Consider the following 144,179-nt stretch of genomic DNA (forward strand, 5'->3'; position numbering starts at 1 on the left):
TATGTGTAGTGCTTGGAGATGGGTGAATCAGAACCCCTGAGACTTTGTTTCCTTGTTATAATAACTGCTTGTTCTATTTAATCATAAACTCTCTGCAGAAGGGACTGTAATAATTTCCTATCTGGTAGCCTGGAAAAATGGTTTTAAAAGACAACATCAAACATATATATATTGCAGAACTAAGTGAAGTACATACTTCAAGTACAGCATTTTCTTTTATGCTTATCAATAACTCTGTACTTTCAAAAATGCATTCTCCACTAAGTTTACAGTCTTGACTTAAAACCTTCCAATGACTTTAGTCAGAACAAGACTGGGCACTTTTTCATTACATGAACATTTTATTCAATCAGCTCTGGAATAGTTGTAATTTTAGTTTATTAGATTTCACAGTATCACAGTATCACAGATTTCTAGGTTGGAAGAGACCTCAAGATCATCGAGTCCAACCTCCGACCTAACACTAAGTACTCCACTAAACCATATCGCTAAGCTCTACATCTAAACGTCTTTTAAAGACCTCCAGGGATGGTGACTCCACCACCTCCCTGGGCAGCCCATTCCAATGCTTAATAACCCTTTCGGTAAAGAAGTACTTCCTAACATCCAACCTAAAACTCCCCTGTCGCAACTTTCGCCCATTCCCCCTCGTCCTGTCACCATGCACGTGGAAGAACAGACCAACCCCCACCTCTCTACAGCCTCCTTTAAGGTAACTGTAGAGAGTGATAAGGTCGCCCCTGAGCCTCCTCTTCTCCAGGCTGAACAAGCCCAGCTCCCTCAGCCGCTCCTCGTAAGACTTGTTCTCCAGACCCCTCACCAGCTTGGTCGCCCTTCTCTGGACTCTCTCGAGCACGTCCATGTCCTTCCTGTAGCGAGGGGCCCAAAACTGAACACAGTACTCAAGGTGCCGCCTCACCAGAGCTGAGTACAGGGGCACAATCACTTCCCTAGACCTGCTGGCCACACTGCTTCTTATACAGGCCAGGGTGCTGTTGGCCTTCTTGGCTACCTGAGCACACTGCTGGCTCATATTCAGCCGACTATCAACCAATACTCCCAGGTCCTTCTCAGCCAGGCAGCTTTCCAGCCACTCATCTCCCAGCCTGTAGCTCTGCTTGGGGTTGTTGCGCCCCAGGTGCAGGACCCGGCACTTGAACTTCATACAGTTGGCTTCAGCCCATCAGTCCAGCCTATCCAGATCCTCCTGCAGAGCCTTCCTGCCCTCGAGCAGATCGACACACGCACTTAGCTTGGTGTCATCTGCAAACTTACTGAGGGTGCACTGGACGCCCTCATCCAGATCATCGATAAAGATATTAAAGAGGACCATTTGAAAATGGTGACAAAGTAAGCTAAATTTTATGTGTGTTGTTATACAAGTTATTTGAAATAATTATTCGATTAGAAACATTACAATATTTGGGCATATGAAATGTCATTAATCATTCACATGCAGTGTTTTTATTTGACAGGTCCTGAATAAAATAAAAAAAATAAATAAATAATTACAATACACAGCATTTTATAAAGAAAAGTAATGCTATCTAAATCAGAGACTTTATTTTTATTTTATTTTATTTTATTTTATTTATTTTATTTTATTTATTTATTTTACATGCATCCTTTTATTGTTGTTTACATGGACTGGATTTTGTAACTTGGTTGCTCAGATAGTAGTGTCTTGATGCCAATTGCAGGCCACTGCTGTGTTTAAAGCACAACAGATTTTTTCCATACACAGGCAGAGATATAAATCTACACCTTTAACTTACAATGAACTAATACTTTCTAGAGGAAAATTGTATGGAAACGGTTATATCTCTATGGAATATTAGGGCTTTGGTGAACCAATAAATTTCACCAAAAATGTCACTCAAGTGAAAGCGTCCCAAGCAATTATAATGCTATATTATATATTTAAGTCGTCTTTAAAATCTTTAACTTTGTTCCATACAGAACTGTTACTACTGTCATCCATAATTAAAATGTGTGATCAGTTTTTGAACTCTAAATTCAATCAAAGATGATCTTAAAATGTAAGCCTAAATTCTAAAGAGTTTTTCATGGTCAATGGATTATCAGGTGTCAGTTCACAGGAAAACTCTCACTGCAGCAAGTTAGAGAATTCATAGCATACATAGAGTGTAATCTCTAAAGACCATGTAAAACTTAAGTCTTTAAAAATCTTCAGGGGAAAGTGTATCTTTCTCATAGAGAAGTCTTTTAAAACCAGCTAGAAGAGTTATTATTTAACCTCTCTTGATAATACTATTTTAGACTGTCTTATTATAAATTCAATAAAGGCCCTATGGATTTATTTACATCATGAAGGTTATCTTGAAACCAGAAGGCTAGAAACTTTCTCTAAAGAACATCTTAAATTCTGAATTATACTTGGCAAACTCTTCATAAAGGGTTTGACGATACATTCCCATTGAAGCTAACTTGAATGCCATACCAGTCACACAATTCTTAAATAAGAAACATTAGAGAGATGGAGGGTGAAAGAGGTATTAATCTGTATTTTCTGTATCCAATACACAACGAGTGGGACCAGTGAATTAATACCAAGTCTGGTTTGCTGGACATTCTCTATTCAGTCTGAGTTTGCGACTTCTAATAACCAAGAAATCACACACACCTCTGCCTCTGTTCATATGACTTTGCAATACTTCTTTACACCTTAGTGAATGTCACAGTTAATGCACAAAAATATTAATAACAGTACACTATTCACCTATTTTTTTGTTATTCTTTAATATATGCACTCTCCTAAAATAAAAATATGTAATTACACACTACAAAAATATGAAAGAGCTTCAAATATGATTTTGTTTTTAACTAAACTTTGCATTCCAAAGAACACATCTAGATCAAACTAAAAAGTCTAATTCTAATACTTAAAAAGATGTACATTGCACGACAATGGCTTGTTACACATACGTATATGTAACCTATAGAGTTATTGCATTAGGATTATTGTTAAAGCAATAATGCAAATTATATCATATCCTCTGGAATTTAAGAAGTCAATCAAAATATTAGTGGCCAGCCCAGTTGGCTGCAAAGTCAAACTGGAGGAAGTAAATAGGTCTGTGTATCTCATTCTTGTTTGTGAAAAGCCAGATTTTAATAAAATTGCAATGTTTGATATTGCTTAATATATATCAGGAAAGTAATATGAATGAGTTAAAGGAAGACACAGCTAGAAAAAGAAATGCTGGAGTAAACAACGGAAGCATCCTGAAGCTGGTGAATGTGAGGACTGGAAAAAGCAACATCCCTCAGCCAGGCTTCTACAGCAAATGAAATACAGGACATGCTCCTGAGTACAACTCATGAGTTCATCCCACCAAAAAGGCAAGTACTTTGACCTGGTTTTCTCAAATTCCTTCTTATATCTCATAGCATTGAAAGTTTCTTTCTTTTTTTTTTTTTTTTGGTGTAGATAACATCTTTCTAACAGACTGACATAGCAGGGTCCACTTGCCCACAATGTGTTGCCCACGATTTCTGGGAAAAAAAAGCAGCGCTGTTCCAGAAGTTTAACTCAAGATAGTCTCACTTAAGAGCCAAATATAATTTTCACTGAGATATAAAAAAATATATAAATAATAAAATAACACATGGTTCGTTACTAATTTGGAGAAAATTCACTGTATTTTGGTAGAGTATTATCAGTCCAAGAATAAACTAATTCCTCAAATGTAATAGTACATTTTGGAATCAGGATCAGGGGAGAGCATTCAAAGCCTTATATTCTAAGGGAAAAATAATGCAGTTTGTTGTAGTTTATGGTGTAGTGGAATTATTATCTATTTCATAAGATTTGGCCAATAAGTCTGATGCCTCGTTTATGCTAATAAATACACTGTTTGCTCTGTAAGATTTTCCAACCAAGTTATAACGCTTTGAAAGTCTTATAAACTCAGCCCTCCCTTCTTAACAATAGTTTGCTATAATTCATATGAATAACAATCATACTTGACAGTTCTTGTCATTCTTACATACATTTTATTAAAAGTACATATTTTAGAATAACAATCACCGCAAGTCCTATTTGTTCCTTTTCTGTACCTATTGATATTCTTCCAAAGGAACTGTACTTCAAGAAATTTTGTGGTAACTTTGGGCCAGGGTCACCAACAAACGCTGTCTATCCATACTAGGCAATGAAGTGGTATATTTAAGGTGTTTTACCTCATGAGAAGGCCTGTCAATCTCAGCCATTAGATAATTAAAAGGGTCATTAGTTGAACTGCCACCAATCTGGGGGGTTGAGAAGATGGTTTTACTTTCACTTGCAGATATTTTTCAAAGGTAGACTATGGAACCCACATAATTATTTTGTGTAGGTGTAAAATACACAAAAACCTTGTGTGCCATGTTTTTTTAGGAACTAGTTTTATCTCTGAGGAATAGCCTATGCTTTACTAAGGTCAGTGTAAAAGATATAAATCCTTAAATTTGATTCTGTCTGAGAGCAAGACAGTGAAGTATATATACTAATGTGCTATTTCGTGTTGAATGCCTAGAGGAGGCTGGAGGGTATCAAAAATATGGAGCTTCCACACGTCCTCTCTTTGAATTATAATTATTCTACCATCCAAGCTTAACAAAAAATTATTAACAAAGATTCTTTGGGTCCTAACTTTGCAGTATTGCATATTTATGTCTCATATTCAGGATGTCTGATTGTTGCTGTTGTTGTTTGTTTGTTTTCAGAGTCTAGTCATTTATGAGATGTGTTAAAAAGTTGTTTTAATTCGCAATTTCTCTCTTATCTAAATCTATTACTTCATGCAATCTCCTCAACAGCACATATTTTAGTCAGATACTTGTAGGACTTTGGGCAACTTCCATCATTTTTTGTTAAAATATTTCAGGCAGTACCAGACTTAGAGGAAATATATTCCAGTCAATAAACCTATAGTTGTCATTCCAGATTTTTTCAATTCACCTTCTTTGATGATGCTGTCTAGTATGTCCTTCAGAACAAACTGGCATCTGGAATATCAGCCCATATTATATTCCAAATGCAATGAAAATAGTGAGTGACCAGATAAACAAGGACAAGGATTTGTAGAGATATACTGCCCTTGAGGAAATTAAAGGTTTTACAACCATTGTTAAGATTTCTGCTCAATAATTTCAGCAAAATGGCTACACAGCATTATGACTGTCTCAGTCTTCAGACTTCTTAATGTTTTAGCATGAAGAGTTATTTAAGAAAATAAGCTTATTGCAAAAATTTTCAGATATTTCAGTTAATCCGAGATAATTCAAGGTTTGTAAATTAAGTTTTTTCTTGGGTTTTGCATATGGTATGGGTATGGTATATATGTTTTTAAGTAAATTTCATTTCAAGTTTGCTTCATGGCACTGTTCTGTTGATAGGCAAAAGGTAGGATTATATGCAGGTATGTACAACAAGAGTATAGAGAGATGGATGTTCAGGAAATTATTTATTAAAAAATATTCATCAGTATTTAGTATTGTCAAGATGACGTGATTGCTCAAATTATGTTCTTTCTGTAGGATGCCACCAGGATACACTCCTTCACGGTATATATGTATTTGGAATAGTTTATACGAAAACGGTATAAAGATGTGTAACTCTATTGAAATTAAATCAATTAAAGAGGTAGTGAATTTTCATGTGATTTTATTATGATGCTAGCATACACAACACAGAAATCACTCAATGAAATAAGCCTCTCATTGTCTTTTGTGTAAGCTTACCTGGTCATAGTGTTGTGTTGTGTTTTTTTTTTTTAATTAATTGAACCATTATGTGGGATGGAAGGAAACCATACTCTTCTCAATTAGGAGGGCCATTATTTTGGGAATAAATGGTATCATCACTAAATATTTCTAGTACTCTAATATGTGCTGTAACAGAGAGCTTCGTATTGATAAAACTTAACAAATGAAAAGAAATTGCAATTTCTGGCCAACAGCACTATCTAAAAGATGGCCCAACCAATTTGAGTGAGAAATAATTTGTTATTTATGCTATTTCCATCAAGAAACTCTCTTTGGGAGAGACAAATTGTGATAGATTATGTGTGGTAGTGTTCTCTTGTGATTGATGGCAGAGGAAATCAAGCTACTACACTTAGATGCTCGCTGTGGAGTATAACCAGACTTACCAGAAATAAGAAAAACATTTTACACTGAGTGATTCAGCCCTGTTGTTCAGTCTAGGAGCTCTGTTTTTAAGTTTCATCCACCCCCATTACTCAACAGGAGCCTCTTCTTTCTTTCAGAGGACTGGTAATTAGCACAAGTACAGTTATTGTAAGCTAATTATATGTTCTAAAACTAATATACTTACAGGAACCAGAGGGTAGCTTACCATGTGAGCATTTGATAAGTGAACAGGTGCTTAAAAGATTTAATGGGTCTGTAGCCATCTGTAGTGATTAATAATGTTTGAGAACCTCACTGCAGCTCACAATATCATCCTAAACAAACGCTGGAATTTTCAGTTCAAAAAAGTGTAAATGATTCTAAGATTTTCCTCCTCAAATCTTATATGCTGAGTTATAATTTTATGTTCCAAGGGGCAGTAAATAATTGAACTCACCCATAAGTTATGCAGAAAAAATAAAACATAAAAATAAAACAAAAATTAAAAATAAAAATAAATATTCCCTCTAAATTCTCCCTGACTTTTTACTGCAGTGTAGAACGAAGAATATTTTTCCACGTGTGGAACAGAAAAATAGAGCAGATTTTCCTTCTTATTACTCACCTAACTTCCTCTCAATACCCTAGTTCAGAAACCTGGATTAAGCAGTTTCTACTTTCCACACCCTGTAGAAAATTTGCTCCCCTTTGAAGTAAATGGCAAAATTCCCACTGTGGCCAGATGCCTCTTTCTCTCTGGAGACGGGAAGCCAAGTATGAGTAAGAAACTGCCACTGCCTGTAACTGAGAAGTGACTATGACTGTACAGCTTTAAGTTATGCATTAAGATTAATGCCCGCAAATGGGATACAAGAGATAGTTACTTCTGAGATTTTGATATACTATGGAAATTATACATTTTCCTTAGGATTAAAGGGAGCACATCCTTCAATTAAGACCTTGTAGGCCTTTCAAAGTGAAGGTAATGCTGTTGAGGTATTTAAGTGGACCATAAGGTATTTAAGGGGACCATCAATTTCAACCAGGCTGTGGGACATCCAGGATTCCTTACTTCTACGAAACCTGTTGTATGGCATAAATGATTTCTTAGGCAAGGTAGAATGAGGACTATCTTTATGGGTAGTAAACTCATATGAGAAGAACTAAGTTTAGGGGATTCAATCTCTACCACAGGAAGTTTCATTATATTAAGTCTAGAATGGACAAGTACATGTATTTAGCTCTGCATGGAGCAAGAATCTATGACCAGCTTCTTACCCAGTTTCTTACCCACAGTCAAATGGGTGACTGACCTTAGCATCTAAAAGAAAGATTACAAGCTCTGACCAAAATTCACTTGCTCACTAGGAGTGTTTACAAGTGTGAACACCCCTGGCTTTCACAACCTCCAATAATGTATTCATGCTTCCATCTTCAAAACAGTTGGAGCACTTAGATCTCTCCCAGTCCAAAAGTTCACAAAAAATATAAGAATTCACTATCTTTGAGACCTCTGTCCACTTGGTTTAAAATTGCCCAGTAGAAAGCTAAGAAAAAGACTTAACTGGAAAAGGAATTTTTTGTTTTGTACATATACAAGTTAAAGGAAAAACAAACAAACACACAAACAAAACTCCACCTGCATAACTAATGGATTTATAACCTCCTTAGGTAAGAGACAAGCCAGAGAGAGTCTTCTCATTTATCTATCTCTTATACCTTGTCATTTAGTGTTCTTTCTAGAAAGGTCTTCAACCAGAAGAATTTAAATATAAAATAAATTCTAAAACCCTTAATTTAATAACTACTGTATATATCATGGAAATAATAACAAATGAACTGTTTTTAATTTATTCAAGGAATTGTCCAGTGGCTGTAAAGAACTTTTCCATTCATCGTTATTAAATTGGATAGTTAGTTGTTCATTGATATGCTGTATAATTCAGCATCTCAAACCAGGTTGCCTGCTGGTCTAACCTGGCACAGTTCCATTGATTATATTGACTCTGTTAGTACAAAGTTGACTGCAGTGCACTTCTGCCAGTTTGTACCAGCAGATTATCTGCTCCCTGTATTTTCAAGGTAACATACTGAGATTTCATAGAATCAATCTAGCAGGGTATATCAATTTTATATACATATATATATATATATGTATGTATATAAACTGGCATGAATCTAGCAAATGAGACACATAATTTTGCCTCAGCTTTTTCAGATATGCTCAAACCAGCTTTAATCTGGCTAGTTCAAGTACTCTTGAAGATATGGTGGCACAGCTTCCAAACTTGCCACCATGACTGATGTGGCCTAAAGCCAATGACTCTGAAATGTCACCTAGTACACAAGCTAACCAGATTAGTGTTAGATTGGAATTGCCTACAGTAACCAGGTAGTCCTGTAATACAGTATAGCGATTGATAGTAACAGTTATCGCATTAGTATTACAGCTTTGTATACTCAGTGGAGCTTGTAAGACCTCAGGTCTGAGGCTTGGCAAGCTTGACCTGTCTGAACTTTTCTTGACCTGCCTGCAGCTTTGCTTCTCTTTGTTTAGCTGTGACGGCAATTCCTTTAACGACTAGGTGCTAATGGTTGTACCTTTCATTACGTTATGTAATAAAATCACATCTGCACACCCAAAAAGGAGCATAGAGTGAAAATGGCAAGTTGGGGAGAGCAAATAGTACCCTGACAGATGCTCTCAGGTCCACCATCGGGGACTCACTAGCCCATCAAAAGTTAATCTCCAGATTAAAAACCCAGAGATCAAGTGCACAATTGTGTACGGGGAACCCAAATTAAAGACTCAGAGGAAGGGACATATTTTCTAGGCTCCTCCCAAAATTATTCCAGCAAAGCCTCAGATCCATTGTCTGTGTACAAAACCCATCACCATGAGTCATCAGGAGCAGCTTTCATTGTTACTTTTTAGACTAAAAAGAGCCACTGTCAAGGAATAAGGGACACAAGGGAGGCATGGAAAGAGTAATTTAGGATTTAACATTAGGATTAGGATATAGTTTAGGATTGCATAGAGTGTTTAGGGCAGGAACCAAAGGTGGGAAAAGGCAGGAATTCAGGTGATTTGGGGAAGAATAAGTATGGGAAATAGAGGGATAAGAGAATATAAAAGACTATTTTCATTTAAGCAGCGTTGGTCAGTACTCTTCTCTGATCATTCCCTGTGCCTGATGACTGCAGTCTGTCCTATTTCACCCTCAGCTGTTCTCCAGTGTGTCTTCATTCCATGTGCACATGTGTGTATGGGGGCTGAGATGCCTGCAACTGAAGTTAGTGCAGGTGTGCAAGTGAGTGTGGGATCATCAACGAAGATCAAGGCACATGAGCTAGCAAGGAGGTGAAGTGGTCTGGAAGCAACAAGGCGCTTTGGGTCAGCTCTGGGTGTGAGAGCACCTGTGTGTCTTTAAGGGTGAGAGTATAGAAAGGTCAGCTAAGGGACCAGAGGAGTCCTGGCTGGTTGTGTTCATCTTTATGTATATCTGTGTGTGTGATGGTCTGTACCAGCAATGTGAACAGGGCTGTGGTTGCAGAGGTTCCTATGTTCAGGTTCCAGCAACCAAGCAGACTGTAATCCAGAGACAGCTACTGGGTAGACTGGGTATCTAAGCCCAGCTGTGGGGGGGATTTGCATTGTACATATGTGTGTATATTCCCACTGGCAGGCCTCTGTCCTCTCAGCCAGAGAGGAGAGCAGGACGAGGACATCGATAATGTCCATGTTTGTGTGAGTGCTCTGTGTGTCTTTCTCTTATCTGTTTGGTAGTACATGTATATATGAATATATACGTGGAGTATACCTGTGTTTGGTGTGTGTGTGTGGCTATTTGGAATACATTTTCAGCCTCATTACTTGTTAGACCTGGGGGCATGGAGCTGCTGCAGCTTTGCCTCTCTCAGGACGTAAGATCTTGCATGATATATTTTCCTCTAACACTTTTGTTTATCTTTGCGTAGTAAAAGAAGAGTTTTATATCTATATAAATAATAAACAATTATTCTGTGCAGAAGGAGATATTTATAATTCTAACACAATGACATTATATAGAGGCATGCTACAACAGCCACAGTCTGAGAAGCGGAGACACAGGATGTAGTATGGAGGGATGCAGTTTTGGGATGGTAAGAGATGGGGCACTGCCTTATATCTGGGGACCCAAATTTGTTAACAACTTACCAGTTGTCAGCTATAGAAATGCAAACCTGGATCTGGACAAAACTGTTTTTAATAGTAACAAGGAGAAAAATGAAATCATATAAAACATAAACATATCAAGTTGCAATCAAAGAGAAGGTTTGAGACCACCTGCTGAAAGTGAACAGGTAAAAGTCTATGGGGCCCAATGACATGCTTCCCAGAGTGCTGAGGAAACTGACTGATATAGTTGCCAAGCCTCTCTTCATCATATTTGAAAAAGTATTGCAGTAAGACAAAGACCATGATGACTGGAAAAAGAGAAACATCATTCCCAATTTTTAAAAAGGGTAGAAAGGAAGACCCAGGAAAAAACAGAGCAATGAGCTTCACATCTGTACCTGGGAAGGTTGTAGAATGGATCCTCCTGGAAGCCATGTTAAAGCACATGCAGGAGTAGGAGTTGATCCAAGGCTGCCAGAATGGCTTCATAAAAGGCAAACAACGTCTGACCGATCTGGTGGCCTTCTATGATAGAGTAACAAAGGAAGACTGATTGATGTAATCTACCTGAACTTCTACATGGCCTTTGACACAGTCCTACATGGCATCCTTATCTCTAAATTGGAGAGACATGTATTTGGAGGGTGGTGGACTATTCAGTGGATAAGGAATTGGCTTGAAGGCCACACGCAGAGAGTAGTAGTCAACAGTTCTATGTCCAGGTGGAGGCCAGTGGTGATTTGTGTCCCTCAGGAGTCCTTCTTGGGACTGGTGATATTTAATATCTTTATCAATGACATAGACAATGGAACCAAATGCACCCTCAGCAAGTTTGCAGATGACACCAAGCTGAGTGTTGCAGTTGATACCAAAGAAGGAAGAGATTCCATTCAAAGGAACCAGGACAAACTTGAGAAGTGGGCCCACATGAATCTTAATGTGGTTCAGCAAGTCTAAGTGCAAGGTGTTGCACCCGAGGTCAGGGCAATCCCAGACATGAGTACAGACTGGGAGAAGAACTTATTGAGAACAGCCCTACAGAGAAGGACTTGGGGCTTCTGGTGGATAAAAGGCACGATCTGAGCCAGCAGTGTGTGCTTGCAGCCCAGAAGGCCAACTGCATCCTGGGCTGCATCAACAAAGAAGTGACCAGGTCGAGGTAGGGGATTGTCCCCCTCTAGTCTGCCCTTGTGGGGCCCCACTTGGAGTCGTGCATCCAGGTCTGGGACCCCCAGCACAAGAAGGATGTGGACCTGTTAGAGCAATTCCAGAGGAGGTCTACAAAGTTGATCAGAGGGCTGGATACCCTCTCCTATGAATACAGGCTGAGAGAGCTGGCAGTGTTCAGCCTGAAGAAGAAAAGGCTCCAGGGAGACCTCATTGTATCCCTTCAGCCCTTCAGTACTTTAAGAGGGCTTATAAAAAGACCGATAATGACTTTTTCCCCAGGTAGATAATGACAGGAAAAGAGGAATAGTTTTAAACTAAAAGAGGGAAGATTTAGATTAGATGTTAGGGGGAAATTCCTTATTCAGAGTGTGGTAAGGCATTGGAACAGGTTGCCCAGAGAAGCTGTGGATGCCCCATCCCTGGAAGTGTTCAAGGCCAGGTTGGATTGGTGACATCCCTGCCCATGGCAAGGGGATTGGAAATAGATGATCTTTAATGTCCCTTCCAACTCAAGCCATTCTATGATTCTACAAAACATATGGAAAAGGCACCACACATAGTAAATGTGAATGAAACATGGAGCTGCAGGCCAAAGAAGAAAGAAAAAGGCATAAAATCATGTTAGAAAACATAGAAAAATGACCCAGAGTGGGTCCTGGAGAAGGAGGAAGAAGTCCACATCAACATCATATTATTTTCGGAAAAGGAGTCAAGATATTGGTGACTCACCATAACACCCCTGTCTGCACACCTGCTAGATTGAAACCACCAATGCTAGAACCCAGAGGAGCAGGCAAGGGGTGAGCATAACACCAGGAGTTTGAGGGTAATACTACACATGCTGAAAGGTAGCTAACCTTTAGAAATTACGTCACTATAAATCTGGCAAAATATGTGGACACATGAATAATGTATTCTGTAAAAACTGGAGGTAGTGCATGAACAGAAGAACAACAAGAACATGGTGGCATTGCAATGAGGTAGTCATAGAGGAAATAGACAGAAAAAAACAAATCTGCAGAAGGAAAGAAAATGTTTCAGGAACAGTGCATGAAAAAGACTATGCTAGATTAGTTTAGGAAATATTGTCTAAAAGTTTTAAAAAAGGAATTTATAAAAAAAAAAAAGTATCATTACTATGAATGCTGGTAACAATATTCTGTTAAGTACTGCCTGTCTTTTGCTAAGCTATGAAAGCAGTGCTAAAATCAATTGGATCAATAATACACCCTCTAAAAATAAAATCCCGTACTATTGCTCCCTCAACAGCTGTGGATCAGACAGTTCCTTAATATAGTTGATACTTGTACACAATAATGTCACTTATTCAAGTTTGAATGGACAATATCACACAGCAAAGGAAGTGATCTTGATCTATTTTGGATTTTGGAATTTGAAAACTTGCCATTCAAAATTTTTGTCCACAAATTTATCCACAAAAGACTATTTATTTACATATTTATTTATAACAAATTTTTTGCCATCATCTGCTAGGTTCCCCAGGATAAAATTAAGTGAAAATAAAATAAAGCTTTAAGTACCTATTCAAACACTTACTATTCTGACCCATATAGCTGTTCATTTGACGGTGCTTATTTGAAAAGTCAAGTAAATGTGGCATTACTTATTTGCAGTCACTGCTAATTCATGGGAAATGTTAATCAAAGCATATGATTAATTTTGCTACTTTAAGCAGCAGTGGGTCCAAATTAGGTTGGTGCCCAGAACACAGGAAGGATGTGGAGCTCTTGGAATGGGTCAGAAGAGGACCACTAAGATGATCAGAGAGCTGGAGCACCTCTCCTACGCAGAAAGTTTAAGGGAACTGGGCTTGTTTAGCCTGCAGAAGAGAAGGCTCTGGGGAGACCTCATTGTGGCCTTCCAGTACTTGAAGGGAGGGTATAAACAGGAGGGGGAATGACTGTTTGCATATGTTAATAGTGATAGAACAAGGGTGAATGGTTTTAAACTAAGACAGGGGAGATTTAGGTTGGAAATTAGGAGAAAGTTTTTCACTCAGAGGGTGGTGAGGCACTAGAACGGGTTGCACAGGGAGGTTGTGGATGCCCTGTCCCTGGAGGCATTCAATATCAGGCTTGATGTGACAATGGGCAGCCTGCTGTAGTGGTTGGCAACCCTGACTAGAGCAGGGGGGTTGAAACTACATGATCTTTAAGGTCTTTTTCAACCCAGGCCATTCTATGACTCTATGAACCACCGCCACATATATTCAAGCAAAGGAATCCTAAGATCTTTTTCTTTTTCTTTTTGAAGTGAGTAGCATCATACACAAATGAGCTGATATTACCTAATTTATCTAAGTAATCTCTGATCTATTATTTTCTTATTACTTCCCAATTCTTGATCTGTCACCAGTGACGGTAATTGTGTTGGCCATTTCACCACAGCTGGCCTTTTTAGTGAAAATGAAGCTGAAGGAACATTTAACTCCCCAGTCTTCTTTTCATCTTCTCTTATTGTCCCTTCTTACTTGAAAAGTATTGGGACATCTCAGTTTTCCTGCCACTTCTAGTTACATGTAAAAATCTTTCTACTTATAAGCCTTTATATCTTTTGGCAGCTGTACCACATTTGATACTGTACCCCATTGCCACACTTCCTACCTTTTGATCTCTTGTCATTCAGCATGATTTATGGAAAGCAGATCCTCTCAATACATTTATATTATCTTCTGAATATCATTGGTAGTTCCTTATGCAGTGGTTTAGTTGAGTTCTGTGAGTTAATTTACTTTGTACAACTCGGCAAAGTTGATTAAGAAGCTGAAGTGATATCTAATTTCATGGAACACATTACATGGATTGAAATCTGATAGAATTCAAACAATTTTAAGCAGGTAACAGCACTGATTGTACTTTTACTGAGGTCCAACAAGGTTGTCTTTTAATTGGCCATGCATTATTCATCATCTTGTAAGATCTGGAATAAATTAAATGACCAATAAAACTGAAGATGAATCTAAAAATGTTAAACAATGAATTGGAAAGGATGCAAATTAAAACAATGTTACTTTGTAAACAAGACACTACCAAACAGTATAGATTTTAACACAGAAAAACAAGAAAACATTCACCTTGGAGCAATAAATGCCAGGCTGTAGAACTGTAGAGTAGAACCACCGTCTCTGAGTTGGATGCAGACCATACTGGATAATGAGGTAAATATGAACTGAGAATATGGAGATTGTCACCAAAATCCCTTAATTTATAAATGAAAATATTAATGATAATACCTGACTTACTGTACTCTACACTATTTCAGCTTCTATTGATATAAAATATCTGTTTCTAGTATTTGCAGCTCTAGAGGTAGGTTCTTAAATTGGAAAGAATTCAAACACAGCCTCAAGACTAATTGGAGAAAAAAGAGAAAGTGTTCAAGAAGCTGATCACTTTAGGATCATACAGTCTTAAATAGAAAAAGATTATTGGACAAATGCCCCAATCCTCTTCTGAATCTACTTTCGAGAAAGACACTGCTGAAAACTGAAGAAATCTAGAGAGGATTTGCCTATGTAGGCTAAGTTAGCTTCTGTGGATTTCTCTCCAGGTATTGCTGTAGAAAGCAGGATAAGCAGGATAAGAGAAGGCTCTTTTCAACCTCATAAGACAAGTTATAACGAAACCCAGTGTCTGGAAATAGAAAACAACAACAAAAAAATCCTTCTGGAAATAAGATTAATCTTTTAAGGTTGAGAAATTAACTATTGGAGAAGTTTACAAAAGATCAAATGACAGTTCATCACTAAAAATGTGACAATCAAGACTAAATGAGATAAGAAAATGAGATATATTCCATTAAAATTGAAATTAGTGTAGAAAAGTTATATAGAAATTCGTACTAGGCGATCACAACTTGTTCTTATTTCATGTGTATATGATGTCCATAAATTTGAGTTTGAAACAAAACTTCTTTTCAATCTAGTTAAGAGACAGCTACCACATATCTCGATTGAATAATCTGGAATCTAGATGCATCCCATTTTGAAAATTTCAGACATAAATAACAAATCCTTAGTTTTATGAATCTTATAGAAGCTGGTAAACACTATCCAAAGAGAAACTATTTTCCAAGTAAATATTTCCAGGTCTAATATGCCATAATATGTACTAGTGTTATTTAAATTCATAATTAAAAGGACTAAGAACAAAACAAATTTTTAGAATCAGCAGGAGAATAACATTTTCAGATGGCTTCATAACTGTTGAATGATATTTAAACATTGAGAATGTTAGGCCCAGATGGGCATGCTGTGAACTATTCATAATGTTAAATGTTAATATTCATAAAACAACAGCTTTCACCATTTATGGATTGAAATGAATAAAATTGTTGCCGGCCTATTATTGTTGCTTTCATCCATGAGCCTTGAAGTTTTGATTTTAGCAGTTAATTGTATATCAGCAGAGAATTTCTCCCACTTGTCCTGCATTTAACTCATAGTAAAGTCATAAGTTCCTAAGCATTAAGATTAGTGATCTGTTAAAGCTTGAAATTCAAGATATGAATATTGTGTCATTGCTCACAACATAATATATGCTACCCATGCCAATAGAATGGGACAATTTGTGAATGCATTTTGACAGCATAGACTGAACATAGCAAATATGTATATCAGACCTTAGCATATCTCAGTATTGGATACTCCTGCCTTAAAGAACAGCATTTCCTGGAAATCTGTGTGAAATACTGTGAAGTCCCTATTATTATGCACAATCAAGTAGAACTGCATAAAAGATAAAACAGGTCATCATACCTTTTTTGAATGTATTTAGTGAGTGATCGCTAAATACCACTTTACTCGCTGTCTCTTTAACAAAAGTAAAACACTGTACAAATAGATCAAGAAAATCCAGCAAATACAATACTCTAGATAATAATAATAATAATATTAATAATAATAATAATAATAATAGTTTTCACCTGTGTGCTGCTCAAAGCCATAGTTCTGTTAACAGTGTTAACTGTATACAAAGCTCAGAGGTCAGTAGCTAAAGCAAATAAACACATTAAAGCAAACAAAGGCAAAACTTTGCATGGGCAGAAGTTGAAGGTTAGAGGGGATGTTTTTATTTCAAAGAAAAACCTAAATACCTCCACACTTAAGAAGAAAAAAACAGTATTTCACCACTGTAATGATTTATGAGAGACACATTGAGTTGCTTTTCATCTGTATTTTCCACTGCAGTCTCGGTTCCCAAAACAAGCTACCTCTCCAATGTTTCACTGGGGTCATAGAACTGTGGTGCATCATGAAAACTTCAATCTTGTCAGAAAACTTAATCCAGCTGATTCTGAAGGCGGATGGCAACAAAACTCTGTGTCAGTCTCCAGCGACTTTTTTCCCCAAACAAAACTAAAATTTCCACTTGACGTTTTGAAACTTATAATCTCCATTCATGACTTAAATATAGTAGGAAAAGGGACTGATAATGGCTCTTCGCAAAGATAGATACTATTTGCAGAACACCACATATTTATGGTCCCCTTGTTAGCCATCAGGGAAGATCTGCTGGAAAATTCTATGAATGTCTTCTTGCCTATGAAACTATGATCCCTTCCCAAGCTGAGGGAGAGTGATGGTATATGTTGGAGAAGAATATGTGTCCACATTACATTCAACTTTACACCTCAGCATTTTTGGAGTGTAGTGAGACTGGGACAATGAAACATCTGGTCCTTCATGCAAACACAATCAGTCCAGTGTTTACACTGTCTACTTTGGGCCTGTAACTGAGATGAAATTTAGAGAACCAATGTTAGGAATCAAAGTGCTGTAATGAATGAATGGAAGAAAACAAGATCCTAAAAAACAAGTCAGAGCATAAAAAGTAGATATTTAAAACAAACACTGTGGATAATCTGTGACTCCCCAATATGCCATAGCATGAAGATAAATATAAGGTGAGGTCCTCTCCTAAGTTTTTACACATACATTCACCTAACCTGTGATGTTCATAGTGCATGGAATTCAAAGAGTTGCATTAAGATCATTTTCGCATTTACAGAGACAGTTCAACTGAAATATATATTATAGATTTCTTTGATTTTATTTAAATACTTCGACACCTTCGACACCTACTATCCAGTCTGTTATCCTTCAGTGCTTCTCCATGTCCTTGTCAAATAGATAACGTCTTCAATAACTCAGTAATAATAGATGCTGCAGCAACTTGAACAAGCTATACATAAATATACATCTAAATAATATATCATATAATATATAACTGTGCAAAAGCTGGATGATGAATCTTCCTTAGAGTTTACCTGTTAAAGTACTACATACCACACAATTACTTCCAGGTGTTCGATATAACATGTCTGTACTTGCCAGGGGTAGAGTGTGCACATGCTGCATTTAATTTTATAGGTTCATATTTCTGGGCCCAATTTTTCTTAATCTTTCACACAAACTGAGCCAGTAATAAAAACAATATAAGTCTTTTATTATATGTGCAACATGAGGAACTTTTTTGGGGGAATTTCTAACATTTAGATTCTGATTCTGTATATATAGAACATACATATATCCCAGCCTCCTATGGACTTTATCTGCCCAGACTAAGATTTATCCATCAGGTGATTCAAAAATTCAAAACATATGAACATTACTGGGAAGTCTTAATAGCCTGGTGTTTAGGTTCCCTTGTACCCGTGTTAACCTGTAAATTATGACATCAGTCTTGCAAATCATGTCTTCTTGTCTTTGCACTAGAGTCAACTGATATATATATATATTTTAATACTGTATTGATATGAGCTGCCTTTATGTTTATGGAATGACATCACTCCTGGGATTCACCTCCAGTCCCCTGATGTATTCACAATGTAAATTGATACCATTTCTCTACCTGCTTTCAGTGATAGTTGTCCCCTATTTACTAAGTAAATTTTACATTTAGTATTAACTGCTGCATAATTAAAGTCTCTAAGGAGCCATTAGTGAAAAAGATTTTGTAATATGTAAGTGAATCTAGCTTCTCTCTTACATGAAGAATTGGATTTCTACTTCTCTTGATTTAGGTGGAAGCACACAGTTTATATTCTGTAGCTGTACTGCAAGTTTTTTCCAGCTCTTTGCCCTTTGTATGCTTTTTTTAGATCATTCCCCCAGCATGCAGAAGCGCAACGGAAGGCTTGCTAATATAAAGCACTCCGTTCAATCAGGAAGTGCTTAATCAGGTCACCCATTTTATCAGGATATCTTCGCAGGAGTTGGTATGCATAACGATAATGTCAAGGATTAAAGACAGAGGCTATGGCATTGTGTTATATTTGGACAGTGTAATATTATAATGTTTCAACCATTTTATATATCTTTATGTAATTCTTATTGCTAGCAGCCCCAACTAAGAGGATAAGAAAGTAGACCTCCTGCTAGAGCTAAGGACATGAGGGGTAATAATTAATCCCTAGTGCTAAAGCAATGGTTTTGTTTTGTTTTGTTTTGTTTTGTTTTGTTTTGTTTTGTTCTGTTCTGTTCTGTTCTGTATGGTGGGGGGGGGTGGGGGGGTGAGTTGGGACTGGTTCTTGAGGATTAATGTCATCAGGCTAGATATACCAACGGGAGAAAAGAAACAACATGGAGGACAGAGAACTTAATTCTGTGAGAACATACAAACTAAACATGGAATAGAAACACACTCTAGTCAAGAAAAAAAAAAGACAGAAAGACCCCTGAAAAAGAGTGTAGAGGAAGTTCAAATCCACTAGGGGATTCAAAGGCAGGAAGACTTAACTATGTAGGAGACTTGTGAATACCCAGATATATCAACAGTTTCTTGTGTTACTATCATGGGATCATCAGATAGGATCTTAGGATAATTTAGAGTGACAGGAGTCTGAAGATTTCTAGTCCAACATCCTACTCAATACTGGATAAACTTTGTGGTCAGACCAGGTTGCTCTGGTTTTATTCTGTCAGGTCCTGAAAATCTCCAGGACAGACGCAGACTTCATAACCTCTCTGGGTAACTTGTTTGCAACCATGTTGCCACTCATTGTTTTTGTGGAAAAGGTTTCTTCTTATATTCAGTCTGAACCTCTTTTCAACTTACACACATTGCCTCTTAGGTTCCTCCCATGCACCACTGTGCAGAGTGTGGCTCCGTTTTTTCCATAACCTCCCTGTAGGTATTGTGGGGCACCTGTTTGGTCCCCTTGAATTCATCTCTTCCCACAGCTAAACAATCCAAGCTCCCTCTGCCTCTCCTTACCAGGAAGGAGTTCCAGCCCCGAGCTGTCTTTTTGACCTTGGGTGAACTTGGTGCAGTTTGTCAATGTCTTTCTTGTACTGGAGGGGAACAGAACTGAGCACAGTAGTCCAGATGTGGTCTAAGGAGTGATGAATAGAGGCGGATAATGGATAATCCCTCCTCTCAATCTACTAGTTCTGCTCCTGTTAATACAGCTCAAGAGGCTCTTCGATTTATTTTCTGCCAGGAAAATAAATCTGTTGGCTCATTTTCAGCCTGCTGTATGACAAGACTCCAGACCCTTTTCTCACAGGACTGACTTCCCACTAGTCCATTTCCAGTCTGTATCACTGCAGAAGGTTCTTCTTTTCAAGGTACAGAATATTGTATTTGACATTATTAAACTTCATAAGATTTCTGTGAGCTCATTCCTTTCACCAAAGTCACTCTGTATGGCAGTCCTACTGTTGAACATATTGACTGGTCCACCTGATTCGCTATCATCTCCAAAGCTGATGGGAGCATGCTCCACTCCCTTGTCCAGGCCATTGACAAAGACAGTAAACACAACATTTCCCACATTCCCAGTTCCCCTGTGGCACTCCATTTCTTACCAGTCTCCATACCAGCCAAAACCAACCCATTAACCCCTACCCTTTGAGCCCAGTCATTCATTCTACCAGATTTCTCTCTCTTGTTTACCCATTCAGTCCATACTGTCCTAACTTACATGCAAGAATATGGTAGAGGACAATGTTGAAAGCACCACTGAGGTTGATAGAAATGATATCCACCATTCTCCCCTAATTCATAAATCTAGTTATTTTATCATAGATGTAACCAGAATGGTCAGGCATGATTTACTCTTGGAATATCCATACTGACTATTCCCATATTCCAACCAGCTTCTTCTTTTTCATGTGCCTAGAGATGTACTCCAAGAGGACTTGGTTTATGATTTGCCCAGAGACAAAGTAAGGCTGAATGGATTCAGACATTTTATATATATATATATATATATATATATATATATATATATATATTCTTGTCCCTTTTTGAAGATGGATGTAAAATTTGCTTTTTTTTCAGTCCTCAGGATTTCCACGTCTCCATTACATTTGAAGGATTACAGAAAGGATTTCAGCCAGTTCACTCAGCATCCTTGGATGCAGCCTGACCCATGGACAAGCATAGTTGGAATTTTCTCAATACTGGTCTTGATCTTCATCCACTGGTAATAGCCCTTTTCATCCTTCAAGCCTTTCATTAATGACAGAGGTCTATGAGATGCTGTTGATGAAGACTGAGGCAAAGTTAGTTTTGAGTAATTCAGTCATTTGCATCTGCTGTTCCTAAGTTACCTGTCCCATTCAGAAATGTTACTACATGTTCTTTTTTCAGTTTTCTACTACTGATATAGTGCTAGAAGCTTTCATTGATGCTTTTTATGTCCATTGTAAACATCAATTCCCAGCGAGTTTTAGCTTTCCTAGCACAAACCCTACCTTCCTAGTTAATGTTTCTAAATTCCTGCACTGCAACCTGCCCCACTCCTTAATCCTGTAAATTGCCTTTTTGTACTAAGACAGTGTAATGAGTTCTCTTCTTAACCAAGTCAATAACCTGATATGACAATTTGCTTTCCTGCACATTTGGATGTATTGTTCTCGAGCCTGACAGATTCTGTCCTTAAAGACCTGCCATCTTTCCTGAGCTGTTTTCTTGTTCAGAGCTGTCTCCACAGGATCCCACCAAGAAGTTTCCTGAGTACACTTAAAGGCACTTACCTGAAGTCCAGGGTCATTACTCTTCTTCATTTCTTTTGTCAGTCTCCTCAAGATCCTGAGCTACATTGTTTCAAGGTCAATACTCATCAACCAATTTTTCCTTGCCTGTGAATAGCAGAATCAGCTATGTGTCCCACCTTGTTGGCCCATCCTGTTCCTCTGTCATCTTCAGAAATCTGCTACATTATCATTCCAGAAGAAACCAGGGAGGTCAAAGTCTCGCTTAAGAGCCAGTGCCTGTGATACAGAGAGTTCCAGGAACTGTTCTCCCTTTATGCTTTCTCTGAAATATTTTTTATTTGAATAAATTGACTGAGAGTAGTCTGGCCACAGGATAACCTTGTAATTGCCCCTAAGAGAGTGGAAATTCAGATGCTGAACTTCCATGATGTGCTGTGGTGAACAAGACAGATTCTCAGTTTGAAGTCCAGGGACTGCAGTCCTGATCAGGCTTGAAAAGTGGGTGATTTAGCCCTTTCAGCATGCATGAAGGGCCTGAAGGTATAGTAAATCCAGAATTGCGGAAAGATGGTTATAGCCTACATTCAGAATACAAGCACTCCACAGAAAAGGAACACAAGATCAAAGTCATGGCAGAGCCAAATCTTGTGGCTGACATTTACCTTGAAAAGTTGTAGCAATGACTAATGTTTAATTTACAGAACTGCAGTCAGACATCTACTTAAAATATTCAGGATTCGTGGTTTAAATTGCAGGGCCTCTGTCCAGGTAGCATAAACCAGTCATACAGTCAGCAGATCCTACCCTTTCACTTTTTGCACTTCCCGTGAAAAATTTTTGGACAGTACTGAGCAGTCATTCAGCACAAGATTTGGTAGCCTCAATTATGAGTTTCATTCAGTCATAAAACTTGGTCATTTTAATAGCAAAAAGATACAGAGAAAGTGCAGTAAGGAATATTTCTAAGCTTTTGCTGCTTTCTGCAAGATGTCATTTCATTTTAAATCTTTGCAAACTGTTTATTTTTAAATAACTGATATTCTTGAAGTCTATTTACAGCCTTATAAAAACAGCAAAGATCAGTTTAGGGATGGAAAAGATGTTTAGCAGGTGGGCAGTATTTGAGGAGGCCAAGACAGGAAGGACACTGGCATTTTAAAGAGAAATATCTAATCTGTCACACAGAGAAGTGCTGCACCTCATTCAGACACTCTTCATGTCTCTCAGACCTCCTGACAACACCTAATGGGTATGCACTTTTACTGACTGCAGACAATAAATTTATAACTGCATTAGCTTGAAATAAACTTATTTTCTTTTTCAGCACAATTATTCTCAAACAACTATGAATAAAAACTTAATCCTTAATTTCTCAAGTTGGGATAGCCTCTTAGATCACTTTTGTGCAGATATACTTCAGCGAGCTCTCAGACAGCTAGACCTGGACTTAGAAGCAGTATACTTACATCAGCGCTATGCCAAGTTTTGAATTACTATTTTTGTTTCTGAAATCCAGGGTTATTACTTTCAGTGAGGTGCTCTGATGAGTCTTGCAGGGGTACTAGCTCACTCTAGGTAGCACAAGACAAAATTGTGTAGTGTAGATTAATAAATAAAAAAATACAAAAAATAACAAATTAAAGTCCCAAATTTAATATGAAAGCTGCATTTTATTTGTTCTTTCCACCTGTCAACCTGGAAGCTACCCATGGTTGTTCCAGAATGGCTAGGTCCAAAAGGAATTATTATCATAATTCTTTCCTGAGGTACTAAATAGATTTCTACTATGGTCTATAAGAAATCTTGATTTAAAAATCTGATTTATTCCAGTAGAAATCATATTTTACAAATCTAAGTGATTGCAAATACATTAATGAATGTTAGCTATAAGGAAATGTTATTGTGTTAATTTATATTCAGAATTGTCATGAACTACAGGACTCTGCATATCTAAGATCTCCCATTGCTTTTCTATATAAGGAATGTTTAAAGTGGTAAAATTTTAATGCTGCCATTGTTTTAATCTTAGTTATGGCTTCATTACAAATACAGTCTTGATAAATGGCAATGTTGTTAACTGATACAATTTTTGTTACCAAAAACATTCATAATGAATGGTGAAAATCCATGCATATTTACATATGTGTATGTATGTATATAAATTTTGACAATGACGTTGGTATTCCCAAAATTTATACCTCTGGAAAACTTTTACTGTGGTTTTATTTATATTATCCTTTGAAGTAAAATATAGTAACAAATTCAGCAATTCTTCCCCTAGAGGGAAGAATTTTGAGGAATCAGATCCATGTTTCTGATTCAGTCTTCCAGCATACTCTAACAGAAAGCTGAAAGAGGGTTTTCCAGAGCCTGTAGGATTTCGCTCCATTCCTCTGGAAGGGCCAGACACCTTTAGAGATGTTCTTTATGTAATATACAGAACAGCAGAGTTTGTCTTATCTCACTGTAAAGACCACAGCACCATCTCTCATATGGGGGGAAGATAGGTTTCAGGTAGAAGCAGAACTTTGAGATAAAACATAATGCTTCTCCCTTTCATGTTTGGTCCTATATTTCTGAAGAAAGAGGAGAAAAAGAAACAAAGAAAAGAATATAGCCAACTGAGAAATCAATAACCTTTGCTAAGATTTAAACTTCCCAATCAATAGCCCACCCTGTTTTATTTTTAATTGTGTGTCTTATCAACTGGTATTACTTTGGCATCCAAAATCATTTCAACATTATTGTAGTTATTACCTTTTATGGTTAGATTACTATAAGTATACCACAGCTATTAATGAGTAAAATAAAAGAATACTTTTATTATACCACAAAAAGAATACTTTGACACCATGTTTACATCCATAAATGGATGTAAACGAATAGGACTGAGCTACGTTGTTCCCTTCTAATTTGTGAAGAGAATTACAAAGAAATATCATACAGCTGTAACAAAAAAGTAATATTCTCTTAAGTTGTTATTATTTAGTGAGTGAAGCTTAGAACTCCCTCAGTTTTGTTACAGCTGAAGAACAAAGCTAGGGAAACGGAATAATTCTAGCTAAACTAAAGCATTACATTCTGCAAAACTTCTGCCAGGCTTTTATTATCTGCTCATACACACGTGGTTGTTTAGTGTTCCTCAGATTGTTTTCTTAGCTATCTTCTACTAGACGATACAGTGAAACTTTTATTTTTTTTAACATTTTAAACTATAGTGAGTAAAATTCAAGAATGTTTTTCCAAGTCTTCCTAAACTACACATTTAGCATCTTTGAATGAAAACAAAACATATGTTTAATTTCACTAATATTGCAGGAGACCTTTGGGGCAAAATAACATGATAACACTGTTTTTTCAACAGCTTTGTTATTCTGAAGATGTCAAAATATTTTAAAAACTATTTTAGTCTTTTAAAAACTATTTTAGTCTTGGGATAACTATTGTCTACCTCTGTTTAGAAGATACATACACTAAAATTTTATAAGGTTTAGTGAGGTGCCTGAAATCAAGCAATGAGTTAGAGAGAGCATTTAGGGTACCAGTTTATTTGTGTCTGTATGAATAAGAAAACCAGGAAGTACCAAAGAAATCTTTGTGCTTAAATGGCAGTCAGAAATTGAGAGGAGAAATGGAGCTGGGGAAGATTCAAACCTTGAATCTGTGTTTCCACCAGAAGGGGAGAATGCAAAGGGGGCATCTCTTCTCCAGCCTGTTAACAATGTTTTCCTCTGTGGCAGTAAATCCCAGCCCCAGATATAAACTCTCAAACCCGTCTCCCAGCAGGGAGACATGCAGTAGCCTTCACCTCTCTGTGCTGTGCAGACAGTTGAATGCTAAAAAACATACAAAACATGGACTACACAGTACTGAAAGGTAAGGGAAGTATAAATTATCCTCCATATATTTGCTTTCATTTCTGATAATTAGTCTTTTATGCACAAATCAAAACTGATTTGGGATATCAGAAGCATTGGGAGAAAGCAGAACATGAAGAATCAAATATCTTTAATTAAACTTTTCTCAGTTTTGCCAGCTGGAAGAATGTTTATTTATTTATTTTATAATAATTATTATTATTTTATTCAAGTTTCGTACCTTGCCATTTGCATTTTTTCTGAATTTTCCACGGACTTGTTTTTCCCTTACGTGAGATGTTTATTATAGAGTGTACTGAATACTAAGTTAGGAAGTCATTCTGATATGAACAAGCAAATGAAAGAGAGGGAAATAAAAAGAGAGAAAGGGTGAAAAAAAGGTGATGAGAGAAAGGTGAGGAGGGAAGAGGGAGAGAGAGAGGAAAGAAAAAGAGAGAAAGAGAGAAAAGAGAGAGGAAAGGAAGAAAGAGAGGAAGAAAGAGGAAGAAAAAAGAGAGGAAGAAAGAAAGAGAGGAAGAGCGGAAGAAAAAGAAATAGGAAGAAAGAGAGGAAGGAAGAGAGGAAGAGAGGAAGAAAGGAAGGAAGAAAGGAAGGAAGGAAGGAAGGAAGGAAGGAAGGAAGGAAGGAAGGAAGGAAGGAAGGAAGGAAGGAAGGAAGGAAGGAAGGAAGGAAGGAAGGAAGGAAGGAAGGAAGGAAGGAAGGAAGGAAGGAAGGAAGGAAGGAAGGAAGGAAGGAAGGAAGGAAGGAAGAACAATGAAAGAACAATGAAAGAGAATAAGATAATGAAAGAATGAAAAAAAAATGAAAGAACAGAAGAGAACTTAAGAGACAGAGAGAGAAAGAGAGAAAGAGAAACACAGCCCAAAAAATTTTTCTGCAATTAGTCCCAAAGTTATTTTGATTCTTATGGATTTAAAATTCACCCTAATTCACATTCTGAAGACTACTGTGCATCAGTTTGTCAACACATCCAATTTTTGTTGCATAGTCTAGCAACATGCAAGGTTTTCTCCTATATCACTACCAGTTTCTTCCACAGCAGTACCAGTTCACGCAAGAATGACAAGCAGGAACACAGCTGTCAGACTAAAGATATTTGGTTTGTCTAGTTTTGACAGTGAGAGACCCAGAGTATTTGCTATTTCATGAACAGTACAAACATCTCAGCTATTTTTAACCTATGTCATCATGATCAAAAATAAAACTTACATGAAACACAGCATGAGCCAAGATGTTTTGGATTCATTTCAAAAATTGCATCCCATGAGATTTCTGTTCACATCTCAGCCAACTGGGTAGAGCTTGAAGGCACAGGGACAGAAACAGCTGCCTACAAAATAACTGATCATATTCTCCTCACATGCTCAAATCTAGAATCAGCTTAAGGTCTTGTCTACTCTAACCAGTGGCTATCTGAGTTTTCTGTTTTCTGACAAGTTATTTTAAGCAACAGAGACAATTTAAGAGACTTAGTCTTGTGCTGCATGAAAACCCAGAAGACCATACCCACACCATTAGGTAGCTTATACATATTTTCATACAGTGCTGTCCTGTGTCATGATTTCAAGCCAAACGCCTAACAAAAACACTCTCCATTCCTTTTCCACGAAGCTTTTCTTATTGTATGTTTTCCGTTTCCTGAAAGAGATGTGGTGTAAGAGGAAAAAAATACAAAACAAACAATAGTTAGGATGAATAGAAATAATACTTTTTTTCTTAAAATACTCCCAAAAATAATCTAAATGGTAGTATATCTCTAGATAATGAGACAGAAATAATAGCTGTTTTTAAATTTAAGGATCTGTGATATCTTTGCCATTATATTCTGTGGCAGTTGCAGTAAACCTAAAGACATTGAATTTGGTAAATCAAATTTTGGTAAGACACTGAATTTGGTAGCACTGCAGACAGCCTAACATCATGGTTTAAGAGAGCAGAATCAAGTTGCTCAAATAAAGCTTTTATGGTGTAGTAACGGCATTTATTCTTACTAAATGTATTGAGAGACTTTCTTGTTTCATTGGGTGTGGTTTTTTTTTGCTTGTTTGTTTGTTTATTTTGTCAACTTTCTGCTTTGTTTGATACAGTTATTTCTTCATTTTTATATTTATATAGGTGTTGACTTAAAACACCTTTGACAAAACCTCGAAACACAATGCTCTTCCTGTAAGTAGCGATATAGTGTTGTAACCAATGCTACAAGCGCAATAACACTGCTGGAAACATTAATGGAGAAAACAAGGAATACATTTTATCCCTTAGGCTTACATAGATTTTATAAGAAATATATCATTGTTGATTTATAGGACAACTGCAAAGCTTCCAACATCCTATCAATTCTTCCCAGACAGTGTCACAGAAGCAGCACTATCAAAGACTGATTTAGCAATACAGCAATTTCTCAGACAAAGAATGCCTTTTTAATGGCATTTCACCACTTTTTGGACAATATTTTTTCATATTCATTTCTCTTATGATGCATATATAGTTCTAAATGATCACGCCCAAATCCATCAAAACATATCTTTGAAATGAATCCATTACATAAACAAACAAGCAAACCCAATATCAACAGTAAATGATGTTATTTAAATTTAAGAGTAAGGTGAAAGGTTTGGAAAACACTAAGAAATAAGGGGGGAAATGCCTATGTGATGTTTCCTGACTTTCTAAATTTCCTGGGCTAGGAACAATGAACATAGAACAATGGTTGTGTATCAGGTTCAGTGCTACAATGAATTGCTTATTGCTGTAATGCATTTCTTAATGAAACCAATGACTGGTAAAAGTTAAAATCTATTCACTTGCATTGAAATAGTTGACGTAGTTCACCCCACATAGTTTCAGTGTGTCTGATTTCCTCATATCTTATGTATATATATGTATATTATATATATGTATATATATATGTATATATATATCTTACATATGTGCTTTTCTGTGTATCTTGTCTGCAATCAGAGCAGAAGTGCAACTGACATTTTGAATTTTAACCTGTTTGTTATAAGCCTAGAATACAAATTCTTCCCTAGCCCCCAGCATTGTCATTATCTCCCACATTTCCATTGTTCAGTTATCTTTTTACACCACAGACCTTTTCTCTACACAACATATTCAAACCCATTAAAATAATTAAGATTTACAATACAGTACATAACTGTCACTGTTAAGACAGCACATATTAGCAAAAACCTTCAAAAGTTATTAGAAATTGAATTTTCCAAAAGTTTTGTAAGGGCAAAGAGTAGCCTCTGGTATAAGAGATACAATGTTTTTTCCACACTGACATAATAGAAAAGATTGTATCCACACTTGAAAGTTTTCCTTTCATAGACATACACATTTGAAATCTTTCCTAAATCAGCACATCTGTATAATTGAACCCAGTCACAGCAAAAAAAAATAGGTGATATAGGCAAATACCACTGACTTCCAGTCTCTGTTATGGAATGGATGAACAGCTACAGCTGTGAGGCAGTGAGCTTTTGTTCAGCTGCATGAAAACTTCAGGGTCTTTTCATGTTGCACAAACTAAGTACTTATTTAGGAAAGACCTGTCTAAGATAGTGGCATTTCATTCTGATAGCTTTTTTTTTTTTTTTCCTTTGATTCTTTGTTTACATGAGTTCAAAAGTCCTGTGTAAATTTACTACTTATTTTGTGTGCTGTAACTTCCTCTGCGCTGGATCTCCTGGGGAAGATGAGTACCTTAGAGCATATGAGCTTGATTGCTTAGACTGGTGAACACTAGCAGATGATTTCTGAGCTTTCAGTAAATTCCCAAGTGGGTCCCAGCTGTCTGCAGGACATGAGTGAAGAGTGGGGTTGCACCCATCAGGTCCTCAGTGAAATTGTTTTCATGATGCCTCAGAAAAAAATGCCCTAAAAGAGACAGCAAAGAAAGAAACATGAAGGATGTATTCAAAAAATAAATGGAGTTTTGTGGTAAATTGGTAGACATATGGTAAGTTGACATATTTACTGTAACTGAAATGAAAATCTAAGTTATACTGAAAAACAATGTTAGTTTCGAAATATTTTACTTCTGTACTCTGGTACTCTTCACAGGTTGAAGTGTTAGTCACAACAGAAGCAGAGAACTCCATACAGTTACATTATTAGAACGATTCTTTCCTGCTTAAAGTAAAAACACCAATTATTTAAAAGAAGATAAGAGGTTAAACTTTTTTTTTTGATATAATAAGGTTGATTCTGTATTCTATACTTGAGAAAAATACAGTAACATACTAAATTTAAAATAAATAGTGTGTGAAGTGGTCTTAATTTAGAGAATTAAATAAATTATTTTCAGAAAATTTGATTAAACCAAATACATGGGTTTAATTTGGTTTAACCAGTGAAGCTTAGACTAAAATTTTTAACTAATTAAGGCTACATTCCCTGAATGTCATACGTAGAAGATTTGTAAAATATTATGGCTGAGTCCTGAGAAGAATAGAACGATATTAACTAGCCTTAGTGTAATGAATAGTATTTGTGTTTCTTCTGCTGCATATTCTCACCACTTTTTTTTAAAACAAGAAGGTAAGTACTTCCTTTTCTGTCAGACCTGGAGGCATTTTTTGTGCTTGAATGGTTGATGTATTGACTGAAAGTTCTTCTAGCACTGTTGTAGAACTTCCCACTAAGGGGGCACATTGTCAATTTTGCACAAGGCATTAAAAATTTTGCCATTAGCTCTGGCTAAAACACAAAACAAGCAAACAAACAAAAAAATCAAAAAGAAATTATTTTCTATTTCCTTTAGAACATACTAAGTACTTTATGTCAATCACAAATTCTTAGGAGTCTTATTACTACAATTACAGACTTCTAAAATCTCCTTTGTAGATCAAAAATAATATTTAATGAACAAATATTATAGTCATATTATAAAATTGAGGTTGGAACAGTCAGAAGATAGTCAGGAAGAGTTAGTTGAGTTTATTTTCTTAAATATTTAAGTGATGATAAAGGAGGAGGAAAAAGTATTGTATCAATTACATCTGAAACTGGGGAACTTCAACTGCCTGGACATATGCAGGAAATACAATACAGCCCTGAGGAAGAAGCCTAGGAGGTTTCTGGAGTGTGTGGAAGACAGCTTTCTGACACAGCTGGTTAGTAAGTCCTCTGAGTGGGTGCCCTGCTAGACATTCTGTTCATGAACAGAGAAGTACTGGTGGGAGATGGGGTGGTAGGGAGTTGTCTTGGGCAGAGTGACCACAAAATTGTAGAGTGCTCTATTCTTGGTGAAGTCAGGAGAGGGGCCAGTAAAACTGCTGCCTTGGACTTCCAGAGGGCAGACTTAGAATTGTTCAGGGCACCAGTAGGGAGGGTCCCTTGGTAGTCAGTCCTGAAGGGCAGAGGGGTACAGGAAGGCTGGATGCTCAAGAGCTCCTCAAGTCTTAAAAGCGCAGGAGCAGGCTGTCCCTGTGTGCTGTGAATGAGCTGGCAGGGAAGGAGACCGGCAAGGATGAACAAGGAACTTCTCACAGTATCACAGAACAGCCGCGGTTGGAATGGACCTCTGAAAATCATCTAGTCCAACCCCACTGTCAAGCAGGATCATCTAGAGCACATTGCACAGGATGGCATCCAGCTGAGTTTTGAGTATCTCCAGAGAAGGAGACTACACAGCCTCTGTGGGCAACTTGTTCCAGTGCTTCTGTGAGTGTTTCACTTTCACAGTAAAGAAGTGTCCTCATATTCAGCCGGAACTTCCTGTGCTTCAGTTTGTGCCTGTTGCTTCTTGTCCTCTCGCTGGGCACAACTGAAAAGAGACTGGCTCCATCCTCTTGACACCCTCCCCTCAGATATTCATACACATTAATGAGTTCTCCCTTCAGTGTTCTCTTTTCCAGGCTAAACTGTCCCACCTCTCTGAGCCTGTCCTCGTACAACAGGTGCTCCAGTCCTCTAATCATCTTAGTATCCCTCCTCTGAACTTACTCTAGTAATTCTATGTCCCTCTTGTACTGGGGAGCCCAGAACTGGACACAATACTCCAGGTGTGGCCTCACCAGGGCTGAGTAGAGGTGGGAGGATCACCTCCCTTGACCTGCTGGCAACAGTCTTCTGAATGCACCCCAGGATACTGTTGGCCTTCTGCTACAAGGTCACATTGCTGACTCATGGTCAGCCTGCTGTCCTCCAGGACTCTCATGTCTCTCTGCAGAGCTGCTCTCCAGCAGGTCAGCCCCCAGCCTTGGGGTGCTTGGGGTTATTCTTCCCTAGGTGCAGGACCCTGCACTTGCCCTTGCTGAACTTCATGAGGTTCCTCTCAGCCCAACCCTCCAGCCTGTCCAGGTCCCTCTGAATGGCAGCACAGCCTTCTGGGGTATCAGCCACTTCTCCGAGCTTTGTGTCATCAGCAAACTTGCTGAGGGCGCACTACATTCCATCGTCTAGATCGTTAATGAATAAGTTGAACTTTTGCTGAATCTCTGGGAGAAAAAGAGAGTTAATGTCTGATGGAAGAAGGGACAGGCAAGTCAGGGACAGTACAAGGAAGCTGCTAGTATATGCAGGGAAAAAATCAGAAAGGCTAAGACCCAGCATGAGCTCAACCTGTTCACTGTGGTAAAAGATAACAAAAAATGGTTTTACAAATATATTAACAGCAACAGGAGGGCCAAGGAGAATCTCTGTCCTTTACTGGATGCAGTGGGAAACTGAGGGTAAGGAAAAGTCTGAGATTCTTAATGCCTTCTTTACATCTGTCTTTAACAGTCAGACCAGTTAAATATCCCAGAGAAGGGCTTTGAGGCTGGTGAAGGTCCTGGAACACTAGTCCTGTGAGGAGCAGCTGAGGGAACCGGCATTGTTTAGTCTGGAGAAGAGGAGGCTCAGGGCAGACCTTATTGCTCTCTGCAACTACCTGAAAGGAAGGTGTGGGTAGCTGGGGGTCAGCCTCTTCTCACAGGTAACTAGTGATAGGACTAGAGGGAATGGCCTCAAGTTGCGCCACGGGAGGTTTAGGTTGGAAATTAGGAGACGTTTCTTCTCAGAAAGAGCAGTCAAGCATTGGGACAGGTGTTCAAGGAAATGTTGGACATGGTGCTTAGGGACATGTTTTATTGGGGGTAATATTGGTAGTATGGAGGCGGTTGGACCAGATGATCTTGGAGGTCTTTTCCAACCTTAATGATTTAATGATTCTATGAAACAACTGAGAGAAGTTGTGAATATGGGTGAGCATAGAAATTACTTAAAGGAAAAGAGTAGAAATAATAGTGGAAAACAGGAAAAAATATTCAGACTGGGATTTACAATGAGGTTTTAGGACCTCCAGTCTCTCAAGATTTCTAAATTTACAGTTTAGCTTGGCCCAGGAAAGAAGTCAATGCTTCTTGGTTACAGCTTCATCAGTTAATTAAATTGGATTGCGAACAAACCTTCCTTGTGGCCACTTATGTGATCAGGAACAGATTTGTAGGGATACAGAAAACGGAGAGAGCTATTGATTCACTTATGTTGGGTGGAGAAATATGCATTACTACCAGTATACCTGCTCATTATTACTGTCCTGGTTAGCACCATGAAAATACAAATTGTAAAAAACAAACAAACAGATAAATGAAAAAAAAAATAATCTTGTGTTTAAGAACTAGGCTCTGTTCATGAGGTTTGCAACATGCCACAAAGCTACACCAGCTCTATTCTCAAAGCAAACTGTTGAAACTGTCCACCTTGCCATGATCTCCTGTTCTGCAGAAGTGCAAGTAAGCACTTAGTACGGGTGCAGAAGGCATACAAAATGCACATATTTTAAACAGCTAATATTGGTCAAGTGGCTAGGTGTTTGCCATTAAGATGTTTGATGTACAGTTTACTTATTGTACAGTTTGATGTACAAGTTTACTGCATCCATATCAAGGCACGGTGGCTACACAACTAAATACATCAGTCCCAGTAAGAGATCCCTGGCTCCCAGATCAACTGTTGCAGAGTGTCTCAGATCCATATGGCCAAGATTTAGCTCAATCTAGAGCACTGTACATAGTGTGATGTATAATTATCATCTTAGATATGTTTTCTTTTGAAAGCATTCAAAATAAAAAGAGGGATGTGTCATAGCCAACTAGAGTGGATTTTATGGCACAAAATGAGATACAGGTTGCATATACTGGGGATTAGCATATGAGCATATGGAAGTTCTTGGGAGTGCATTGCTTTCTCAGATAGCACTGGAGGACTGCTTTGGACATCTGCTATGGCTTTGTCTGCATTGATAAATAGATACTCCCTGGAGTGTTCTGTCTTGCAGACAATGTCCAGGTTTCTTGCTCTACTGAGAGCTAGCTGAAGCACTCGGGGACTTGGGGAGAAGAAAAAAATAATAATTTTACAGCATGGACAAATGGAAGTCCAGTGTTCAAGTTCTCTCTCTGATCCTCTTTTATTTACCAACATAGACATATTCTATGTCTATAGAAAGTAATTTGGTTCATTAAAGTGATTGCAGGACACTCCTCTAAGCACAATATAAACGTACCTAGGTACAGTTGTGATTGTGCATGAACATATATATAGAGGAGTAACAGAAACTGCTCCTTACGATGGCCTCTGCTGTAATGAGTAATATGTCATATAATCTCTACATAAATGTACTTGTCTCCATTATAAAAGTAAGTAGTAAAGAAAAAGTATCTACTTCAAAACTTATGCAAAATTATGTTTTTAGTTGGGTTCCTCTGTAAGCTTCAGATAACTCATGGACAGTTTTATAACCATTCATTTCTGTGCAAACATTGGTTATTTTGTTTAAATAACCTGTTACAACCGTGGTCAGAAAATGTGTACACCCACATCCAATGATGCTTAGCTTGTGACAAATTCCACTGAACACTATGGCACAGAGAAGAGTATTTCTTTCTCCAGTGCATATTTTGGTGAGCACTTATTGTTTTAGAAAGTAGTGGTGCCAAGCTTGATACTAGGACTACACCACTTCACTTTGTATAAGAAGGGAAAAAAGTCTTAGATTTTAATGAAGATTATAGAGTTTTGGTAGGACGCAGACCACATATGCCCAACGTAGCAGAACCCCCTCGCAGGTTGGTTGTCTGGTTGCTCTTGTAACACCAGAACATCACTTCAAGAAAAAAAAAACACCTGATATTATGGGTTTTTTTGTTTGTTTTAACTCTTTTATCATTTGTAACATGGATATAAACATATAAGCAGAATACATGTCTGAAAGAGACAAAATGAATCTTCTTCTTCTTCTGTTCAGATTTAGTTTCTTGGAACCATAGGATGCATAGAACATAAATCAAGCAGACTCCTTACCAGATAAAACAGAAGAAAGTTCATATGTAACTGTGACATTTTGAGAATGAAAAAACTTAATATGCATAGTGGCTCTACATCTACATTGTGCATTCGGTGGCAAGAGGACATATGGAAAAACAGAAATGTCATTGCATTAGTCACCAACTTAATGCTATGGCTGCCTGGTACTGTTAAGGTTATGGCTTATACGGGACAATTTTTTTTTGTTTTGTTTTGTTTTTTTTAATCAGCATTATTGTACTATTTACATGTCTTTAACTTTGTTGACAGCAGAGATGTTTTCTCTAGACATTTACATTTATCTGTTCAAGCAGAACTACAGAAGCAGTCGCTTCAAATAATGAACAGCAACACATTTTTATGTACAATAAACTATGCTCTGTTCATGTTTGATTTAAAGCCTGTGAGGTTTGGAAAATATATGTTTTACTATAGAAGATATTTGGTTTTAAGCATATGGGTACATTAGTAATGGAAGCTAGTAGACTAGGCAGTTGAAACTGCATTTTCAAATTAAGAGGTCTACTGATAACGGTACAGTATGTATAAATTTGAGGAAACCTCAAATTTTATGCAGCGCAGAGTATTGACACACTGTACTATCTTTTCATGATTTTCTACTTTTATTTTTGTATTATTTTTTCCCCCGTGGGAGATACACTTCAAATCTTGTCTTTTGGTTATATAAACTGAAATTTCCCAGTTTACTTTCCTTCTTTAATCATTTAAAATTCACTACAGTCACATTTCTCTGAAGTAACTCTTGTTCAGCTGCTGTTCTTTGCATCAGAGTACTTGTGATAGAGCAGACATCTAGTATTGATATTTTTATATCCTTATGGATTGACAAGTTTAATTATCTTTCTAAAACAAGTTTGGGAGAAAATAGATCATATGGTATATAATGTACTTATCTAAATCATTATGTATTTAAACCTAAATAAAGCATATTTTTGGAACAGAAATAACATGTTAGCACATTTCATTAATTCTGCTTAGCAGCATTAATGTCAGCAACTAGTTTAAATCAATTTTTCATGCAGGAGAGGTTTGGACGAGAGATTTGGAATCGGTGTAAACTGCAAATCACTGCTGGACTTAACGATTCTTTTCTAAAGCTTTGTCAGGGTTGAATAAATATATATATATATATATATATATCATTCACTTTGGTAAAAACTAAATCACAGGTGCTTTATTTCTTCATCTTGAGTATTAAATAAAATAGAATACACTTTTTAAAAATGTGGGGGAAAAAAGGAATTTGCCAAATTTTTAAAATGTTAGAATTCAGATTTTCACCTCATGGTCATACCTGCTGCTAGATTAATCCTCAAAGCAGCATACTTTCATAGCATTGTTATTATCCACCTTGCTGCCGAAAAACAAAAGAATTTTTTGTGCAGAGTTTAGGAGGAAAACTAGCAAGCAGTATGGTAACCAGAAGTAGGTTCAAAGACCTCAGCTCAGGCAGCAGGTCAGGTAGCTAACCATCCTGAGAAAACTAAGCTCGTAAGAATATGCATTTAGTTGTCAGCTTTATATGGGATTGCAAAATAACAATTAATAATAATAATAATAATAATAATAGTAATATAGATCCTGTGCAAGCAGGGACTCATGTCTAAGCTACAAGGCTAATAAAATAAAAACAACAATGTGCCCAAAGTTCACCTGGATCCAGACATTGTGAGTGAAGGACAATAATTTGTGAGCACTCAAACTACATCTGGCAATACCAGTTATCTGTGAAGTGGTCCAGCATCAGTGGGAGGACTGGTGAGTCTCAGCCTTGGTAGCAGTGCAGTAGTTAGATTGCTTCTGGGAAGCAGTTCAAACCTAGTGTAAAATCCAGGTCACTCTTTGCTTAAAGAAGGATCTACCGGCTTTCCCATCCTTCTTCTCCTTTTCTTTCTCTTCTTCTCTTAATTCTATTTCCAATTGATTTTCAGTCACTCTCCCAAGTATTCAGGAGCCTTACAAAGTCAATGGATGGAGATAAACATCTTATTAATGCCTTCTCAGACACTGTGGAGGTTGTGGATCTGTCTCTCCAGCTCACTGAAGAAAGGTGCTCTGAATCACCCTGCCAAACAGACAACCGTCCCTTATATATTACACGTTCTAAAGTACCCATAATAGAAAATATGAGTGAAGAGAAGCTAACTATTTGGCCCCCCGTTTTACACCAGACATCTGAAAGAAATAACGGAAACAAATTAAAACCAAGACCACTGTAACTTGCGTTCTTCAGCTCAACAAAGTCACTTTTCAAGATTTTCTTATTACACCTTCCATACATTTTCATCCTGTAAGCAGAAAGCTTTTCCACAAGCCTTTTTTGGGCTCTGCAGGTTTGTAGCCCTAGCCAAAAATTTGTAATCCACTTTTTATTTATGTCTATTACAAACCCTAAAAAAGTGACCAATTTACTAAAAAAAAAAAATAGGTTATGGAGAAGATGTTGAAAATCAGCAGGAATATATTACAACTTTATGTCTAACCAAAGCTTTGTGTGGTAATTGAAAGGGAAAAAAAAAAAAAAAAACAACTGTGTAATTCAGTACATTGAAAGACAGTTTACATTGTTAGAAGTTAGTGGTCTTTGTTTTCTAAATTAGCAACATGTCGTGTTTTATAATTACACCTTAGGCATTCTGTTATGTTTGTGTTTTAAAGTTGCACAACCATTATACAATTACATTGTCTTCAGCAATGTGTTGAAGTTGTTAAAGCTTCGTTGTATTAAGGTGAATAGGGAATGTGTCAGGCTGTAAAACAGAGGTAAGGCTATTTTATTGATGTACACGGTGGTGGCAGATTATGTTCAAGCCCAGGTTAGATGAGGCCCTGAGCAACCTGATCCAAGTGGGTGGCGTCCCTGCCTATGGCAGGGGGGTTGGAACTAGATGATCTTTCAGGTCCCTTCCAACCCGAGCCGTTCTATGGTTCTATGATTTTAAGACAGACACCCGACAGAACAGCTGAAAATCCAGCTAGGCTTTTGTTTGCTTGTTTTAAAATGTAGGAGTAAGATAGCTACCCCTCTCTGCTCTGGACACATTGAGTGTCGAAGATGACCTGGGTCCATACTTTTGTTACAAAACTAAATATACTAAGATGGTCAAATTCAAAGCCTGGTTCTTCAGTAGAGAGAGCTGTAGTGGTTACAACTGGAAAGTGGCAGATCTGAGACCTGATATTCAGACAGGAGTATATAAAGTTAGTGTCTTGGCATACTTGAAAATTCCCCAAATGTGTTTAGGATGACAACAACATCAGTCATTTCTACAGATGCACCAGGGAACGTGGAGGTTGAGTCTGGGGAGAGGAAGAGGCACTCCTGCTTGTGGAACAATGCAAAACACTGTACCAGAAAAGGTGTGAGGAGCAGAGCTCTTCAGAGAGAGGCACCTGCAGTGTTGAGCAGGGCCTGACAGAAAAAGTTTTTAACAGCTGATGAGGGAGTTTTACCTATAATTTTTAACATACAGGCTGCCAAACCAGCCCCCAGCATGATTCTCTCCTAAATTCATACTTAGACAGGTTAGAGGTAATCAGAAATGTATGCTCAGGAATGAAATATTCAGACTACTATTTTGAACACCTCAGGGATAACAGTACAAATGCACTGAAGAAAACACTGGCGCTAAAGCTATTGGACTTCTGAATTATCCATGAAATGATAAATGGCTCCCAGAAATTTTTCCAGGCAATTACCATGTATATTTCTGTGTGGAAAAGGAGGGATAAAACCTTTGGGTAGTGAAAGCCTTAAATGCCAGAAGCTATAATAGACAAGCCTTTATGTGCCAGGAGTTGCATACAATTTCCTGTGCAAAACAGCTGAACATAAACTATTATGTGCTGCTTATGCACAGTTGTACATAAATAACACTGGGTTCATGCAGAGCTTCATATAATGAAGTTTATGTGCAAAATCTTTACACTTCACTAACTTTTTGTGCATACATTTGTGATAAATTGAACCACCAAATATAACCTATAGGCAATTAAAATAGAAAAGCAAATGCAAAACCAGGCTACATGTTACATAACACAATTTTGAGTCAATTTTTTTTGAAAAAAAAAAAAGTCACAAGACATTTTCAATAAAAAATCTTCAGTTTTCAATAATCTTCTGTTTTCAATAAAAAGTCTTCACTTAGTTTTAATCACACTTTGTAACAGTTCCTAGATAAACAACTAGCAAGAAGGAATCTCTATTTGGGATTTTCTGGGGAATTACTTAATATTTGCCAAACATTTTATTTTATTTTATTTTATTTTATTTTATTTTATTTTATTTTATTTTATTTTATTTTATTTTATTTTATTTTATTTTCCAGCAGGGGAAGTGATGATACCAAGAAAATTGCAAACACCTTCTCAAGTTTATCTAAGGAGGCAAAAGAAGAAGATAAGGAACAAAATCTCCACAAACAAATCTTGAAGATTTGTGCAAGCAGTATCCTCATCTCTTCCATCATGTGGATTCAGGACCATATTTGAAGAAAGTCTTTTTAAACTAACAAAAATAATGAGAAGTTCAATAGCAATATTTCAGCTTTTTACCTGATGTATAGTTCTTATAGAAACTTACGTATCCAAGCTGTTGCACCTTTCATTTCTGTTCCTATATACAAAGCATTTATAGCTGCCATAACTGTGTTAATGAAAGAGTAGTATGCTTTTTAATGTGGCAGCATAACAGATTTTGAAAAACAGGCCAGCAACTTTGATTTGTCTTCAGTTCCAGTCCCTGGAGTCCTCTTTCAAGCCAGTAAAGGTAAACTATAGCACTATTTATAACATCAGCATACTTTAATACATTATTTTACAACTCCCAGAGGTTTCTTTTCACATGTAATGTTTTCTATTCTGGTCTCTACAGATTTCAGCATTGTGCTATAGGCATTATATTACAACAAAAACATTTGCATAGGTTCTACCTTCTAAAATTAATTTCCTTTAAACTCTCCAGTTCTTAAGGAGTTTATAATTTGCTACAGTATGGTTTATAATTTGTTCAGAAGTGGACTTATTTGTTTCATAATAAGTAAAAACATGCAGGCATGTATTTTTTTATGTTAAAAAAATAATAATAAAAAAATATGTTTCTTAACTATTTACCAGAAAGAAAACAGAATAACTGGAAAGATGTTAAATATAATAATATTTTATAATTTTATATATATGTATATATTTATAATAAAAAGTTAAGACTGTGAAGATCCAGTCATTTCTATCTTGACACGAAATTCTCTTTCTTCCTTTTTAACTGGCCCAAGACTAACATTTCAAAATGTTCCTTTTTTATTCTCCTTAATAGAGACACCAATCCAAGGGCTCTAAGAAAAGCTACATTTGCTTGGTGGCCTCTTTGTTCCCGAACCATTTTCCAATACTCCCCACTTCCAGTGCTCCACTATCAAATGGTAGTATTCTTATTTTCTATAAGGCTTGCTACTCACCAAGAAGTTTTTGAAAAAGTGTGTTGGATTCCCAAACTAAATTGTAATGAATGTGTTACTTTTCACTGCTCATATTTGCTTACCAATATTAATTCAGGTTGATAATTTGTCAACATATCAAGCAATATATACTTCTGCAGTGCCCCCATTCATGCTTCTATTCTTAGAGATTGTGTTTACTTTATGCTATCAGGGCAGACATTTTTGTGACCTAAGCAGCTTTTGGATGGACACAGAGTGTGCTTTTGAGACACCAAAGGATTCAGACCACCTACTCTGACAATGCAGTCAAAAGAGAGGTATAGGTGTCCAGAGAGAAAAACTTTCTCTTGAGAAAAGCAATTGATATTCTGTTGATAAACAGGAAAATAAGTATTCTTTTTAAAGCAGATGCTTCACTATATGTCCATCACTTAGGTGCAAGATAAAGGCCTAAGTTAGCCAGAATGTATCCCTTGTAGCTCATAGCCTGAGAGCATGGAGATAAACTGAGTGAGGCATGGAAGGCAGAGGGCCAGGAGACCTCCAAGGCTCCTCCACTCCACAGCTAAACCAAGAGTGCAAAAGTCAGTGCCCAGTGGCAGTGTTTGCTTGTCACTGTCTCATTTAGCTGCTTCCCTTCAGTTAAAAGTACTCTTGGATGTTTTCTAATCATAGCACTCTGTTTACTTTCTTTGTAAAGTCTGAAATTAAAAATGCTCACAAAAAGGTCTTATTTATTGTAGGTATCTGAAAACTGTGACACTAAGCACAGGGGGTAAAATAACTCAGAAAAATAAAAAGAGCAATATTAATGACAAGGGGGTTCTTGAAGTGGGGTGAGAGTGTAAGGAGTCAGTATTCAAATTGAAAAACTGGGAGAGAAACAGACAGATTTGAAAAATTCCAGTTTTGTGTTTAAGTCAGTTTCAAAATGACTAAATATTATTTTGATAAAATTGAAGCAAAATAAAAATGCTTATCTTTTGTTCAAAATCATTCAAATTTAAAATGGAAGAGGAGGCTGAAGAACAATCCAGTTGCTATTTATAATGTCTGTTACAATGATCATAGTGCCAAACTCTTTGCCATAGTGCCCAGCAACATAATTGTAGCAGTGGTAACAAACCACAGCTCGGAACATTAAGATCTGACATAGCAGACAGACAAGTCACTAGGAAGGCAGACCCTTACTGCAATAAACTGCCCAGAGAGGCTGTGAAATCTCCATCCTGGACATTTTGAAAACAGCCAGACACAGCTGCAGCTGCTCCTATGCAGTGCTGGCAATAGCTCAGGTTCAAGCAGGAGGTTCCAACCAACACTTGTATGATGCTATGAAATAATTTCAGTCCGCTACTACTTCCCAGAAGTAATAATAGTTGCCGTCTAACACAGGAAATAATTTGTACCTAAAGATGGTAGTAACTTTAAACCTTAGTGTGTTAAGAATAATGCAGAAAGAAAATGAAAAAAAAAAAAAAAAAAAAACCCTAAATCCTTGGCTTTTGTTGTTTTTATTTATACCTTTAATATTATTTTAACAATGTTGTGGGGTTTTTTTTGTTGCCTTTTTTTTTTTCTGTGATTTAATAAATGTTATCTTGCCTTGCTCCAAGTGGAAAGTGTCCTTTATAATAGACCCTGATTAAAATGCTGTAAATGCTGTACAGTCTGTACTTTTGATCAGCAAGAAAAAGCAATGCATAGCAGTAGCCTTTTAAAATTACACAGATCTTGTAAGAAAATAAAAGAACACAGTGTAGATAATGACACAGAAGTCCAGCTTACTATTGATTTGGTGAGAATGATCCTTACGGTTTGATTTTCCAGAACTGTGCATTTGAACTCTTTTATACTCTTCATAATTACCTTTACACAGACATAAAGTCAAGCTGGAATTACAATCAAAAGTATAACAGCAGAAATTGGAGGGATCTTTGTTCAGTCATTCATGATTAAAATGATTTATTAATTAAATCCCTATTGCTCTTTTTTTTTTTTTTTTTTTTTAAGGTGATTCTATTTAAAGGTCTGCCAACAAATGAAAACAAAGCCATTTTTCCTCCACATACCGTAGTAAATAGATGGAAACTCTGATGGAATTTGTATAGGAGCACAATGACAGGAGACTGGATGGCTTATAATGAGAAGTGTTGTTCCTCATTGTAGAGCAAGACACTGTGACTCAGATCTGACCCTGTATCTGCTTCTGTCACATTAGTCACAAATTCCTGTACCTGGTTTACTATTTTTTTTCCTGGTATTCCAGCAGATTTTCCTCAATAAAGCTAATAATCTATAGAAAAGCTTTTAGTTTTAAAATAATAACAGTGTTGTGAATGCAGAGATATCAATAAACGCGGTTAATTTTGTGTTGGTATCTGTAAAAACACTGCAAACAATTTTTGATAAACATACAATTCAGTTACAAAACAATTTTAGTTCTGTTGACCTTTTTCCATTCACTCACTTCCCAGAGATAATTTAGAAAAGACATTTATTGGCAAATATATTCAGAGAAATAACATATTTCCATAGAATGTCTCAAATCTTTGGAAAAGAAAAATCTGCATGGAAGTAATCTCAAAGAGAACCTGACTTCCAAAAATGTATTTGCCCAATGAGGGAACAGAAATATAGCTCTAACTAGTTTTATGTATATGATTTTCAAGATAATGGTAGTAAGTATGATTTTGTATAAAAATATTCGTTGCAGAAGAATTCTCTAACCTTCCTCAAGAAAGATGCAAATGTTAAGTTTTAGAAGTGATTTTCATTACTTAGACTAATGAAAATTATCAATAGTAAATGTGATAAATTTTATACACACACTTTCCCATATTTTCCATCTCACTTCTCTTTACTGCTACTTTTTTCTAGGAATAATGACTAAATATTATTTAATTAATATTTTCAATGATAAACTATTGTTTAAGTGAATATTTCTGGAAATACTTTATTAGAATAGATAAAAATTTGTGTAGTGAAGCACTAACAAAAACGGAGATTTCTTTCAGTTCATCAAATTAGTCTGAACAGCTGAAAATTAAATTTAGAGTATTTTGGACCTTCTTAGATGTCCAACTGCATTTGACACCTACGGGAGTTAAGTGCCTGAATACTCTTGTACATCCAGGCCTAAGATAATTGGCAGAGAGCATATGAGGGTCTGAACTGTGCCAAAAATGGCCTAAGAGTAGGGATTTAACAAGCAGGTGATGGTAGTCTGAGTTGCTGCTGACAGAACCCAGACTGTAAAAGAACAGGAGAGAAAAAAAAAAAAATCATTTCCACTGTGCAGGGAAAGGTATTCTTTTCTTAAAAAATACGTATCTTCCAATGTTTAAGAGAGCCGTAAGAGCTCCGATTCACACAGTCAAGGTGATTTTATTAAAAAAAAAAAAAAAAAAAGAGAGAGAGAGAGAGGTTTAAACAACTGTTGGTGTCATTAAACCAACAGGAATATATCTAGGTGAAGGTTAAAAACTGACATTGTTAGAAACCATCCAAGATGAGAAGATAGTTAAAAAGTGGAGAAGAATGTGGCAGCCTTGTTAGCAGGAATTTAAGGAGCCCTGTATTCACCAAAGATACTGTTGATGCAGTTATTAACATTGCTGCTTCTGCCTACTTGCTCACAGATGTTAACTGTAATTGAAGCAACTGTTACATGTTTCACTTTTCTGGTCAAATAAAAGAATCTATCTTTCTGTTACTTGAAGAAAGAGTGGATACTCTGATTCCCAGCACCTCTTCTCTCTTCTCCCCTTACTCATTCAGTGTGTAAATTCTTTATTTCTCCTCCTTTCCCTCCCCTCCCCCATTCTATAATTTCTTGATCATAAAAAAGCCAGCCTTTGAAAAATAAAGTGGTGTCTTGTGGGTGAGGGGTGCCCATATCAAGGGCACATTTAAAAAGACCAAGTTCTCAGAAATTATCAATTGAGCATTTTCTGAATATCTGTTCTCTTTCGCTTTGGAAAGTCTTGGACAAGGGTCATAACATTTGGTGTTCCTTCCCACTACCACTTCTCCGCCACAAAAAAAGAGAAAATATACAAAAAAGAACTGAACATATATGTGACCTTGAATTCAAATAAAATACAACAAAGGAAAAAGAAATAAAACACACACACACAAAAAAAAAAAAAAAGGCACCACCATTTCAGATCTGTGACATTTTCAGTATCTGAAATGGACTTCATTTATAGCAGCTCTCACACCTTCTGAGAGTCCTGCTTGATTTACCTGCATCTCTGTGCCCTTCCTGCTGAAGTGCTGATTGAATGCTGGAGGAGAGAAAAGCAGACCTTAGAAATATGTCAGAGAAATTGCCCACTAGCCTATATCCTCACTATACCACTTTGTCCAAACCAGTAAGAATGCACTCTGGAAGGTGTCTCACTACCACCAACACCTAATATACACTTTACAGATGTAAATTTATTGGTACAGTTATAACATCCAAATCCCAGTTCATGTTCAGCAGATATAACACTAATTGAAGGAATAACTAACTATACAACTATAACACTAATTGAAGGAACAGTCAAGACACCTCTAATTAGGATAAAATCCATAAGCCACATATAGCTCTTTTGTATTGGCTGCTGAAGCAGGTTAATTGGGAATTCCCTGGTGAAAAAGAATGTGTCTCATGGTCATACTGCAATGCTTCTGATTTAGTACTCGTCTTAATCCAAACACTATCCACGCCATCTGCAAGGAGATGCACAACACAGCTCATTTCTTGTATATGCATGCTGCCCTTTTGGTAAGAAAGTCTGAGTAAGGAGAGAGGAGTAAAGACAAATCACAGGCCTAGGTGCAGCACAGACAGGCTCTGTATTCAATCTGGCTCTCCTAACTTGCTCTATTAAGGGTATGGATGCTGCTTAGTATAGTAAGGAGGCTCTGACCATCAGGAGACAGGAATCAGCAGGTTTAAACATTTTGCAGTGTGCTGAGAGCTTCAAAAGCATCTGTCCCTCCCCTGTCCCCAACACTGACTTTAGGGAAAAGCAGTAACAGAGATGGCAGCAGCAAGTATGTCAGGGTCTGGACCAGATGATACATTAACAAAGCTGGTGAGGGTTCTGGAGAACAAGTATTACGAGGAGCAGCTGAGGGAGCTGGGCTTGTTCAGCCTGGAGAAGAAGAGGCTCAGGGGTGACCTTATTGCTCTCTACAGGTACCTTAAAGGAGGCTGTAACGAGGTGGGGGTTGGTCTATTCTCCCACATGCCTGGTGACAGGACGAGGGGGAATAGGCTAAAGTTGTGAAGTTGTGCCAGGGGAGGTTTAGGTTAGATATTAGGAAGAACTTTACTGAAAGGGTTGTTAGGCATTAGAATAGGCTGCCCAGGGAAGTGGTTGAGTCACCATCCCTGAAGATCTTTAAAAGACGTTTAGATGTAGAGCTTAGTGATATGGTTTAGTGAAGGACTTGTTAGTGTTAGGCCAGAGGTTGGACTAGGTGATCTTGGAGGTCTCTTCCAACCTAGATGATTCTGTGACCTGCTGTGAAGTGGAAGACTACTTGCATCCCTTTCCCAAGATTCCTTTGGTGTTGAACATTCACTTGGCAGGTCTGCAAAGTCACGAATGATTCATCTACCTCTGCATCTCCAGGAATTGTTTGGTTGTGGTGGTTTTACTTGGGTGAGTGGCCGAGCTCCACCTTAGCCGCTCTCTCACTCCCCCTCTTCAAACGGAAAAGGGGAGAAAAATATGATGCAAAGGGCTCAAGGGTAGAGATAAGGACAGGGAGATCGCTCAGCAATTATCTTGATGGGCAAAACAGACTCAGTGTAGGGAGATAGTAAGATTTATTGCCTATTAATAACAAGCTAGAGAAGTGAGGAACAAAGGAAAGAAACCAAAAATGTCGTTCCCCCAACCTGCACTCTTCCACCTCCCTCCCCCAAGTGGCACAGGGGAATGAAGGAATGGGGGTTATGGTCAGTCTATATTGCTTCTCCGCCGCTCCTTCTCAGTCACACTCTTCCCCTGCACTGTGGGGTTCCTCCCACAGGATGCCAACCTTCCTGAACTGATCCTGCGTCGGCTTCCCACAAGCAGCAGCTCTTCAAAAACTGCTCCAGATATGGGTCCGTACCACAAAGTCCATCCCTCAGGAGCAAACTGTTCCAACATGGGTCCCCCACAGGCAGCAGCACCTGACAGGTCACCTGCTCCTGCGTGGTCTCCTCTCCACGGGCTACAGGTCTGGCCCGCAATCTCCTCCAGTGGGGGTCCTTCACAGGCCACAGCCTTTGTCAATGCAGGTCCACCTGCTCCACCGGGGGCTCCTCCACAGGCTGCAGTGTGGAGACCTGCTCTGCTGCGAGACCCATGGGCTGCAGGGGACAGCCTGCTCCACCAGGGGCCTCTCCACAGGCCGCAGGGGACTTCTTCTCCGGCGCCTGGAGCACCTATCCCCCTCCTTCTTCACTGGCCTTGGCACCTGCAAGGCTGTTTCTCACTCCTCTCACTCTCCCATCAGCTGCATAGCAGCTTTTTTGTTTGTTTTGTTGTTGTTGTTTGTTTGTTTGTTTCCCTTTCTTAAATATGCTCTCAGAGAGGCACAAACAACATCACTTATTGGCTCTGCTCTGGTCAGCAGTGGGGCTCTTATCTAACATGGGACAGCTTCTAGATTCTTCTCATAGAAGCCACCCTTATGGTCCCCTGCTACCAAAGCCTCGCCACATAAACTCGCTACATTGGTCCACTCTTGGCCTCATCAGATCATTGACAGTCAAATCACAACACACGATTCAGGGTTTGGCACAGTCATTCTAGTTTAAAGGGAAAGATTTTCCTTTGAGAGACAAGGATGAAATGGGAAAGTTTGTTTCATCATGTATACCGTATTCCAGACACAGGGACTGAAACAGAGATGTCATTACCTTTTCAATTCTAACAGTTCCCATGGCTTTAGGACCCAGTGTAACAGTCTGTTGCAAACCATCAGGTACAGAACTCTTTGTCACAAGGACTGATGACAAAAGTAACACGTAGCAGTAACTAGCAAGTCTAGATTTCCATGAGCAGCCTATCGTGACTTCAGCAGTCCACCCAGATTACCGAAGCATTTGAACAGAGAGAAAATGAAGGCAGAGCTGCAATAGCCAGCAAGCCAATACTGAAATGTTTACTCCATTTTCAAAGGTAAAAAAGTGCTCATTACCTTCTCATGCTTAAGGTACTCATCATCTAGAACTGGATATTGGGACAAAATATATAGCTACTGCAGGTGTGGTGCTTCTTATATAATGCAGGCAGACATGCTCCTCTTCTGGGCAGAGATCTTTAGAGTGTAGCTGGTACCTTCTGGTGTGATACAGTTTTTAGTGAGGGTTTAGATCTTCTTGTCCTTGCAGATAGATTTGCTGACACAGCCATTTACTTTTGAATTGTGACACTCCTGAGGTTTTTATTAATGTGTCTGCACTCTGTTGTTTACCAGAACTGAATCTGAGAACTTCTGGAAGAAGCAATGATATTTTCTTTCTTTGCATCTCCAAAAACTTTTGGTTGGGAGAAGCCAGGAAAGCCTGATGTAAAAAACCTTCTCCCCTCAGACTATAAATAGTCTAACAGAAGGAGTAGGCAGCAACATATCTCCTAGGAGACACAAGACCAGGGACAAATTTCTGCCTGGAATGCAACTTTAGACCCAAGTGACACGGCAACTTTGAATTTGGTGACTTTTGTTATGGGACCAGTGTACCCTTTAATGTGATATGCTTGAAATATTCCAGGAACTTGTTCTTTTTTCTCTGTATGGATTACCAGACCCCCCGCCTGGCATGTTGCTACAGCCTTCTTTGGAGGGTGCCTAGGGGCCACAGTAGAAGGACAGTATTGGTAACATAAGGTATATCTCTGGTAGAGGAAAGAAGTCAGAAAGATGGATTCTGTGTAATCTGCTCTACAGAGGTTTTTTTTCTTTTTTTTTCTTTTCTTTTTTTTTTTTTTTTTTAATAAAAGAAGGATTTTCTTTCCACAAGAAGAGCAGGGAGAACAGGTTCTTGGTGGCTCAGACTGCTGTGCAGCCTTCAGCCTTGCTCAGCCTTTGATCTAGAGGAGTGACATTTAAGGGATGGAAACAATAAATGGAACAGAGAAAGGGAGCAGTGTTTCTAGCTATGGTCAGAATCATGAATATAAAAGCATTTTGTAGACTTAGTATTTCATCACCCCACCAGAGAAGGCAGACCCAGTTCCTGTGATTGTTTTAGGCTAGCTGAAAGTGATCTGTACTTAGGATAGCTTCTTGGCAGCCTTGCAGAAGACTCGGCTGTAGGATACAACATGGCAAGGTGATTCAAAAGGTAGTTGGGATGCTGTCATTGAGGTTGCACCTGAGGATACAGTATCTCATTGACAGTTAATTGAAAGCACACTTGACTGCTAACCCAGCAGGAGTTCAGCTTCAATTTCAGTTCTTCTTTTAAAAATGGAAAAAAAAAAAAAAAAAAAAAAAAGGAAAGAAAATTAAAAAAAAAAAGAAAGTAAGAAAGAAAAAGATCCCTCCCCTTTCTACCCCTTCAGACATTTCAAAATGTGGTTCTCATATATAAAACATTAATGTTTGATTGAACTCCCTGTGTGGCCTAATTGCCTGGGTAGAGAACTATATGACTAAAGACAGCAAGGGATGCAGATCATTACCCATGAGAAGGTGTGCATCCTGATTTCCTGATTTCATTCACATTTCTGTCTGTTCACAGAAGAAAGTGCCAGTCTTTCTGCATCCTAAGACTGTGAAGGTTTGTAATGCATAGGTAGCACATTTTACACCTACGGCAGGTGGTCAATGTATTCATGAAATAACTTGCATGACCCATAAGGATCTACAGAATCAAAGATTTATATCACTGCTTATGAGTTGTAGAGCATTGTATGGCTATTAGATGGGTACCCGGATTTCCCCACTATTTGGGGAATATTTCTTAAAAAGAGCACAGATTCCTATCTACTCCTGCACAGACACTTACAGACTAAACCTTTCTTCTGAAGAAACTGAAGTCTGATCTTGGCAAAGGATACCTCTTGGAAAGTGAATCTGTTCTTTCAAACAGGATGGTCTGTTGCTTTGGGGACAGTCATGGGAACCTCCATTGTAAGGATCCTTATAATCATGTCTTCAGCTGGATTGAGTGAGATTCTGCAAATCACTGCTCTGCTCAGTTTTTATAAACTAGCTGCTGTGCTCTGTGACTGCCCCAACACATGCATGATTCAACCCTATCAGTTATTTTAACTGTGTACAAAACACCTCTCAAATATCTTTATTACCTACAGAAGACAATTCCATCATCTGTGGGAATGGTTTCTATTTACTTCTTACTGATGTCTTATCTATATATACAATGTGATCACTTCTGCAGCAGCCACCATCTGGGATTCTTAAGATATTTCTACCCTGGCTGTTAATCCACATATACATTAGACTTGGAATGGCAGGAGCTTTCTGAGGTTATCTCTAGAACTGCCAAAAACCACATCTGAGGAGATCCTGTAACAACCAAATACTTAATTGTGAAGGTGGCTAGGACCTGGGTCAATCTCCAGTTTCAAATGAAATTCATTGCCCGGAACCAGCCAGTGTTTCATCGATGCAGATAACTTGTGGAGTTCCTGGACCAGCCACAGAGTTCATGTCTTAAGTGCACTGGATGTGTATAAAGGCACAGCCTTGATTATCATCTGCACCAAAACTGTAAATAAAGAAAAAAAATATTTTGTACATACGACTTTGAATTTTAATTCCATATCTCTCGCCAAAATATTACCATATACATAATCTAACATATGTATTATATTGATGTGTTCACTACTCAGCAAAACACTAAAAAAAATGTTCCAGTTATTTCTATTTTGCTTGCAGAGCCTCTTTGCTTGTGGTAAAAATTGACTAAATAAAAGTGAGGGAGAGTTGCACAGGCTTGGATGTTCTGAAAAAGGTCCCCTGTTGAAGATGATTATTTTCATGCAGTTTTTCATACAGCTAAGGAGGACAGTCTATAATCATCAGTCAGTGCTAGTTGTCCCCGATCAACTAAAGGAAGATTGGCCTAGTCCAAAGCTATGATCTAGCACACCGCCTGAGGAGAAGACAGAAGCAGTTTTGCTATCAGGATAGTCTGCATTTCCATCATTGTCATTGATATAACAGAAATTGGCATGTTTCTTGAGACTTTATTTATTTCTTGTGATAGGTTTGGATGGATGAAATCTGCTTACAGACATGACTTGACACCCATGGTGCAGCATAGTTGTGCAGGAACTGTAGTACAGTTAAGAGACTGTTTTATACAAAACATATTGGGATAGGTCCAAGAGTGCATGCAGAGCTATGTTGGCCACACAGTTGGCATGGCTGGTGATGTTAAAACACAAAAAATGTGGCATAACTGTCATGTATATATATATAACTCAGCAAATTCCTACTAAAATGCTTCATGGATATGCACAGGGAGTATTTCAGTCTCAGCAGCATTTGCACAACCTGTGTATGCAGGCTGAACCGTTAAAGTAAGCATGTACTCAAGTATTGCTACCAAATGCAGCATAGGTTCAAAGAGAGCTACAGTATTTATCACCATTCCTTTAGAACCTACAACAAAGGGAGTATTAACCTGTTATCACTTCTGTCCTAATATTAAATGCAGATGAAGTCAAACCATAAGATCCATAGATGTGGATTCATTGTTCCAAAACAATCTTCAGTAATATTATGCAAGTAGTGGATATGTGTTTAATTGCCAAGAATTTCATCCAGCTCTGCTGGAAAGGAATCAGGGATTTACAAGGATGGCATAAATCTAATTTTCATAGTTTGTTCCAGATGTTGCCCAGAGATCAGGAAGTAACAACTGGTCATCGAGTTTTGTCTCTTTTGTAATAACACATTTCCAACTGGTTAGTTATGAACAAGCATCAAATCTACTCTGTAGCGGTTCCTATTTCAGTCCAGGAGCTTTCATCAGTGTAAATTGGTTACATCATATTTACACAGGCACAGCCAAAAACAGAACGAGTTTCCTAGCAACCTCATCTTCATCAAAACTTGAAGGCAAAATAATTATATTGAATAGAATAAGTCTTTTTCTAAATGAAAGGATATGACACTTCAGTTTCACTTTCCTAAAGACTGCTCACAGGCCTTCCCTTGTTCTTGTTCCCTTCATTTGCTGTCAGTTACATAACACCTTTTTTAGCTCATAGGCAACAGCATCAACTATGATAAAAGTATATTTTACTTTTGTTGAAATCCAAGGACTCTAACACTATCATACATCTTTTGTATATTTTCCTGAGATGTGTTCAAAAGTCAGAATTAAGAGAAAAAATAGGCATACTAGTTCAAAATATATTCAGTGGATTCAAATTTTAAGGTTGCAGACACATCACAAGAACTGAATAGCTTCTTACTGTATTGTTTGGAATGCCTATCCTCATAATGCAGAGACTTAACAACTTTTTTTTTTTTCTTTTTTTTTTTCTTTTTTTTCCAATAAGGTTTAATAGAAGAAATATTCTGTTTTTATTCTTAACTTTCTGCTTATGTGCAGGATGGCACTTGTAATGGGGAAATACACTATGCCCTGGACAACAGCTTCTGTCAGGCACAAAGGAAAAGAGGGAGACTGTTCAAGATACAGGAATAAAAATTATGAGGCTAAAGACAGTGTTCTTAACCAAGAAAGGAAAATAGAGAATTGAGTTAAATAAACATATCTTAGATTCAGGATATGGTACTGAGATGACCTTTGAAGATCAGTTAGTCAGCTATCTTGCCATTGAACAGGGTACTAATCTGATGTTAATCATATACTGAAAGACAGGAAATTAATATCAAAGTGAAAAGGGGTCTGATGAATAGGAAGATTTCTTTTTCTTTGTTTGTTTGTTTTTTCCTTGTACAACTCATTATGTGCATACAAAATACATTAAGTAGATTTATTTTTTTTGTTTCTCAACAGGTTAATTAAGATCAGTGTGGATATCAGAGTCATATGTAAGAAGATAACTAAGAATTAGACACCAAGATTCTTTAATGTTACTCTATAGGACAATTAAAATTATTTTTTCTGGAAAAAAAAAAAAGATAGAAAGAAAGAAAGAGAAAAAAAGTGTCACAATTCTCTATTTACACCTGTTCTTCTCTACCATCCACTCATGAACATTTCTTCCAGAACCATGCTGTTTGAGATTTGCAGCCTAGAACCACAACAGAATCGCTGGACTGGTGGAAAGTGTTGTGTAAAGGATCAGGGAACATTATCTATCTACTTTAAAAAACACCAGCTTCCCAAGTAGGCAAGTGAATGCTTATACCTGCAACCAATGACTTTACAGTCCACTTCCCTGGCAGAGTGGAGTTACTGTCACTATGGCCAAGGAACAGGAAAAAGGGCCTCTGAAATTTCAAAGAGTTTTGAGAAAACTGTTTTAGATGACATTATTAATGCAATTCAGTTAATCAGGATGCTTTCTATACTTATTAGAAATAAAGCGATTTCATCTGAAAATTTATTACATTAATCTATTCCTTTTCTTGAATAAGCAAGGCCAATATTGGTATATGTTAACTCCATACATTATTAGAAATTTTAAAGATGTTCTGTTAATTTTGCAAGCATTTTTTCCCAAAATAAGATTTTTAAAATAGAATCACAGAATTATTTAGGTTGGAAAAGACCTCTAAGATCATCAAATCCAACCATTAGCCTAGCTAGCACTGCCAAGTCCATCACTAAACCACGGCCCTAAGCACCACATCTACAGGTAATACCTCCCAAATACCTCCAGGGATAGTGACTCAACCACTTCCATGGGCAGCCTGTTCCAATTCTTCACAATCCTTTCAGTGAAGAATATTTTGCCTAATATCCAATCTAAGCCTCCCCTGGCACAACTTGATGTCATTTTCTCTTGTTCTCTTGTTTGTTGCTTGCGAGAAAAGACTGACCTCCAACCCACTACAACCTCCTTTGAGTTAGTTGTAGAGAGAGATAAGGTCTTGAGCCTCCTTTTCTCTACGTTAAATAAATAAATAAAATAAAATAAAATAAAATAAAATAAAATAAAATAAAATAAATAAAATAAAATAAATAAATAAAATAAAATAAAATAAAATAAAATAAAATAAAATAAAATAAAATAAAATAAAATAAATCCCCCAGCCACTCCTCATAAGACTTGTTCTCTAGACCCTTCACCATCTTCATTGCCCTTCTCTGGACACATTCCAGCACCTCGATGCCCTTCCTGTAGTGAGGGGCCCAAATCTGAACACAGTATTTGAGGTGCAGCCTCACCAGAGCCAAGTACAGGGGGACAACCACTTCCCTAGCCCTCTTGGCCATGTTATTTCTGTTACAAGCCAGGATGCTGTTGGCCTTCTTAGACACCTGGTAATGTATTATATATGTATTGACCACATTAATATATATATTGACCTACTATACGTATTGACCACAACTGCCATTTTCCAAAACTAATTTACACTTAAATTAATATGCATAAAATTTTTATATAATAAATGTATTAAATAGTAAATTATGTTTAAAAATAGCTAGAGGCAAGTAGTGCAGACATTCAATTTTTCTTGGAAATTTGATCAAAAATCCCAAAAGAACAACAATCTGTTTTCTGAAAATTGTTTTGAAAAAAAATTCTAGTTCTACAACTTCACAGTTCTTTTTATTATTATTTCATTAATTTTAGAATATTCTTATAATTTTTCCAGCACACTTGAAATTATAATTTTCTTCATGGTCATTTTCTTTATTTCTTGAAATTCCATGTATATGTCACAAATGAAATAATTGATCATTGTAATACGTCAGTTGCTTAGAGCTTTCTCTAAGGGTTATAAGGTCCTGGGAACAGTACATCCAGTGACTAGAGTCTCTAACACTATTCTTATCTCATTAACAAAACAGACAAAACCAAACAAATACAACCAAATAACATAACCAACAAACAAAAAAAGCAAGACTTAGCTCAGTGGTAAATAGTGGGCAGAGTTTGTTGTCTATGTGGCATGGCTCTCACAAATTCATCACCTAATAGTGAAAATATTGGAACATCTGTATCTGTAGTAAGCTATTAGCACAATATTGCATGGGCTTCTCTACACCAATGTAAATCTTAGAAGGCTTCTAACAGATTTTTTGTTTGTTTGTTTGTTTTATAAAGTGATAAAACTAATTACATATTAGATTTCTTGATATGTATCTTATATTCTTATATTCCACCTGGATCACAGAGAACTGGGCCATGTTGAACTCAACTCTTCCTTACTTCATTGTCCTTTACCTTTTCTATTACCATCCTCCAGCCTTGTGAGAACATTTCTGTGTACATCTGTTGGTCACAGCTGCTATGAGTCCTACTAAAGTTAAGGTTTGGTTAAAGTCCACACTATACTATATACTAACCCATGATTCAGCAAGGCCTACAACATTTCCTTTGGTTTTGATTTTAACAAAAATGAAAATAGTTTAAATAAAAGGTAAAAAACTTTCTAAATGTCAACACTGCACATCACTCAAATATCTTCTAATACCATCCTCAGTGAAGTAGCAACCTCAATGAAAATATATTGAATCTGCACCTTTTTCAATGTAAAAACATCCATGCAAACATAATACTAGTAGATAGGGAGATAATTTTTAAATATTCTTTTAATTTAAATTGAAAAAGCTATTGCTAACTTGGGAGACACTAAATCTAGATTTGATCTAGATTCAATTAATTATTTTTTTTCCCTGCTCTTTGGATTTGAAAATTGTATTCAGTAGGGCGTAGCTCCTGGTACCTTGGACCATTCTGACAGTGAAATTAGTTTATTACAATTATTATAGAACTAAATAGAGTGTGAACAAACAATTCTGCACACAGTAGGAGCCTCATATTAGAATGAAATGTGACTTTGTGAAGAACAGTTCACAGTTTTAATATAGTACTAGTTGCAAAATAACAATGTGAGCATCAAAGGCTGTTATTTAAGATAATAATAAGACAGCACTCACTTTAAGTGGTCAGGTTTTCAAGTTACTACATAATGTGTATAATTTAACAGAAATCAAACAACTTCGGCTAAGACTTCAACCTCACAAGGAATTCTTAGGGGGTAAGGAAGACCATAAAAAGCTTACCAATAGATCTGAATCTGAAGGATCTATTTAACAAACATTTACTGAGTGTCATTGAAAACACTCTTAACAGAATGAAATATCAGCCCTTAAGAACTGACGTTTCAGTTATCTAAGTTATCTCTAATAATACACAAACTGACAACTTTTATCTGAAGATAGCACATACTGCTTCAAAAGCACTTCTACAAGATATGTGAAAAATATTTTGATATCACTCCCTTCTGAGAAACTGGAAAGGTCTTTGCAAAACTTAAATCTCATTTAAGAGCTTGAGGCCTAATGGGATTTTAAACATTTCACTGACATAAAAACATAAAAATATTTTCTTGACATGGGTATTCCACAAGGGGTCTTTTCTATTCACACTCAAATTTTCTTTAATAGTTCCAATTATTTTTTTTCTACTACTAAGGAAAATGCAGATTAATATTCATTAAAATTTTATTCTTAGTCAGAAAAGTAGTGGATAAATACTTTAAAATATCACTAACAATGAAGAGTGTTAAAAAAAAATATATTAATTAGTCCCTATTAATTAAAAAGCTGTAAGCATAACATTGGATTGCTAAAATGCAAGGCCACTGTACCAGAGCACTAAAAGTCTTTCTGTCATGTATGAATGAGTATAGTAATAGTAAATCTCTTTCCAGACATGACCAGTTAGAAAAGTAGTCTGCCTATTTAAAGGTAATATGTAGTCTAAGAAAAAGGGACAAATAAATTTGTAAGAACGTAAAAGTTGTGCAGTAAAAATATTAAAAGGGACTGACACCCTACTAGAAAACAATAATCTATTTATCTTTCACAATATATGTTTAGATATAGCACATGACATAGTTTTGTAGGAAGTTATAAAATAAACAAACAAATAAATAAAATCTGTGTTGTCCAAGTTCTTTTATAAACACAATTTGTATGATTTGTGTGGCTTCAGTATATTCATTATATTTATATACAATGGCAGCAACAAAAATTGTCGATACCCTATAAAAACAGTGGAGCTGGAAAAAGACGTTCCACCATTCCATGTAAACATTCAATGGTTACTAGTACCCATCTTTTTGTATAGCTATACATATACTGCTTTCTTTTTCTTTAAGAGTTGTTGGATTGGAAAATGCAAATGAAGGAAGAGTGAATGATTGTTTGGGTGTGGATGACCAGTCTTAAATGGCTGGATCACAAGTGTTTTTAAAAAATATTTAGAATGTAACATTAAATTACTTTTGCTATTTGATTTATAGCAGCATAGATAAAAATCAGTTTTAGCATGGTTCATTTCTGCACTCAGATCTGAGAGGTCCCCCAAGTCACCAAAAGTTAATACTTTAACAAGATGAGCATTACCTAGACAAAATATTGCAGGATTAAAAAAGAAGTAAAATTGAAGAAGTAAGAAACAAACAAACAACAACAACAACAGCAAAACATTCTTGCATATAAATCTGTCATTATTATTATTATTATTATTATTATCTATTATTATTATTATTACTATTATTATTATTATTATTGAAAAGCTCTAACTTATCTCCAATAATATATAAACTGACAATTTTTATTTGTTGCTGGGCACACACTGTTTCAAAAGCATCTCAACAAGACATCTGAAAAAGCTGTTGCAGTCCTCAGATCTGTGGTTTTTGTACTGACACTATGTTCTTATCATATCTCCTGGCAGCACAGCCACAGGATGTCCCACCAAAGGGCCTAACAAGAACTTCCTCCCTGCATGCTGTCCATATGTCTCAATGGCAGTTTAGGCAGACTGGGTGAAGAGGGGTAGTGAGAAATGCTGATGCCAAGCCAGGCACGGCAGCAGGGTGCCCAGGGGATAGTCCCTGTGAAGAAGGTGGGATGTGCTGGAGAAAGGTTGTCTGTCACCTCCTTTGACAACGGCTATGACTTCAATGGCTGTTTCCATCAAACTGCCTCTGATGCAGTCTTGTATAGATAGATCAGTTTATTTGAAGTTGGCAATATCCAACTTTCTATACATTTTGACCGTGTTCCAAAAATAGGCATGTAATTCATACTTTAAAAATGTTTGTTGCAACTTGCACACTTTCAGAACTCCCTGCTTTGTCCTCCCATGCTCCTCCAGAGCATCACAAGTTACAGCCCTATCCCCCTCAGTGGATATATGATTTGAGCCCTTTCTCTGTTGGTGTGGGTACAGATTAGAGTCCCCCCTATTTGCCTGTAGAAATATGAACATGCATCTCACACAGCTAGGCAAAAAGCTCACAGGAACTCAGAAAGCTCTCTCAAACAATATATAGGAAGCTTCCCTGTCTCAACTAGCAATTCCATTTTTGTTGTCGTAGTTTTCACAAATTGTGAAATATATGTATGTATACTTTCTTCCTACAGACATTTCCTTCCTCATGTTTATACATTCTTAAGTTTACCAGTGCTATCATGGCAGTCAAGATCTTTATAATTTGTGTTAATATATATCTAAAGACAAACAATAATATTATTTGTATTTTGATTTCAGGGTGGTTATAGAGTGTACTCTGCTGCTGAATTTATATTTCAGAATATCAGTAATCCAGAAGTCAGAAGCTGTTTTTAATTTTTAAAAGTCTTATTTTAGGAAAATATGATATATTTTTTCTTAAGTAGTACTTTTGCATGGTGTTTGTTTTTTTTTTCAGTGCATGTTAAATACCTCTGCAGAAGTCTTTATACTTCAAAACTCATAAATTTAGAATTTATCAGCATTACAATACAATTTAGTATTTTGGAAAATGAGTGAAAATAGGCCTGGAAGGATTAAATTAAAACAAGGGCAAGATGTTTTGACTTGTCTCTGTAGCCAAGTAAATGCTGACACATAGGGAACTGGAAAAGAAGGTGGAGTGGTGAAGCAGCAGTGCACCATCAAAAATAAAATGCTGAATTTTGCCCAAGTGCTTTTCTAGTAATCCTGCAAGAGGTGTTCTGTTAGAAAAGAGGGAGAGGGGAGGGGAGGGGAGGGGAGGGGAGGGGAGGGGAGGGGAGGGGAGGGGAGGGGAGGGGAGGGGAGCGGAGCGGAGAGGAGAAGAAAATCAGTCTGGGAAAGCGTTTTTATTAGTCTTTGTTTTCTGGTGCATTCTGTTCTGTTTTGGGCTTTGGGTTTCTTTGGGGGGTGAGGGAGGGGACTTAGCTGTTGATTATTTCAGATTTATAAGGATTTCTAAGGTCACTGTGTACAGAAGGAAGCTAGAGTAGCCACTGCCATTGTAGTTTAAAAAAAGATAAGCATGTCATTGTAAGAAGTTCAGAAAATCAGTTTTACCCTTATGCTAATGGCATTTTAATAGCCCTCTTCTATGGAAATCCACCAAGAGTTTTTCTAGTTTATTTTAGAATTGTGTTGTGAATACAGGATTTTTTTTTATTGTTATTATTTTTTATGGCATAATTTGCAGAGCTAATAAGATCAGAATAACAGTAAAAATATTTTTCCTCTTTATTTCAACCCTTTAAAACCAACACAGAATCTGAAAACAAAGTTAATTTCTTTCTTCTTGTGCACCGTTGCCAGTAACAAAGGTTCTTCAGACTTACTGCCTTCATTTTTATCTATGCTAGCCCCTAGTCCCCAAATTACACTTTTAGTTACGCCACAGAAATGCTCTTGCTTCCTGTGGGCTGCCAGTAAAAACGTCACCAAATAATTACATGTCCTTAAATACTAAAAGTAGAATATTAACAGTTCTGCCAGCAGTGTGTGTTTAACAGTATGTATTAAAAAAAATAGTACGTAGTAGTAAGTAGTAACTTTGTAAGATATACTCCAACTATGTACAGAAAATAAATTTATGGAGTAAGAAGGAGCATAATCACGTGGTTATTTTTCAGAGCAGAAGCCACATCTTATGGAATGCACATTTTCCTATTGCATGCATATTAAATAAGTAGCCTAAACAAGGGATATAAATAATCCAATTTTAAAAATGCCCCTAGTCATTTTGTGTTTATAATTGCAGTTCAAAATTATTTCATTTTAATTTCATGAAAGATTGTTTAAGACAGATTGAAGCCATACATCTACAAATCACATAAATTGGTGAGATTCCAGGGACAGTTTAATTTATTTTTAAATACATTTTATATACAGTTGTACTTAAAAGGCTTTTAGCATGAACCCCTATCCATTTATAGATCACAAATAGTATTACAGCACAAGAAATATGTCTTCTGGTATTAAGTATTGGAATTTATTTTTAAACATAACATTGAAATATTAGATATTTACAGATTGACACAAGATGCTGTTAATTCCCTAGAGAGTATTTTACAATGCATGCAGCATGCAAATTGAAAGTTTGTGAACCAAGTCAGGAACTCACTTTTTGGCCCTGTGGGCCCAGAGACTGTAAATGCATTTGGAAGTGGCTATCTGCCTACAGATGATTCTCACTCAGATCATGTTTTTGGCACAAGTTTTCATTCATTCATCTAAAGTTAATAGCAAATTGTCTTATTGTAAAATGACTAATAGGTAGAATAGGAGCTTCTTACACATGCAATTCAAGCAGCAGGCAAGGACTATGTGACCCAACAAATTAACTAAGGGAATATACATTTTTTAGGGGATGAAGTTGTCTGGTGTCTTCCTTTTACTCTTCAAACATTTGTCAAACAAGGGGTATTAATGTTCAAAGCTGCCTGCTAAAATCTCTGTAATAATAACAATAATAATAATAAACTGTAAAGTTATTTGCTGTCATAAATAATTTCAAGTAATAAGCATTTTCTTTGCATTTATACATCCTCCATCTCTTTTTGTCCCCACAAATGCCAAGGACATTTGAGATTTGTAGCTTTTATGTATACCTAAATCATAAGTTTTTAGAAGTGTCATGATTTCTCATCTGACTCAGGATTCTTCAACATTTGAGGTTAGCAGAACTAGAGATACATTGGTGCATTATGCTGCAGAGGAGAGAATGTCCTCAGCCTTATCTTCTCTCAGCTTATAGTAGATAAACTTTCTCCATCTCCATATAGATAAATCTTCATTCTAAATCTAGACTTAAGACCATTTGTCAGAAAGAGACATCCAGATTTCCATGAAGCCAGGAAATAACCTTTCAAGGAATGTAGCTTAAGACTGGGGCATTTGTGCTCTGCACATAAGAATGACTGAAAAGCAGATAAACCTACTTGTACTAAACCAAAAAAAAGGAGATAAAAGAGACATTTTCCACTACACTAGAAAAATAAATCTTGAATAATCAAGAATCCAAGAACACTATTCAACAAGAGACTGAGAAAAAGGAGTAGACAATCAGAAAATCAGGCAAAGCTGACAGCAGTTACAAAAAGGATTAAAAGAAAGAGTTGCAGAGATCGGGACTGAACAGTCAGAGCCCAGAACTCATCTGTAAGTAAGAAGCATATCAGACAGCCAGCAATCACTGTGGCTTTTCTGTACTTAGTGGATGGAACAAAGCATCCCATAGGCCAGTCCTTCATTTCTTTGCAGATTAATTACAGCCAGCTGTAGCTTGATTACCCAGGTGGAACTGACCCAGACATACAGAGGTTGGACTTCTAATTTCCTTCTGGAATGAGCTTTCACAGGATGTCTAATCTAGTGTTTCTCTTTTTTTTTTTTCCCCACAGAAACTTCCAAACATTAAAAAAATAAATAAATAAATAAATAAATAAAAGAGGGGGGAGAGAAAAGAGAGAAAGAAAGATTTTCTGAAGTAGCTTGAAGGATAGCCCCTCTCTTTTTGTTGCCACTCAGGATTAGCAGATGGAAACAGCAAGGTTCAGGAACTGAGCTCCCAGTTGGTGTCTGAGCAATGTTTGTGCCAAGAGAATTGAGAAGGCCACAGAGGAACCAGCTCCCAGCCTGCATTTGGACAAGAGCCATGCCAAGATGGTTAAGCAGCCTGCAGGGAAATCTGGCTTCTGCCGGTGTGTAGATGAAGTGCAAGGCACAGTGAAATGTGGCTCCCAGCTGGCACAAAGGCAACAACCCATGCCAAGTTAGTTGATCCAGTCACAGAAAGACTGCCTTCACTGGTACCAGGCCAGATTTCAATAGTACTGAGTAGGGGACAGCTTTCAAAGCTCACTTGTCATTTGCTTCAAATATGAGTCCTTCCAAGTAAGCAGAAAAGGTTCATTACCATTTCCTGAATCTCAGGAGAAAGCAGGGTTCCGATGTTGGTTCTTATAGCAACTAGAAAGAAGAAATTTCTGTTCCCGGACAGGACATGCATAAGACCAGTGGTGACGTGAATAACAAGAGGAGAAAAGTTCATCCTGTACGCTGTACATGCAAATCCTCAGCTTCCCTTAGCTTCCTTGAAAAATTCTTAGATATTTCTAACACCAGCTAGTCATTTGCATCCAATCAATGTACTTCAATTGTCATTCTGTGAGATAATTTCTCTTCCATCACAGATACATAGAGAATGAAATAGTGTTTTGCATCTTCCATATATGAACACAGACCTGCTTCCTTTCCTCATTGCCCTGGAGGAAACTGTACAATAGCTGTTGTTTTCTTTAAAATACCCTCATTAGGCTTACATGGCAAGGTTTTGGTAACAGGGGGGACTGCAAAGGTGGCCTCTGTCAGAAGAGTACAGAAGCTGCCCCAGGTTAGATAAGAACCATTTCCATCCACCTCCAAAATACACCCACCACTAGCCAAAGTTGAGCCAATAAGCAACACTGGTTGCACCTCTGTGAGGGCAGATTTAAGAAAGTGAAAAAATGCTGTGCAATAGCATCTGTGAGAGAGGACTGAGAAACAACTCTGGAGAGAGGAAGGGGAGGAGGTGCTCCAGGTGCTGGAGCAGAAGTCCCCGTGAGGCCTGTGGAGAGGCCCCTGGCGGAGCAGGCTGTCCCCCTGCAGCCCACGGGTCCCACAGCGGCACAGATCTCCACACTGCGGCCTGTGGAGGAACCCCCAGTGGAGCAGGTGGATCTGGCCTAAAGGAGGCTGTGGCCCATGGAGAACCATTGAAGGAGTAGACTTCAGGCCAGAGCTGCAGCCCATGGAGAGGAGCCCACAGTGGAGCAGGTGGTCTGATGAGAGATGCTGAACCCATGCTGAAATCCATTCCTGAATGACTGTAACCCATGGTATGGACCAATGTTGGAGCACTTCTTGAAGATCTGCTGTCTGTGGGAAGCCCGTGGTTGATCAGTTCAGGAAGGAAGGCATCCTGTGAGCGGGACCCCATGCTAGAGAAGGGGAGGAGAGTGAGGATGAAGGAGTGGCAGAGATGAAGTATTATGGACTGCAATCTTACAAAAGGAGGGACAGAATACCTGACATTGAAAGAAGGTAAGAAAGGAGAAGTTAGTTACTGCCTTTGCACAAGCCTAGGTAGATTCTTTCCACTTCGTCATTCTTAATTATTATATGTACTACTACATAGACAGATGTATCTCTTTGATGTACCAATGTGGAGTATAATCAATAATTTTAAACTTTGGGATTATTAACTGGGATGCACAGGCAATTATTTTATTTTTCTAGAATTACTGCAATGAATTCTTTGTAAATTCTGTAGTTAGAAAACCACTTCAGTTTTTGTGATCATCAATTCTTCAATACATGTTCAATTGCCAAGACAAGGCAGTTTCTCTGAAGTTACTGGTTTCCCTACAGCTCAGACTAATGAATGTTTGTTACATCTGTTATTCTAACAGTAGATTCCTAAATATTGCCTTCTAAAATCTTTTTTCTTTTTTTTTTTTTTTTTTTTCACCCATTCATACTCCTCTGAAATGTTTGCCTTGGAGATTAAAATTTCCTAAGCCTAGTCTAAACCTGCAATTTGTTTATTTTTCTGCAGTGTTTGGGTTAATACTGTTCAGTCCTCTGGAATATAAGAGGACTAAAATTGACTTCTCCTGTTATAAACTGCCTTATAACTACTTACTGAAGAACTGTACTGATGAATCAGCTGAACCTAGAAAATTAGAAATTGGCAGATACTTATTCCTTATTGAGAAGTAGTGCACTGAAGTGTTCCAAGAAAAATTGGGTTTGATTTGGGTGAGCTGTGGAGGTTTGAAAATAGCACCTCTCAAAAATGTCTTGTGCTTGGAAACTTTTCTTTCAGCAAGTTTCACCAGTGCTCTTACATAAGTCGAGCTACACTGACACCCAGCAGGCTGCCCGGAATGCAAGGGAAGCTCAGGGCACTCCTGAAAGATAAGATGATTGCCAGGATCCTTCTTTACTCTGTCTGTATTTGCTTGTACACTAATGCACACACATAACTATATTCAAGATGTGCACAGTCTTTCCAGATCCTAATTTCATCCTTCTTTGTTTTGTGGCTGCTAACAAGCACAGAAACATATCTTCTAGGGTTTTTGTTATTGTTGTTGTTTGGTTTTTTTGTTTGTTGATTTGTTCGACAGTGCCAGGTAGCATCTGCTTTCTTGTGCATTTGGACTTGTTTACATTCTGTTAATAAAGTAGTTGGGTGCAAAGCGTGCTGGGAGGAGAAGGGATACACTTCCTTCCCTGAGGGAGTTACTGGGTCTGGCTGGGATGGATTCAACTTTCCCTGCAGCAGTCCATACAGTGCTGTGCTCTGCACTTGTAGCTAGAACAACACTGGTATCACACCAGTGTTTTGTCTATTGCTGAGCAAGCAGTTTTGCCACAGCATCAGGACTCCCTCCAAATCCCACACAGAGCCAGCCGGCTGGGGATTGTCAAAAGGTAGGGAGGGGACATCACCGGGACTGCTGATCTAAACTGACCAAAGGGATATTCCATACCATATGGTGTCACACTCAACAATAAAAGGCAGGGAAGGGGAAGGAGATGGGGAGCTCTCATAATGAAGACGTCTGTCCTTCCAAACAACCACTACATGAGTATTGAGGCCCTGCTTCCCAGGACGTGGTCAAACATCGCTCAAACATGGGAAATAAATAATTTATTTTCTCCCGCTCTCTTTGTGCTTCTGCACAGCCTTTGCTTGTTTTTTTTTTCCTCTTCATTTTCCCTTTAATTAAATTTTCCTTATTTCAACCTATGAGTTGTGGTTTTTTGTTGTTTGTTTTTATTTTTTTTTATTTATTTATATATTTATTTATTTATTTATTTATTTATTTCCAGTACACTTTCTTCTCCCCCCATTCTTCTATGGAGAGGGAATGAGAAAGCAGCTGTGGTGGAGTTCAACTCCCCAGCAAAATAAAACCACCACACTGAGCATACTCCAAGGCACAGTACCTCAGAGACTGTGGGGTATGGCTGAGTTAGTTAACAGTCTTGAGTTAGTTAAGAGCTTGAAGTTCATGAAAGTGCGTTATACAACTACAGTGAGGAACATGTAGCAAAAAGACTTAAAAGAGCATCCCTCCTGAAAGAAAGACACCTTGGGTCTAGAAAGGTCTGCAATATTTTGGATGCTCCTCAGAAGCTCAATGAGTTGGACAAAGGATGTTTACAAACAAGTTTTCCTTACTTGAAAAACTGAATTTCTGCTTTTTATTTAAGCAAACTGTATTCTTTGAGGGTTTTAAAATATTTTGATCTTATAGGGGACTCACTAAATGCAGAAGGCAGAGGTATCTTCACCTTTGATTTCAAGGTCACATCGCACTTAGTTCAGAATAAGTTACTGGCATTTTGTGGAAGCTGAAACATGTAAAGATTTCATTTGCAGGATAGAAAGGAATATGCTGAATATTGTTGCCACAACTCTCTGTTTGAACAAACTGCAACATCCACCTCTAGGTAGCACTTACATTTATCATTGTTGTAAGTATAGGAAGAGTCAATACTTCCTTAACTGCAAGTGGTTATAAAACTGTAGAAAAAAATGTTCATAAAACTGTTTTTCATCAGAGCTACAGGTTCACAATAAGGAAAAACTCACCAGGTGTGACAGAACTTGGATTGATATGACTGGTTTCACTCCAGCATGCATGGCCTCAGGGTAACTATTCGCAGTAGTATGAATTTCTTGAGGCTGTGCTGGAATTTTCAACCATGATTCTTTTTACAGGGATGACTTCCAAAACTATGTTTAAAACCCTTGAAGTGAATATTAATAGAGTATAGGATGTGGCTTATATCAAATGTGTAATACTTAAAGAGTTTAGGAAATAAAATGAAAAGTGCTCGATGAAATATTGGCAAGGAGAGGGAAAGATGCATTTTCTTCTTTTCTTACGGTTTGTGCATTATAAATGAAATAGATATTTTTAGTTAATAATAGAGTTTATAAAGAGTTGATAAAGGGTTTAATATAGCAACTTTAATAAAGCAGTTAAGCAGATGTGACTACAAATGAACTTTCAGAACTACTGTTTCTACTCTTATCCGGTTCCTTTTCCCATTACAAAGGATTCTGCAAAGTATAAAATGACTTCAGTCATGCATGGACCTTGTTAAAATACCTTTAAAGGTACTTAGGTGTGTTGTGGTTTTAAACTGGCAGGCACTACTGCGCAGTACTGCGCAGCTGCTCACTCACTCTCCCAAAGTAGGAAGGGGGAGAAAATCAGAAAGGTAAAGGTAAAGTTGCCGAGAACTCATGGGCTGAGATAAGGACAGTTCACTATGTAAAGCAAAAGGTGAGCACACAAGCAAAGCAAATCAAAGAATTCATTTGCTATTTCTCATCAACAGTCAGGTGTTCAGTCATTTCTAGGAAAGCAGGGTTCATCACTCTTAATGTTTTTTTGGGAAGACAAATGCCATCACTCTCAACATCCCCCTGCTTTCTTCCTTCTTTACCCCATCTTTTATTGCTGAGCATGACACCATATGGTATAGAATATCCCTCTGGTCAGTCATCTGGTTATCTGTCCTGGCTGTCTCCCCTTCCAGCTCCTTGTGCTGGCAAGGCAGCAGTAGAAGCAGAAAAGTCCTTGGCTCTGCAACATCTAAAAACATCGGTGTGTTATCAGCATTATTTTCATCAAAAATCTAAAACACGGTATCGTGTGAGCTTCTCCAAAGAAAATTAACTCTGTCCCAGCCCAAACAATGACAAGGTTCTTTATGGATCTTGGGAATGCCCTTCAACTGAGGATAACATTTTTTTTTGTGATCATACACATTAGTCAAGGATACAGATTAAAGTTCCTGACATCCATACAGATATAAAAGAAAATAAATATTTTCAAATATGATCTTATCCACAAAGTCTAAAAACAAACAAACAATTAAGAGCCACATTATTTACTGTAGGAAACAATTTATTTGAACTTATCTGGATATTCTATCTGCCTCTCACTTGACTATATTTTCCTAGTAGACATGCTTGTTCCTAATCATACAATCAGTAAGCATTGAAAGTACCCAAGTTTAGAGTCTCAAGTGTTATAACAATTCTGCTGGGATGTCTACATTTATTCTGAGGCCTATTTTTTAATTTTTGTGTTGATATCACAAACAACTTTCTCTCTTAAGTTTCTCAGATAACCTCTGATATTTTAACTAGTAGATTCACATTAGAAAATCTCCTGAAAACATTAAGATTTTTCCTGGGTTTATTCATAGTAATTCATTATGGTCTAAAAAGAAGAATATTCCCAGGTCACTAAATTCTCTTTTATTTCTATTATCCATAATAAATACCCTTTACAAGTTATTACCTGTAAGATTTCCACTTGTATGGAAAATATGCCAAACCTACAGCACATTTTGATTATATTGTCTTTCTTCTAGTTTCTGATACAGCACGTTTTTGAAAACTTCATCAAACTGTTATGAAACATATGTGTATATATCCTCTCCTGCTTGGAAATTTCCTGTAGTGCTGGCTAGATAAAGTCTCTGAATGGTTCTTCAGAACAGGCCTATCAAAAAAGTGGAGACTAATACATGCTGACCTGCCATATGGGCAGGATATCACTGAAACACTTCTTTTCTTCTTACGAGACGTATATACAAATCCCAGAAGCTATGTACACAGTTTCATGTTTAATAACATAGTGGAGCATACTGTTCATAAGAGCATGTTGGCACAGATGAATCATGAACATAAACAGAGGGAGACAGATTGTATACATAGAGCCTCTCCTACTGTGCCTAACTCTCACACTGAGTGCAGTGGATGCCAGTCCTTATGCCTGAGGCAGGAACTACCTGCAGAACCTCTCTCCCTTGCCCTCAGAAGCATCATATTAACCCCAAAAGAGCTGCTGATTCTGCATTATTGGCTGTAAGTCTCTCTGTTCTAGAGACACCTGCAGTTCTCCTGTATGCTGGGCCATCAGTATGGAAATCGTCTTCATAATAACCCCAGACAGCTTTATAAAGTTCCTATGAGCTATACACGTGGTCTCTGCTCCTCTCCTTTTTCACTGACGGAAGAATGAAGAAAACAAATCTGGTAAATTTTGTTATGGAATCAGTTGCTGTACTGCAGATGGGCACAATGAAATTGCTGCTGAAGACACTTGAACAAGGGCAAAAAAAAAAAGAAAGCAATTAGAAAAAGAAGGCAACAAAGAAGACAGGTTTTAAAGCTTGGGGAGAGTGAAAAATACTCTATTTAAATTTTAAAAAAGCAAAAAGAGTAGGAATGTGAAAAAAAAAAAAAACAGCCAGAAATATCAGTGACAGAAGTCATTTCCAGACTGTTAAAAGATGAGACAAGACAGTTTGCGGAGTATTTGTTTTTTTTAGAAAGAGCAAAGAAACAAAACTCCAAAGAACTAGAGTGCAGTTCTCCACTCTGACTACTGTGGGGAAAAAAAAAAAAAAAAAGAGAAAAGAAAAAAAAAAAAGAAAAAAAAAAAAATCAGAGCAACATTCCCTCCTTTTGCTAACATCTGGCTGCAAAAGAAAGCCAAGAACCGATCAAAGAGCAGCTCAGTTTGCCAAGCACATGCCAGAATTCTTGCAATTACTATCATACTCAGAGCTCTGTCCTGTGTCTTGGGCACAGATATTTTATGACTGTGTGACTTGAAGGTAATAAATGTACATGAGAGCGTTAATTTTGCCCATAGGATTATGAGGTTTGAGGTGGAAAAAAAAAAAAAAATCAGCTCAGGAAGACTCAACTATGTGTAATTAAATTCAAGATGTTCCTCAACATGGGGCCTTTGACAGAAGTCTCCAACAAAAGCTGAAGATCCCAGCATGCCATGCAGTAATTACCTCACTTTGACACACACATGGCACATTTCAAATATCCAGCCACAAGATGTCAGTACACTCAACAGGAATTATTACAAAAGGAAAAAAACTCTGTGAATGGGACCTTTCTATGTCACACATCTGTTTTCCCTATTAGTAGTGCAAATATAGACTTTTCTGAGGAATGTGTGTATTTAATAGGATTTTGCTGAAAATCATCATTCACACTGTGCTTTCTAAGTGAAAATAAGTGGCCTATTGTGGTCTGATCAGAGTATCTTAATGAAGTAAAGTGCTGTGCCAGAATCAAGAACATGGTTTTCTCTTCCAGCTCTGAAACTAAAGAATTGTGGAGAAGGATCTAAAATAATTCATAAGCATCTAGCATGGTTTTCAACAATAGTGCAAAAGGTCTGGCCAACTGCATAGACTTTTAATGCTGGACACACTCAGCCACTTGAAATCATGCTCCAGTCATCTCCAGAGATGCTTTCATCTTAGTAAAGTGTTTTGATACCTGTTTCAAGAGCTTAATAATCACAGTGTCTATAAACCTTTAACAAATCCTACAGGTGTGCTCTGGCTTCTGTATTAAGTACCCTAAGTGGACGGCATATGGGACGTGAGTGTAGAACAAAATAGAGTAATCACTGTCACGTTTTTTGAAAAACAGTTCAGAATCAAGATTTCATGGTAACAATAATCTTTTGCAATTTAAACACTGGTCAAAATAGTCAATGAGTTATCATTAGTAGTACTCCATTTCTATCTAAAATTGCTCAGATTCACCTTGGGCAGGCAAATGGTAAAATGTAGTCAGAATTTCTTCCATGTTCTTTGAAAACTTTCAGCATGTCACTGTAGCCACAGCAGATGATATACCAAAGAGTTTCTGGGGAGACTGGGGTAACTTGTTTCTCTAAGCCTGACTTACATATGGGTTAAATTAGAAGACAAAACATATAGCATAATTAATAGACATCTAGATAAATAAAAGCCAGTTTGAAAGATTGTCATGATTTCTGTGGAGGGAAATTCTGTGAATAAAATCTTTTAGCATTTTTGACAAAGTCATCATACTTGAAAATAAGAATGAAATTCTTTTGACAGTGGATATTTTTAAAGCCTTTTAAAGAAAATGAGCAATCACAGATGAAGAGTGGGGAATCTTCCATGGATAAAAGTATCTAGTTAAAAGACAGCAGCGGAGAAAAGAAATAAAACATCAATTATTGTCAAGGAGAGAGGTCCCTATGAAATTCCACAGGTAGATAAGGTGGGACTAATGCTGTTTAAGGTCTTCATGAATGACCTGGAAAAGTCTGTGTAAGAATTTGGAAAAATTTGCTGTTAATTATTCAGAATAAGAAAAAACACAGATCGACTGTGAAGAATTGCTGAAGAAATTTATGAGGCTGATCGGGCAATAAAATGGTAGATGAAATTCAGAAAAGAAAAAAAAAAAAGATGCAAAACTAAAACAAAACAAAATGAAAAAAAAATAAAACCCTCACCGGTTCACATATAAAACCATGAACTCTGAGATAAGCATTATCACTCAGAAGGAATCTCTGGAGATAATGAGAGTTAGTTTCACAAAAAGTGTTAGTCCTGTGATCAACGCCAGACAATAAAAATAAATAAATAAATAAATAAATGACATTTTAGTAACTAGAAATAAAAATAATAACTGTCAGAACATATAGAAAACGGAGAACAAGGTAATGTAAACAAAATAAATTTACTCAGTTGAATAAATCATGGTTCACCTTTAAAATTTTGCACACCATGGGTCCTTGTTCCATCGTTTTCCCTTTTCCAAACAGATATATTAGATTAGAGATGATTCACAAAATGATTAAAACAACAAAAAATTAAAGGTGTGGATTTGTTTCCAAATGGGACAAAACTGAGACACTTAGGGTGAGCTAGGACTCTTCTATCTAGAGAAGACAGAAATGAGGGGAAAGGCAAAATAGAAGTGGATGTGAACAGAGATTTTTTTGCTCACTGTATCATCCAATGCACACTGAACAGAGACAGGATCCTCATCTGAACCCTTTAGTCTGCCCTCATACAGTCTTTCTACTGTGCTGACCACATTCTGGCCAACAGATAGTATGAACTGATAATAGGCATCTTGCTTATTAACTGAGTCATAGGCTAGTATAACTTCCAGGGTTATTACCTGTGATGATGCTATTTATCATGCACATTTTTCTTACTAAATTAATCTATTTTTTGAGAAAACAAGTGAAAAGTTTTGGGGAACAAACTTTAAGAATAATATTATGGTGGCAGTACGCTTATTTAAAAATAGACTAAAAATAACTATAGTCTGGGAATCAGCCCATATTAATCATTTCCCAGGAAAAGTTCTAATTGAAATTAATGGACATTTTCTCAGAGGAAAGGTTTCAGGATTCTGTTCTTTATAGACTATTTATGTCATGTTCATCACCATAGTTTCTGAATGTGTTCCAGTAGTACATTAAGCAATGTGACAAACATCTGTCACATATTTTTTTCTTCAGTATCTCTCCAGGGAGATAAATATGTGCAGTAGAGTATCTTGTTTCCTATAGGAATTTTGATGGGTGAAGAGAATAGAAGATGAATAAGGATGGGAAAAAAGTTGTTTCATATTTTTATCAGTGAAATCATGGACAAAAATACGTATTAAATTTAGACCTTGCCATTTCAATTTACCTTCTTGCTTTTGGGTATGAGCTTGATGCTGAATTAAGCTTCATATGTAGCAAAGTTATGCCCATTAATTTGACTCGTTTTCTCTCCCGATCTAATAGTGGTAGTAGGAAGACAAAAGAAGAATATGAAATGCATTTTCTTAATGGAGAAGAAAAGACAATAAAGCACTGGCGATGAAGTATTAAAGAGTTTTCAAGAATCATAAATGAATGGTATATAGTTACTAAGAAATTATGTTAAAAATTTAAAATACTTTTTTTTTTCAGTTGTAATTAATTTAGAATATAAAATATTTCATACATGTGAATTAGGAAAAAAAAAGACATTTGAAAATAACTGGGAAGTTAAGCAAAACATTAACATTTAATATCTAATTTGGAATGTATCTGCAGAATTTTTGATCTGTGTAAGATCATAGTATAGATTAATGTGTAATTCTCTTCGTAAACCATTTTTAGGATAATTTTTCAAGGAGCAGTTACTATGACCAAAATCCACATTTTACAATTGGGAATAGTGAAACAGAAAATGACACATTTAATAAAACAGCAAACTCATCTTAGATTCTCAGATGTCTGTGGCCCGCACTGCCTCTCTAAACAAAGGAACAAAACTAAAGTAAGTAATAACAAGCTACCATTGTTTGAAAACCCTCTAGCATGTTTTCTGATCTCACTGTAAAGGTGGTTTCTCCTTTATTTAAAGAAGGAGGGACTGCAGGTTGACTATCAGATGAGAAGTGGGGTAGAACGCAGAGAACCATACCACCTTGGACATGAGCATGGCTGGCTCCATCTGTGTTAGATATTCAAAAGCAAAGGATGCTTTCCAGGGTGTCTATTAACAGATAGTATTGTACATCCCATAAACCGCACATGCATATTATGTGAGCTCTGGTAAGAATCCTAAGGAAGGTTCCCAGTAACACACACACAAAAACAACCTCCTCACCCCCAGATTGTTAGGTTTTGCTAAAGATCTCTGTTGTGCCTTTGATGAAAATAACAGGTTGCTTAGCTCCATAATATTAACGGAAGCTTGGCCTTGCTGTTATTAAGTAGGTCTTCCTCTTCTCTGTGACAGTCTTCCCATTCTAGCTAATGACAGCAAACACATCTGAATATTTATTATATGTTGAAAGCACAAATGTTAGCGAGACAGAATATAATAATGCTTTTTATTTTTCTTGAGATGATCTGTCTTGGCATTCTAAGTACCAGAGATAAAAGTGGCAATAAAAGGGGAAAGGGAAAAAAAAAAAAAAAAAAAAAAAAAGAAAGAAATATCACAATTAAAATAACAAAGCATATCTGAATAAAATGTTGAAATCATCTTAATGCACCAGGCTGAAAGCTATCCAAAAGTGACCTATGAGTGCATACTGGAAAATGACAGTCCTGTACCTTTGCCAGAAAAGAGAGCCTTCTTTAATACCCTGACTGCAAAGGTGAATTTTTTTGGAGCTTGGTTCTAGAAATAGTTCATATTTCCTAGGAGGGTTAAGAGGTAAAAAGAGTGCCAGAATCTTTTTAAGAGGTGGACGTTGTGTGCTAAAGTCACTGACTCTGGATCTGAGACTATACCTCATTTTCTTTATGTAATTTAGTATGGCTGTGTGCTACACGAGACCAGAATTATTCATGCTGACGAATACCCAAGTAATTGCCCTATGGCAGTTCTGCATATTGTATGTGCCAGCTATACAAGAGTTACACATGCAGTTTTACTGGGTCTAGTGACCTTTAAAATCATGCCTGTTTTTTATTCACGAATCATCACTTTGTTTACTAGGCAGTTTATGTTCATTCACATTTCTTGCCTTTGCTGACCCCCTTCCAACCTAAGTCACTTACTGCAGCAGGTCTACAGTCTGAGGTAAGCATAAGCCAAGGTAGAAAGCAAGATGTAGCTATTCAATGACTCTTTTATTTAAATACTTACAATGAACTTAAAACCTTTGGAATTGTAGCCACAGTACTCTCTGCAAGGAAGACCAGTGAAAATCTTCTTGTGCAAGCTTTGCTAGGATCTCCAAACTTTAACTGATTTTTTTTTTTAGATAAAAATGCACTGGAGAATACTGAATGTCTCCGCAGTCTGTCCACCTGCTGAAGAGAGGTCTCTGGTCAAAGTTTAACTGCCAGGATTTTAAATTCCTTCCAAAGGGCAGTACTTGATATATGACTTATCTGATGATTTTGGTCTTCTGCTACTATTTTGTCTAAATTAGAGCAAAATAATTTTGAGCAAAAAGAAGCACAAGCATCATTGGCGATTCTTTACTTATTTCACCTTCAGTTTTAAATCTTCCATCTCTTCCCCATGCTATGTATGGCCCATACCAACTCTTCCCACCATCTTTTCCCTATTTACCCATTGGCTTTCTTTCAGTTTGCTTGCACAAGCATTTTTTATATTATTATTATTATTCATTTTGCATTTATCTTCCTGCTTGTGTTCACTGCAGTTCCTTTGGCAGGAGACATCCTACTCTCTTCTTTTTTCATCTACCTCCCTCCTCTTTTCTAAGTTTTTCTGTTCCTGCCAACTTGACTATCTCTTTTTATATTTCCCACTGTATCCTCTGAGTGTATGTAAGTGAACAATTGATCCCACCTTTTTAACATACTTTAAGCTGCATAGAGCTTCCAGCTCTAGATACATTATGTGCTGTGTTCTTATGTTCTGATTGATGAAAAGTCTGTGTTGGAAACTTTTAGCTATATCACAAGAAGTAAACTGACACCTTTTTTTACTTACTTATTTTAAAAGGAACCATTAAAAACTTCATAAACTGTCAAGTCTAATATGGCTATCAGATAAATGACTGAAAACCTAGACTTTCAGGGGTGTCTCAGCCCTTAGAGTGGCAACCATGCCTGGGGCTATCCATCCAGCCTCCTTTCCTACCACATCTTCTTGCTTAATTACAGAGTCCCTTCCTTTCCCCCATCCTCTTAAGGACACTTCTCTTGATATGACCGTCATGGTGTGATGAGGCTGGGGTCAGTCAGAAATCTGTGTGAGTCTGGTTCTCAGCTGAGCTGCCATATCACAGTGCTTGGGGGAACGAGTACCTGGAGCACCCTACCTTCAGGCAGTAAATCTGTAGTAGAGGGGAACCAATAACACCTGTACTGATGTTAGTCTAAAACAAGATATGCTTATGGCAATGTTTCAGCGAGGGTCTTCCCCAAAATGCCTAGATCTGCGGAAGATGATAAATGGTTACATTTACCAGTGACTTTCATCTCTAGTAATTGATTTATTGTCTTACAGCAGAATTTCTTTCTGAAAGCTGAGGTAAACACTGGTATTAATAGGACACCAGTCTTGAGAGCTATACTCACAAATCTGTCATACATATCTTTCCTTATAATCCAGCAAATCTTTGTATGCATATTTATTGATGACATATCATTACCTGTATGCAATAGTAGCATTAAGAGAACAAACATTATTCTCAGTGCTCAGCTACTAAAAAAAGTAAAATGCTTTCATCCAAACCCCAAATACATAATTTGGATAAAACCACGAGGGTAATGTTCACTCCCTGCAATAGACCATCTGGCATAGAAAGGCTGTGCCAATTAATATAGATGGAATGACTGCTAGCACCACAGATAGTAAATATTTCAGACTAATTTTTTTATCATTTATCAGCTAATTTCATACTTCAAAATTCGCTGTTAGAGTCTCCAGTATGTTGAAACAGATTGAACACATTCAGACTAACTAGCCTGCAAACACTTTGCTTTCTTTTTAACTCTTACACAATCCCGGTTCCACTTATTTGTGTGAAGTTGAGAGATTATAATGAAGTGACAGCATAATTAGCGCTATTAGTTGGCTGAGTTTCCTGCCTCTCTCAATAAGGAATAAGTATTGCCTTGCTAATGTTATCCTTAATTCAAAAGATAGCAATTCACCTGTTTTTCTCAAAGGCAAAGGAAAATACAGTTTGAGCAATACATCCCTAATGACTATTGCAGAAGAGATAGTAAGACTATATTTCCAATGTTAACTAATAAGCTGATCCTGAGGAGGCTTGATCGACTTTTCAGCTCTGCTAAATCAGTTGCCAAAGCTGTATTTGAGTTCTTGTCTAAGAAACCTGAATAGCTATTTTATAACACTCAATAAATATTCTTTTAATGGTCCTCAAAGAAACTTTTCAAATGTTAAGAATATTTGGTTTCAAGACCCATTTGACAAAGCTTTAAACAAAGGAGTGTAAGACATGAGCCAACTGTATTCCAAATGGAGTGTTTAGAGTACTGCAGAAACAGACTTCTGAGTCTTATCCTTTAATGCTTTAAGCTTAGTAATGAAGTATTAAAAAATTTCCTCTTTGAAATACAATACTAGCAGTAAAATAAATTGTATGATGGTGGCAGCAGCAGAGCAAGGAGATTGCTTTAGTTTTCAGGCCATCACCTAGAAGCGTGTTTTTTTTTTGTTGTTTTGTTTTGTTTTAAGTGAGAAAGGAAGAAAACAATCAAAACACAGCTGGTTTTGTTTGTTTATTTTCTAGTTGCCTTTAAAGGTGTAGAGAGACAGGCAGAAGTTTTGCATATTACTCATAGAGAAGCTTGGAGTATGCAAATGAAGTAGTGCAGAACATGTCTCTGTGACATGATCAGAGATGGATTTCAATTGGGTAGAGCAGCTTTCAGCGCTGCTCGTGTCTTATCATATTCTGGGTTGCATCACAGGAAGCATCCAAAAACTTTATGAAAAAAATGTAAATTTTTAAATATTGGAGTTGAAACATACCCTCATGAATTGGAGTAGCACAGGAACATACTATAAAATGTCTTGTCAAATGTTTGATTTGAAAGTTATTTTCTTGAAAATTTAACTATAACTAAAATCAAATACTGATTGCTCTCATCTGACTCTCACTAAAATCTATGTTACTTGAGGCCAAAAAGTTCAATAATGCAACAAGAATTCTCTATAAATAAACAAATAAGTGTTTTTGTTTCTAGAGTCTCTGATGTGGATATTCATGCTAAGCAAATTGTTTTTCTTTTGCAACAAGTCACTTCAACACTGTGAGGAGACAGAAAATTTCTTAGGATTTGAGACATACACATACACATAAACAAAGAGGCTTTATGTAACACTAAATTGTGACATTTCTGTTTGTATTGCCCTTGATGAGCTGTTATCTTCCCAGAAATGAACACATTTTGTTCTGTTCTAGGGGAGTTAGTGCTCTGTGCATTTGGTGGTATTGAAAGAAAGTGAAATATAAACACAGGTGGGAATTTAAGATGAACATCTCACATTTTTTTTTTAACCTTAGTCTAAAATATATAACATTGCTTTATTTTAGAGAACGGAGATGGTTGCAAACCAATACATATCTTAGAAAGAGACAAATTAAATTATTATATCCCAATTATAGCATATGTGCACATCTCTAGAGGTTGCAATCATTCCTGTTACCATAAGTAAACTTGTGCTTAAGCACCTAAAAACATATCTAAGACCTAGAGAGTGATTAAATTATGTCTGAAGAATTCTGCACTGCTAGAACAGAGGGATCTATGCTTTAGGACTGCAGATGTTGTAATTCAGGCACCTCCCTGCATGTTCTGGTTAATCTATGGGCCAACTACAGTTACTAATCATGTGTTCATAAATTTTCATACTTGGGACACAGCCATTGACAGGACTCCTGCATGACGTTCACTGAGGTTTTCATTTAAGTTCTCATTAAACGGCAGCTCAAATCCTAGAGTCAACATTGATAGTATTAAAATTATGAACTTTTGTTTAATGGTTTATTATTTAGATCCCTTCCCCTGAAATAAGAGCCCCAGTTTTTGTCCCCTCCTCATCATGTTTACTTTAAATGTGTCTCCCAAGAGAGTTGCTCTGAGGACCAGTACTAGGATATTGTAAGAACAGGAACCAGTGCTTTTGAATCAGGAAACATGGCCAGAAATAGGATAGACAAGGAAGATGTAGACATGTAGAAGATATAAAAGTGAAAAGCACCTCTCTACCACAGGATATAGAAATCAGGGAATTTACAGTGCTGGACCTTGTGATAATTTTATGTACTTCATTCTGAGGTGCTTAGTTGTCCCTGTGTACATTAATTGAAAATATAAGAATATTTCCTTGTTTTACAGAGATTTTAAGGAAAATGAAGGAAGAATTACATATTACTGCTATCAGTGTAGAAGGGCATTTATAGAGCAAGAAATCACAATTAAACAGTTACAATTTACAGTTGCTAGAAATTCAAACCTTCAATTTTTCTAGTTCCTTTTGATTCATTTTTTTACACCTCTCTAAAGCTTGCACAGCTCAGTTATATTTTATGTAAGTTAAGTATTTATTCTGATCTTTGTTGTATCCATGTTAATTCCTTTATGGTTTGTAATGAAATTTGGTACACTACACAGTCACCATCAGAGGCATCATACTTCGTATACTGAAACTGCATATGTGGGAAGTATCAGGAGGATTTCTAGTGTGATGACTATCACCAGGTATTCATATACCATCATCAGTTTTCTGTACGCGATAGGGTTAGCGTATTGAATAATGAATAATAAAGATGTTTTGAAATGGATCTGCTTGCTTGCATCATTTAAAGACATTTTGGGAAGAAAAAGATGAGATAGGATAATAAATAACAAGTTTTAAAAGTCATTTACTATTTCCAAAATTATTTCAAGGTACTGTTTCTTTGTTTGCCTTCTCTTCATTCCCCTATCTTCATTTGTTTTTCCTATACAGAATTCATTTAGTTGTTCGTATAATCATCTATTTTCTAGTATGTCTTCATTTTTCTCTTTCTTGTCAGGGTTTTTTGCTTTTCAGCCTTTTTTATTGTATGTTTGCAAATTCCTGGCTTTGAACTATGGAAGCAACATCAACAATTCAGATCTCTGAGACTAACAATCTTTTTTTAGGTTTTATTTAATATCCTATTTAAATGGTTTTGTTGAATACAAATATACAAAGGTTACATTCCAGAGTTTTAGAACACCACCTAGAAAAGGCCAGGATACCTCAGTTATCATAAAACATAAGGATACTCAGCATTCTCAGGGCTAGGATGTTCTCTGAATGGCATTAATTCCTATGAACAGCAAACATTTCTTTTTTTTGTTTGTTTGGTTTTTTCTTTTTGAGAATAAAAGCCTTGAGTCTGCTGTTTGAAATGCATAATTATTTTGCCTAGTCATGTGTAAAATGGGTATAATACTTACCTCATGGATATTGCAAAAAAGTCCTAATTAATAAACACTTTTAAAGTGCTTGCTTTGACATCACTGAAATAAAAATGCTATTAAAATGTTATTATGATGACATGTTTTACCCTGATCAAATAATTAAACTTCTTGTCTCAAAGTTGAAATATACTGACATATTTTCAAGGTCTTAAACTTCAAAATGCAATTTTCAAGATCAAAGATTCTATGAGCACTTTTTATCGCTATGCTGAAAAATAAATTGCACATCCATTTCATTAGTATATGTTACTAGCTTCATCTCCTGCACTGTATTTACAAATAGTTTTTAGCTGTAAACTGAGGTCTGCTAGAGGGTGCAATTTTTATTGCCTAGCCAAAGAATAAAGGAATTCACCTGTGCTGTGATAGCTATAAAATTCTTGAAAATGTTTACAAATACTGTTCTTTGACAGCTGCCCTTTACATTTATCTCACTTAAATCATGGTTTCCAGGCAGTCACTTGCCTACAGTTCTCTACCATATGCCAGCTGTTGCAGCTGAGGAGATGCAATTGAGCAGTATGCCTTAAAGTGACCTTCTAGACACTATTACACTTTAAAGAAAAAAGAAAAGAAAAAAAAACAGGTGTGAGATATTATGGAATTAAGTTCTATATCGAATTGTGAATTCCACTTTATTTGACAAAGTCCATATTCACTGTAAACTTCATTTTCAGTGTAAGCTCCATCATGATTAATATGTGCAAGGCCATGATTCCACATTTTTCTTGGTGGCATACAGCTTCTCATCTTCACCCTCTCTTAGCTGATAATTGCTATCCTTTCTGTCTCTTTCAATTATCCTATGGGATAAGCCAGTTTAGGATGCAAGTTCAAGAGAAAACTATTGACTTTCCTGGCAAATCCTGACAAGGTTTGTTTTTCTGAATATCATTTTCCAGACATTGAGACAGAACTCACAATGACAGATGCATCAATGATCCTTAGTGCTGAAAACACACATGCAGAGAAAACATATACTCCATTTGTTAAGACACCGATTTTCTTTACAAAAGCTAATGAGCTAGATGGGAGTTGCTTCTGAGACTTCTTGGCACTTAAGGTGTTGCCCGTAACAAAATCTTATAAGATTGTACCAAAGAGATGTAAAAGCAGACTGTTTCTCTGACCAGAAGTGATTTCACAGCTGTGATTAAAGAGACCAGGCTGAAAAGATAAGATGCTATGAAATGCTATACCACACGTACCCAAGAATCAGAAGGAACAGTGGCAGGAGATAGGCAGGATGGTATTCAGCACCAGATTATTATTTTTTTTTCATGGATTTTTAAGACTTTTCTCTGCTTCTTGTTCTCCTGCCATGTTCCTATGACACACCTAACTAGGAAAGAAGAACTCCCATGCACCAGTGGTCTTCACGTTAACACTAGATCCTTGGAATAACTGTGACAACTGTCCTGAAACTGAATTCCTGAAAATCACTGCACTGTGAGTGATGAGAGTCACCATTCACAGAACAAGACCTCAGAATCGTGTGGAATTGAGTGGCTGGATCCAAGCACAGCAAGATAGTGCCTGCCCAGAGAGTGGATCTGTGCAGGCAGGACCTGTGGGAGATGTGGGAGATGGCAATCTGTGCCACTGCTCTTTGAGCGTCACTGGTTTATTGCTGGGCATCACCACTGTCATAGAGCAGCTTTATGCAGTTCTGTTGGCATAAAACCAGAGTAAGAAGCAAGGATTAATGAAAAACATTCATGTTTGTGTCTCAGCACGTTTACTCAATCTCATTAATCTGCTTATTCCGGAAAAATAAAATAAAATTATATATATATATATATGCAATATATATATATATGCAATATATATATATGAATATATATATATATTGCAGGAATAAATAGAAAAGAAATGTAGATTTTTAAAACTGAAATAAAAGTGATTTCACAGTGTATGATTTCTGTATCTTTTCTGTTCTGAAAATTGAGCTCTTTGAGGTTAGACTGTGAAGGAGGTAAGAGACAGTGAAGGGGCTCTTGCGAGTGAGAGGGAGGGAGTTCTAAGAACACGGGGTCAGCTGCAGGTGAGAAAATGGAAAGTCAAGGACAGAATTGAAAGCCTCTAAGAGCAGATAAGGGGAGGAAAAAGAGGCAAGTGAAGAGCATGGAGGGTGTAACATTATTGTTAGCATTATGATGAAATGTAAGGAAGGGTGGAGTTGTTTCTATAATTGAAATGAAATTAGAATACTGTAATAGCCTTCTGGAAGAATTAAGCCATGATAGTCTTACCAACAGCAGATTAATACCAGAATATTACATTAAAAATATTGGTGCAAATAAAACATGACTAGGTATTTCTTGCTAGAAGAGCAACAACAACTGTTTGAGTTAACACTGTGATGCTTCTGAGTGAAAGGAAAGAAAAATCTTGTGTGAACTTGATTTCTTCTCCTTGCTTTCAGGAGACAAAGGCTTAGAAGGGCCTGGTCCTTGCTGTCTGCCAGCACTAAAATGAGAAAGTTCTGATCTACAACTCATCAGCTGTATGCTACAGTGAGGCTTTTATGAGTTGGGGTACCAGGTCTTATAGTGCCACCAGGTATGAAAACCTTTGTTTAGAGCTAGCAAACCCAGACTTTTTTCAGTGCTCTGGAAGTCCAGTTGGAATAACCTTTATAGACAAGAAGCACACAACAAAGTCCAACGGGTTCCTTGAAGCGTGGCTTTAAGCAGACTAAAATGAGAGAGAAAAGAATTCCTTGAACTTCTCCAAGGTCTGAGGCACAGTGTGCCTTTCCTCTTTGGCTCTCCAGTTCTGGTTTTCAAAGACCACTGTCACAGCAGCCCTTCTAAGAAGAGAGATCATTCAGTCTACTTCCTCTGCCTTAGAGGATTCTCTGATTGTCCATTAATGTCTTTCCCTCTGGATATAAATGTATGCCGTAGGGGGTTGATACTGATTGGTATGTTTGTTTTTCTCTGGGGTTGAAGTGTTTTTAAGCATGTAGGCTTAATGTTCTGGCAAGAAGCACACTGACATAAATTATAACTATGCTGCACATGCACACAGGGGTGCAATCTGCTCTTTTTCTGGTGTAAGTCCCTCGCAAGGACAGATGCGGCATATGAGGGACTAGGCTGTGGTGATTATATCACAACACTGTTTAGGGACAAGTAGAATCACAGTACCCCAGAGAAGTCATCAGTGAGACCATGTTCTTAGGGTACTTCTTTATCAACACAGGGAGGATGAACTCTATTCCAGCTTCTAACTTTCTATTTGATACATACATCATTTATCCAGTATTATAGCTTTCTTTTCAAAAAGAGGGAATCCAGGACTTACTATTATGCCTTCAAGAAGCTGAGTAAAGATGGGAGTATGTCCTAATGAAATAGGGCTGGCACACAGGCTGGACCCCATAAGCCCCATAGGATGATATTCTGCATTTAGTCTGACTGTATCGGTGAAAAAGTAATGTAAGTTATTAACTTTCTCTTACATAAAGGTCAGGACAGACAATAGCTGACAAACATATGGTGTACAGGAGTGAGGTGATTGTTCTCCATGTTTAAAGCAAGGGAGACAGTTAATAAAAGAATCTGGGTAAATATTTTAAAACAGTTTATGACAGTAAAGTTCAGCAAATAAATTCATAAATCTTCTTAATATTCTTTTTAAGTTATTTTGCTCTGAAATTTAAATAAGTTAATTTTAAAACTAATCTATACCCAAACAGCTAACATCCATTATTTATCTTTGGCTGAGTCATGTTGTTCCCCGTATAAAAATATCAGATATGCAGTGGGATTCTGAGAACCTGAAAAAGGGATCAGACCGAGGATAAAAGACGAGAGACTGAATTAATTAGTGAAATGACTCATTAGGCTAAAGTGTTATGACATGATAGAAAAAGTGCACGCTCGGGCAGGCCACATTAAAAAAAAAAAAAAAAAGAAAACTATTTAAAAAACAGTGGAATTAAGTGTCTAATGTCCTTTATCCCTCGTGTTACTTTACTTAAGTAGACAGCTTTGCTCAGTACTACTCATGACATCCCACATCCTTTCCTTACTTTCTTCTGTATTACTCCGAGAGCTCACCATTGTAATTCTTATAGGAACCCCATGTTGCCAAACCTTTATCTGCAATATATCTGGCTTTGTTTGCAACCACCCTAGACAATACCCAATTTTCTCATTCCTCTCCAATTTTACATAGCTATCAACTATGTAAGAGCCTTTTCTGGTTAGCCAGACAGGCAGATGGCTCTTGGAATCACTTTATAACATTGCTCAGTGGGAAAACTGTGTGCTGTGCCTCCCCTATAAACAGTCATAAAACCTCATGAAACTTGTAAAAGCTCAGGAACTTTGAAATTCCTACGCCTCTGTCAAATATGATTGAAATTAGCCTATGTCCTAAGGTTCTCAGAGTCTGTCTGGCATGTGGGTGGGCAAACAGTGCAATCACATAATCCCTGCCTTCCTTAAGCAATCAAGCTGCAAAAAAAAAGAAGGCAGAAAAAGGAGAGTGGAAGAAAGAGCTTAGAAAGAAAGATAGGAGCGGAAAAAATAGGAAGAAAAAAAAGAAAAAACAACAACAACAATAAATTGAGTTTCAGATGGATATATGAAGTTAAATATGAATAACTTCTTTTTTAATAAAAAGATTAATTTAAATTTAAAGCAGAATGCATTTAAAAGAATCCTAACAAGTGTAAACTAGGTAACTGAGAGTCTATTTACCTCTTTCTGTCAGAACTGAACCTTGTCTGGGTATTCAGAGCCATTTATCCTTTGCAGGATGAAAATTAATGTACTCTTGCTTAATACACAGCATAAGATAAAATGATTTTATCTTGATAATAGCAAATATTAAAATACTTAATTTGTGGAATACCTTCAAAAACTGTTCTAGGAAGGCCTTATTCTTTCTGTAAATGTTTCTTATTAATTCATGAACTTATTGAATGATATTGTCCAGATTGGTTGTACCTGTCAGTCTGGCCCTTTTACACTGTCTCATACTATTACTCTAAATACCTGTTTGTGCTGGAATACAAAACTTTTAAGTTAACCGTTATCCTCTCTTCACTGCTATAGGAATATAATCCTTCACAGGGAAAGGAAAAAAAAAAGTTTATTTATAGAAATCCTGAGTAATTTTAGTGAGTCTCATGAACGCTAATATTGCAAGCAGTTAGGCTTTAAAAATCCCATACAATCAGATAGTGAAATTGCTTTATTATTAAAATGTTCATATATAAGGCACTGAAAAGCTAATTATGAATGAGTAGTGCTATGCGTGGTAATACATTGATAACTATTTGCAAAGAGAAGGATGAGATTGGTGGTATTTGTATTAAGAGGTTGGAAGGCAGGTCCTATTGAATCACATAATGTTTGGATTACAAAGTACTAGAATTTGCCTCAAGTATTACCAAAAAAAAATCTTTAAGGCCAAATTATCCATTTTCTCTGTGTACTCAGACAACTTAAAGCCATACAACAGCTTTTCTCAGTTTCTTTTCCTTTTTTTGTAGAATTGCTGTATTTGAAGTAATGATGCTTTTGTGGGCCACTATGCCAGAACAAGCAGAACAATAGTTTCTTTTCCCTTCTCCAAACAGTGATCGGAATTGGATATGGAAAAATACCTCAGATATGACTATGTCATGTATCCAGAATGTGCCTCTTTTCTCTAGATTCCATCTGGGGTCAGTGAAAACAGATGGGCTCCTACATAAAGACCATTCAGAGCAGAAACCTTGTACAGGCTTATGCAGAGTTACAATACCACCTTACTTTAGTACTTTTTTAAATCCTGGACTCTGTTCTGCTGTAATTGTCCTTACAGCAGATGCTATGATTGATACCTCTGTTTCACTTTTGAAGTGGATTTCCCTCAGAGAGCAGCCCTGGAGCAGTGGGCAGCACAACCTTCCCATCCAGCCCATCTCCAACAGCTGGCCCAGATGCTGGCACAATGTCAGTGCATGCATAGCCTTTGGTCATTTGTCTTTCTCCCTACCTTTTCCTTGAAAATGAAAGATAACAGGATTCTTGGGAAGCGAAGTTGGATGATGTGAAGAATCATAATAGCATCTTGAAAACCTATTGATGAATATTTTTGCAGTACTCTGTTTTCCTTTTATCAAATGAGAAAACTAACTGATCTCTGGTAGTATACACAGGCTCAATTTTCTGGTCTTTTTTCCAGACAAAGCCAGATACAGCACTTCATTTTGTAAGCTTGTGACAAAAGAAAACAAAAAAGGTTAGAACGTGAAGCCATAAACAACTATGCTACAATCAGGTTCTTCAAAATTAACAGTCAAAGAAAATGTAAAGGAGATGAAAAACAGAGGTTGCTGAACTGGAGAGGCAGAAACCTTTCAGACATGACATTTAACTAAAATAGGATTTGCTGCCCAGTTAGCTATCCTATTTGACACTGTAATTGGAGCTCATTAAAACTGTAACAGATTACACTTCATTTACATTTCTGAGAGTTTCTCTGTAAACATAAGACAAACGTATCATTCATTAAGAATGAAAAAATATCTTTTGGATGCCAATTCTTAGGCAAGGACTAAGAATTGGTTTTGACTCAAATTCCACCACTATAGAATCACAGAATATACCTTACTGAATATGTTATTACTCATATAATATTTCCATACTCCATTTAATTAGTACTTCTTTATAAGCATTAAGGAAAACCATACCAATTTTCAAAGTTATAGCTCCTATATCTTCACTTCAACCAATAACATTGTTTACTATGGTCTATGCTTGAAATCATATCAGGGCATCATGTAACAGCTGTTCTTCTGCACAGCTTCCTTCCATTTTATGTATTCAAGCATGACTGTGTATCACTTGCTATTCACAGTTGATTTTCCTGTACTATTAAGATTAAAGGGAATTCACATGTTTTGGAAGTAAAATCTTATTAAGCACTAATTGAACTAGAGCTCAGGGGGTTGACTCTTGTCACAGAACAGAATCAATTGAACTGTCAATCCTGAACAGGAGGAACAAAGCAGAAAATGGAATGATAGTCACCTTTAAGGACATAATCTTTTTAATGTCGATAAGTTTAAGTCGGAGACAGTACGCACTAAGAAGAAAAGCTGATAAAATATAACTTGATTTATTACTTCTGAATATTCTGAATTTTAAAGGAAGATTAATATACCACTGAGATCTAATACCAGTTTCTCCACCAAGAGAATAATGCAGGCAAAAAAAAAAAAAAAATTGATCATCGCTTCTTTCTTCCTTTATAATATCTTTATTATTTACAGAGATAATACCAGAGCATTTATGTCTTTCTCAATTTTTTTGCTTGTTCTGAAGAGCACTTCAGAATCTGCTTCTAGCCCCATGTGGCTCACTGAGATGAATATTTTAAACTATACATATGTTAGTAACTTTACCCAAAGAGTATATGAAATCTAACAAAGAGGCTTACATCACGTGAGGGGAACTATGGACTCAATAATCTATTGTTCTCTTACAGGTAGAAAGCAAATTTTATCAGCATGGATAACATGTTATAACTTGTAGAATTTTGCTTAGGAAAGACATTTTTAAGGTAGATACTTTTTCCTGATTTTTCTCTCTTAAGACTAAATACTACAATTTTCTAAGAAACCACTCCACACCCTGAGCCTTCTTTTCTCCAGACTGAACAGTCCTAGCTCTGCTAACCCCTCTTCATATGGTAGATGCTACTTTGAGGCCCTTGGCTGAACTCTCTCTGGTATCATAGAAGCATAGAATCACTGAAGTTGGAAAAGACCTCCAAGATCATCTGGTCCAACCATCACCCTACTACCAATGTCACCCTCCAAACCATGACCCTAAGCACCAGGTCCAACTTTTCCTTGAACACCTCCAGGGATGGTGATGCCACCACTTCCTTGGGCAACCTGTTCCAAGGCCTATCCACCCTTTCTGAGAAAAAAGATCTCCTAATTTCTAAACTAAACTGCACCTGGTGCAACTTGAGGCCATTCCCTCTAGTCATATCGCTAGTTACCTGTGAGAAGAGGCTGACCCCCAGCTCCCCACACCTTCCTTTCAGGTAGCTGTAGAGAGCAATAAGGCCTTCCATAAGTCCCCTCGTTTACAGACTAAACAACCCCAGTTCCCTCAGTCGCTCCTCGGAGGACTAGTGCTCCAGGACTTTCACCAGCTTCGTAGCCTTTCTCTGGACATGCTCCAGGGCCTCGATGTCCTTCTTGTGGTGAGGGGCCTAAAACTGAACACAGTACTCGAGGTGCAGCCTCACCAGAGCAGAGTACAGGGGAATGGTCACCTTCCTGGTCCTGCTGGCTACACTGTTCCTGATACAAGCCAGGATGCTGTTGGCCTTCTTAGCTACCTGGGAACACTGCTGGCTCATGTTCAGGTGAGCATCAATCAGCACCCCCAGATCCTTTTCCTCTTCATGGCTTTTGAGCCACTCTCCCCCAAGCCTGTAGCACTGCCTGGGGCTGTTGTGATCAAAGTGCTTTACCTGGCACTTAGCCATATTGAACCTCATCCCATTGGCCTCTGCCCATTGACCCATCCTGTCCAGGTCTCTCTGGCCTTCCTACCCTCCAGTAGATTGACACTTTCCCCCAGCTTGGTGTCATCTGCAAACTTACTGAGGATGCACTCAATTCCCTCATCCAAATCATCAGTAAAGTTATTAAAGAGGATGAGATGTTCCTGTCCTTGGAAACTCACAACTGGACACAGCACTCCAGATATCTCACTACTGCTGAATAAAGTGGAAGGATCACCTCCTTCAGCCTGCTGGCAATGCTCTATCTAATACAGCCCAGGATTCTTTGCTGCAGACATCACAAATTGTAGGACCTTGAACGAATTTAAAACAGTAGCAGCAATGAGGTCCTCCTATTAATAGTTTAAACTCAAGATCCTTTAACTATATCATCAGGTTTTGGAATGTGAATTTGGCCTGGGGAACCATTTCACAAAGTTGAGTTTTCAATCAAAACAGTCTTATTTCAAAACTCAGCTCCAATCTGGGGAAAAAAAAAAAAAAAAAAAGAAAAAAAAAAACACTTTAATTACATAGTTCAGTGCAATTCTGAATAGCAACAGACCTTTGTTAATCACAACTGCAAGCTCTCAAATACCACTGAGATTCATGATCATCATTTTAAGATGAACTAAATCCATGATAACAGGGAAGTGCCTGTAACACAAAAAGCAGAAACCTGAATTCTGCTTTGGATACAATATTGGTAGTAACAGAGCGGAATACAGAGCATAAAAAATGTGGTGGCTTCACTCACTACCTGAAGGAAGAATATTTTAAATCTCATTTCATGAACTATACAAAATCATGGTTTTGCTTTCCTTTCTGGAAGAAATACCTAGTGTAAAATAATATTACCTTAAATAACATTGTAAGTTTAAAAAGTAACATCAAATTCTCATTTCTTAAAAATATTTATTTAAAGACTTGCAAAGAGTTAAAATAAACCTCAGAGTACATTTAGAAGATATTATTATAAATAACTTGACAAGCAGTGAGTTTTTGGGAACAGGATGTTAGTTTGTTATCATTTGCAGGAGCCTGCTTGGAAATTAACAGTCTACACTCAAAATTTCTAAACAAAACTGAGCTTTCTGACATCCAAGATCTCTATGAAAACTAGCTGTGAGAGAGTTTGAAGTCTAGTTTGCACACACCAGGAAGAGTCAACTAAAACAGTGGAGACATGCAAGAAGGAAGAGCAAGCAAGGTTAGCAACATTAAAATCTCTGTTAATGGTTTGTCAGAATAATTGCATGCAGTATGAGTGAAAATCAAGTAGTATAAGAAGACTGTCAAGTGCTGAATGAAACTGGAAAGTAGCCTAGATAACACAGCAAAGTGTGCAGAGCAGGAGAAATCCCAACAACTGGCAGAGAGGACTGACGTGTGAGAAAATCCTTGATGTATATAATCAAGAATGCATAAGAAAAGATCCATGTAACAGTAATATTTTCTGTTGTTCTTAAAGTAAATAAATAATAAAAATAATTATTAAGGAATTAATCATCGCTTATTTTGGTAGTTCTTTGTACTGTCAATTTTTTCCAACTTGTTTGAAAAAGGCCAAAAATAACTGTGGTTTTATTATACTTTACTGTAATTTTTAATACAGAAAATAAATCATCAGACTATATGCTGTTCCAGGCAAGGGTTTCTCTCAAAGATTTCAGCTGAGACTGGTGATGTTATTTCTTACTGGCTGGCTCTATGCTGCTCCTTGCTCAATATACAGTAACATTGCAGTAAGCGTGTACACTCCAAGGAGTCAAGGGAGAGAAATAGGTTGCTAACCTAAATAAGTACTCATAGACCCTCAGAGGGGCTTGCCACTCTCTACTGTCTACTTATGTAGTCTAGACTGCTGATTTAGGTGGTTTTGGATTACCCTGCTGAGGCCCACTAACTATACTTTAAGTGTTGCTTTGGCAAAATGAAGTTGCTAATGTAGTCTGAATATTGCAGACAGATACCAGCTCACAAACTTTTCTGTATCTGTCCCCAAAAGCCTCATCAAAAACTGTGGAAGTTGGTACTGACAGAGCTGAATGCAAGAGTCCCTTGCACCCAGCCCTGTGAAATTGCACCCAGCTGAAACTGCTGCCTGCCAATATAAGTCATTAGAAATTTGAAGTTAAAACTGGGGTCTCTGAGTGCTGTACCCACATATAAATGAATCAGTATACATCTGTAGAATTGAGATGTGGTTTATTTAATTCAGTTTCCTATTCATGTTTAATATTTTGATCATAAATCTTTCAGGTACAAAAGAAAATTACCCATAAATTCCTCTTGGGAGGATGGTCTATTAACATTGCTTGCAGGACCTCACACTAGAGAGACAAACCAAATGAAACCACAAAGAATATGCAATCAAGCAAACATTGTGTGGGAACTGTGAGGCAGCAGGGAAATTTAAATATATATTCCTGAGGAAGAAAGAACAACAATAATCAGCACAAAAGAGGAATGGGAAAAAAAAAAAAAAAAAGCATAAGCAGAACCACTTTTAATGTTACCAGAATAATTTTGGAGCTATTCTAACAGAGCTAAAGATAAAATGTTAAAGACAGCCTCTATTTTAAATGTGAATATTGTACAATTAGGGTAGAATCCAATCTATGAAATTTATGCACAGTTTTACAAATAGTTTTGGTTCATAAGAAGAGCATAATCTAGTACATCTAGCTTTACAGATTAATAAGTAAAAAAACTACTCCATATTTGGAGAGCAGGTGGCCCTGACAACCTGCAAAAGTTGAAACAGTTTCCACGTCTATGGAGTAGAGAACTGACAGGAATAGTCTTGATATCTTTAAAACACCTAATGCAAAAGGAAAAAGAGAAACATCTGGTAAGATTCAGCTCAGATTCAAGTATTTACTTTTAGTCATTCACAATGTTACCAACAAATGCACTAGGTATCTAACAGAAAGAGACAATGCAGTCAGCAAAACCAAGGAAACCTGGAGGGCAATTCAGCTCACGCTAAAGTCAGCTCTAGGTTACACCGACTATGCTACCTCATTAGGACCATTGGAGCTTAAACTTTTTGCAGGTATATGTAGACTTACAGTTAGATACCTTAACCTGCAGTCTGATTCCCCCACAAGGTGTCTCCCATGTGGAATACTTAAATTCCAGGCTCTGTTCATCCCAAAAGATACTGAACCTATATTTTCCATATCCAAAATCAGCAGGCTGATTCAAAAGGAATGTTCCCTACTGCTGCTGTTGAAATTACTGAAGATATTTTAACCTAATGAAAATGAGCTAAAACTCTCAGAAAAGGGCAGAAAATGTTTTGAAAGGTTCTTGACATAGAGTATAGATTTTATATTTGACCAAAAATACAAAAGAACCCTTCCCTTCCAAGCACCATAAAAAGCTGAGTCAGATTCCCTCTTGTTTCTTTCTTTCTCATTCCATTATTTTGCATTTAGGATATGTTATACTTGAACCGAGCAACAAGGTTGAAGTTCAGGGGGAAAAAAAAGTCTCAGTCATCCTCAAATTTAAGCAGAGCTTATAATGCAGATACACCATTTCCTCAATGAATATCTCAAGCACTTTATTACACCATTGTGCAAAAAGTGGGAGCAAATACCACAACATCAGATGGTGGTAATTGCCATCCTGTTGTCATCTAACTTTAAATTTCTCCAAAGAGCCAATTTATGATTTAGGTTGCAGTTGACTTAAAGATGAACTAGTGAAGCATAGGGGGGCAGGCAGACTTCATTTCCTTCAGTGATCTCGTGCAGTTTTTTCCTTAAAAATAAGGTCATTCCATTACTCTGTATTCATTCTGGTCATTCTGATTAGTATCCCACAATGCAATCACAGAAGCATTCAGGACAGGCATGCTGGGCCCTCAAATACATAGACAAACAAATGTAGGTAGAAAGCTAGAATTTCTCAGAGGCACTGAAATTTCTCAGCAGTGATCAAAAGATTCGTAATCATGCAAAGACAACAACATAAAATCTGTTTTTCCTGCACTTCACATAATAGAAGCCTCCCTGTTCTCTGATGTCATTCTGTCAAGTCTTTCAGCTGAATAAGGCTTTCAGCTAGAAAAAAAAAAAAAAAAGAAAAGAAAAGAAAAGCCTTCGTAGAAGAAACAGTTAAATGTTACCTTTACCTTGTTACACTAGTTTATAGGACTACTACATGCCTAGTTTCTATGAAAAAGTCTTAATTTACTGCCTTGAGCATCATTCGCAACAGATTTTTTTGTAAATGAATGCTGAGCCCAGGTCATGGAAGATTCTCTTCTCTCTGCTTTTTCTCTCCTAGTAGGGAAGAAAGCATTCCTACTAGACCTCTTATTGCAACGAAGCAGAGAATGAAGCCCAAAAGAGCCAATGCTGAATCTGAGTCTATATCATAACCTCAAAATGATATCACAAATGGTAACTTATTGGAAGATGCAGAACTGGAATGCAATAATATACCCATCCTATTACAACTAATAATGAAAGAGAAAACAGCTTTCTAAAAGCAAACATTTCAACAATCCATGTTCAAAGTATCAGCTCCTAAAAGACAAGTTATCTGTGGCACCTAAAACTAACAACACAGTTAACCCAGCCCTCTGGGTAACCATGAAGAATGTCATTATTGCTGAAGAGGAATTAATAAGTTAAAGAATAACTTGACAGAGGGAAAAACAAGCAGAATTGGCAATAGAATTATGGGGTGAATCAGTCTCATTTTACACTCCAGCAGCCTCCAATTGCTTTGCAAAAGTGAAAATCACATGGAGTAAAGAACTTAGAGGACTAGTCTCAAAGGCCATTACAATCAATTCCCTCCTAAATAAAATGTGCTTATCAACTATGTTCATGGGAAAAGTGGCCATGGATGCTATCAGCTCTTCAGCTTGCAAAATGGAAACTTATACATTTGTATCTGTGGCTACAGATACTGGAAACATAGTTGCTATGCAAAAACTTAGGCGAACTGTCTAATCAATAATTTTGACAAGGTGTGGAGGGGTGAAGCTGAGAAGGAAGCAAACCAATCTTCTTGATTTTAAGAGTATTTGGGGATAACTCAGAAATAGAGCAGGGTAAATATTTTCAGTTGAAATATCCGTGTAGCTGAAAATGAAGTCTGAGCAAAGCTGAGTGTTTTCTGAAGTGATTCCAGGTCCAATAATTAAAAGTCAAATATTTACTTCTTGAAATAAAATCTTTTGTATTTTTATGTTGAAATTTCCTTCAACTTTATATTTTAAATATCATTGTTTTTCTTGAGAAACTTTTTTTGTTGAAATGGCTTTCCAGTTATAACTTTGTAAAAAATAAAATTAAAAAAAAAAAAATCTTACATCTTCTCAAAATATTTATTTTTAGAATTGGAAGAAAACTTAGAAAATATTTCTAGTTCTAGTGAAAGTAAATGAAATTCACGTGGTAAAAATTCCATTGAGGTCAGCAGATTCCATTGACTTTCACTGACTGGAAGGATTTGTAATCCATTAGCAAACAAACAAACAAATAAAAGGTCCTTTTGATCCTATAAACATACTAAATCTCTGGGGGGAAAAAAAAATCCAAAGAAAAAAATATAGAGAAAATAATATGTCTTGTATCAGCAATCAGCCCCAATTCTACTAAATGTTATTTCAAAAGGGAGAGAAAAAAATCACCTTTAAATACATACAAATGTATATTACCTCCATCATCTCCTGTGAAACAGGGAATTAGCCAATGAACATTGGTATAGTAAATCTGGCAGAAACATTTTTCTTCAGAACATGGAAAAGTACCAATACATCAGTAATATTTTTAAAGGGAAAAAAATGAAATAAATCAGCATTACCTTCAAGTTTTATCTTATAATGCACACTTACTCCAGTAAGAGAGAGAGATTCCATTTGAACTTATTATTGAATTTCGCTCTGATATTTTAAATTATTTTATGTTGTATTATTTTTATTACCTGGGAATGCAAACTTATCAAAATGAAACACAGAAATATTTGAGTGACTATTTTTTTCTATTTTTTTCTCTGGTAACAACTATCTACACTTTCACTTTCAACCCAAATAATAAAAATAAATTTTACAATGTCGGAATTTCCAATAGGATGGAAATAATGGTTTTTGATGAACTATGAAACCAATAGACAATAGACAACCTTTATTTCCACTCCATTTTCCCAGGACACTAAAGAATATATATATATATATATTTTAAACTGTTGAGTGCTTTGTTAAAATTAGTTTAATAGGATTTCTTCAGTTGAGTTTTTTGTTGTTCTTGTTGTTGTTTTGTTTTATTTCCTATTCTTCTTGTAACATCGAATGGGTTAAGGAATCAACAGCAGTTACACACCCAAATAAATTTTTTGCCCTTCCTGTTGGAGAATAAACCGTTTTAAAAAAGTTTTTCATATTGACAGCATGTGTAGCAAACCAACATGGATATAGAACGATTAATCTTGATTCAGGTACTTGAGATTGCAGAACTTTTTTTTTTTTTTTAGTTTCTCCTCTGTTTATCTCCACAGTTTATTTCAATAACACTACTTCCCAGTTAGGAAATCAAATACTTTTATTTCACCATCATCTCCTTTTTAATATACTGACATGGAAGTCTAGTTCAAACTTGTTATACTCACTGTTTTCTAAGAAAACAAACTTCCATGTTACGGTTATATTCGTTTAGGAAGCTCTTGTCATCAGAGTTTCAGCTGTGTCATGATGTTGGTGCATTTTCATTTGACACAAAGATATGTACTGCTTGTCTGACAATGAAGTGTCAAGAGTATTATATCAATCAACCATATTCATACAGTAATACTGAAAAACAAACAAACAAAAAAAACACCACACACACAAACAAACAAACAAACAGAAACAGAGGGATCTTGGATGTAAGATCAATAATGTGTACTCCCCCATCAGAAGACACAGCAGTAAATTACATACTGCGTACTTTTCTATTGAATTAAGATGTTCAGGAAAAGATTCACAAAACCGCTGTGATTGTGTTGGCCTGAAAGGCCATAGTAGATGAGATAAAGGAACTGAAACTTTCACAATATACATATCCTTGCAAGAATATGGAACCAGATTGAATATATTCAAGTTTTGTGACTAAATTCTCTTTTCCAGTTTTAATCATGGTCAGCAACTGCTCAAAATCAATTGCTCAGAATCAAAAGTGCAGAACTTCTACCTGCAATACCAATTTCCAGACTGAGAATAAATCCAACCTATCTAAATGATCTTCCCAGTGAGAAAAGGAGACTCACAGTGTAAGATGAAAGAATTCTGCTTATAGCATTAAATGTAAATAAAAGACATGAATATCACCAAGCTACAGAACACTGTAAAATGAAGTGACATGCTTGCAGTTTACATCATTGCTATGTGAAGGATACATATTTGATTTAGAAGTTGAAGCTAATAAAAATCTAAACCGCATTTTAAGTAAAACATGTAGGGAAAGAGAGAGAATACTTTCCTCACATTAAGAACTGTATTTCTTCATTCATCTAACTTCAGCTGCCTCAGAAGAATTTGTTTTCAGGTTCATTTTAATACTGTAATTTTGACAGATTAAAACTGTGAAGCTCTTGGATCTGTTTCATATATTTGATCAGCATAATTGTATCACTTCTTCCAAAATTTGTTATTTGTCTGTAACATGATTAAAGCACCTGCTGTTATAAGCTTCTCATTACAATTACATTAATGGGAAGTTCACATTCTTCAGCTACTCAACACAAATATGTTTAAAACAGAAAAGAAAAAGAAAAAAAAAACACACCTGACTGACATCTGGGAAATAACATCACTGTATTCTGATTAATAATGAATTGTGCCATGGTGTTGTTACAGACATAACAAAAGTCTTGGAAAGAAACTTCTCCAGATAGAAAAAAATGAACAGAAGTTAATAGTAGCATAAAAATTTTGAGAATTGCTCTAGGCACTTCCACAGTTGACAAAGCCTCAGATAAAAGCATATAGGCGTGTCTTTATAAAAATATAGAATTACTTTCTGCAGTCATGGTTAAGCAAGCACTCTAGATGATAAAATGAGAGTGATATTAGATCATATAAAATAAAAAGGGTAAGATTTGTTGGAACAATTTTGATTCAACCAGTTGTAGTACTTAAAGAATAAGTTCGTTTCTAAAGGTGCACAAAAATGGATTGTGAAATGGACCTTTGAAATCTGAGCAAGAAATCGTGGTTTTGGAGCTAATAGATACACTTGTAGTTTGTAATTCATAGTAAGTATCAGCAAATTGCTGTTCATTGTCTACATATACGCTCAATGTTCTCACAGATCTTAACTAAGGACACAAAAGCCAGGTTTGTCAAAAATAAAAGTTTTGGTATTTTGGGTATGTTTATAAGCATATTTCTCAACCTAGGTATAGTTAGGTGAGAATGGACATGCTCAGAAGCAAACAGATGAAAAAAAATGTTTTCAAACTAAAATGATGACCACATTTTCATAGCCACTTCTATACAGGAACTTGACACCTTGAAAACTGTGTCGTGTGTTTGACATTGGTTATCAAAGATCTCTAAACAGACATTCAGGAAATATGTACTGGAACTATTGCACCATGTTTATTATAGAAATTACTGGTGAATTAATATATTCAGTAAATTCCTACAGCTGCCTCAACCCAGAATGTCTTTTGTCACAGAGCTGCTAGTTGCATCCACTTATAACACAGTTCTCCTAGTTAGGCTTTGTTAGATGTAGATAGGATGTTTCATTTCTACATGCAAAGGAGCAAGCTTTATATTCAATAATTAACAATATAAGTAATTTTTGTTCAACATTCACAAATGAATGTTTTATCTCAGTCATTTTTGTTTGTCTGCTATAGGTCAAAATAAACTACTATACAAAATTCTGAGGAAAGGTGGCTTGTTCTACCTCTTGCTTTCAAGAGTTAGAAAATGAAATAAAGGAGAGAAGAATATCCTAATGACTCAGTAAGCTTGAAACCACAAGGCAGGGATCTGAACCTTCAGGTGTATGAAACATATGACAGGCTTGCAGTAATCCAATACAGATAGGGTGTGTTCACCTCACCAGCGTTGTGTAAATTATTACCCGGATGATTATGTACTAGCTACAAGCGTTAGAAAGAATTTTGTAACATTGATGTATCTGAAAATTTAAGGAATGAGAGTAAATATGCATGCAATTTTTTATCATTTCATAGAATAATAGAATTGTTAAGGCTGGAAAAGACCTCCAATATTGTCTGGTCCAACCATCACCCTACTACCAATGTCACCCATTAAACCATGTCCCTAAGCACCAAGTCCAACTTCTTAAAACACCCCCAGGGATGGTGATAGGGAACCCATGGGCAACCCATTCCAATGCCTGACTACTCTTTCTGTGAAGAAATGTCTCCTAATTTCTAAACCTAAACCTCCCCTGGCACAACTTGTGGCCATTTCCTCTATTTCAAAACAGTACACATTTTTCCACTTTTTAAATTGAAAATTAGAGATAAAACTGCACTGTGCTAAACAAACAAACAAATAAAAACAAACAAAAAAACCACCTGTTTTGTAACATGGATGTAAAAATAAAATAAATAAAAAAGCCAGTCTTAATATTTTAGAATAAAGAACTCTTCTGATATTTCTTAATATCTATTAAAATTTTCACCTAGAAATTGGGAGATTGACTTACGTCAAGAACAAACAGCAGAAACATTACTACAATGTTGAATATGTTGAATAGAGGGTTTCTTGTGAACTTGTCCTGATCTGCAATTACAGACTTATTCCTCAAAATAATAACAATTTTTTTGTCAAAGCAATGGTTTTGTCAAAACAATGTTTTTTAAGGAATTGAACTTGAGAATACAAACTATTCTCAAGTAAGAAACCCCACTCACCTTTAAAAAGTTCTTATTTCTTTTAATACTTTCAAGATTCAGTAAAAGTATTACTAAAATAAATATAAGTTATAAAGGGAAATGAATATTTTAAATCATAAGTCATGGGGCTTATGAAAAGAATATCTACTATGTGCTCACCATACCAAAAAATGAAAGTAGCTAATAGGGAATATTTTTGTGTGAACTAAGCCTCATAATAGTCCCTTGGCTCTGATTGAATAAGAATGCCTCACAAAGAAGTATTTTAATTATTCCCCATAAAATATTGTGGCTCAAATCATAGTTTTGTTTTAGACAATCTATGAAGTTAGGAATCATTTAGATTTAAGATCAGCAGTTAAGATTTAAGCAATAGTTGTATTGATATATACAGAATTTCTAAACAATTGATTTGAAAGTAAAATTCATTGCTGTACAATTTTTACAATAATAAAATAATAATTAATGTTGATGCAGTAAATATCAGAGTTGTTAATAAACTCAGTCATTTTGAAATTGTCTGAATTCCTTCACTTCCAGAACCTGTTTACAAGTGTATCCCAGATCATTGTGAATATAGCACAAAGTCTTGATGCTAAGATGGCAGAATTACAAACGTACATATGAGAAAGAAATACTGTATTCAAAACTTGAACATATGTTTCTTTAAACATTTTTGAAATGTGTACACAGAATTAGAAGGTTTTTGGTTTGTTTGGTTTGGTGTTTTTGTTTGTTTGTTTTTGTTTTTTTTGTTTTGGAGATTGAGCAGAAAGGTATAGAATTATGACGTTTCTGTATGCCTGAGTACAGTAGAAATATATGTTAATGCTATAGCAAACCATAAGGGAGAGTCTACTGGTTTCAGAGGCAGGTGCAGCGAGCTGAACCTAGAGCTGCATCTCAGGATTGCTGTTGTGCAAGAACACAAGAGCATAATAACAGAAGGCTTCTTCACTTCCCTAGCTATGGCAGCTCTGCAGGGAAGGACATGGTGTTGTCAGCAGGTGTAATTATTGCCTGTTCTCCTTCCCAAGGTGCGTAACTTGTGATATGCTAAACCCATTAAATATCAACAACCAAAAGAGTTAACCTGTGGTAATGTACATATTATGTGTTCAAAAAGTCAAAATAAAAATGTCAAGGACAGTTTGAGACAGTTTAAGATTATGAGGCATTTGTTTTCATCTATGATGTTGTTGATATTCAATAACAGAGATGGTAATTTCTCCTCTACTCTCCTGAATAAGCTTTGCTTAAAATAGTTACATTGACAAAAAGGTTTTACAGAAGTGACCCTACACCTTCACCTAAGATCTGGAATAGTGTCTTCTCTTAATAAATACTGTTCACATGCTTCTGCATAAAAATTAATATAAATTCTTCACATTGGAGTTTGCAATGGATTACTTACCAAAAAAAAAAAAAGCCTTTCTATCAGTTGTCTTCCATAATTCCTCAAGTACCCTGGTATGACTCTTCTGATATTCTCGGACATGTGGAGGTGGGTGGGTGGGTGGGGTGACTGCAGACAGGTGGTGGAGCAGTGCTAAAGATTCCTTCCATCCTTCCATCCCTTCATCCATCCACTCATCCACTTATTTCTATACTAGTTGAAGACTTTATTATGTAAGGCTAAATCTTTCCACAGTAAAATAATATGTTTGGAATATGTTCCAGACACTCATTCCTTATACATCTCATGCAGATATTTTAATTAAGGCAAGAATCATCTAAGTTGCAGTTTCAAACAAACCTCAACTACTGCCCCGTTTAAATGACAACATGTAGCTTTAAAAACTATTTATTTTTCTTTATGTTGGATGATGGTGATTCCTTTAACAGATTGGATAATAATACAATACCATTCTGAACTTGATAAGCTTTGGAGCAGATGGTAGAATGAGTTTTCTTATGTGCTATGAATGCCTAGCATTGTGCCATAAAAGAGGCATGATTATTTTTCCAGTGTGCTAATCAGAAATGTGGAATGCTTATCTTTTTTTTTTTTTCCTTTTTTTTTCTTTTTTTTTTCTTTAAAAGAAGACCAAGGCTGCTGCTTCTTTCCTGAGAATTCAGAAAATTATTACTCAAAATACTTCCTTAATTTTTAAACATAATTTTTGCATTATGGCCTAACATAAATATGTTGCTTGTATTTTTTCATGTTCAGTCACCCTAGACTTTGATCCTAACTTTACAAAAGGCTTTTATCCTACATTTTACAAGCTGCATGTAATGGACTACGCTGTCCAAAGAGATGCTTGTATCTAATTCATGTGCTGTTAGGTAGTGAACAGATATTGTGATTATCTTCTGTGTTCCAGACAGTTACCACTTGGGAGTTCTTGTGAATGAGAGGCTAATTCTCTTGATATTTATCCACATAAATAACGGAGATGTATCAATCTGCTCTAAAACAATTTAGGCGGTCAACAGGTTTTTCTGTTCAATTTGCAATTATTGTGGGCCATTTGCTGCTGCTCTTCATCTATTCTGATGGAAGAAATCACACATTAATCACATTATAAGTAACAGCATTTGAAAGGCTCTCTTTTGTTGAGAATTTTCTTTTATGTAACTTCGGATAATGCTGGGTACACATTTAATTATTATAATGGAGATTCAAGGATGGATACATAAAGCAGTAATAATTAGTGCATCTCAGGCATGAGAAATATGGGGCTAATTTCTACATTCTGACTTGTTAGCAGGCTGAGGATTTTCTTAAAACTAGTCCTAATGTTTATTCAGATCTCTTCATTTTATACAGAATCTGCCAAAATATTTTATTCAGAGTCTCATATTTTAGGTTAAATAGTAAATGAAGCCTGATGTTCTCTGGGATTTTCAGATGAGGCCTAGGGGACAGTGTGTCTCTGTATGAGTGTCTAGTGTCAATTTAGCCACCCTAAGATGGCCTGCCTGTTTTCCATCTGCTTCTCTATAACAAATCCTCACTGTTGCCACTCAGAAGGATTCCTTAAGAATTCTCTCTTGACTGCAGCTGAGCAGTTTGCATATCTTCATTCAGATCCTCTTTATAGGATGTCTGCTCTTTTTCTAATTCTAATTTTTTTGTGTTATCTACACTTCTTTTTTTCTTGCATTTTACAATTTAGGTTACACCACTATACAATACCAAGGCACACCATGAGCAATGTTCAGATCTAGAGAAGAGATTGCTGAACACATTCCACTCTAAACACTACAAGGAACTGTCTGGACGAAAAATAATAATAATAATTAAAAAAAAACAAACCTATGTTTCAACAGAACATTGCTAAGGTCTGTGGTAACATTTTCTTCATCTCTATGTGAAAGCAACTGATTCTCTGTTTTTCAAGAATCCTTACTACTAACCAGTCGACTGATTCTGTGATTGACTCCACTTCCAAAAAGGCAATATTCTTTATGAGTTTTACAACAGCTGAAAATGAAATTTGGATTCATTCCTTCAAGCTCTTCTTCAGTGAACACTTGGCATCTCATCGGGGTCTTTCATTCTTTCATTGCTGGCAAAAGAGAAATATGTTCAGAGGGTCATTAAAATTGTTTTCTATCCGAGGTATCCCTTTTTACAAATTCTTATAGATTGCATTACTCTCCTGTTTCGATATGTTTCAATCTATAAAGACTTTAGACACAATAATGAGAGAATTTAGAATTTCATTTAGTCCATTCTGGTATGTGATTGTATCATTAGCACTTCGGTATTTTTTTCTTTTTCTTTGAGGTAAATATTAAAAATTTTATTTAGCTTTGTACTTTAATATTGAAATATCTTCCTACATATCAAATAACTGTCTATAAAACACAGTCTAAATTTCAGCATAATTTTCTGTTGATAACATTAGCTATTTCTTAATCTTTAACATTCTCAATGCAATGCAAAATTTTTGAACTTTGTACTAAATAGATCTTGAAAATATTTGGTTGTTTGAGCTTGTACCTTTTATTTTTCATTAAAGAACTTGTTCAATAAATGACGTTGTAAAAATGTGAACCTGCAGATCTGAGGATGCAATGTACGTACAGAGATTAGAAACTAGAAAAAAAATCTTTTTTTTCCTGGAGGCAAACCCACAACTTCACTAATATCTAAGCTTACATTGCGTTTCCTTAGCCCTGTTACTGAACAGTGTAAACTTTTCCGGTCTTGCGGTGATCATGTATTGAACTCCAAGCACTTAACTTTCATGTTCTAAATCTTTCTAAATATTCATTAAGGAAATTGTATTTGACCAAATGATAATATGTTACAGTCTAAGGTGAGTTCATTTAACTTATTCATAAAACTATATCATAAGCTACACTTGGGGTCAAAGATTTCCTTCTGTTTCTCTGCCATTACCACTAGTTATGTACCACTAGCATGTAGTTGTATTAATTCAAACCAATTACAAGCTTTGCCAATTATATATCTTGCCTCATTTATAACTTAGACAATTCAAATATATGTGAGGAAAACAGCTTCGGGTAAATATAAGTGAATTTGTTTTCCACATACTGTATTTCTATCAATCAGCTGTATTCATGTCTGCTGTGGTATACAAGAGAAGAAACAAACACTCCTTCAGGGAGTCTTTGCTTGATTTATTTCTTGTTTTCTTTTTTCTCTAACTCTATTATAAAACTCATACAGAATGACAGTGTTGTCTACAGGTGCCCTTCAGGTGTGGAAAAGCATAACAGCTCTGGTTACAGATATGGGATTCTGAACAAAAGCGAAGAACTCAAAGACACTGAAGAGATTTCTGCAACAAACAATGCTAAGAAATTACTGGATTTCCACAACACTGGGTAGAAAAATGTAAGAGCTAAAACTGCATTTTCCATATTAAGTACATAAAGTAGCTTACAAAGCTTGGAGAAAAATTTACAAAGGGTTTTGTATCAAACCCAAGATTTCTGTCTCCTTATATGTATTTTTATTTATTTTTTTTTAGAGACAGGACAGAAAGGGCCTGTTATGTGAAAGGACAGAAATTCCAGCATCCGGCATACTTCCACAGTCCATCTGTGTCCCAGCATGCAGTATAAAATTACAGCAGCTTTCAGTCTGAAGTTTATCAACACAGACCTCGTGCTCAGACAGTCCACTGGCCTTTGCCAAGCGCATGCTGGAAAGACAAAAGAGCTTGATTCTAATTCTATGGATTTTTAGTAATACATGAAAATTAGTAATTTACTAATCCTGATCTGTAAGATTGACGAGATTTGGTGGAAGGCCTCAAAACTAGTAAAAGGCCTTTTGTATGTTTGGCATATTTTACTCCAGTACTCACAATTGCACGAAATACACGAAACAGCAAACCACATCAAGCTTGGTCACTTATTAGATATGCAAAGATTCCTGTCTCTGAACATGTTTATCTCAATCACCCCTTTTTTGTTTTTCTTCTTTGACCTTAAGTTTTTATATTTCTTCTGTTTGGAAGGAACGTCCAAATCATAAAATCATTGAATCATTAAGGTTGGAAAAGCCCTCCAAGATCATCTGGTCCAACCACCCCCCTACCACCAATGTCACCCACTAAACCATGTCCCTAAGCACCATGTCCAACCTTTCCTTAAACACCCCCAGGGATGGTGATGCCACCACCTCCCTGGGCAACCTGTCACAATGTCTGACTGCTCTTTCTAAGAAGAAATGTCTCCTAATTTCTAACCTAAATCTTCCCTGGTGCAACTTGAGGTCATTCCCTCTAGACCCATCACTAGATATCTGCAAGAAGAGGCCCACCCCCAGCTCCCCACAACTGCCTTCCAGGTCGTTGTAGCGAGGAAGCAAGCAAGATTCAACTCCTTTCCCCAACCCCACCCCTCACCCCCCTCACCCAACCCCCTGTACCATTCCAGAAGTAGCTATCAGAAAATAAATCCTAAAACTATGTGGCAATAAACTTTGGTTAAGTTTGCATCCTGTCTTAAGGTAATGTCTCAAGCACCATTCATATTAAAAAAAAAAGAGTTATTTTGGAAGGCATGCCATCAGCCAAGGGCTGTGTCTTGAGCACACAGAGCTCAAATCCATTTGTCGTGCTTGGAATGAACAGCAAAATTTACTGTCATTACTGATGTGATTCCCTAGATTGGTGAAGATATTAAAATGTACTGGGAATATGAGTACAAAAGATTATTTCTGGAAATGAACCCATTGTTACTTTGAGAGCTTCAACACATGACTATAGCACCTATAAAATTTCACCTGTGCACAGTGAAAGCAAAATAATAACTCCAAAAACTCCTCACTCCCTGCCCCAAGTATGGGCATCACATCAGTATCCAGCAGTCATTAAAATCTCCTTTAATTTTTTGCCTGCTCAACTATTTTGATATTCTTCCAGTACCGCAGTATGCAAATAGAAGAGTAAAACGTGCAAGGATTTTGGGAAGTTGTTTGAGACATTTAACTCAATGGTATCTAAAAATTAAATGCTTATGAACATTAGAATACCAAAATACACTATTTTCTCCTTCCTTATTCCAACTTCTTATGCTGCTTCTTTTGTACAGTTTGTGATCATGTACGTTATTTGTGCAATTATGATTTGAAGATGTAATTAGAATGAGAATCAGATTTTCTTACCAGGACTGTGGGTACAAACATTCACCAGATGCAGTGAATGAAGGTGTGCCAAGGGTTAAATAGTGATTTATTTATTTATTTATTTTTCCAAATATTTGGATGGGATATTGGTGAAATGGGAAACTAACAGAAACATGAAATAAATTTCTAAGGACAAGTGCAGACAGACCTGAATCTATTCTGCTCATCCTCTGAGCAAGCCAACAGGCAGCCACATCCTGGCCAGAAGCTGCAGAGCTGCATTAGCTGCACGATGTCGTGTTTAGCTCCTGAGAGGTAAGGTTTATTAGTCCAGGCTCAGTGATGCTCTATCAAAGCCACATGTCTTTTGGATGGGAGCTGGAGTAAAGCCAGACATCTTGCAGGGTGGGCAGAATGAATTTAGGTCTGTCTGCATCTGTCCATGTATATGTGCCAGATGCTTTGAAAAGGGTGGGGTTTTGCGTGTTGAAAAGAGGAAAGCATGGGTTTGTTTGTTTGTTTCGTTCCAAATCTAGTTTCTTTACTGGGGCAAAACACACAGTTAAAAGGGATACCTCCTTTAAAAACAAAAGACCCACAGAATATGTGACTACAAATCCTCTCCCATCACAACCCAATGCCTAATGCCCAAGATGTCTTTCAGAATTCTTTAAATATTAGAGGAAAATTCTTTCTTACATTTGTTTTTAATATTAACAGATTCTGAATGATGCAAAATAGATTCAGCATGAGAAGCAAAATAAGTCTTTTGGGAAACAAAGAAGAAAGAAGAAACAGAATAGCTCTGGTGCAGGAAACAGCTCTAACAGATCTGATAGCAGAGGAAAAAGAAGGTGGAAAGTCAAGCACCACAGGGAAGAGGTGGGGACATGTTACTCCTTTGTAGTTAGTTAGCTGAATTGTTACCTGTAGCAGAGTTGGCTGGTTATGTAGGCACAAGTGACCAGACTGATTGTCCATCTAGTTTGGAGTCCGCCTGGAAGTCAAGAAAAATGAGGTGCTGCAAGCTCTCTCCTGCCAGATGACATGCAAGGTTAGCTGCAGAAGGCCTGTCTATGGCCTGAAACTATGCCTCTGCCCTTCCCCCCTCTCCCTCATACACAATACATGTGCATCTGGAAACAAGGCTTCATCACCATGCACCCAGTGATGCACCACTAATTGGAATCTCATTTCACACATATGAAGATGGGAAAGAAAACTCATCTTTCATTTCTAGAGAACAATCATGGCAAACAGCAAGCAGCAATCAGTTCTATTTTTTGGAGTAATGCCATTCCATTTATGTCTGTTAGGAGAAAAATTACCGTAATCATAGAACACCCATACCGTTCCCAGAGATTGGCATGTCTCTATTAACAGTGGCCAAGGAAAGGACCCAGGCTTTGATAATAGCTCCATATCTCCATGTTATCAGATGCAAGACTTCAGATAAACATGAAAACCCAGTGTGGTATCTTGATTGCCTTCAATAAGACTTTCAGAAATAAAATCATTGTTCAGATTTTCTCTCCCTTACAGCCAAAGACAAAGAAAAGGGAAAAAAAGAAAAAAGAAAAAAGAAAAAAAAAAAGAAGAGTAGTATGTACTCTTTTTATATAATGAACAGATGAGAGATTTGGTCTTCATTAATTCAGGTGAATAAATTAATAATAAATAACTGTTTATAATCGGGCATATGGGTAATGACACCCAAAAGGAGTGCTTAAGATTGTATTTGAACTGCATGAATTTCATTAAGATGCAGTAAAATTTAAAAACTGGCCAGACTGATATCAGTACAAAGGAAGGAAATCTATTATTATTCTTGGCAATGGTCATTAAGGCTCAGCACTGATTAAATGTTTATTTTAGAAAAGTGAGAAATTAGGGTTGCAGTGGGCAAACAACTTTAGCTTACTAAAAGTCAGTGTTACAATACCCTGTTTCTAAGACATCCTGCACTGGAATAAAAACCTAAATAAGGCAAATACTGTAATTATGCTGTAACCAACATATATATATTTTTGCCGTAAATGATCTTGGCCAGATGACTCTTCCTTGACAAACCTATAAAAATGCCACACTTGTGGCATAAGTCCCATAATGAGGACTGCAGAAAAGTATATATGAACTTGGAATTCATCTCTGAAATTCTTTTCTGTAGTTGACTGTTTACACTTTCTCTCATGAACTAAGCAAACTTTTATGTGATTTAACAAAGGTAGAAAAAGTACACTCATCTCAGCCTGAATGGTGTTGCATTCTCAAGAATGCCAAGATCCCATCATTATACATCAGTCTTGACAAGACTAATTTCCCTTGGATCTTTGCTCCTGAGCCAACAGAATTCAAGATTCATTGACTTATTGTTGTGGTTTAACCCGGCTGGCAGCTAAACACCACACAGCCATTCGCTCACCCTCCCCCCTCCCTCTCTGAGGTGGGGGAGAGAAACAGGAAAGTGAAGCCTGTGAGTTGAGATAAAGACAGTTTATTAAGACAGGAATATAATAATAACAACAATAATAATAGTGATAATGATAATAGTATTAATAATAATAATGTGTAAGAAAACAAGTGATGCACAATGCAATTGCTCACCACCCGCTGACCGATGCCCAGCCTATCCCCGAGCAGCCGGCCCCCCACCCCGGCTAGCCACCCCTGTATATTGTTTAGCATGACATCAGATGGCATGGAATACCCCTTTGGCCAGTTTGGGTCAGCTGTCCTGGGTCTGTCCCCTCCCAGCTCCTGCTGCACCCCTAGCCTGCTCGCTGGCAGGACAGAGCGAGAAGCTGAAAAGTCCTTGGCCTGGTGTAAACACTGCTCTGCAATAATTAAAACATCAGCATGTTATCAGCGCTCTTCTCATCCTAATCCAAAACATAGCACCCTACCAGCTACTATGAGGAAAATTAACTCTGTCCTAACTGGAACCAGGACACTTATACTGGTGGCTAAGGATTGGGTCTGTTAATCTGGCATGAGGAAGGCTTGTGGCTGTTCCACCACCACTTCTTTTCTTCATTCATGCCTGCTGAATGCCATGTCAGTAACATGGAACATAACAGAGTGCTTAATTTTTAGGTCCCTCTGTGCTGAATTTCAAAACCCCTTCATCTTTTTAACTTGGTCTCCTAACTTGGTACAGCATCTATTTTAAAGATGTTAGCCTAAGATATTTTTTTGCTCGGGCCAGATTCTTTTCAGTGGTGCCCAGCAACAGGACAAGAGGCAACGGGCACAAACTGAAGCACAGGAAGTTCCAGCTGAATAGGAGAAAACATTTTTTTACCGTGGGGGTGACAAAGCACTGGAACAGGTTGCACAGAGAGGTTGTGGAGTCTCCTTATCTGGAGATGTTCAAAACTCACCTGGATGAAATTCAGTGCAATGTTCTCTGGGTGACCCTGCTTGGCAGCGGGATTAGACTAGATGACCTCCAGAGGTCCCTTCCGACCTCAACTATTCTGTGATTCTGTGATTCTGTGATTCTTTGAGTACTCAGAGCCTGACTCATTGTCTTATTAAAAGTTCTAAATGTCCAATGTCATCATTTCAGTGAAATTGTCAGATATTTTGATTTATAAATTCAGAGTTTCATATGGTATTGTCTCCTCAATAAATGAAATGTGATCTATATTGCTTCTACTGAATGCCATCACAAAAGTTTAAAATCATAAAATAAGAAAAAACATAAAGCATTCCTTTCATCATTTTCCCAGCTCAAAATATCTATATAGCTTTTCTTAATGTTTAGAGCTTAACGAAATTTTGAAGGATTTTTTCCAATTGTAGTTAAAATGCAATATGAACTATTAGCATTATAAGTGCTAGTGAAATACTCCATTTCAGACAGTTCTCTTTTAGATACATGGAATAGATTTGCCTTAAAGAAGATGGATCAATTTTGTGAACTGGTGTTATTATGATAGGTCAAGCCTTTCTAATATTAAATTGCTGTAATCCACACACACCACAAAAAGTGAAATGTAATTCTTTCACATGGAAAAAACACTGAATTAAAATGCCCTTAATACTTTACATCAGTGCCAGCATTTTCCATGATGAACTTTTCTATTTTAAAGTACTTATGGATTGTCACATGTGGGAAAAACAAATAATTTTAGAGATGTTTAAATGGAAACACTAACATCATCACTTTTTTTTTTTTTTTTAACAGATCAGTTCATCCATTTATCTGTGAATAGCCAGGTGGGACAGATGTGTCAGTCTCAGGCCATCTCTAATAGAAAATAGTTGAATATTCACTTGCCTAGATGATGTAGGTATATTATTTTGATAGAAGAGCAGTTATTTAATGTCGTGGGTGATGAATGGCACAAGAACAGTTAGAAGGGAAATAATGGTGATAATTTGTCAAAGATGCTAAGAGATAGAGTGGTAGGGCAGGTGAAGTAGAATGATACACTATGTAGTTAGAATAATATGATATAGTGCTGGAGGGTTGGAGAATAACATAGTAGGGCACCAAAAAAAAAAAAAAAAAGGCAAACACTGTGAACTAGAGGACAGAAATACTCAGGAAAATATGTCCTTGGAATATTTCTACTACAATATGAATAAAGCCTAAGAAAAAATATAATAATAATTATGGATTATGGAGATAGAGCAAAACATAAGATACACCAATGAAAAAGATACATGTCAGAAAAGCAGAGTAAGATGCAGTTAGTGTCAAGGAAGGGAATAAATACAAGAAGATGTGATTTTATGTAGCATTCTGCTGGATTAAATCTTTTTGAGTTTCTAAACTTACATGTCTCAGTACAGTCAGTAGGTAGACAATAAAAATAGATAAGAACAGATAGGTATGCTTCTGGAAGATTTCAAATAATTTGTGATTATTTCTAGCTTTTAAAAAATCTCTTCAAATATATTTATGACTAATCAGGATATTAGCAGGTTTTAAAATATAATACATATTTAGAAATTAGACATTTTGTTAGAAAAAGTAAATACAGCTGAAAATTCAGGTTATATGAGTCTTTCAATGCAACTTGAAGAAATTGAAAAGATTGAAGCACAGAGGGATGAGTCACACATAAAACAGAGTAGTTATATGGCAATAAGAGATGAAAAGAAAAGACAAGATTTTTGAGCATCTGGTAAGGTTGTTAAAAAGTCTCATCACTGTTACAGCAAATATCCCTATGAAACTTAAACTCTACAAGATATAAAAGGAACGATGAAGACTTCTGTTTCTGGCTGCTATGAATAACCAGTTATGTGCAAATGAGAGGAGGTGTTTTTGAAAAACAGAGTTGTCCTTTCAAAGACTTCAGTTAGTTCATTCAGCTTTCCACCAAATAAAAGAATTTTAATAATAAATAGAACCGAATATTAATTAGTACACCCTAGGCAGTGCAACTTTCTTCCCTAGACCAGCTATGTAGACTGTTATAAGAAGGCACAGTAATGTCTCAGAAGACTCGCAATTTCTCATTTTTTAGGTGATTATGTCCTTTATTGCTAAGGAAGCTATTCCTATGCTTTTTCATATACATAGACTTCTCACAGAGTTAAATGGGCACAGTACCCAATTTAAGTGGCTGGCTTTTCAATACACTTAAATTCACAGGCAGTGGAAGCAGGGACATGTGGCCTGGGAAGAGAGCAGGGATGCTGTCTGGATTTGCAGGGATGGGATCAGGAAAGCCAAGGCATGGATGGAACTGAGCTTGGCAAGGGATGAAAAAAATAACAAGAAAGGATTCTGTAGATACACTGGCCAGAAAAGAAAGGCCAAGGAGTGTGTTCCCCCTCTGATAAATGAGAAGGGAGAACTGATAACAGCAGATATGGAGAAAGCTGAGGTACTCAACAAATTCTTTGCCTCAGTCTTCACTGCCAGTCAGGCTTCCCATGTCTACCAAATCCCTGAACCTGTAAATGAAGGTTGGGGCAGTAAAGTCCCTCCCACTGTAAGCAAAGAGCATGTTCAAGACCACCCGATGCAACTGAACAGGTACAAGCCTATGGGGCGCAATGACATGCATCCCAGGGTCCTGAGGGAACTGGTTGATATGGTTGCCAAGCCTCTCTCCATCCTATTTGAAAAGTTCTGGAAGTGAAGACCCTGGTGACTGGAAAAAGGGAAACATTACTCCCATTTTTAAAAAGGGTAGAATGCAGCACATGGGGAACTACAGACCAGTGAGCCTCACCTCTGTGCCTGGAAAGGTCATGGAACATATCCTCTTGGAAGTAATGTCAAGGTACATTCAAGACAAGGAGATGTTCCAAACAGCCAGCACGGCTTCACCAAGCTCAAATCGTGCCTGACCAATCTGGTGGCCTTCCATGATGGAGTAACTGCATCAGTTGACAAGGAAATTCTGACCATCTACCTGAACTTCTCCAAGCACTTTGACATAGTCCCACATGACATCTTGATCTCCAAATAGGAGAGACATGGTTTTGAACTATTCAGTGGATAAGGAATTGTCTGGATGGCTATAGCCAGAGAGTTGCAATCAATGGCTTTATGCCCAGGTGGAGGCCAGTGACAAGTGGTCTCCTTTCGGGGGTCCATCTTGGAACTGGTGTTGCTTAATAACTTCATAGACATAGACAATGGGATTGAATGCACCTTCAGCAAATTTGCAGATGACACCAAGCTGAGTGGTGCAGTTGATAAAGTAGTAGGAAAAGATGCCATCCAAAGGGAGCTGGACAAGTGTGAGAAGTGGGCCCATGTGAATCTAATGAGGTTCAACAAGGTCAGGTGCAAGGTGCTGCACCTGGGGTCAGGGCAATCCCAAACATGAGTGCAGACTGGGTGAAGAACTCATTGAGAACAGTCCTGCAGATAAGGTCTTAGGGATTATCCTCATCATGGAGGATGAAGAGCTCTACATTAGCTGGCAGTGCACGCTTGCAGACCAGAAGGTGAACTGCATCCTGGGCTGCATCAAAAGAGGAGAGTCCAGCAGGCCGAGGGAGGAGATTGTGCCCCTCTACTCTAATCTTGTGAGGCCCCACTTGGAGGTCTGCATCCAGATATGGGGCCCCCAGCAAAAGAAGGATGTGGATTTGTTAGAGTGGGTCCAGAGGAGAGCTATAAAGTTGATCAGAGGGCTGGAACACCTCTCCTATGAATATAGGCTAATATAGCTGGGGATGTTCAGCCTGAAGAAGAGAAGTCTCCAGGGTGACCTCATTGCACCCTTTCATTACTTAAAGGAGGCCCATAAAAAAGATGGAGAGCAGCATTTTATTCAGGCAGATAATGACAGAACAAGGGGGAATGGTTTTAAAGTAAAAGAGGGGAGGTTTAGATGAGTTGTTAGGAGGAAATTCTTCACTCAGAGGGTGGTGAAGCACTGGAGCAGGTTGCCCAGAGGAGTTGTGGATGTCCCATCTCTGGATGTTTTCAAGGCCAGGTCGGAGGGGGTCTTGGGCAACCTGACGTAGTGGGTGGTGTCCCTGCCCATGGCAGGAGGGTTAGAACTAGATGGTCTATATCTTTAAGGTCCTTTCCAACCCAAGCCATTCTATGATTCTTACGGTTCATGCACTGGGATAAAATAGGGATTACGCTCCTGTAGTAAATACAGTTTCACCACTGCAGAATCACTAACACAGAATAGTCAGATTGCTTTTAGCTTGCTCCATCCACCATCTTCTATCGTGGTGGTTTTTGTTTGTTTGTTTGTTTGTTTGTTTTTGTTGTTGTTTGTTTGTTTGTTTTTCCTAGTCTGAATTCATCCTGATAACTAGAACTCTTTCTTTTGGGGATAACAGGCAGGGGAAGAAAGAGAAAGTATTGAAAGTATTGATAATGATTAAATAAATTATGCCAGTACACTTCTCTCCAGACTGAACAGATGAGTCAGGTTGTGATTTGTCTCCTATAAAAAAAAAAAAAAAAGGTAATAGTGACTTTTCTGAACACGTGCAATACAGATTTCTAAATCTGTTCCTGAGCACTAATGTTTCTTGCTTGTACTATTTATGTATTCTTCTTTAGATACCTAAGTGTCAACAGGTGCAATCAAGTGTACGGAGTCATGTTGAGAGGCAGCCTTGCTGTGACAGAGCAGAGGCTTCCTACTGAAGAACTAGCACATGCAAAGCTCTGCAAACAGCAGAATTAACTTGGCACCTATGCCCTAGTGAAGCTGACGTGCCACCTTGTGTGTGGGCACAGTGCCATTCTGACAGATGGGGACGAACACAAGCAGCCAAGAGACCATGTCTGAGCATCAAATATGTTCGTGGAGGGCAGGATTCCCAGCTAGAAATGTCAAAACAGCTGTTTGTCCTGAGTTTTGTTGCCTACAGGTTAGGTAGGGTATGCATTTGATAATTCATCACTGGACTTGATTAATTTTTTAAGAGTTTCTGCTGTAGCAGACTGTCTTTGTGGTTCTGGATTAGTGTTATGTGCAAAGAAGTGAAATCCGTCTCCTCTCCTTTCAGACTTAGGAAAAGAGTGTCAGAAAGTTATCAGGAAGAACCCTATTCTATGTTTTCTGCAGTTTCCTAACTTATTTTACTCAAAGTAATTTTTTAATACCTGGTATTAGCTCATCTCAAAACCAGCATCTTTAAGCTTTTGCATTCAAACCCATTAAGAACTGCAAGAGTTGTTTAAGATTGTTTGCTACTGTTCACAAGGTAACATATCAAAAAGCAATCAGGACTGATAAAATGGCAGCTCTCTAAAATGATTCTGTCTCAACTTTCCTGTAACTATAACAATACCTACAACTTTCATTTACATAAGAACAAAATGTATTCTTTCCCACTAGGCAGAAGAACTTCAATGAATTATTACTTTTAAAATAAATCTACTCTTTCATCACTTCTTAACCTTCTCTTTCAGAGCTGATTTCAGACATGACTGTACTATTACTACTACTAACACAATTTTTATAATTCCTTTTTATAACAGCTCAGTCTCTATGACTCTGGTGAATAGCTTCATAATGACTGTGAAGTGAGTTTTTTTTTTTTGTTTAAGACTGAAAAGATTGCCTTTCCATAGCCTTTATCATAATCACTACTGTTTGCGGTTATTATAGCTCCAAGTGCAGTTCAAACTATAACTTTGCTAGGATTACAAAATGTCTACTGTATCTATTGCTCCAATTCACAGTCCTTGAGTATTTACCAATATCAAACTACTGAATGTCGGAAAGGAAAGGAAAGGAAAGGAAAGGAAAGGAAAGGAAAGGAAAGGAAAGGAAAGGAAAGGAAAGGAAAGGAAAGGAAAGGAAAGGAAAGGAAAGGAAAGGAAAGGAAAGGAAAGGAAAGGAAAGGAAAGGAAAGGAAAGGAAAGGAAAGGGAAGGGAAGGGAAGGGAAGGGAAGGGAAGGGAAGGGAAGGGAAGGGAAGGGAAGGGAAGGGAAGGGAAGGGAAGGGAAGGGAAGGGAAGGGAAGGGAAGGGAAGGGAAGGGAAGGGAAGGGAAGGGAAGGGAAGGGAAGGGAAGGGAAGGGAAGGGAAGGAAGGGAAGGGAAGGGAAGGGAAGGGAAGGGAAGGGAAGGGAAGGGAAGGGAAGGGAAGGGAAGGGAAGGGAAGGGAAGGGAAGGGAAGGGAAGGGAAGGGAAGGGAAGGGAAGGGAAGGGAAGGGAAGGGAAGGGAAGGGAAGGGAAGGGAAGGGAAGGGAAGGGAAGGGAAGGGAAGGGAAGGGAAGGGAAGGGAAGGGAAGGGAAGGGAAGGGAAGGGAAGGGAAGGGAAATTGTTCATCAAAGACTTATTTTCACTATAAAACCCTGTAGAAATATTGACCTCACATAAAAGGCATAATTTTAGAACACAGAGGACACTGCATTGTAATTTATGGAATGAGGTTAAGACTTTCATATCAAAGCTTCTAAAAATGTGTACTGTAGCAAATGACCTGCTTTCATATTCTGTCAGGTGACACTTGTTCTCTCTGTAAAATCTTTTAGAAGGACTATGCTGACCTTGAGCAGCAACAGAGATCCATATTTCTTAATGGGGATACAAACTGTGCTGACAATTCAGCCTACTGATTGCATAACTGCCATATAGATTACCAAGGGGACAATGTTTACAGCAGGGGATGAATGCATGGGAAACATTACAAACAGTTTCTGAATGAAGAATGTTGAAGATGACAGACAGTAAGAGATCATGAAATTCAGATCTGTGTGGCTTAATCTGATGCAAATACACCTCTATGACAACATGCCTCAGGAGACCCAAGCACCAGGGTCCTTGAAACAAAGGTTGAGTAACCAACCTTATATTCTTAGAAAATAAAAGCTTAGTGGGGAGATGAAATCAAGTTCATCTGAATCATAAAAGCTGCATTGGGATTAGAAATCACTGTTTTCTCTGTCTCCTCACTTCAATGGGAAGCTTTGACTTCTGTCAATACAAGCTGCCAACAAAATTCAAAGGCACTGAGACATATGCTGAATGTATGGTTGATTGTTAACCGTTTCGATAATCACTGAATATTAACTGTCACTTTGGTAACATTTTATACTCCAGAAGGATACCATGCTTCCAGTTGGTCTGTAGAAATTTTCCTTAGCCTACTTGTCATCTTCTACTTCCTGTCTTGACAGTATGATGCTTCTCCACTGTACACTAGAGAGTTCTCCAGGTTACTACTGCAACCATAGGTGCCTGTGGCAAATGCAGTTACATCAGTATAAAACCAGTGGGAAGAACTGGGTTCCTGTCTTCCACTCCCAGCAGTAGTGCTACCATTCAGGTGTCATTTTCTCATTACCACTTTACCAACTCTTTCAAATGGTCAAAGGGTCTAAGGACAACAGACATTTCTATCATCCCAAATCTTACTCTGAAGTTAAACACAAAAGCCAAAGGAAAGTGGACAATAATAACAATAGCTATTTTTTTGTGATTAAACACCTGGATATGCCATTATACCAATCTTGTTAGGTATAAAGCTCCGAGAACATATAGAATGGAAAGTAAAACAATAGAAAAATCAGTGACTAACAACAAGCTAAAGAGCCATTCTTGCAGGTTTGGTTATGTAAGGAAAGGATTGTGAGTAGAAATTTACTGAATATATGCAATAAAATACTAAACTGCAATTTTCATTTGAAACCAAAAGTCAGGGAGAAAAATGGAACATCAAAGTCTGGCAAAGTGTGTTGAATTTGCCAAATAATTAACTCAGTCAGTTTGTAGATGTATAAATGAAGCTACTGACAGTGGCAAAATATAACACAATTTGGTAGACTATATCAAAACAAGAGTGGGTTACATCACCTTGCAAGGCTTTGTCAGAGTTGATATCACAGCAGTGACAAGTGAGGTCCACAAATACTGTTAGCTCTGAGAAATTCCATATTGGATCAGGGCAGAGAGTTATATCCAATACTGAATGAAATATCAATAGAAAAAATATTTATGGCACCAACTGATATGAAAAAAAAATCCACCCAGAACTTCTTAAACTTTTTCCACTATCTACAACGTGAGTAATTTATGGATAGACACCCAATACCAAGTATTTTTACTATGTTTAAATGGTATTTTTTTATGTCTGATAAAATAGTATACAAGACTCAACAAACCTGCAAAGTGCTATAACTGCTCTTGTAACAGCAGTCTCTTCAAATTTCAGTGAATAGTTTATATATAATAGGTACTAACAAGAAATAAGTATATGAGTATATACTTCAAACAGAGGTCAAAGTTCTAGTCCTTGCCTTTGAAAATAAATAAATAAATAAATGAAATGCTGCTGCTTGGCAAAAGACAGGAAGATTAAATAAAAACCCAAGATACGGTACTTGTGGTCCACCATATCATGCCATACACACATAAAACAAGTGCAGTGGAACAAAATCCAGAGATAAGAGATTGCAGATGTCATTCTGTCATTCAGGTGACCTGAGACCAGCAGATTTACTGCTTCAGATCAAATGCACAATGGCTTATGTCCTGGTTTCAGTTAGGACAGAGTTAATTTTCCTCCTAGTAGCTGGTAGGGTGCCATGTTTTGGATTAGGATGAGAAGAGCGCTGATAACATGCTGATGTTTTAATTGTTGCAGAGCAGTGCTTACGCCAAACCAAGGACTTTTCAGCTTCTCACTCTGTCCTGCCAGCGAGCAGGCTAGGGGTGCAGCAGGAGCTGGGAGGGGACAGACCCAGGACAGTTGACTCAAACTGGCCAAAGGGGTATTCCATACCATCTGATGTCATGCTAAACAATATACAGGGGTGGCTAGCCGGGGTGGGGGGCCGGCTGCTCGGGGATAGGCTGGGCATCGGTCAGCGGGTGGTGAGCAATTGCATTGTGCATCACTAGTTTTGTACACATTATTATTAGTAATATTATTATTATTATTATTATTATTATTATTGTTATTATTATTTTCCTGTCTTAATAAACTGTCTTTATCTCAACTCACAGGCTTCACTTTCCTGTTTCTTTCCCCCATCCCAGAGAGGGAGGGGGGAGGGTGAGCGAACGGCTGTGTGGTGTTTAGCTGCCAGCCGGGTTAAACCACAACAGCTTATTATTTTGTTCACCTAATAGACAAACAGTTCTCTGTTATTTTATTACCATTTGTTTATCATTAATCTTGTCATATTTAGGTAGGAAAAAATATATGGGAAATGTGCCTTTGAAGCACCTCTAGAGACAGCCATATGGATTGCTGCACCCAGATCCATGCAATACAAGGGCATTAGCAGTCAGAATCACAACTGTGTCTGACTTCCTGGATCCTGGTTCTTTTAGATTTAATTAGATGTACTCAAACACCCAAGCCAGCTTTTTATGGACTGTACAGTTAATTTTTGTAGTAGCTTACATAGTAACACTCTCAGGAAACTATAAAGGATTCAATTCCTTATTTGCCATTCCCTATTTCCCATCTCTTGGGAGAATCCCCAATAGGGAAGGAAATAAATGATTTTCTAGCAGGGACAGCTCCTAGCTCATTCTTTAAAAATTAAAACAATAAAGAAAGAAAGTCTATGAGACTGAACTGGCGACAAATTCACTAAGGAATTAACTATCAAAGAGGAAAATAGGGGGAAGAGAGGAGACCTGGTCCTCAGTCTTGCTGAAATTTATATCCTGTATACAATTTATGAACATGCATCCTCACTCTTTTGTCCTTTTTCTTTGTTTATACTCTATGCAGGTCAGGGGAGAAAGAACATATGCTCAGGCTTTCTACCCAGCTCCTCAGGTGAACTAGGTCGAAAAACATCTCTTCCCTGACCAGAAAGACTGATGAAACTCACTTGTGAGCTAAATACTAAATTGAACAACTTTGTTAAGCTATAGAATATCCTAAGCATGTACAGATGCAGGCCTTTATGTACATTGGAATCTTTACCAAGGAAAAGTGAAGTGTTTGGAGAATTTAGAGACAGCCAAGAAGGTCACAGACAGGTACAGTGTCCTGCTGGTGCAGATAGGCAGTTTATTCTTCAGTTGTTCCAGCTCTTGGTTTTCATCCTAATAAATAAATAAATAATAGTATTTTCAAAAGATCTGACTTTTGATCAGACACTTTTTTTTACAAAGCTAAGAACTGTCTTATATTTCCCATCATCTACATATCCTCAGAGATACCAATGCTTTCAGCCACATGTGGTCCTGGCAGACTTCCAATGAGAGCTATGCTCCCATTTCCAAAAAAAAATGGTCATGTGAGCACTTTGGTGCACTGTATGCTTATAGAGATTAGAAAGTGTCCAGTTAAGAACAATATAAAAGAGAAGTTCCTCGATCTGACACTTAAAACAGGTAGTGAGGGAACATTTCCTAGGCCCAGAAGGTAGGAAGCTACATATGGTAGAAAAAATAACATACAACTGAACAAATGTGCAGGTTCAAGGGATGCACTGCAATATATCTTTTGACTCAGAAAACATCTTTAAAATGGTATCGAAGTGCATTTACTCCACCTCCTGAAGAAGACACTCTATCTTTGGCCTGTTTGCATTGTGAAACAGATTGTCCCGTTGATAACAAGCTATGGCTTGGAAAACCTGAGTTACCAGCCTTGAGGTGGCTTCTGTTTGCTCACAGACAACGTAACCAATAATCAGTGCACTACTTTCCAAAAATATTAATTAAGTATAATAATACTTGCTTTCTTCCTCCCTTACCTACACAGGGACCCAACAGCTGACTCAGATCAGGGTGAAATGCCACTAAGATGTTAGAGCATTCAGCTTGTTTCAGGAGATACAGAATCTGTCTCAAAGTTTTCTTACCACATGTACCAATATCTCATGTGAGGGGCCTCCGGTCTCAGATAGGGAATGAATGTGGTAAAGAAATACAAAGATTAAATGCTCTATTTGCTGCTTCAGTAGTTTACAGCTTTCACACAGAGAAAAAAAGCAAAAAAAGAAAAAAAAAGTCATTGCTCATGCTAAACATTAAAGGTTACACTAAAAGTTTATACACATGGCCAAGTATGCTTTTTCACCAGACACTCTTAACAGCTCTATTTCATTCCTACCCCACATTTTACCCTCAATTTAATGAAAACATCTGGCTAATGCCACCCAGCTGCATTGGCTGACCAGTAGAAGGCACAAACACCATCCTGAAATCATGCCAGAAAATGAGTTACCAATTCACTGTGAAACCCTCTGATGTGCAGAGACATCAGTGTGTGTGAGGGGCAGCAGAAACAGCTCAATTTAACTCCACTGCTTGAGATGGTTGTGAGCAGTAAAAATACAGCACAACCCCACAACCCGGACAAGCCAGGGAATGAAAAAAAAAAAAAAATACAAAACACCTCTATGCATTTTAAGAGAGAAAACCTTTTTTTCATAGGTCTTTTGTGTTTTATAGACAGTCATTTACTTAGAAATAGTTCTTGCAGTGAATTTTTATAGCCACAGCTTAGGCAGTGCTTCTGTGGATAAATGGTTAAGAGCTATTTTTCCATAAATTAGCAAGAGAGAAAACCCATAAAATTTGTCAGCAGGCTTCAGAAGTGTGCTATTTTCAAGCAGTACAAATTGTGACTGGCTCAGCACCATATGGTATTTAATTTTCTCTAATGTATGCATGTGCACAAATTGCATTTAGGTAACTGGAATGCTGTCAGTCTGAAGATAATTCTACACATACTCTAACAGGTAGAAAGCAAAGGTCTGCAACAATTTCTGAGTCATTTCAAAAGATAGACCTTTTATTCATAAACCATTCAAGTAAACATGAAGAAAAGTTAAGAGCTAGGTTCTTGGCTAAATCTGATATTTTATTTCTGAACTATGGCTTGATTCAAAAAAAAAATAAATGCTTAGAATAAATATATGTAATTTTCAAAACCAGCTTCCGGAATTTTTATTATATACAGCTTACATGGAAACCTGATGAATTTCTCCAAGAATAATATCTGTTTCCTACCCTGTCATAGTAACATGATACAACATGATAAAAATTCAGGAGAAATCAGTGAGATCTTTTCCTGCTTTAGGTAGAACTACTCTGTAAATATTTGTGCTGTATTTCTTCCCTCTTATTCTTTGGAAGTTTTAGGAAGAAGTAATGTATACTACTCCTCTGCATTGCATTCTCTACAGCTACACCCTCATGCACCATGTGACGGTCAACTTGATACCATTTAAGTGTGAATAAATTGAACCAATTATATAATTCCTATTTATTTTTTAAATATATTTTTGTTTATTTTTAATAATGGTTTGCGAGCAGCCAGTTATAAATGTGCTGTTTTAGAATGAACATTTCATGCTTTATGCTTTTCGAGAAGTTACATTAGTCTACATATTCAGAAATCACTACTATGATCAAATGAATTTCTTGACATGAGATGGAGGTCCATAACTTACATGGAGCAATGACAGTGGAACCTGTGATTGCCTCTTTCACAAACTTAAATCCCAATTACCACCTCAAGAGTCTTCACTAGGAAATAAATGAATGGAATCAGAATTTGACACCACCCCTTTCTTCCCACCCCCCCAACCTCCTACCCCCCCCCCCAAAAAAAAAAAAAAAAAAAGATATTTGATGTTTAATTCAATGATAAGAGTGTAAAGGACACAAGGGGGGGGGGGGGGAACATGGACACAGTCCTACCAGATGGCTAGTGAAGAGATGCTCTGTTTTGTACTTAGGATACTGCCCATTGCAGCTGTCACCAAAAATAAAATGACACCCATCAGTATAATGCAAATGATAAATGCGAGAGCTTGGAAGGAATAGAAATTTGAAATGTAGTGATGGCATTCATATTAGAAGCTGAGAGCCAGTGACGAATGGCCAGAATCAGAATAATATGCTCTGTCCTGCCAGTTAGCCAACAGCAACCCTTTCCTTTCAAGCTCTGAAAGTGATACAGTTTAGAAACAGCACAGGAATTCTATCCAAACTTCAGGCAATCAATATTGATTAGCAATTGACTTTGAACCTTCCATTTACATAGGTTGTTTTGTAAAGAATTTGGAGGAGAAGGTAGACTTCACCTTTCTTTATAGATATGAACACTTAGACAGCATTGCAGTGATTCAGAGAAAAAAATATAGAAATATAAAATATGACATAATTAGCATGTACTCTGAATAGAGTGTAGCATTGTGCTGTCGAATATGATTACCCTAGTACTATATATAAAATCAAAGGCAACAAAGCCCTAAGCCAAGGGAAGGCATTTAAGCTGCTTGGTTTCTCTGAGATGATGAGAGACAGTCCATAACCATATTGCATATGAATTGATAAGTAGGAATAGGATCAGAGACATGCAGTAGTCAAAAAACCCTGACTCCTCAGCAGTAAATAACACTGATTTAAGACCTGGAAGGCTTAAATGTCTGAAAATGAATGACAGAACAAGTCTGGGTCACAAAGAAACTTCTCAAATTTATTATGTTGCTGATAGATGTTTGTAGAAAAAATATTCGAAAATACTATTATAACAGCTACTCCTCTGCACACTATGAGGAAGAATACATATGCGGAGTTCCTATTCTGTTTCAATGCAAAGTCAGTTCTTATATCACATGACATCTGCAATGTCAGTATCAACTAATGTGTCAGATTTTGAACTAAACTAATGAGGGATACACACATGATATCTTTCAAGAGCCCTGCTGTAGGCGATCTTGTCCAGCAGAAAGCTAATGACAAGTATTCAAGGAGAATGAGATCGAAGGCAAGAGATGTGGCAATAACATTTTCTTTCAGCGCAACTGTTTGCAAAATTAATGTACATAAAAATATTCACAGACAAAAATAGTAGCTAAATGCAGTTGGGGATCGAGATAAATAATAAACGTGTTATTGGTTATCTTTCACCATAACGCTTACCTAATAGTTTCTTAAGGTATGTTACAATACTTCCAACTGATTAGCCTGAAAATAATATAATGAAACCTAAACAATAGACACAAAAATATTTCAAGGTACATTGAAATATAAAAGCACCTAAGTGTATGCAAAAATCACTTTATCCTTTTTGTTTGCTTATGTGATTTTATCAAAAGTTTGATAGTATTTGCTATAGTTTAAGTTCCTGGAATCATCTGATAGCTTGGAACCTCAGCATTTGCTAAAAATAAATTGATTTGCACATGATTGTGAAGAAAAGTCAAGACAAAAGATATTAAAAACAAAACAAAACAACAACAACAACAACAAAAACACCAGCCAAATACACCTTAACATCTTATAGATGGTAAACTAATCTTAGTATTAATTTAATGGCTTAACAGACCATTCCTACACACACCCCCTACACCCCCCAACACACAAACAAAAAAACAAACAAACCTTGTGGCACCAGATAGCAAAAGGAATCAACCCCCTTTCATACTCTTCTTACAATCCTTTGGGAACAAAGGGCAAAATACGGATTCTATACTGACATTTATTCATCTTAGTGAGATATAAAGGAGCACTAAGGACAGAATCATTCTGCAGAAGCTGAATATATTCATTTAACTGATGTTCACTGTAAAAGGAACAGAGAAGGTTTCCAACTGGAATCCCGTCAGAGGTTTGGGGATGGAGGGAGTCAGGAGAGATAACATCTGAAATTGAACTAGTGTGTTTATACACCATCAGACAAAATGAATTCAACAGCTCACCAAAACTAGGCAGTGAATATGAACTCAATGATAAAATAGAAGAATTACTAAATGCAGCATGTAATCTCACATATAAAACTCAATACATGAAGGCAAGAGGGTATCAGACATGATATTCTTAAAAACAAACAACCGAAAAAAAAAGGGGGGGGTGGAGGAGGGCTGGGGGGTGACTGGGGGAAATACAGATACAGGTCTGAAAGTCTGTCTTCTATACCAAGTCAATATGCTGCATAAGAAAGCATCAATTATTGGATGTCTCTATAGATATGTTTGAGAAAATCAAGACTTCTGTGAAGTGAAGTTCTGCCCAAGAGATATACTGATACTCTGTGACAAAGTTGACAAGCTCAGAGATAACAGTGATTAAATTAATATAGCCTGTCTGGATTTCCAAAAGATTTTTTTTATAATGGTCTTCACTGAAGGAAAACAAGAAGCCATCACACTAGTGCAGGGGATTTTTACATGGACAAACGTAGTGAATAAATGGTTAAGAGATCAGAAATGGAAAGTAGGAGTGAAACATAATTCCTGTGGTGGAGAGAGATTAGTAGCGGAGTTGTGTGCTATCCACCATTTTCATAAATGTTCTGAAGAGGACATCGAAAAAATGACCATGGTTTTGATGCGAAATAAATCGATATACTAAAGATGATGGTAGATGATGGTAGATTTTTAAGAATATTACAAACAGTAATGGGATATAAAATGGTGGGTGAAATTCAACACAGATAAATGTTAAATGATATTCAAGGGGAAAAAATCCTAGATTCATATATGAAATTAGAGGTTCTCATCTGACCAATAGCACTTAGAAGCACAACTTCAGGGTTTTTGTTAACAGTTCTACAAAAGCATTAGCTAAGTGCATTAAAAGCAATTCAAATAAATTTCCAATGTTCCTCTTGTTCCCAGTCTTCCCTGTTAGGAAAGGAGGTGGTTCTTCCTGTAACATTCTTTGCCAAAGGACCTTGGTGAATATAAATGGTTTCTCTGGGTTCAAAGGATGACTGGACAATTATTTAAAAGAGAAACTGCAAGAGGCTCAGGAAACCTCCTCAGCTGAGAATAGATGGAGTGTTTTAGGGATGACTACCCTGTGTGTTTATCCTGCTCTTATTCTTGCTTATGTGTTCACTTACTGGAGACTTACTTATCTCCAGGAGATCTTTGAATCTACTGTATTCTTCATCTCAACCATATTGCTGATCTTATTATGTTCATGTGTTAACTTGTTTTTATGACCCATTTAAAAACAAACAACAACAACAAAAAACAACAACAAAAAAGCAACCAACCAAATAAACAATAAATTCCTTAGCTAAAAGCCCTGAAGTAATGCTGTACAATAAAAAACATTAAATTCTATATAGCACATTTAGAAAATCAATCCCTCACGTTTCCATTACTAGTGACTTCTTGTTCTCGGTCCTGTTTCTATGTTAGGTGGTAGCATGAAATTTGTGAAGTATTAATTTTGATCAAGAAAGCTTGCAACAGCAGAGAACTTAAGGGAAGTTTGGGATGGGGGAGAAGCATTACTGGCCTGGTGCTCAGCAATGCAGACGAACTCATTAAAGAGATTAAGATTGGAGGCAGTCTGGGTTGCAGTGATCATGCCCTGGTTGAGTTTGTGATCTCAAGATATATTGGCCTGGTTAACAGCAAAGTCAGGACCCTGAACTTCCAAAGAGAGAAATTCTAGATGTTTAAAGACCCAGTGAAGGAGATCCCCTGGAACAGCGTCCTTAAGGACAAAGGAGCTAAACAGATCTGGCAATTCTTTAGGAACACTTTTCTTAGAATGTAAAAACTCTCCATCCCCATGTAAAAGAAGGCAAGAAGGAAGAGCAGGAAACTGTCATGGCTGTGCAAGGACCTGCTGGTCAAACTGAGGTGCAAGGAGGAAATGTACAGGAAGTGGAAGCAGGGACGTGGCCTAGGAATAGTGCAGGGACGCTGTCTGTATTTGCAGGGATGGGATCAGGAAAGCCAAGGCACAGATGGAACTGAGCTTGGCAACAGATGCAAAAAAATAGCAAGACGGAACTCTGCAGGTACACTGACCAGCAAAGAAAGGCCAAGAACAGTGTTCCTGCTCTGATAACTGAGAAGGAAGAACTGGTAACAGCAGACATGGAGAAGGCTGAGGTACTCAAAAACTTTTCCTCAGTCTTTGCTGCCAGTCACACTTTCTACATCTCATGTTTCCCTGAACCTGTAAATAAGGGCTGTGGCTGCAAAATCAAACCCACTGTAAGTGAAGAGCAGGTTCAAGACCACCTGATGAAATCGAACAAAACCTGGGGTAGGGCAATCCCAAACATGAGCGGAGACTGAGAGAAGAACTCACTGAAAGCAGTCCTGCAGAGAAGGTCTTAGAGTTTATGGAGGATGAAAAACTTGATAGGAGCCAGCGCTGCACGCTTGCAGCCCAGAAGGCGAACTGCAACCTGGGCTGCATCAAGAGGAGTGGCCAGCAGGTCGAGGGAGGGCATTGTGCCCCTCTACTCTGACCTTGTGAGGCCCCACTTGGAGTCCAGCATCCAGGTCTGTGGTCCCTAGCACAAGAAAGATGTGGAGCTGTGATGTAGAGTGGGTCCAGAGGAGGGCCACAAAGATGATCAGAGGGCTGGAGCACCTCTCCTATGAATACAGGCTGAGAGAGCTGGGGATGTTCAGCCCGGAGAAGTGGAGGCTTCAGGAAGATCTCACTGCACCCTTTCATTCCTTAAAGGAGGCTTATAAAAAAGATGGAGAGCAACTTTTTATTCAGGCAGATAATAATAAGACAAGGGGAAATGGTTTTAATCTAGAAGAAGGGAGATTTAGATGAGATATTAGGAGGAAATTCTTCACTCAGAGGGTGGTGAGGCACTGGAACAAGTTGCCCAGAGGAGTTGTGGATGTCCCATCTCTGGATGTTTTCAAGGCCAGGTTGGAGGGGGTCCTGGGCAACCTCACGTAGTGGGTGGTGTCCCTGCCCATGGCAGGAGGGTTAGAACTAGATGGTCTATGTCTTTAAGGCTCCAGGGAGATCTCACTGCACCCTTTCATTCCTTAAAGGAGGCTTATAAAAAAGATGGAGAGCAACTTTTTATTCAGGCAGATAATAATAAGACAAGGGAAAATGGCTTTAATCTAAAAGAAGGGAGATTTAGATGAGATATTAGGAGGAAATTCTTCACTCAGAGGGTGGTGAGGCACTGGGACAGGTTACCCAGAGAAGCTGTGGATGCCCCATCCTTGGAGGTGTTCAAGGCCAGGTGGATGGGGCTCTGGGTAACCTGGTCTAGTGGGTGGCATCCCTGCCCATGTCAGGAACTAGATATTCTTTAAGGTGTTGGAACTAGATGATCTTGAAGGTCCCTTCCAACCCAAACCATTCTATGTTCCTGTATTCTAATATTTATGTAGCATTTCCCTTCAAATTTGTTTCAGCATTCTCTGATTCTCTCTTTTAAAATGGCTTGTAGTGATAGAGAACAAGACCTCTTTTCTTTAATATACAACTGAATTAAGACCCAAATAAGAAATAACAATGCATTAAGCAGAGACTGTAGCAGGACAAAAAAGTCTTGAGTTAATGACCCTTTGTTTTAAAGGATCATGGATCATCTGTAAAGAAATGTTGTCCTAAAGAACTCTCAAGAAAATCAGCACTTACAGTAAAAATTACATCACATCAACAAGAACAATGATTTACCGGCAATAAACACTCTCCTCTCAGAGGTTACTATGCAGAAGATTAAGTAAATGCTAAAGTAGAAAATACTTTTCTCCCAACCTATATATAGCAAAATGTATAGTCAGCATTCTGCAATCTTAAATGCATTTAAGACCAAAATCTAATGTCAGGACAAAGCAACATATCAATGTCATATCAAAACATGTCATAATGTCATATCAAAACAACAATAGAGGCATTGCATTTGTTGACTATTTTTGTACTTTTTTTAACCTTATTTTTACCTTTAAATTGCAGTGGTTTATATATATATATATATGATATATATTATTATATATATATGTATATATATAATCTTGATGTTGCTCTTTTTTGTGGCTGCTGGAAAAAAATAAGAAAAAAGTAATACAATATATAATAATAACCCTAAACACTACTTTTAAAGGCAAATTCACAGGCTGTTTAGTTTTCCGGGTTTCAGAGAAGGTTTTTTGGTTTTCATTTGCATTTTGGCTTTCATTTTAGAGGATTTTAAACCTGTATAAATATGCACAAAAATAACTAAACCTATGAAGTATGCTGGTAGAGTTTTGCAGAATAGCTTCCCACTGGCAAAATATGTTCTTTAACAACAAGCTGTATTTATCAAAGTCACAAAACCTCATATATTGTGGGTATCCCTAAAGACTTGCACAGGGATCTTTAGATTATTACCCTGATACTGAACAAGTGTACTCTCTATAAAATGTCAAAAACTCTCACCAAAGGTAACTTTAGACATAAGCCTCCTAGACCTGAATTTTACAGACAACTCAGAATTGCAAAAGTTACATCTCTTCAAATTCTGTTTAGAATTAATTACCAGAGGGTTCTTAAATTAGATATATCTGTTGAAGCCATTGTGCTTTGTATCTAATAGAGTTAGTGCTACTTTAAATTTTATATCTTTGGTCTCAGTTAGGCTTCCTGGTATGTAAAAAGGACAGCAGAACATGTTGTCAGAAATGACCATAGCCCACACAAAGCAAGGAATTGCTGTTTTATTTGAAACCCTGTCAGTACATGAAAGTGGAAAGAAAAAGAAAGAGCACCTAGAAAACATTCTTATCTTCATCTCAGCAAACTTGCTGAGGATTGGAAATAATAGAAACAAGGCTTCTACATCCATATGAATGCCTTGGAGTAAAATAACAGAGAAGATGACCTACAAGTATTTATTTTGCTGCACAGTGGGCAAGGAAGTCCTGGAAGTTTTAATGTATTTTAATAGAACACAACAGAAAAAGTTCCATTTAGAATGAAAACATAATGCTTAAGAACTACTGTAATCCATGCAAGGTATATTGTTTGATCAAAATCAGATCTTTCTCATCTACAACTAGAAGAGAAGACAAAACATAATAAAGCTGAAGAGTGGAGGGTGGGAATGAAAGTTTGGAAATAACAAGAATCATAGAATCACAGAATGGTTTGGGTTGGAAGGGACCTAAAAGATCATCTAGTTCCAACACTCCAGCCATGGGCAGGATCAGCTTCCACTACACCTGTTTGCTCAAAGACCCATATAACCTGGCCTTGAACACTTCCAGGGATGAGGCATCCACAGCTGCTTCTCTGGGCAACCTGTTCCAGTGCCTTACCACCCTCACCGTATAAAATTTCTTCCTTATATCTAATCTAAATCTACCCTCTCTTAGTTTAAAGCCATTCCCCCTTGTCCTATCACTACACTCCCTAACGAAGAGTCCCTCCCTAGCTTTCCTGTAAGCCCCCTTTAGGTACTGAAGACAGCTATAAGGTCTTCCCAGAGCCTTCTCTTCTCCAGGCTGAACAAACCCAACTCACTCAACCTGTCTTCATACAAGAGGTGCTCCAGCCCAGAATGGCATACTCATGTTTAATGCTCCTACTGAAAACAGCCTAAGAAGACAATAGTGAAGAAATTCTGATTAGAACTTGCAAAAAAAGGTGGTGTAAAAACACCTGGGTCAACTACATGGGTTAACTGTTTTACCATAGTTAGGAAGAGAAATGGCAGATAAGAAATTCTGTATTAATAAGCATTCACAAGAGAATACCAGGTTTATCCTGAGATTGCATCATCCTATTTACATACTAGCTGATATGCAGCACCAACAGGCTGACAAAAACATCTTTGCTGGGAACAAGGACAGGTCCTGGCAAACCAGATTATATAATTGGTCAGCTGAGCTGAGCAATTTCAAACACCATACATTATCTACAAGATTGTCCATTTACCCTTTGCAATAAACTGGCATTGAGGATGTTTTAATTAAATAGCAAAGAAGTACTTATAGATATTTTGAACATACACACGATGAGATGATAATGGCAGTTTCAGTCCCAGATGAATGAAGACACTGAAGAAAGTGATGACAAGGACAGAAGGATAACATACCAAGTTGATTCCTTCCATGACAAAAGTAGTCAAATACATGGGATATGTATACTTATTAAGTAATTCAAGAATGTAACAAAACTGTAGCTGACATGAAAACCCTCACAGAACTATGCAGAAAATCCTTAAGAACTTGCTGTACAGTACCACACAAGTGAAACAGCTTTAACTGATCCTCTAAAGCAACTGTTTTTTGGTAACACAACTTGGCAACAGTCCTGAAAAAAAATGCAGCAAATAAAGACAACACTCTTACATACACCAGTACTCACATTTCATGGTCCTAGTAAGGCAGTCACCACTCAGTAACCAAGCTCAAATATGATTCAGGAGCCTGTCTCTAACTGGAAGCTTTGATTCATAGGTCTCTTGTGCTCTGGCAGAGAGAAAAGAAAATGATTCTCAAATTGAGAACAGTCTACTAGCATTTGTGTTTGCCACAAAGATATTTCATAAATATGCATTTGTGTTAGATCACATACTATGTAGATGGTAGTGCTCAAACATCTTGGAAGGCAATTTAAAGTCTATTTTAGATATTTCATTTGCAGAAATAGATTTGAAATCTCATGCAATCCAGAAATTTTAATTGCAAACAAAATCACAGAGTTATACAGGAATAAAATAATGAAATTTCTTCAGAAAAAGTAATTTATGTCATTGAGTCAATAGCCATATTTATTTAAGATTTGCTCTACAAATAAAGCTGCAAGATGATCATGTTAAGAAACTCTGATCAAAGCCATATTTGGCTATGAAATCTGCTATGGCTTTATAATAAAATTAATTGAAATCCTTTTTTTTTTTTCTTTACAACAGTAAATACTTTTTTACAGAAATTACATATAAACAAACAGAAAGAACAAATCTTGAGACATGGAAGTAATGTGCTGGTCTATTGTGACTCAACGTACAGAACAATTTCTGCATGTGATCTTTATGATATCATAAAGTCCTTACATTTCCAATTACACAAAGTGCTGAAGTTGTTTTGTTTTGTTTTGTTCTGTTTTGTTTCTTACTTTACCACATAGACATCCATTTTAGGATTTTTCTTCTACTTTCCAAAAGTTTGTTTCAACGATATGTCAGGCCATTCTGCCACTACTAAATGGAATGTTCTATCTTCAACACATGGCATCCCAAATTAGGTATTAAGTGATCTTTGGCAAGCAGAGAAATGCTTGACTTTGAATGATCTTAGAACAAGAAAATCAGTCATGGATACTGAATTTAATTATATGACTGAAAAACTGTTTCGGGTGACATTTGCAATACAGCTGTATCAGAAAGCAGCAGGGTTTTCTTTAGCTCTTCTAAAGCTGGAAAAATACAATAGGTAGGAAATTCTGTCTTGCATGGTCAGTGTTTGATAGGAGACTGACAACAATTATTTTGTCCTGTTACTTCTATGTCTCACCAACTCAAAAGAGTTTATGATCAATTACAGCAGTTATAGTAAGAACTTCAGTGACACTGTGACCAGACAGCAAAACTAGTCTCTTCCCTCCTGAAGATGCAATACATGCGGAAACAATGTACATAGCTGAAAAGTATTGAAGGTCATAGCTGAGAGGTGAGAGGTACACATCTAAAAGCTGGCAGTAGATACTTGGACAAATGAGGACAGTAATAAATACACTACAAATGCTTGTGTCTGAAGAATGAGATCATCAGGTAAGTATCATGATGGAACAGTAGCAGCATTTAAGGATAAACTGGCATCAAGAGTTAGGTGAGTTTGCCAGACTAATATCAAGAGCTGCTGGACATCTGGAGCTGTTCAACAAAGTGTTGTCTACCTTTGATAGACATAAACAGTTATTAATCATAATGTCAGCCCAAGTAGAATAATAATCTCCTCATGCATCAGGTCAGATGGTGGAGATACCAAGAAGCTGTTTAATAAAAATGATTCTTAGAGACATAGACAGGAAGTCCAGTACATTGTCCTACATTTTCTTTAAAAATAGCTATCTGTAATCACCAGAAGACTACTGTTGGGAGAAATGTCTTACATGATTTAGGTACTGACTGAGTCTTCTGCACTGCAGTAATGTTAAAAGGTATCACTGTCTGCCATCTAATAGGGAGCTCTGGTCTAAACTTAATAGCTGTTGTTGCTCACACACCAAAGGTATAACTTTTAGAACCAGAGACAGTCTCTCCCTGTATGTCTTTCTGTATAACAAGAAGTCTGAAACCTTGCTATAGGAAGCTACCACAAAGGGCAGATACCATAATTACAGAAAACTTGTCTTCATTCCTTCCTGTAGGACTTTATTAGCTTATTTAATTGTAATAGTACCGTCTAATCAGCAAGACTGAGATTCCAGACACATGGTCTACCTCCCTTTCATTTGGGCTAAAGGTATGACTCTGTCAGTGACAACAGCCCAGTATTTTCAAAAATGTTCTCCTTTACTGCTAGTTTCTCTGACGTAATTTTTTTGATATATTATGTATTTTTATTAATGAAAACTAAATTATATTTTCCAATCATCTGTAAGCAAATGGAAACATAGTCTTTTCCCATCTAAGCAAAAGTAGTGGTGGTATCTCTGGAGGTGGGGAAAAACAAGAAAACAAGAGGATAGAAGGCAATATTTGAAAATAAAAATAAAAATAAAAAATAAATTAAAAAAAAAATCCACGTTGGGTAAGAGGGTAGGGTGTTGGGGCAGGGAAGGTGTTGCAGGGTCTGTGGCAAATAGTAAGGAAAAGTATTTAGAGGTATAAAGGTGTGTCCAGTAACATAACTATTGGAATTTTAAAATAGGGTTTCTGTAGGCAGTCAAGTAAGGAGATGTTGAGGTAGGGGAGGGGGTGGAGTTAAGGAAAAAAGTGATTATTTATGATGGATCTACCTTTTAATATCATGAGTGTTTCTGAATAGTGAGCACTGGAAGTTTAACACCAGTTTGCTGCCATTTTAAGCATTAAGAGCTCTGTGCCAGGCAGCTGTATTTTGAAATCAAATCCATGTAAAAGCAGGCATTTAAGCCTGTTTGAGGGTATTATTGCACACCCACAAGAAGAATGCAGGTGATTCTTGCAAAAACAGAAAGATTAGTGTGTGAGATACAGATCAGTTCTGCAAGAAAGTCTGATTTCTTAGACGACTTGGCAGATAGGTATTGAAAGAAAGCAACTTGTGAGGCCTGTCTTTGGAAGCTGACAGTGACCCTCACTTCAAAATTCATGTATCATGTCAACAAAACACTAGTGAATGGACCAGGCAAGCTGATAGCCCAGACTGACCTTGGAGAGGTGTGGAATATCAGCTCATGTAACTGTATCTCATGGATCTTTTCATGTCTGTCCTGCTAGGTAGGCAGATTTCCTCAGCGAGCTGAGCAAGGAGTCACAAAGTCCATACAAATATGTATTAACCTGCTAGAAACAACTGTAAGCAGATACAAGATGTCACCTGCAGGTGAGAACAGAATCTACAGAAAACAGTGAAAGCAAATGATCAGAAGGATCATAAGTGCTATCTTACATTATTCTAATGTTATTCAATTATGTTTTCACACGTTTTTTGTTAAACCTCCTAAGGCCATCTCAGCTTTTGAGCGCATGCATATATGCACCTTACAGAAGTGATCAGCCCTGGTGGAGGTGTGTTCTGCAGCAGAAGGGGGGATCAAGGTGTGAAGGGGGGTTCTTGTACTGAAGAAACCCCAGGGAGCAGAGGGAGCCTCCACCAGCCAGAAGCTCTGACAAAAGCAGCTGATGAGGCTTCGCACGGCCAGGAGCAGCAGCAGCCACCCCCACATGTACAAAAGCAGCCCCTAGGAGCACGGCGACCAGGGCGGCCAAGCAGGGTGTGGTGTGTCAGCCAGGCAGTGGTGCAGCCCTTTGTGCGGCAGTTGGTGCAGGGAGGGTGGAAGGCAGCCACTTTGTTCTGTGAGTAACAAGAAGCAGCCTTCAACTGAAACAAAAATGGCGCCCACCTGCCACAAGAGCTGGCATAAAGATGGAACCCAGAGGGAGGGGCCACAACTTCCCCAGGCAGAGGTCTACACCAAAACAGACCTCCTGAGGACCAAGAGACGTGCCCAGACCCTCAGTTACGTGGAACTTCTGAATCCAGAAGTCCCCATAGGGCCTGAAGGCAGGGGTGGGTGCTGTGGGTGCAAGCATAACCAGCTGGACAAACTTTTCCAGCAAGTTGCCATGTTGCAAGAGGAGCTCACCAGGCAGTGTACTATCCAGGAACCCAAGTGAGAGACTTTTGAACAGTATTGTGCACTGACGTGGGCTGAGCGACAGCCTGGCAAAGGGAAGATAAGCTGGTTTCCAACTCAGAGCAGAAGGATTTAGGAGACATGGGAAACTGGACCATCATCTCAGGTTGGAGCAGAAGGAAGAGTGGAACTGTTTGTTGGATAAGGAATTGGCTAGATGGCTATAGCCAGAGAGTTGCAGTCAATGGCTTTATATCCAAGTGGAGGCCTGTAATGTGTGATATCCTTCAGGGGTCCATCAGGGGACCAGTACTGTTTAATATCTTTATCAGTGATATAGACAGTAGCATTGAATGAACCCTCAGCAAGTTTGCAGATAACACCAAGCTGAGTGGTGGGGTTGTTACACCAGAAGGAAGGGAAGCCATCCAAAGGAATCTGAACAAACTTGACAAGTGGGCCCATGTGAACCTAATGAGGTTCAGCAAGGCCAAGTGCAAGGTGCTGCACCTGTGTTGGGACAATCCCAAACATGAGTACAGACATTGCAGAATTACTTCACTTCTTTCATGAATCACAACATCTATCCTATATGTATTTGAATTTTATCTTAATGGAGTTCTATTTTCTAAAAATAAAAAATATACAAAGGTTTGCAATAAAAGCAATTATTTTCTCTCTTTCATTATTTTACCTCATTGAATTGTTAGAATGATGTTGAAGCTCTAATAGCCTTGAAGAGGTTTCTATTTAATTAAGTAAATTTCGGGGACAATGATCATTTTACTTTAGTGTTCTTCTCATTGCTGGTGCTACAGGAAAGATATTTGTTATAACAGTGTATCTAGAAATATACAAAATATAGAAAAGTGTGTCCTCTCAAAATTTGCTTTGATCATCTCAAGGTTTTTGCAGAACTTGTATTTATCTTGTGATTCCTTGACTGTCAATAAATCATTGTTTTTATGTTCCTAGAGCAGCAACAATGAAGCAACTCAGAAATGGCATTAGAATTCCAGTTGGGGTTTTATTCCAATACTATTCAGCATAAACAGGTGAAATGGAATGTTGTATTTTTATATACTCCATAGCATTTCTTCCAAGGGGCAACATTCTATTCACTTATTATTGTGTCAGTTATAAATTGCAGTCTGCATTTCTCCTATCAAAATGCACAGCTAGTGATATTTAACTGTAAAGAAATATATCCCTAGGCAATGAATATAGTCAGAAATTACTAGATGAATTTAACCAAGAAGAGAATGATCCCATATTGATGTAGTGAATAAATTTTCAAGTGTGGGACAATGGCCCTTATTTATTAACATTTTATCTCCATATTGAAATGCTTGACCTTGCTTCAGCAGTTTTACGGATAGCAAGATCTCTGAAAGTTCAATTTTTCCCTCTATAAAAAGAAAGACAGGAAACTGATGGCAATAAATACAACTCAGATGTAATTTTTTTCTGTTTTTCTTCAGATGTAGCAGAAAGATGAGCACCTCTATAGCATAACAATTCAGATAATAAAAAGACCAACTGTCATAAAAGTGGCGAGAGAAATGCTTTGAAATACATACCCATATTATACACAGGTGAATCATTGAAAGTCATTTGATGAGGAAAAGAGATTTTTTTTTTTGTTGTTATATGAAGGCCTAAAAGATTGCCTAGTACTTATCTACATTTCTTAGAACAGCTGGGCTGGTATGTAGCAAAGCCTTTGGACAACTAATGGTACTGCAGGTGAAATTTAGAAATCCAAGTTCAGGAAATGTAAACCCTAGGTCCTTAAGGTCTTGAAACACTCAATATCTGAGGCAGTTATTTGTCATTATAACTCCCAGGCCCTTTGGTATAGTTTAAATTGGAAATATCGCTGGATTAAAGATAGAGTAACTATGAGATCAAGGGTAAGAACTGCCAAGATCCTGTTCCTAGGGGGAATTCAGGGTTGGAAGTAGTGCCATTAGTCTACAGGACTGAATCTTGGTCCTAGAGGAATGTAACCTCTGCTTTATGGAGATAGCATAAGCTGTGCTGGAAACATGGTGTTAGATACTCTTTGCAAGTTCAGATGAGCTTCATGTCAGAGCTTTACTGTTATGATGTATCTAGAGCTTTGATGCCTAGTTTAGCACTATGAATTCCTCTCCCAGAAGTAGGAACTTGTGAAGTATCATCTGTCTGCCCACAGGTTTTGAAAACTACACCTGCACCTTAAAAATAACAAAACAACAACAACAACAATAACAACAAAGATAGCAAAAAGCTACTAGTCCCAGTGGGGCAAAGAAAGGAAAAGACATTTGATATTTTGTCTGAAAAGTCAGAACAACTACTGTTTCTTGCGAAGAAAATCTCTACTTTTATATAGAAAGTTAATTTAGCATCACCACCTGACAGATGGACTCCCCAGCAGGGACTTAGCCTTCTTTTTTTTCCTCCTGTTTGACAGACCCACACAGTTTTAAAAGAAGTCGGAGACAGTGAGAGGTGTGTATTCTTTCAAGAAGAAGCAAAGAGCCACTTTCCAGGCAAGCTGCTATAGAGGAAACTTTATGAGTCAACTCATGACAGATTAATCAATGGGATTTTTTTTGAAGTTATCTGTGATTTAAGAAAAAAAAAAAAAGGAAAAAAGAAAGAGGAAGAGACATTTCATTTGCTATTTTTCAAGCAAAAATATGTCTGAAATGAAATATGTCTGTTTATTCTGAGCATTATGTCATTTCTTTGGGTTTGCTCCTTCCAGCGACAGTTGTCTTTAAATGGAAGCAAAAGGTTAAGTTATTTAAGGATCCCTAAACCTCTGTTTGATACTCACCCAAAGGTAAGATTTTTATTAGTCCTGAGACTGCCACTGAGATTCATAATAGGCTTATATGCCTATTGATGGTAGACTGCTAGTCAAAGTAAATCAGTGTACATGGTCCTCAAACCTCAGAATTTTAAAATGTGAGAGGCTGCATATGAGGCAGAAGTAGTAGGTTAGGACAAGAACATAGAAATGTCATTGCATAGGGAGAGGGAAAAAAGAACATGATTCACAAGAAGAACTGGAAGTGCTTGAAAATTATACCTCCAAAAGCTGCCATCTGGGTATTAGCATTCCACTGACCTTGTAAGATTAATTCCACAGATATCCTTGACTGAAGGAAAAGATAGATAGACTACAATTCTTTAGCATGAAAAACAGGTGTGATAGAAGTCTATAAAATCATGAATAGTACTCAATAGGTGAACAGATTAAGAAGTTCCTACTTAAGGAAGCAAAATAACTAAGTTGCAGTTTCAAAATAAGCAGAAAGAGCCTTCTTCACATGGTGTGAAGAATTAAGCAATGAAATTCCTTTCCAAGTGATTTCTCATTACCAAAAGATTAAATGTCTTCAAAACAGAATTAGATAAATTTCCTGAAGAAAGATAATCCAGGATTTTTAATCTGAAATATCTTCAGTATATGTAAATTTGAACCACAAAATGTTGCAGGTTGAGAAAATATCCATGTATGCTTTTTCTATATGCTTGCCTAGACATTCATTATTGATTGCTGTCAGAGGCAGTGCTAATTGTTACTTCTGCAAGGCTTAATTTCTCTGCCTTGGTTTGCTCTGTGTACTAAACAGGATGTGAAGTGTTAACAAGGATGGAAGGGCTGTACTAGGTTTTAAGGCATGCATTAAGCATTTAAATTATCTAGTCTGAACTACTGAACAACAAGAGGCAGATCTACACTAATTAATATCAATATCTAACCTACAACTTAATTAAAATGAAGCATCTCTTCTGAAAGAACGTCCAATACAGATAAGAGATTTTGAGTGCTGGATGTTTTTTTGATGAAGCAATGACAGGCCAGTTCAACAGACTTCCTTCAGGGAACTCGACTCTTACTTGGTATCTTGTTCTCTGAGGAACATAGCTAAATTTACTAGTCTTGAAACACTGCAATGAGAGCAAGCTTTAAAAAAGGCTATCTATTCATTTGCTCACAGAGAAATCTTTATCTTTCAGGTGCCATCTACATAGATGCAAACATGGGCAGATCTCAGCTCACTTATTTTTATGCCAATGCTCTTCGTAAGCTGATCCGTTAAATTGCGTTGGCAGACAGACTTCTCAAAATAAGAGTTTATCTCGTGAGCAAAAGAACAGACAGTTTTAATAAGATTGTTTTCTAAGGGCTTAGTAGTATGGCAGAATTAAGTTGTGATACAAGTTATACTTTTCATCAGAAGTAAGGTAAGCTACAGTTGTTTTTGAGTTTCAAATATAGCATGAGTAAAAATGAATAGAAATCTGAGAAAGAGAATTTACACTGATGAACAAGAACTTTACAGATATTTAGAGTATTGAAAGGTATTGTAAGAGTTCAACAATAGGGTTCAGATTGTTACATCATTTATTTTGTCTGTGTCATTTAATTTTGATTCTTGATTGATGAGTAAGTATTTTCCAAACAAGCTACCTGATCATTTTTCCTGTTTTTTTTTTCCTGCCAAAAATCAGATCATAATTTTCCGCTTGTTTGTTTTTCAGATTTGTTCTCAATGTCTTCAAAAACCTTATTTTTTTTTTCATGGAATGTAACTTTTCCAGTAATCAAGCTCTCTTGTTTGTGACGATTGCCCAGGTAAGTTGTCTGCTGCATTTCGTGTCCCATATTTGAATGATCACGATTATTAATATATAGAAGAAAAAAAAAAGAAAAAAAAAAGAAAAAAAAAAAAGAAAAGAAAACGAATTGTTTATCTGGTTGAACATCCTTTCTCTAGAGGCCATACTAAACAAAATAAAATAAAAAAAAAAATTCAGAAATGAAGACAGTTTCTAAACCATAAAAATATTACCATGAAAATATAAAAAATATAACCAGTATATCAGATATATACTGACTTAGTTCAAAGGTCAGCCTAGGCCAGTATCCAGACTCTAACCATGGGCAGTAACAAATCCTTAGAAGAGAACAGAGCAGTCATATATGATACTTATATTATCCCAGAACTGTTCTAGTCTTCAGTCATTTGTGGCTCTTGAGTCAGATTTTTATTCCAGGTTATTAATAACATTCTTCTTTTACTGTTTCCCTTTGAACCTATGCAAACTCTTAGCATGTTTAAGGTCTTCTGGCAAAGAGATAGAAAGAAATATGTATCAGAATATTTTCATCATTTATCTACTATCCTCTTTTGATATAGCTGTTCTTCTTGCTCAGTTTGAGGGGAGGAAATAAGGGGAAATGGTCACGGAATGAATATTCACATATGCAAGTATAAAATAAGGTTTACGTGAATATTAATTTGTGATTTTCACATTTGTTTTCCATAACATTTTCTCCATTGACATCCAGTCAGTCAACATCAGTAAACTAATGCAGAAAGCAGATGTGTATGGACATTCAATCCTGAGTTGCTTCTACTGGTGAGCAGATAACTTCACTTACTAACGTGGAATTAAACACAGGCCATCCAGTGTGAAAGAGAAATTTGCAGTCTGGCCTTCACCATTCATGGAATAAAATGCTGTTCTTACCACTTTACTATTTATAATTAAATTGGAAAGGTGGTGGGATCAATTAAATTAACAATTAGGTATAGAATAATTTAATCACCTACTTAATCCCGTAAGCAACAATTTGGTAAATTTATTTAGGGAAAAAAAAGGCAATGAGCTCTGTTAGGATTGCAGGCAAGTAGCTAAGCCACTTATTTGTCCTTGGCTGAGCTAACTGGCTTGAGCATGAAGAGCTACTCCATGTGAAACTGCTGGACATAATGAATAACCCAATAACATGTTGACAAAAGTTACAATTAGCACCACAAGGACTGTCTGGATTTCACAGGTGATAAGGAAACACTGAACTGCACAGATAAGTGGAGAGGAGCATTGGGGATCTTTGGGGGAGTACAGTCTTGCAAGACTAATTGCAGCAAGGTTGCAGTACAGCTGTACAAGCTATACCACATAAAGATGAGATTAGCCAGATAATGTTAGCAGAAGTACCAAATTTGGGTACTGTTTTAGCACAACAGGGACAATAGGGAAAAGTAATTGAGGCTGAATGTTTATGTGGGAGGAGACGAGGACAGATAAAGAGAGACAGAACAGTGAAAAGGGGGTCAAGAAGAAGAAGAGGAAGAGGGAAAAATGAGGTGGCTTATGCCTTTTATTTTGCCTCAGTTTTTAATAGTAATGACAGATCTTGGGCTGCCTGGTCCTCAGACCTGGAGGACGAGGACTAGGGGAGCCGTGACTTTCCTGAAATGGTAAGAGACCAGTTGTATCAGCTCAACATTCATAAGACCATGAGGCCCGATGAGATTCAACCCACACTACTGAGGGAATTAGCAGATGTAATAGTTGGGCCTCTCTCAGCAATTTGCCAGAGGTCTTGGCAGTCTGCTGACTAAAAGCTAGCTAGTTTTATACCATCTACAAAAAGGGCATGAGAGAAGACCCAGAAAAGTACAGACCTGTTAGTCTAACCTCAGTACCTGGATAAGTTTTCGAGAAGATTTTCCTGGAGGTTAATCAAAGTCAGTTAAAGAACGAAGATATTATCAAGCATCATCAACATGGGTTCATCAAGGGAAAGTCTTGCCTTAGCGGTCAATGGTTCTATGACCAGGTGGAGACCGGTGACAAGCGGTGTCCCTCAGGGGTTTGCCTTGGGACTGGTGCTTTTCAATATCTTTATCAATGACATAGACAGTAGCATTGAATGAACCCTCAGCAAGTTTGCAGATAACACCAAGCTGAGTGGTGGGGTTGTTACACCAGAAGGAAGGGAAGCCATCCAAAGGGATCTGAACAAACTTGACAAGTGGGCCCATGTGAACCTAATGAGGTTCAGCAAGGCCAAGTGCAAGGTGCTGCACCTGTGTTGGGACAATCCCAAACATGAGTACAGACTGGGTGAAGAACTCATTGAGAGCAGTCCTGCAGAGAAGGTCTTAGTTGGTTCTGGTGGAAGAAAAACTTGGCATGACACAGCAGTGTGCGCTTGCAGCCCAGAAGGTGAACTGCAACCTGGGCTGCATCAAGAGGAGTGGCCAGCAGGTCAAGGGAGGGCATTGTGCCCCTCTACTCTGACCTTGTGAGGCCCCACTTGGAGTCCAGCATCCAGATCTGTGGTCCCTAGCACAAGGAAGATGTGGAGCTGTGATGTAGAGTGGGTCCAGAGGAGGGCCACAAAGATGATCAGAGGGCTGGAGCACCTCTCCTATGAATACAGGCTGAGAGAGCTGGGGATGTTCAGCCCGGAGAAGTGAAGGGAGATCTCATTTCAGCACTTCATTACTTAAAGGGCGCTTATAAAAAAAGATGGAGAGCAACTTTTTATTCAGGCAGATAATGACAGCACAAGGGGAAATGGTTTTAAACTAAAAGAGGGGAGATTTAGATGAGATGTTAGGAGGAAATTCTTCACTCAGAGGTTGGTGAGGCACTGGAACAGGTTGCCCAGAGGAGCTGTGGATGCCCCATCTCTGGATGTTTTCAAGGCCAGGTTGGAGGGGGTCCTGGGCAACCTCACGTAGTGGGTGGTGTCCCTGCCCATGGCAGGAGGGTTAGAACTAGATGGTCTATGTCTTTAAGGCTCCAGGGAGATCTCACTGCACCCTTTCATTCCTTAAAGGAGGCTTATAAAACAGATGGAGAGCAACTTTTTATTCAGGCAGATAATAATAAGACAAGGGAAAATTGTTTTAATCTAAAAGAAGGGAGATTTAGATGAGATATTAGGAGGAAATTCTTCACTCAGAGGGTGGTGAGGCACTGGGACAGGCTACCCAGAGAAGCTGTGGATGCCCCATCCCTGGAGGTGTTCAAGGCCAGTTTGGATGGGGCCCTGGACAACCTGATCTAGTGGGTAGTATCCCTGCCCATGGCAGGGGGGGTGGAGTTAGATGATCTTTAAGGTCCCTTTCAAGCTAAGCCATTCTATGATTCTATAATTCTAATTTGATCTCTTGTTATGAAAAGGTCATCCACTTGGTGGATGAAGGGAACGTGGTGGATGTAATATTTCCATATTTTCACAGAATCACAGAATGGACTGATTTGGAAGGGACCTCTAAGATCATCTAGTCCAGCCCCCCTCCCAAGCAGGATCACGTAGAGGACATTCCACAGGATGGCTTCCAGGCGGCTTTTGAATATCTCCAGAAAAGGAGACTCCACAACTTCTCTGGGCAACCTGTGAGGGTGCTCTGTCACCCTCACAATAAAGAAGTGCCCTCTCATATTCAGCCAGAACCTCCTGTACTTCAGTTTGTGCCCATTGCCTCTCATCCTCTCGCTGGGCATAACTGAAAAGAGACTGGCTCCATCCTCTCGACACCCTCCCCCCAGATATTTATGTACATTAATGAGGTCTCCCCTCAGTCTTCTCTTTTCCAGGCTAAACAGGCCCAGTTCTTTCAGCCTGTCCTCATATGACAGGTGCTTCGGTACTCTAATCATCTCAGTAGCTCTCCTCTGAACTCACTCCAGTAATTCTATGTCCCTCTTGTACTGGGGAGCCCAGAACTGGACACAATACTCTAGATGTGAGTAAGTAAGTAAGTAAATAAGTAATTTTGGTAAGGCCTTTGATCCTGTCCTTCACAGCATCCTTCTGGACAAATTTTCCAACTGTGAGATGAACAGGTACACGCTACACTGGGTGATGAACTGGCATGATGTTCAAAGTGTTGTAATTAATGGGCTTATATGTGGCTGGCAGACAGTCACTAGCCGTGTTCCCCAGTGCTCAATTCTAGGGCCAGTTCTGTTCAACATGTTTATCAATGATCTGGACACAGGATTGGAATGTGTCCTTAGCAAATTTGCTGATGATGCTAAATTGGGGGATGCAGTTGATTCTCTGGAGGGATGAGAGGCTTGCAGAGTAATCTAAATAGATTGGAGCATTAGGAGATTAGCAGCGTCATGCAGTTTAACAAAGGTAAATTCCAGATGCTGCACCAGAATAATGCTGGACAGAGGTACAGACTGGGAGATAAGCGGCTAGAAAGCAGCTCAGCAGAAAGAGATCTGGGCATGCTGGTCTACAGTAGGCTCAGTGTTTGTCGGCAGGGTGCCATGGCAGTCAAAAGGGCAAACTGCATTTTGGGGTGCATTAAACACAGCTTAGCCAGACAGCCAAAATATGTGGTTTTCCCACTATATTTAGCATTGGTGTAGCTTCACCTTGAATATTGTGTGCAGTTCTGGGCTTCACAACTTGAAAAGGACGTTAAGATACCTGAATACATCTAGAGGAGGGCAACAAAGCTGGTAAAAGGGCTGGAAGACATGTCCTATGAGGAGAGGCTGAGGACACTTAGGTTTCCTAGTTTGGAGAAAAGAAGGCTAAGACACAACCTCATTATCCACTATAACTTCCTGAGGAGGAAAGGTGGAGAGAGAGGTGCCAGTCTCTTCTCCCTGGTTGCTAATGATAGGACGCACAGAAATGGCACAAAGCTGCACCAGGTGAGATTCAGAATGGACATTAGGAAAAATTTCTTTACTGTGAAGTTGGTCAAACACTGGAACAGCCTTCCAAAAGAGGTGCTTTATGCCCCATCCTGTCAGTGTTCAAGAGGCATTTGGATAATGCCCTCAATAATATGCTTTAACTTTTGTTTAGTCCTGAAGTGGTCAGGCAGTTGGACTTGATGATCTTTGTAGGCCCCTTCCAACTGAGCTATTCTATGCAGCTGGAGCAGGACAGTAAACCAGACCTGTTGTTATGACCATATTATGCAAATCAAGCTTGTTCCTGCCATCAGGAGTTTGGGGTTTGGAAAACAGTGAGGAACTTCCCTGACCATCAAAGGAACACACTAATGAACAGTTGAGCATCCTGGTACTACCACGTCAGTGCTCATTCCAGGTCTCATGACATAAGCAGCTACTTACTGCTTTGGCTTTTACCTTGGCTGCACTGTAAATTCACAGAGAAAACAGTCCTCTGGACATGGTAAATACTGATGAAGAGAACAGTCCTCCACATCTGCCCAGGTATCCATTTAGCCTTGTCTCTCATCTGACAGTGATCACTGATACCATGTGTAGAACGAGTTTAAGAACAGGTCAAGACAGAGTGCAATCTCCTCCTGTAGGCCTTCTCCTCCATTTATAATCCTACCTGAAGATTATATCTCCATTTCAGCTTCTAGTAATACATTATGGACTTTTCTTCCATGAATCTTCCTGATCAATTTTCAAACCTGTTTATATGGAAGTATATAGAATAGTTCAGTTATATGTTTTCCATTCATCACATTCTCTGACCAGGTATCTACAAGCTTAGCTGTGTATTGCACAAAAATTATGCTGTGAGTTGATTATCTTGACTACTTTTTCTTTTGTATATTGGAAGGGGAATTTAACATTTACTTGATAAGGATCGCATTATGTGGTATTCTTCTTGTCATCCTGGAAAAGTCTGGAAAGAATGAGGAAACTGTTCTTTAAAATATCCATAGGAAATAATTTAACCCTGTTTAACGCGTTGCAAGAGGAAGTTTAATTTATCTTTTCTTATACAGAGAATGAGGATTGATTGTTATTTCTAATATAAATTAAAGCCCAGAAGACCAGTATGGGTTAAAAAAATAATAATAAATCATTTCTAAACATAGAAGTATTATGTATCAGGCATATTTTATTTTTTTAACATGAAACAGACTAAAGATATGAATGCATGGTATTAATCAATGAACTGACTTCTCATACACGTTCAAATTCTAGAGTGTCAGAAGGCCAAGGATTGGAAGGTGCATAAATGCAACTAAAATCTCATTCTGTCTCTACCTGTTTCCACAGTTAACAAAACAAAACAACACCAACAATGAAAACTTCATTTGTTACAATGTTGCAGCAGGCAAAATGAGAAAAGGTGAACTGTTGTATTTGCAACATATCATTCCACAGAATTTAAGCAAATTTTTCACCACTTTATCTGAAAAGTAGAACTAGAAAAAATGTCAAAACATCATGTGTGCAATAACTATTAATCTGGGAGCCTTAAATCAGAAGAATAAAGGTGCCTCTAAATCATTGATGGTAAGTTAAATAAACAAACAAAATGCATCACCAAGCTTATTTTTAAAAATATATTTTATTGAAATAGAGGTCAGAGAAGGTTTAATTTGTCCCTCTTGATATAAAATATGAACTTTAAACAGGACTTATATGAAGATAATCTATATAGAACAGGGATTCTAGCCTATAAATTAAATCAGAAAAAAATATCATTTAAAATATTTTTCTCAGTCTAAAAAAGTGATCGGAGATCTTCCTATGGCAGAAGAGTCAGTGACAAAAGGGAAGTGTCAGTAACAAAGTAGTGAATGATGTTTGTCATCATAAAAAATTAGACCTACAGCAAAGATGGGAAAATGTTTCAAGGAAATGTTTGTCATATAAGTAAGATCAGCGTTATTAAGATTTAATAGCTGGACATTAAACAAGATGATAAGGAGAAAGACTGACATGTTCTGTTAAATCTTCTCTTTGAGTTTTCAATGGTTTGTAGCTATTCCCAAGTCATCTTACCTTCCGGGATCTAGTTCATTTTATGTCTCTGGCAACTCTATCTTTTCAAGTAGGCTACTTCTTCATGAAGGACTCATTTTTTTTAGAGTTGCATCTTGTGAATTTTGGATAGAAGTTTGTGGAAAGATATCTGGATTTCTTTCAAAGTATCCCTAACTGAATACCATTTTCCCTTCCCTTCCCTTCCCTTCCCTTCCCTTCCCTTCCCTTCCCTTCCCTTCCCTTCCCTTCCCTTCCCTTCCCTTCCCTTCCCTTCCCTTCCCTTCCCTTCCCTTCCCTTCCCTTCCCTTCCCTTCCCTTCCCTTCCCTTCCCTTCCCTTCCCTTCCCTTCCCTTCCCTTCCCTTCCCTTCCCTTCCCTTCCCTTCCCTTCCCTTCCCTTCCCTTCCCTTTTCACATGTAAAAGGTTAGTAATTCTTTAATATGTTATAATAAACTAACTTTTTTTTTGCCTGTCCCTCTGAAAGGCACATAATAAATTCTTCCAGAGGTTAAAAAGCCCTTGAAACTGAAGCACAAGGATAACACAAAACTTTGAGGCAGTGAAGATCCAATGGGATATGAAAACACTACAGTATGCAAATGTATGTCTTGATTTAAATAAGATATTAACATATTAGTTTGGTATGAATGTGTAAATCAGAGAAAGCTGACCCTTAATTTTATCTACTATCCTTGAATGCTACAGGAACACAATAGATGCCCTCCCAATTCCCTTTCCCAGTCCCCACCTACACTTTACAAAAAGATAGAATTTCAAAAAAATGTTACATGTGAGAACGCTATCTCAAAGCTCAGCTACCTGGGGCTAAGCTCTGTCAGATTTGGGAATTAAGCTCATTAAGTTGCTTATAAAACCTTTCTTCTCCTCTAGTAGGATGGTGGTGATGAATGGTTGTGTCTGAGGAACTGCAGGTGTCTTTGATGGAATGTCCGCTTCAAATGTGTTGAAGTTCTCACTTTCTTTTCTTCCCCTCTTGCATGCTATGGAGAGTGGTGTTACAAAGAAA

Source organism: Anser brachyrhynchus, assembly GCF_964034855.1.
Source record: "Anser brachyrhynchus genome assembly, chromosome: 1".
NCBI classification, from domain to species: Eukaryota; Metazoa; Chordata; class Aves; order Anseriformes; family Anatidae; genus Anser; species Anser brachyrhynchus.